The sequence below is a fragment of the Bombina bombina genome, chromosome 11, assembly GCF_027579735.1.
Source record: "Bombina bombina isolate aBomBom1 chromosome 11, aBomBom1.pri, whole genome shotgun sequence".
Lineage (NCBI taxonomy): Eukaryota > Metazoa > Chordata > Amphibia > Anura > Bombinatoridae > Bombina > Bombina bombina.
The window spans coordinates 82,285,166-82,429,344 of record NC_069509.1 but is presented as its reverse complement, the minus strand read 5'-3'; the positions used below and the strand labels follow the sequence as shown (position 1 = coordinate 82,429,344).

Genomic DNA, 144,179 nt, shown 5'->3' with positions numbered 1-144,179 from the left:
GAAACATCTCCCTCTTTTAAGAGCGGATGATGGCTTAGCAGATATCAATATTAAAGATTGTAGGTTTGCATACAAAAGAAATATGAGCATAGGAAATATGGTTGCACCAACAAAACTACCCAGTAAGAAATTGACACAGGACTCATCCTGGTTGACATCTAGAGGCATGTACAGATGCCACTATACTAATTGTGTGGCCTGTGCAAAAGTAGACACAGGGGTAAGCTTCATCTCCACACACACAGGACAAGAGTATCAGAAATATATGTGTATGAACTGCAGGTCCACGTTTATTATTTACCTTATAACCTGTAGAGATTGTCAAAAACAGTACGTAGGGCTCACAATTAGAGAGGTTAGAACAAGGATAAGGGAACATCTCTCTTCAATAAAAACTGGGTTAGCTAGTACACCATTAGTACAACATTTTGTTACAGTTCACAATCAGGATACTAGTAGTTTCACATGGACCGCCATAGAAAGAATCCCTCCACAAAAGAATGGTGGGGATAGAGAAACAATTCTAGGTAGACAGGAAGTATTTTGGATTTTTAAGTTAAAAACCAGGGTGCCAAATGGTTTCAACTCAGATTATGACCTCATGAACTTTTGGCAATGATAGATTAGGTATGTATGTAAGGCTTTCTTTAAATAGGAATAGATACATTACCAACAACAATGTCTAAAATAATTCTTCTTTATACACTTAGGATAACATTGAAAAGTTTTTATAAAGAATTATTATAGATTGGGAAAATTATGTGTACCTATAGGGTTCTGTTTTTTAAAAATTGAAATCTATACAGAAATTTACCTTATGCAATTCTTGAATAGCAGGGAAATATCTCTTAACTTAAACTAGGTAAACCGCTAAGTATATGTCTAATAAAATTAGACTAAACTTAAACCAAAAGAATTTTTCTGACATTAGACATTAGATAAGAGAAACAAGTAGATATAGTACATCTGAAGTGATTAGAAATAGAATAAGTTGTTTCTAAATATATTACTATTGTTGCTAAAATCCCAAAAAATAGGTATACAACTCTGCACTTCTAAATTGTTCAAATGACAGGGGAAATAAAGGGTTAAAATACCTGCAATGTGGAAAAACCAACAGGTGTTATATAATTGGTAATTAGGTTGCAACCTATTGGATTAGTCTGTTGCTTTTAAAAGTGTCAGTTTTAGTATACTGGACAGCAGCTTATGAGGACGGCTTTCCAAGTCGAAACATGTAAGGCTGTTGTCATCAGACAGTCCTATGTCATTTATTTGTTTGTGCCCATCTTGTAACAAGATTTTAAAGACACTAAGGTGTTATAAATAAAATTGGATTTTTTAACTCTACATAGTGCCGGTGCTCCTATTTTCCACTTTGAACTACTATTGAACTTTACCCACAGTAAGCACGGCAGCTTTTTGGAGTTTCAGAAGCAGTTACAGGACCATTTTTTCCGGTAAACGAGTCCGGAACAAGCAATTGCAGAGGTGAGCAGAACGTCATCAGACGCATCAGAGGCGTAACCGCGCCCCCTATTGCAACGAGCAGCTGAGGAGGGTATGGTAGGCTGAATGGAGGACGCTGAGGAGTACAAGAAGGTACCGGCCAGGATCCGAGAGAGGATTGCTGCAGCGTAGGAACCATAGCCTCTACCCAAGGACCGACAGGCTGTCACGGGGGGCACGGTAAGGAAAACTGTATCCAGTGTATGGAACTTTTATCACTAATAGGTTAAAAACACGCTCATAATTCACCTCACCTCCACCTCTGCTTGGGCTATGAGCCACATTAGATAACTTTGAATACACCAGCCACGGTTGTTGTTTTCTGCTGTTAAATTTGGTTGACCATGTATAAAATATGAAACAATCTCACCAGAATCCACGCCGTGGAACATGGCCCTTCAAGTGTGACAGATAGTAGCATCGCTTCTGACATGGACTTGAGTGAAGAAAGCAGTCAGCGAAACTTGTCAACGCTAATTTCCTATGGAGCTGTTAATAAGTCGGGATGGTTTTGCAGAAAGACTCTCCCTGCATCTTCTGACTCATTGAGAGGTTGTCAGGACTACTTAAAACTCCAGCCCCATTTCGAAGAGTACTACCTACCATAAGAGACTACTCCGAAATTCTCTAACACTTAACTGCCAACCTCTTGAGACGAAAGGCAAAGAATGACTGGAGTTATGAGAAGGTGGGGGCGGTGTTTGGGCCTTTGGCTGGGTGTCTTTGCCTCCTCCTGGTGGCCAGGTTCACTGATTCCTAAAAGTAAGTAATGCAGCTGTGGACTCTTCCCATATTAAGATGGAAATAATTCCAGGTTATATACAGGACCCTACATCTTTACTTTTGATGCTGGAGAAGGTGCAATGGAAGCAAACCTATATATTTTAACAGTTGATGTTTTATCACTTTATACGTGTATTGAACACAATAGGGGTTTGGAGTCCATTCAATATTTTCTGGAGCATTACAGTGGATATGAAAGTGTAACTAAAACCTTCTTGCTAAGGTCTTTTGAATATCTCATCTCATAACTATTTAATGTTTAACAGGAAATTCGGCAGAGACATGGTATTGCTACGGGGGCCAAATTTGCCACTTCCTATGCCAACCTGTTCATGGGTTGGTGGGAGCGGTTCCACATCTTTGCGGATAGAAACCCTTTTCAGGAACAAATCAAATGTTATTTTCGTTATATAGACGATTTGATATTTATTTTGGATAGTGATCATGTGATTGTCAAACTATTTGTCGATTATTTAAATGACAATTTATGTGGCCTAGTGTTTTGTGGGAAAACGTATGGGAATAGTGTAAACTTTTTTGATGTCACCTTAAAGGGACAGTCTAGTATAAATTAAACTTTCATTATTCAGATAGAACTTAATTTTAATCAAATTTCCAATTTACTTTTATCAAATTTGCTTTTTTCTCTTGGTATTCTTAGTTTAAACTAAACATAGCTAGGCTCATATGCTAATTTCTAAGCCTTTGAGGGCTGCCTCTTATCACATGCTTTTTAAATCTCTTTTCAACACAAAGAGACAGAAAGTACACGTGGGCCATATAGATAACACTGTGTTCAGGCACAGGGGGTTATTTAAGATTTAGCACAAAACAATGCTAAATTTAAGACAATAGATAATAACAAGTCACAGTCATGTGATCAGGGGGCTGGAAGAAGGTTCCTAGATACAAGGTAATCACAGAGGGTAAAAAGTACATTAATACTTTAATGCAAAACTGGGGAATGGGTAATAAAGGGATTATCTATCTTTTAAAACAACAACAATTCTATGGAAGACTGTCCCTTTAAAAGGAGATTTAACCAATAACATTATTGATGCCATGTTTTACTCAAAACCCAGTGCAGACAATACAATTCTGAGATCAAATTCATGACATTCTAAACACGATAAAAGCAATACCCAAGGGGCAGTACTTGAGTTAAAATGATTTGCAGATGTGAGTTAAGTTTTGTTGAAAGTGCAGATTGAAACTAATGAAAAGGAGTTATGAGAGAGCCTTACATGCAGCACAAGCAAGTCAGACTTCTAGAAAGGAGCTACTTAAAGGGATATTCCAGTCAAAATTGGAGTCCACATGGATACATTTCAGTTTTGAATAGAAGCATTTTTGCAATATAAATGTATAAGCAAAAATGCTTCTAATAAAAGCTATAGCTGTTTTAAAAGTGTATTTAAGTATGCACCGTGCACCAGCATTTTAAACACAGCACGTGCTGAGAGAGCCTAAGGTGCTTGTACCACCTGGTAATGAATCAGTTAATTTATGGTATTACACAAGCACCACTGGTACTCTAAGCAGCTGCAGTATTTAAAATGCTGGTGCACTGAGAATATCTAGCTATGCTTCACATGCACGTGCAGAGAAAAATGTTAGACCAACTAAACTTTTACTAGTAGCATTTTTGTCAATACATGTATATTGCAAACGTAATTCAGCTACGTGCCGTTCAATTTTGACCGGAATGCCCCTTTAATAAAAAACACAGGTCTTAAAACATTGACAACAAAAAAAACAAAACATGTTTATCGCTAAATACAGTTTGGAATACAATAAAATCTGTAACATAATAAGAGAATGTTTACAAATTTTATATTCAGATCCTATTTTGAAAGAGGTTGTAAAAGAAGGATGCAACTTCGTCACCAATTGTCTTTCCCCTCTTGGATACAATGTGTCACCTTCTCTTCTACCTAATCTAAATAGACAGACGTGGTTGGTAGGCAGAAAGGGTTATTACAAATGCAGACATCGCATATGTAAAACCTGTGATTATGTTGTTGAAGGCAGTACGTTCACCACAACATCTACTTCTAAAGATCATTATATTAATTACAATTAATTGAGAGTAACACACCAATAGCTCGCCACTTTAGGGATCTTCATAATTCCGACTCAAGTATGCGATCAGTGCAGGACATTGATTATGTTCCAGTGTTGAGACGTGGAGGAGATAGAGAAGGAAAAACAGAATTTATGTTTACCTGATAAATTACTTTCTCCAACGGTGTGTCCGGTCCACGGCGTCATCCTTACTTGTGGGATATTCTCTTCCCCAACAGGAAATGGCAAAGAGCCCAGCAAAGCTGGTCACATGATCCCTCCTAGGCTCCGCCTACCCCAGCTCATTCGACCGACGTTAAGGAGGAATATTTGCATAGGAGAAACCATATGGTACCCGTGGTGACTGTAGTTAAAGAAAATAAATTATCAGACCTGATTAAAAAAACCAGGGCGGGCCGTGGACCGGACACACCGTTGGAGAAAGTAATTTATCAGGTAAACATAAATTCTGTTTTCTCCAACATAGGTGTGTCCGGTCCCACGGCTTTCATCCTTACTTGTGGGAACCAATACCAAAGCTTTAGGACACGGATGAAGGGAGGGAGCAAATCAGGTCACCTAAATGGAAGGCACCACGGCTTGCAAAACCTTTCTCCCAAAAATAGCCTCAGAAGAAGCATAAGTATCAAACTTGTAAAATTTGTAAAAGTGTGCAGTGAAGACCAAGTCGCTGCCCTACATATCTGATCAACAGAAGCCTCGTTCTTGAAGGGCCCATGTGGAAGCCACAGCCCCTAGTGGAATGAGCTGTGATTCTTTCGGGAGGCTGCCGTCCGGCAGTCTCGTAAGCCCAATCTGATGATGCTTTTAATCCAAAAAGAGAGAGAGGTAGATGTTGCTTTTTGACCTCTCCTTTTACAAGAATAAACAACAAACAAGGAAGATGTTTGTCTAAAATCCTTTGTAGCATCTAAATAGAATTTTAGAGCGCGAACAACATCCAAAATTGTGCAACAAACGTTCCTTCTTTGAAACTGGTTTCGGACACAGAGAAGGTACGATAATCTCCTGGTTAATGTTTTTGTTAGAAACAACTTTTGGAAGAAAACCAGGTTTAGTACGTAAAACCACCTTATCTGCATGGAACACCAGATAAGGAGGAGAACACTGCAGAGCAGATAATCTGAAACTCTTCTAGCAGAAGAAATTGCAACTAAAAACAAAACTTTCCAAGATAATAACTTAATATCAACGGAATGCAAGGGGTTCAAACGGAACCCCCTGAAGAACTGAAAGAACTAAATTGAGACTCCAAGGAGGAGTCAAAGTTTTGTAAACAGGCTTAATTCTAACCAGAGCCTGAACAAAGGCTTGAACATCTGGCACAGCAGCCAGTTTTTTGTGAAGTAACCCCGACAAGGCAGAAATCTGTCCCTTCAGGGAACTTGCAGATAATCCTTTTTCCAATCCTTCTTGAAGGAAGGATAGAATCCTAGGAATCTTAACCTTGTCCCAAGAGAATCCTTTAGATTCACACAACAGATATATTTTTTTCCAAATTTTGTGGTAAATCTTTCTATGTTACAGGCTTTCTGGCCTGAACAAGAGTATCAATAACAGAATCTGAGAACCCTCGCTTCGATAAAATCAAGCGTTCAATCTCCAAGCAGTCAGCTGGAGTGAAACCAGATTCGGATGTTCGAACGGACCCTGAACAAGAAGGTCTCGTCTCAAAGGTAGCTTCCAAGGTGGAGCCGATGACATATTCACCAGATCTGCATACCAAGTCCTGCGTGGCCACGCAGGAGCTATCAAGGATCACCGACGCCCTCTCCTGATTGATCCTGGCTACCAGCCTGGGGATGAGAGGAAACGGCGGGAACACATAAGCTAGTTTGTCAGGACCAAGGTGCTACTAGTGCATCCACTAGAGCCGCCTTGGGATCCCTGGATCTGGACCCGTAGCAAGGAACTTTGAAGTTCTGACGAGAGGCCATCAGATCCATGTCTGGAATGCCCCACAGCTGAGTGACTTGGGCAAAGATTTCCGGATGGAGTTCCCACTCCCCCGGATGCAATGTCTGACGACTCAGAAAATCCGCTTTCCCAATTTTCCACTCCTGGGATGTGGATAGCAGACAGGTGGCAGGAGTGAGACTCCGCCCATAGAATGATTTGGTCACTTCTTCCATCGCTAGGGAACTCCCTTGTTCCCCCCTGATGGTTGATGTACGCAACAGTTGTCATGTTGTCTGATTGAAACCGTATGAACTTGGCCCTCGCTAGCTGAGGCCAAGCCTTGAGAGCATTGAATATCGCTCTCAGTTCCAGAATATTTATCGGTAGAAGAGATTCTTCCCGAGACCAAAGACCCTGAGCTTTCAGGGATCCCCAGACCGCGCCCCAGCCCATCAGACTGGCGTCGGTCGTGACAATGACCCACTCTGGTCTGCGGGAATGTCATCCCTTGTGACAGGTTGTCCAGGGACAGCCACCAACGGAGTGAGTCTCTGGTCCTCTGATTTACTTGTATCTTCGGAGACAAGTCTGTATAGTCCCCATTCCACTGACTGAGCATGCACAGTTGTAATGGTCTTAGATGAATGCGCGCAAAAGGAACTATGTCCATTGCCGCTACCATCAACCCGATCACTTCCATGCAGCTGAAGCTATGGAAGGAAGAGGAACGGAATGAAGTATCCGACAAGAGTCTAGAAGCTTTGTTTTTCTGGCCTCTGTCAGAAAAATCCTCATTTCTACGGAGTCTATTATTGTTCCCAAGAAGGGAACCCTTGTTGACGGGATAGAGAACCTCTTTCCACGTTCACTTTCCATCCGTGAGATCTGAGAAAGGCCCAGGACAATGTCCGTGTGAGCCTTTGCTTGAAGAAGGGACGACGCTTGAATCAGAACTGTCGTCCAAGTAAAGGTACTACAGCAATGCCCCCTTGGTCTTAGCACAGCTAGAAGGGACCCTAGTACCTTTGTGAAAATCCTTGGAGCAGTGCTAATCCGAAAGGAAGCGCCACGAACTGGTAATGTTTGTCCAGGAATGCGCTACCTTAGGAACCGATGATGTTCCTTGTGGATAGGAATATGTAGATACGCATCCTTTAAATCCACCGTGGTCATGAATTGACCTTCCTGGATGGAAGGAAGAATAGTTCGAATGGTTTCCATCTTGAACGATGGAACCTTGAGAAACTTGTTTAAGATCTTGAGATCTAAGATTGGTTCTGAACGTTCCTCTTTTTTGGGAACTATGAACAGATTGAGTAGAACCCCCATCCCTTGTTCTCTTAATGGAACAGGATGAATCACTCCCATTTTTTAACAGGTCTTCTACACAATGTAAGAATGACCCTGTCTTTTTATGTGGTCTGAAGACAACTGAGACCTGTGGAACCTCCCCCTTGGGGGAAATCCCTTGAATTCAGAAGATAACCTTGGGAGACTATTTCTAGCGCCCAAGGATCCAGACATCTCTTGCCCAAGCCTGAGCGAAGAGAGAGAGTCTGCCCCCCCACCAGATCCGGTCCCGAGATCGGGGGCCAACATTTCATGCTGTCTTGTAGCAGGTGGCAGGTTTCTTGGCCTGCTTTCCCTTGTTCAAGCCTTGCACTTGGTCTCCAAGCTGGCTTGGCTTGGAGAAGTATTACCCTCTTGCTTAGAGGACGTAAGCACCTTGGGCTGGTCCGTTTCTACGAAAGGGACGAAAATTAGGTTTATTTTTTGCCTTGAAAGGCCGATCCTGAGGAAGGGCGTGGCCCTTACCCCCAGTGATATCAGAGATAATCTCTTTCAAGTCAGGGCCAAACAGCGTTTTCCCCTTGAAAGGAATGTTAAGTAGCTTGTTCTTGGAAGACGCATCAGCCGACCAAGATTTCAACCAAAGCGCTCTGCGCGCCACAATAGCAAACCCAGAATTCTTAGCCGCTAACCTAGCCAATTGCAAAGTGGCGTCTAGGGTGAAAGAATTAGCCAATTTGAGAGCATTGATTCTGTCCATAATCTCCTCCAAAGGAGGAGAATCACTATCGACCGCTCTTATCAGATCATCGAACCAGAAACATGCGGCTGTAGCGACAGGGACAATGCATGAAATTGGTTGTAGAAGGTAACCTTGCTGAACAAACATCTTTTTAAGCAAACCTTCTAATTTTTTATCCATAGGATCTTTGAAAGCACAACTATCCTCTATGGGTATAGTGGTGCGTTTGTTTAAAGTGGAAACCGCTCCCTCGACCTTGGGGACTGTCTGCCATAAGTCCTTTCTGGGGTCGACCATAGGAAACAATTTTTTAAATATGGGGGGAGGGACGAAAGGAATACCGGGCCTTTCCCATTCTTTATTAACAATGTCCGCCACCCGCTTGGGTATAGGAAAAGCTTCTGGGAGCTCAAAATTCACCAAATTTTCACCACAGTGTCTTAAAGCCTTAAAAGTATTGCACACCAAATTTGGAAGCTTTAACCCTTAAAATAACGGAACCGGAGCCGTTTTGAACTTTAACCCCTTTACAGTCCCTGGTATCTGCTTTGCTGAGACCCAACCAAGCCCAAAGGGGAATACGATACCAAATGACGCCTTCAGAAAGTCTTTTCTAAGTATCAGAGCTCCTCTCACATGCGACTGCATGCCATGCCTCTCAAAAACAAGTGCGCAACACCGGCGCGAAAATGAGGCTCTGCTTATGCTTTGGGAAAGCCCCTAAAGAATAAGGTGTCTAAAACAGTGCCTGCCGATATTATTATATCAAAATACCCAGATAAAATGATTCCTCAAGGCTAAATATGTGTTAATAATGAATCGATTTAGCCCAGAAAAAGTCTACAGTTTTAATAAGCCCTTGTGAAGCCCTTATTTACGATCGTAATAAACATGGCTTACCGGATCCCATAGGGAAAATGACAGCTTCCAGCATTACATCGTCTTGTTAGAATGTGTCATACCTCAAGCAGCAAGAGACTGCACACTGTTCCCCCAACTGAAGTTAATTGCTCTCAACAGTCCTGTGTGGAACAGCCATGGATTTTAGTGACGGTTGCTAAAATCATTTTCCTCATACAAACAGAAATCTTCATCTCTTTTCTGTTTCTGAGTAAATAGTACATACCAGCACTATTTCAAAATAACAAACTCTTGATTGAATAATAAAAACTACAGTTAAACACTAAAAAACTCTAAGCCATCTCCGTGGAGATGTTGCCTGTACAACGGCAAAGAGAATGACTGGGGTAGGCGGAGCCTAGGAGGGATCATGTGACCAGCTTTGCTGGGCTCTTTGCCATTTCCTGTTGGGGAAGAGAATATCCCACAAGTAAGGATGACGCCGTGGACCGGACACACCTATGTTGGAGAAATTTAGTGTAAAAAAGTTTTTTGGATTTTTTCCTTACAGACAAGTCTCCGTAGAGGTCTTAACACTAGAACGGATGTTGATCATTATGTATGAATAAATGTGTATACACAGAGGGGCCAATGTATTAAAGGTCTTGCGGACCTGATCCGACAGTGCGGATCAGGTCCGCAAGACCTCGCTGAATGCGGAGAGCAATACGCTCTCCATATTCAGCATTGCACCAGCAGCTCAGAAGAGCTGCTGGTGCAACTCCGCCCCCAGCAGACTCGCGTCCAATGGGCCGCCAGCAGGGAGGTGTCAATCAAACCGATGGCGATTCCTGTCCGCCTGCTCAGAGCAGGTCAGACAGGGTTATGGAGCAGCGGCCTTTAGACCGCTGCTTTATAACGGCTGTTTCTGGCGAGTCTGAAGACTCGCCAGAAACACGGGCCCACAAGCTCCATACAGAGCTTGATAAATGGGCCTCTAAATGAATTATAATGTGTGTTTGCAAAGTTATATTATTAAAGTTGTTTATTACACATATTCATTATCTTCCGCTATCAGTATAGGCAAAGTTAAGCTATCGAGTTTGCAAATAGCGGGCTTTCAAAGTTATTATGATGTATGTTTCTTTAAAAATTGCATTTAAATTGAACACAGAACTGAGGCTTTGCAGGGCAGTGAACAAATGTACAACCGCACGAAAGGCGTATGCAGTGAAGCTTCTGTTTACCTGCTAGCAGTTTCACCTGTCACGCCTTACTTTGGATAAGTTTGTATCTTTATTTGTTACAATAAATTAACTTTTTATTACATTTGATTTACTGGCTGTGATCTTCAAGTGCGGGGGCAACTGTGGTCTATATTATATTTCTGGCAGCAGTAATGAGTATGCTGCCACCAACATTTGGAGCCCACGCCGGACCCCGCTCTCCTATTATGCCATTACTGAAGAGCCCATGGGTTTGTACTAGTGCGCCTCTGGCTATAACCGTATGTAATAATGTATTAGAGCATTTACCCGCTTTAGGCTCATTAGTTTTATTACTCTGTGTCTATTCACTAAGTTTAGTGCTAAAAAACAATGGTAAACTTAGCGAATGGACAAAGAATAATAAAACTGAGCCCAAAACGGACATAGCGGTATCCGCCCCCTCTAACACATTACACGCTCTGTAATACAGCAAGGTAAACTTCAATTACTATTAGAGGTACTCTGTCCCAGGAATAATTGTCCTATACAGACCCATGTATATACTTTGGACACACCTCTGCCATGCCATTATATACGCTCTGGATGAACGTGACGCTTACATGACTATAACACAAAAGGTAAAAACTTGAGGTACGCTCATAAACACTTAATTAACTTGTTCCCTGATAGCTGTCTAGTGTTTGTGAAAGTGCAGATTCCATTCCTGTGTGTGTGTGTGTGTGTGTATATATATATATATATATATATATATATATATATATATATATATATATATATATATATATATATATATATATATATATATATATATATATGTATGTATATATATTTATTCTCTAGAAACTGCGCTGCCCTTATGTTGCTGTTTCAGTTAGTAATACATTTTGCACCAGTGCCCTCTGTTCATTAGGTCCGCCACTGGAAAAAATAAAATTATATATATATATTCCGAATGATAAAGGTCCACAGTCATCCATAACATATGGGAAATATTTCCCACCATTAGGAAGTGGTCAAGAACTCATACAAGAGCTTTAAAACCCTCCCATCTCTTTCTTAGTTTCACGTATAGCCGAGTAGAGAATAGGAAAAGAAAGGTAGGAAAGGCAAAGCAGGGTTCATAGAGGTGTCATTAGAACGGTCGCCCAACATGAAGCCTGTGGACCATCATCATTCCGAAAGAAAATAATTTATCAGGTAAGCATACATTTTGTTTTCTTTCATAAAATGATGATGGTCCACAGTCCTCCATAACATATGGGGGTCGATTTATCAACCCGTCAATGCTACAGTTTCCGTGCAAGCCTTCAGGCTCAACGGAAACAGGAGTCAAGAAGCAGCAGTCTTAAGACCACTGCTCCTTAACTCATTCACCACCTCTGAAGCGGCGGACAGCAATCAGTCCGATCTGGTTGATTGACACCCCATACTAGAAATGTTTGTGCAATGATAAATGCTGACAGCGTACGCTGTCAGCATTTATTGATGTGTGGCAGACAATGATAATTCGGCCCCATAGGATTAATACCCAAGCCGATGGTCTATGTTACAGACAGGGTGGGAAAAACATAATTTATGTAAGAACTTACCTGATAAATTCATTTCTTTCATATTAGCAAGAGTCCATGAGCTAGTGACGTATGGGATATACATTCCTACCAGGAGGGGCAAAGTTTCCCAAACCTTAAAATGCCTATAAATACACCCCTCACCACACCCACAATTCAGTTTAACGAATAGCCAAGAAGTGGGGTGATAAGAAAAAAGTGCGAAAGCATATAAAATAAGGAATTGGAATAATTGTGCTTTATACAAAAAAATCATAACCACCACAAAAAAGGGCGGGCCTCATGGACTCTTGCTAATATGAAAGAAATGAATTTATCAGGTAAGTTCTTACATAAATTATGTTTTCTTTCATGTAATTAGCAAGAGTCCATGAGCTAGTGACGTATGGGATAATGACTACCCAAGATGTGGATCTTTCCACACAAGAGTCACTAGAGAGGGAGGGATAAAATAAAGACAGCCAATTCCTGCTGAAAATAATCCACACCCAAAATAAAGTTTAATGAAAAACATAAGCAGAAGATTCAAACTGAAACCGCTGCCTGAAGTACTTTTCTACCAAAAACTGCTTCAGAAGAAGAAAATACAACAAAATGGTAGAATTTGGTAAAAGTATGCAAAGAGGACCAAGTTGCCGCTTTGCAAATCTGATCAACCGAAGCTTCATTCCTAAACGCCCAGGAAGTAGAAACTGACCTAGTAGAATGAGCTGTAATCCTATGAGGCGGAGTCTTACCCGACTCAACATAGGCAAGATGAAATAAAGATTTCAACCAAGATGCCAAAGAAATGGCAGAAGTTTTCTGGCCTTTCTAAAACCGGAAAAGATAACAAATAAACTAGAAGTCTTTCGGAAAGACTTAGTAGCTTCAACATAATATTTCAAAGCTCTAATAACATCCAAAGAATGCAACGATTTCTCCTTAGAATTCTTAGGATTAGGACATAATGAAGGAACCACAATGTCTCTACTAATGTTGTTGGAATTCACAACTTAGGTAAAAATTCAAAAGAAGTTCGCAACACCGCCTTATCCTGATGAAGAATCAGAAAAGGAGACTCACAAGAAAGAGCAGAAAATTCAGAAACTCTTCTGGCAGAAGAGATGGCCAAAAGGAACAAAACTTTCCAAGAAAGTAATTTAATATCCAATGAATGCATAGGTTCAAATGGAGGAGCTTGAAGAGCCCCCAGAACCAAATTCAAACTCCAAGGAGGAGAAATTGACTTAATGACAGGCTTTATACGAACCAAAGCTTGTACAAAACAATGAATATCAGGAAGAATAGCAATCTTTCTGTGAAAAAGAACAGAAAGAGCAGAGATTTGACCTTTCAAGGAACTTGCGGACAAACCCTTATCTAAACCATCCTGAAGAAACTGTAATATTCTCGGTATTCTAAAAGAATGCCAAGAAAAATGATGAGAAAGACACCAAGAAATATAAGTCTTCCAGACTCTATAATATATCTCTCTGGATACAGATTTACGAGCCTGTAACATAGTATTAATCACAGAGTCAGAGAAACCTCTTTGACCAAGAATCAAGCGTTCAATCTCCATACCTTTAAATTTAAGGATTTCAGATCCTGATGGAAAAAAGGACCTTGAGACAAAAGGTCTGGTCTTAACGGAAGAGTCCACGGTTGGCAAGAGGCCATCCGGACAAGATCCGCATACCAAAACCTGTGAGGCCATGCCGGAGCTACCAGCAGAACAAACGAGCATTCCTTCAGAATCTTGGAGATTACTCTTGGAAGAAGAACTAGAGGCGGAAAGATATAGGCAGGATGATACTTCCAAGGAAGTGATAATGCATCCACTGCCTCCGCCTGAGGATCCCGGGATCTGGACAGATACCTGGGAAGTTTCTTGTTTAGATGAGAAGCCATCAGATCTATTTCTGGAAGTTCCCACATTTGAATAATCTGAAGAAATACCTCTGGGTGAAGAGACCATTCGCCCGGATGCAACGTTTGGCGACTGAGATAATCCGCTTTCCAATTGTCCATACCTGGGATATGAACCGCAGAGATTAGACAGGAGCTGGATTCCGCCCAAACCAAAATTCGAGATACTTCTTTCATAGCCAGAGGACTGTGAGTCCCTCCTTGATGATTGATGTATGCCACAGTTGTGACATTGTCTATCTGAAAACAAATGAACAACTCTCTCTTCAGAAGAGGCCAAGACTGAAGAGCTCTGAAAATTGCACGGAGTTCCAAAATATTGATCGGAAATCTCACCTCCTGAGATTCCCAAACCCCTTGTGCCGTCAGATACCCCCACACAGCTCCCCAACCTGTAAGACTTGCATCTGTTGAGATTATAGTCCAGGTCGGAAGAACAAAGAAGCCCCCTGAACTAAACGATGGTGATCTGTCCACCATGTCAGAGAGTGTCGTAAAATCGGTTTAAAGATATTAATTGAGATATCTTTGAGTAATCCCTGCACCATTGGTTCAGCATACAGAGCTGAAGAGGTCGCATGTGAAAACGAGCAAAGGAGATCGCATCTGATGCGGCAGTCCTAAGACCCAACATTTCCATGCATAAGGCTACCAAAGGGAATGATTGTGACTGAAGGTTTTGACAAGCTGATATCAATGTTAAACTTCTCTTGTCTGACAAGGACAGAGTCATAGACACTGAATTTATCTAGAAACCTAAAAAGGTTACCCTTGTCTGAGGAATCAATGAACTGATTGGTAAATTGATCCTCCAACCATGAACTTGAAGAAAACAACACAAGTCGATTCGTATGAGATTCTTCGAAAATGAGAAGACTGAGCAAGTACCAAGATATCGTCCAAATAAGGAAATACCAAAACCCTATTCTCTGATTACAGAAAGAAGGGCACCGAGAACCTTTGAAAAAAATTCTTGGAACTGAGGCTAGGCCAAACGGTAGAGCCACAAAACTGGTAATGCTTGTCTAAAAAGAGAATCTCAGACACTAAAAGTGATCTGGATGAATCGGAATATGCAGATACACATCCTGTAAATCTATTGTAGACATATAATGCCCTTGCTAAACAAAAGGCAGGATAGTCCTACAGTAACCATCTTGAATGTTGGTATCCAAACATAACGATTCAATAATGATAGATCCAGAACTGGTCTGAAGGAATTGACCTTCTTTGGTACAATGAAGAGATAAAATAAAACCCCAGCCCCTGTTCCAGAACTGGAACTGGCATAAATACTCCAGCCAACTCTAGATCTGAAACACATTTCAGAAATGCTGAGCCTTTGCTGTGTTAACTGGGACACGGGAAAGAAAAGAATCTCTTAGCAGGAGGCCTTAACTTGAAGCCAATTCTGTACCTTTCTGAAACAATGTTTCTGAAACCAGAGATTAAGAACGGAATTGATCCAAATTTCTTTGAAGAAAACGTAATCTGCCCCATACCAGCTGAGCTGGAATAAGGGCCGCACCTTCATAGGTACTTAGGAGCTGGCTATAGGTTTCTATAAGGCTTGGATATATTCCAAACTGGAAATAGTTTCCAAACTGATACCGCTCCTGAGGATGAAGGATCAGGCTTTTGTTCCTTGTTGTGAGGAAAGGAACGAAAATGATTATTTACCCTGGAAAGAAAGGGAAAGCAAAGTTGACTTAGAAGACATGTCAGCATTCCAAGTTTAATCCATAAAGCTTTTCTAGCTAAAATAGCTAGAGACATATACCTGACATCAACTCTAATGATATCAAAAGATGGTATCACCAATAAAATTATTAGCATGTTATAGAATAATAATAATGCTATAAAATTATGATCTGTTACTTGTTGCGCTAAAGCTTCTAACCAAAAAGTTGAAGCTGCAGCAACATCCGCTAAAAATATAGCAGGTCTAAGAAGATTACCTGAACATAAGTAAGCTTTTCTTAGAAAGGATTCAATTTTCCTATCTAAAGGATCCTTAAATGAAGTACTATCTGCCATAGGAATAGTAGTACATTAGCAGGAGTAGAGACAGCCCCATAACCTTAGGGATTTTTGTCCCAAAAAACTCTAATCTGTCAGATGGCACAGGATATAATTTGCTTAAACGTCTAGAAGGAGTAAATAAATTACCCAAATTATTCCATTCCCTGGAAATTACTTCAGAAATAGCATCAGGGAGATAAAACACTTCTGGAATAACTACAGGAGATTTAAAAACCTTATTTAAACGTTTACATTTAGTATCAAGAGGACCAGAATCCTCTATTTCTAATGCAAATAACACTTCTTTAAGTAAAGAACGAATAAATTCCATCTTGAACAAATACAAAGATTTATCAGCATCAACCTCTGAGACAGAAACCTCTGAACCAGAAGAACCATTATCAGTATCAGAATGATGATGTTCATTTAAAAATTCATCTGAAAAAAAGAGAAGTTTTAAAAGACTTTTATGTATACTAGAAGGAGAAATAACAGACATAGCCTTCTTAATGGATTTAAAAAATAAAATCTCTTATGTTATCAGGAACACTCTGAAAATTAGATGTTGACGGAACAGCAACAGGTAATGTAACAGTACTAAAGGAAATTTTATCTGCATTAATAAGTTTGACATGACATGCAATACAAATAACAGCTGGAGAAACAGATACCAAAAGTTTATAGCAGATACACTTAGCTTGGTAGCTCCAGCACTGTGCAGTGATTTTCCTGTAGTATCTTCTGACTCAGTTGCAACGTGGAACATCTTGCAATATGTAAAAGAAAAAAACAACATATAAAGCAAAATTGATCAAATTCCTTAAATGACAGTTTCAGGAATGGGAAAAAAAATGCCAGTGAACAAGCTTCTAGCAACCAGAAGCAAAAAATAATGAGACTTAAATAATGTGGAGACAAAAATGACGCCCATATTTTTTAGCGCCAAAAAAGACGCCCACATTATTTGGCGCCTAAATGCTTTTGGCGCCAAAAATGACGCCACATCCGGAACGCCGACATTTTTGACGCAAAAAAATGTCAAAAAATGACGCAACTTCCGGCGACACGTATGACGCCGGAAACAGAAAAAAATTTTTGCGCCAAAAAAGTCCGCGCCAAGAATGACGCAATAAAATGAAGCATTTTCTGCCCCCGCGAGCCTAACAGCCCACAGGGAAAAAGTCAAATTTTTAAAGGTAAGAAAAAATGATTGAATCAAATGCATTTATCCCAAATATGAAACTGACTGTCTGAAAATAAGGAATGTTGAACATCCTGAGTCAAGGCAAATAAATGTTTGAATACATATATTTAGAACTTTATATAAAAGTGCCCAACCATAGCTTAGAGTGTCACAGAAAATAAGATTTACTTACCCCAGGACACTCATCTACATGTTTGTAGAAAGCCAAACCAGTACTGAAACGAGAATCAGCAGAGGTAATGGTATATATAAGAGTATATCGTCGATCTGAAAAGGGAGGTAAGAGATGAATCTCTACGACCGATAACAGAGAACCTATGAAATAGACCCCGTAGAAGGAGATCACTGCATTCAAATAGGCAATACTCTCCTCACATCCCTCTGACATTCACTGCACGCTGAGAGGAAACCGGGCTCCAACTTGCTGCGGAGCGCATATCAACGTAGAATCTAGCACAAACTTACTTCACCACCTCCATCGGAGGCAAAGTTTGTAAAACTGAATTGTGGGTGTGGTGAGGGGTGTATTTATAGGCATTTTAAGGTTTGGGAAACTTTGCCCCTCCTGGTAGGAATGTATATCCCATACGTCACTAGCTCATGGACTCTTGCTAATTACATGAAAGAAATACTTTCTCTGACAGTTACTAATTAGCTGACACTGCAGCTTGAAGGACCTTCCTGCCAAAAGCTGCTTGCAAAGAAGCAAAGACCTCAAAACGATAACATTTAGAAAAAGTATGTAGAGAAGACCATGTGGCAGCTTTGCAAATCTGCTCCACAGATGCATCATTCTTAAAGGCCCACAATGTTGCAATTGCTCTTGAGTAAGCTGTAATATGTTTACCCGCCACCAAGAATTACCGGTTTAAGCCAAGATTCCAACGCTACCTTAGTAGCTTTTTCCCCTTACAAGTGCCAGAGTAATGCACAAACAAACTAGATTTTTTTCTGAACGCTTTAGTAGCTTGGAGAACTTCAAGGCTCTGACTACGACCAGATTATGTAACAATCTTTCCTTAGAGTTAGCAGGGTCTGGACAAAGAGAAGGAACAACTATTTCTGGATTGATGTTATCAGTAAAACCACTATTTTGTACGATAAAAAAATGGAGGATCACAGGATAATGCTGACAACTCAGAAACCAGAAGAAATAGCTAACAAGAAGAGGACAATCAAGACAACAGTTTTATGTCAACGGAGTGCATTGGTTCAAAAGGGAGGACCTTTAAGAACTTAACCAACTAGGTTCAAATTCTAGGGAAGATAAATAGGTCTTACAACTGGCCTAATTCTAACGCTTGAACATCAGGAAGTTTTGCCATCTTCCTATGAAAAAGAACAGATAAAGCAGAAATTTGACCTTTCAGGGAAGTAGCTGATAAACCCTGGTCAAGGTCATCTTGTAAGAACTGAAGAATTCTCGGGATCTGAAAGGAAAACAAAGAAAATCCTTTAGAGGAGTATCACACAAAATATGCTTTCTAAATCTTGTGGTAAATCCTATGAGTCACAGGTTTCCTAGCCTGTATGAAAGTATCAATCACAGAATCTGAGAATCCTCTGTCTCAAAACTAGGCATTCGACCTCCACGCTGTTAAATTTAGAGATTTGAGATCCTGATGGAAAAGAGGACCTTGTAATAACAGGTCTTGTCTCAGGGGAAGACGCCATGGAGACGTTGAGGATATTTGTACTAGGTCCGCATCCGCTGGAGCCCTTAAAGGGACACTGAACCCAAATTTTTTCTTTCGTGATTCAGATAGAGCATGCAATTTTAAGCAACTTTCTAATTTACTCCTATTATCAAATTTTCTTCGTTTTCTTGCTATCTTTATTTGAAAAAGAAGGCATCTAAGCTTTTTTTGGTTTTTAGAACTCTGGACAGCACTTTTATTGGTTGATGAATTTATCCACCAATCAGCAAGGACAACCCAGGTTGTTCACCAAAAATGGGCCGGCATCTAAACTTAAATTCTTGCATTTAAAATAAAGATACCAAGAGAATAAAGAATATTTGATAATAGGAGTAAATTAGAAAGTTGCTTAAAATGTCATGCTCTATCTGAATCATGAAAGAAAAAATTTGGGTACAGTGTCCCTTTTAAGGAACAGCGTCGTACAGGGCCTCTCTCTGTCGTGGGACATGCAGAAATAGCGCAATCTCGCTATTTTTAACAAGATTGTGCTATTTCTGCACGTCCCACGAGTGGGGCAGTGCAGAAATAGACGAGCAGAGGTACCGATGCAGAGAGGTGCCGATTGTTGGTGGCGTGGGAGGGTTAGGAGGGAGGCGGGAGCAATACAGAATTTTTTTTTTTATCTGAGAGCGGCGGGGAGGAGGTAGAGGGGGGTCCTATGTAGAGGGAATACTTAAAGGGTAGGGAAAGATCATGGATGGGGGAGGGAGTTGGGCAGCTACACTACAGAAAAAAAAAGTTTTTTTTAATTAAAATGCATTTAAAATAGAAAACTGGGTACTGGCAGCCAAGATGGCGGGAATAAGTTAGAAGAGGGAGGGAGAGCTTTTTGGGAGGGGTCAGGGAGGTGGGAAGGTAAGGGGTTAATCATACACTAAGGACAATACTATAAAAACAAAACAAAAAAAATTGTGTAAAACTGCAGACTGTCTGCAAGTACTTATGAGGGGGTGACCAGTGTCAGGTGGGAGGGTAATCTCTACACTAAAGCTAAAATTAACCTTACAAGCTACCTGATTAACCGCTTCACTGCTGGGAATAATACAAGTGTGGTGCGCAGCTGCAATTAGCGGCCTTCTAATTACCAAAAAGCAATGTCAAAGACATATGTCTGCTATTTCTGAACAGAGGGGATCCCAGAGAAGCATTTACAACCAATTGTGACATGACTGCACAAGTGGTTTGTAAATAATTTCAGTGAGAAACCTAAAGTTTGTGAAAAAGATGATTTTTTTTAGTTTGATTGCATTTGGTGGTGAAATGGTGGCATGAAATATACCAAAATGGGCCTAGATATATACTTTGGGTTGTCTACTAAAAAAAAATATTTAGTTTTGATCGGTAAATAATTAAAAAAAAAAAAAAAGAGGCTCTATTTCTGTTTAAATGTAGTGATGGCAGAAATGCTAAAAATGCTCTGGTTTTTGGGAAGTTTTATTGTGAAACCATCAGATTTCTGTCTGGTAGTCCCCATTTGATTATCAGCCGATTGATTATGTCCTGATGGAGAGACTATTCTCCTGGATAGACTAACTGATAGCTGAGAAAATGCGCCTCCCAGTTGTTTACACCTGGTATGTGAATCGCTGACAGGGAACATTAATTCCTCTATGCCCTGGACAGAATCTAAGAGATGTCCTGCATGGCTAGTAGATTCTGGGTACCTCCTAGATGATTGATATAGGCAACTGCTGTGATATTGTCAGATTGGAAGCGGATACATTTTTCCTCCTTCAACAGAGGCCAGGCCTGATGAGTCGCTCCAGAATGTTTATTGGTAACCTTGCCTCTAAAGGTGACCAAACTGCTTCTGCTCTTTGAGAATTCCAGACAGCCCCCCCAGCCTGGCTTCTGTCATGACAATGGCCCATGACAAACAAAGAAAAAAGATACTCCAAGGGTCAAAGAAGGACTTTGTGTCAACCAAGACAGAGATTGGCTGACTGATAAATATATTTGTTGCTCCAATTGTAAATAATTCTTTGACCTCTGACTGAGCATGGATATTTGAAAAGGATGTATGTGAAAGTGGGCAAAAGGATCTGCATCTGAAGCGGCTACCATAAGCCCCACTACCTCCATGAACTGAGTTACAGCCGGCAATGGAGTACTCTGCTGGAAGAAACATGGGGGCCAATTTATTAAGCAGTGTATGCCGCTCACCGGAATCAGGAGTTAAGAAGCAGACTGCAATCATCCCGATCAGATAAATGCTGTCAGCATTTATCGATGTCGGACAGACACGATTCGATAATTTAATAAATTGGCCCCATGCTCTCTGGAGTTTTAACCTGGACTGTTCTGTCAATGAATCTATTATGACTCCTAAAAATGTTACCCTTGTAGCAGGATATAATGAGCTTTTGGGAACATCGATCTTCCAACCATGGTTTTGGAGCAATAATAGAAACTTTCGAGTAAGGGTGATTGCTAATGACAGAGGAGCTTTCACCAGTATGTTATCCAGATAAGGTGCAATTGAAATCCCCTGAGCTCTGATCACCGCTAACAGAGCCCCTAGCACCTTTGTTAAGATGTGTGGAGCTGTAGCCTGACCAAATGAAAGTGCGACAAACTGGCAGTGTTTGTTTATATATGCAAACCTCAGGAAGTAATAGTGATCCCTCTGGATGGAAATGTGCAGGTATGTATCCTTGAGGTATATTGTAGTTATAAACTGGCCCTGTTGAGTTAAGGGCAAAATTGTGCAAATGGTTTCAATCTTAAAAGTGGGAACCCTGAGCAACATGTTTAAAGTCTTTAGGTCTAAGACAGGTCTGTAAGTCCCTTCGTTCTTTGGGACAATTAACAGATTGAAGTAAAACCCTTGACCCGGTTAAGATAAAAGGTACTGGGATAATTACCCCCATTTCCTCTAATTCCTGATCACAGTGCAGAAAGGCCGCCGCTTTTGACTGAAGTATGGGAACATGAGACAGAAGGAATTGTCCTCAGAGGTCTGGACTGAAGCCTATCCTGTAAACCTGAGAAATGATATTTCAAACCCAGGGGTCCTGGACTGACCTGCCCCCTACCAGAACAGAATCTGGTTCAGGGGCCGCACAGTCATGCAATTTAGTCCTTTTTGGATTGCTTGTTCTTTGACCAGGAAGAACCAGGCTCAGATTTCTGAGAAAACATAATTTATGCTTACCTGATAAATTCCTTTCTTCTGTTGTGTGATCAGTCCACGGGTCATCATTACTTCTGGGATATAACTCCTCCCCAACAGGAAATGCAAGAGGATTCACCCAGCAGAGCTGCATATAGCTCCTCCCCTCTACGTCACTCCCAGTCATTCGACCAAGAATCAACGAGAAAGGAGAAACCAAGGGTGAAGTGGTGATTGGAGTATAATTTAAAAGATATTTACCTGCCTTAAAAAACAGGGCGGGCCGTGGACTGATCACACAACAGAAGAAAGGAATTTATCAGGTAAGCATAAATTATGTTTTCTTCTGTTATGTGTGATCAGTCCACGGGTCATCATTACTTCTGGGATACCAATACCAAAGCAAAAGTACACGGATGACGGGAGGGATAGGCAGGCTCATTATACAGAAGGAACCACTGCCTGAAGAACCTTTCTCCCAAAAATAGCCTCCGAAGAAGCAAAAGTGTCAAATTTGTAAAATTTGGAAAAAGTATGAAGCGAAGACCAAGTTGCAGCCTTGCAAATCTGTTCAACAGAGGCCTCATTCTTAAAGGCCCAAGTGGAAGCCACAGCTCTAGTAGAATGAGCTGTAATTCTTTCAGGAGGCTGCTGTCCAGCAGTCTCATAGGCTAAACGAATTATGCTACGAAGCCAGAAGGAGAGAGAGGTAGCCGAAGCTTTTTGACCTCTCCTCTAACCAGAATAAATGACAAACAGGGAAGACGTTTGTCGAAAATCCTTAGTTGCCTGCAAGTAGAACTTGAGGGCACGAACTACATCCAGATTGTGTAGAAGACGTTCCTTCTTTGAAGAAGGATTCGGGCACAGGGAAGGCACCACGATCTCTTGATTGATGTTCCTGTTAGTGACTACCTTAGGTAAGAACCCAGGTTTTGTACGCAGAACTACCTTATCAGAATGAAAAATCAAATAAGGAGAATCACAATGTAAAGCTGATAACTCAGAGACTCTCCGAGCCGAAGAAATAGCCATTAAAAATAACACTTTCCAAGATAACAACTTTATATCAATGGAATGAAGGGGTTCAAACGGAACTCCTTGTAGAACGTTAAGAACAAGGTTTAAACTCCATGGCGGAGCAACAGTTTTAAACACAGGCTTGATCCTAGCTAAAGCCTGACAAAAGGCCTGGACGTCTGGATTTTCTGACAGACGCCTGTGTAACAAGATGGACAGAGCTGAGATCTGTCCCTTTAATGAACTAGCCGATAAACCCTTTTCTAAACCTTCTTGTAGAAAGGACAATATCCTAGGAATCCTAACCTTACTCCAGGAGTAACCTTTGGATTCGCACCAGAATAGGTATTTACGCCATATCTTATGGTAAATCCTTCTGGTAACAGGCTTCCTAGCCTGTATCAGGGTATCAATAACCGACTCAGAAAAACCACGTTTTGATAAAATCAAGCGTTCAATTTCCAAACAGTCAGCTTCAGAGAAGTTAGATTTTGATGTTTGAATGGACCCTGTATCAGAAGGTCCTGTCTTAGAGGTAGAGACCAAGGCGGACAGGATGACATGTCCACTAGATCTGCATACCAAGTCCTGCGTGGCCATGCAGGCGCTATTAGAATCACTGATGCTCTCTCCTGCTTGATTTTGGCAATCAATCGAGGAAGCAGCGGGAAGGGTGGAAACACATAAGCCATCCCGAAGTTCCAAGGTGCTGTCAAAGCATCTATCAGAACCGCTCCCGGATCCCTGGATCTGGACCCGTAGCGAGGAAGTTTGGCGTTCTGGCGAGACGCCATGAGATCTATCTCTGGTTTGCCCCAACGTCGAAGTATTTGGGCAAAGACCTCCGGATGAAGTTCCCACTCCCCCGGATGAAAAGTCTGGCGACTCAAGAAATCCGCCTCCCAGTTCTCCACTCCCGGGATGTGGATTGCTGACAGGTGGCAAGAGTGAGACTCTGCCCAGCGAATTATCTTTGATACCTCCATCATTGCTAGGGAGCTTCTTGTCCCTCCTTGATGGTTGATGTAAGCTACAGTCGTGATGTTGTCCGACTGAAACCTGATGAACCCCCGAGTTTTTAACTGGGGCCAAGCCAGAAGGGCATTGAGAACTGCTCTCAATTCCAGAATGTTTATTGGCAGGAGACTTTCCTCCTGATTCCATTGTCCCTGAGCCTTCAGAGAATTCCAGACAGCGCCCCAACCTAGTAGGCTGGCGTCTGTTGTTACAATTGTCCAGTCCGGCCTGCTGAATGGCATCCCTCTGGACAGATGTGGCCGAGAAAGCCACCATAGAAGAGAGTTTCTGGTCTCTTGATCCAGATTCAGAGTAGGGGACAAATCTGAGTAATCCCCATTCCACTGACTCAGCATGCACAATTGCAGCGGTCTGAGATGTAGACGTGCAAAGGGTACTATGTCCATTGCTGCTACCATTAAGCCGATCACCTCCATGCATTGAGCTACTGACGGGAGTTGAATGGAATGAAGGACACGGCATGCATTTAGAAGCTTTGTTAATCTGTCTTCTGTCAGATAAATCTTCATTTCTACAGAATCTATAAGAGTCCCCAAGAATGGAACTCTTGTGAGAGGAAGGAGAGAACTCTTCTTTTCGTTCACTTTCCATCCATGCGACCTTAGAAATGCCAGAACTAACTCTGTATGAGACTTGGCAGTTTGAAAGCTTGAAGCTTGTATCAGAATGTCGTCTAGGTACGGAGCTACCGAAATTCCTCGCGGTCTTAGTACCGCCAGAAGGGCACCCAGAACCTTTGTGAAGATTCTTGGAGCCGTAGCTAATCCGAATGGAAGAGCTACAAACTGGTAATGCCTGTCTAAGAAGGCAAACCTTAGATACCGGTAATGATCTTTGTGAATCGGTATGTGAAGGTAAGCATCCTTTAAATCCACTGTGGTCATGTACTGACCCTTTTGGATCATGGGTAAGATTGTCCGAATAGTTTCCATTTTGAACGATGGAACTCTTAGGAATTTGTTTAGGATCTTTAAATCCAAGATTGGCCTGAAAGTTCCCTCTTTTTTGGGAACCACAAACAGGTTTGAGTAAAACCCTTGTCCTTGTTCCGACCGCGGAACCGGATGGATCACTCCCATTAATAACAGATCTTGTACACAGCGTAGAAACGCTTCTTTCTTTATCTGGTTTGTTGACAACCTTGACAGATGAAATCTCCCTCTTGGGGGAGAGAATTTGAAGTCTAGAAGGTATCCCTGAGATATGATCTCTAGCGCCCAGGGATCCTGAACATCTCTTGCCCAAGCCTGGGCGAAGAGAGAGAGTCTGCCCCCCACTAGATCCGGTCCCGGATCGGGGGCCCTCGATTCATGCTGTCTTTGGGGCAGCAGCAGGTTTCCTGGCCTGCTTGCCCTTGTTCCAGGACTGGTTAGGCTTCCAGCCTTGTCTGTAACGAGCAACAGCTCCTTCCTGTTTTGGTGCAGTGGAAGTTGGTGCTGCTCCTGCTTTGAAATTCCGAAAGGGACGAAAATTAGACTGTCTAGCCTTAGCTTTGGCTTTGTCTTGAGGCAGGGCGTGGCCCTTACCTCCTGTAATGTCAGCGATAATTTCTTTCAAACCGGGCCCAAATAAAGTTTGCCCCTTGAAAGGTATATTAAGTAATTTGGACTTAGAAGTTACATCAGCTGACCAGGATTTTAGCCACAGCGCCCTACGTGCCTGAATGGCGAATCCTGAGTTCTTAGCCGTAAGTTTGGTTAAATGTACTACGGCCTCCGAAATGAATGAATTAGCTAGTTTAAGGACTCTAAGCCTGTCCGTAATGTCGTCCAGCGTAGCTGAACTAAGGTTCTCTTCCAGAGACTCAATCCAAAATGCTGCCGCAGCCGTAATCGGCGCGATGCATGCAAGGGGTTGCAATATAAAACCTTGTTGAACAAACATTTTCTTAAGGTAACCCTCTAATTTTTTATCCATTGGATCTGAAAAAGCACAGCTATCCTCCACCGGGATAGTGGTACGCTTAGCTAAAGTAGAAACTGCTCCCTCCACCTTAGGGACCGTTTGCCATAAGTCCCGTGTGGTGGCGTCTATTGGAAACATCTTTCTAAATATTGGAGGGGGTGAGAACGGCACACCGGGTCTATCCCACTCCTTAGTAACAATTTCAGTTAGTCTCTTAGGTATAGGAAAAACGTCAGTACTCGCCGGTACCGCAAAGTATTTATCCAACCTACACAATTTCTCTGGTATTGCAACAGTGTTACAATCATTAAGAGCCGCTAAAACCTCCCCTAGTAATACACGGAGGTTCTCCAATTTAAATTTAAAATTTGAAATATCTGAATCCAATCTGTTTGGATCAGAACCGTCACCCACAGAATGAAGCTCTCCGTCCTCATGCTCTGCAAGCTGTGACGCAGTATCAGACATGGCCCTAGTATTATCAGCGCACTCTGTTCTCACCCCAGAGTGATCACGCTTGCCTCTTAGTTCTGGTAATTTAGCCAAAACTTCAGTCATAACAGTAGCCATATCTTGTAATGTTATCTGTAATGGCCGCCCAGATGTACTAGGCGCCACAATATCACGCACCTCCCGGGCGGGAGATGCAGGTACTGACACGTGAGGCGAGTTAGTCGGCATAACTCTCCCCTCGCTGTTTGGTGAAATTTGTTCAATTTGTACAGATTGGCTTTTATTTAAAGTAGCATCAATACAGTTAGTACATAAATTTCTATTGGGCTCCACCTTGGCATTGGAACAAATGACACAGGTATCTTCCTCTGAGTCAGACATGTTTAACACACTAGCAATAAACTTGCAACTTGGTTACAATCTTATTTAACAAAAACGTACTGTGCCTCAAAGAAGCACTAAACGATTAAATGACAGTTGAAATAATGAACTGAAAAACAGTTATAGCATCAATCCTTGAAAATAACACAACTTTTAGCAAAGGTTTGTTCCCATTAGTAAAGTAACAATAATTAAATTTGAAACATAAAAATTACAGAGCAACGTTTTTAATCACAGTCAATATATAAGTCTCACAGCTCTGCTGAGAGAATCTACCTCCCTCCAAAGAAGTTTGAAGACCCCTGAGTTCTGTTAGAGATGAACCGGATCATGCAGGAAATACAAGAGTAACTGACTGGAAATTTTTGATGCGTAGCAAAGAGCGCCAAAAACGGCCCCTCCTCCTCACACACAGCAGTGAGAGAGAAACGAAACTGTCACAATTAAAACAAGCAAACTGCCAAGTGGAAAAATAATGCCCAAACATTTATTCACTCAGTACCTCAGAAAATGCAAACGATTCTACATTCCAGCAAACGTTTAACATAATAAATACCTATTAAAAGGTTTAATGTACTTTTAACAGAGTAATTCCAGTGAAATACCATCCCCAGAATACTGAAGTGTAGAGTATACATACATGTCATAACGGTATGGCAGGATTTTCTCATCAATTCCATTCAGAAAATAAAAACTGCTACATACCTCAATGCAGATTCATCTGCCCGCTGTCCCCTGATCTGAAGCTTTTACCTCCCTCAGATGGCCGAGAAACAGCAATATGATCTTAACTACTCCGGTTAAAATCATAGTAAAAAACTCTGGTAGATTCTTCTTCAAACTCTGCCAGAGAGGTAATAACACGCTCCGGTGCTATTGTAAAATAACAAACTTTTGATTGAAGTTATAAAAACTAAGTATAATCACCATAGTCCTCTCACACATCCTATCTAGTCGTTGGGTGCAAGAGAATGACTGGGAGTGACGTAGAGGGGAGGAGCTATATGCAGCTCTGCTGGGTGAATCCTCTTGCATTTCCTGTTGGGGAGGAGTTATATCCCAGAAGTAATGATGACCCGTGGACTGATCACACATAACAGAAGAAAAGGAGTACTTCTGATCCCCTGAGGGTCTAAAGGAACAAAACTAATTCCCTTGTCTGTTCTTTCCTTTAGATCTTTTATCCTGAGGAAGAAAAGCTCCTTTCCCTCCAGTCTTATAATCTTGGTCAGCAGACATGATTTCTAAAAATAGACTGACTCCTTCTAAGGGAAGTTTCAATTCGGTTCAGACTTGGCCTATATTATTAACCATAAGGCTCTCCTTGCCAGCACTGCCATAGACATATGTTTGAAATTGATCTTAATACCTTCCATTACAGCATCACACATAAATGCTTGAGCCATTTTAAGGGCCTTAATGCAATTTTGTAAATCCTCGGTAGAAGAATTCTCCGCCACCATTTTGGCTAGGGAGTCGCACCATAGTGTTCCTGTTGCATGCAACACGTGAAAGAAACAGCTGGTTTGGAGAAAGCGTTTCCTTAAAGGGACAGGCAAGTCCAAAAAAACTTTTATGATTCAAATAGGGCATTTTAAACAACTTTCCAATTTACTTTTGTCACCAATTTTGCTTCTCTTGGTATTCTTAGTTGAAAGCTAAACCTAGGAGTTTCATATGCTAATTTCTTAGACCTTGAAGGCTGCCTCTAATCTAAATGCATTTGACAGTCTTTCACCACTAGAGGGTGTTAGTTCATGTGTTTTATATAGATAACATTGAGCTCATGCACGTGAATTTACAGAGGAGTGAGCACTGACTGGCTAAAATGCAAGTCTGTCAAAAGAACTGAAATAAGGAGGCAGTCTGCAGAGGCTTAGATACAAGGTAATTACAGAGGTAAAAACATATTTCATGCTTACCTGATAAATTTATTTCTCTTGTGATGTATCGAGTCCACGGATTCATCCTTACTTGTGAGATATTCTCATCCCCTACAGGAAGTGGCAAAGAGAGCACCCACAGCAGAGCTGCCTATATAGCTCCCCCTTTAGCTCCACCCCCCAGTCATTCGACCGAAGGCTAGGAAGAAAAAGGAGAAACCATAGGGTGCAGTGGTGACTGAAAGTTTAAAAATAAAAATATATATGCCTGTCTTAAAAAACAGGGCGGGCCGTGGACTCAATACATCACAAGAGAAATAAATTTATCAGGTAAGCATAAATTATGTTTTCTCTTGTAAGATGTATCGAGTCCATGGATTCATCCTTACTTGTGGGATACCAATACCAAAGCTTTAGGACACGGATGAAGGGAGGGACAAGACAGGGACCTTAAACGGAAGGCACCACTGCTTGTAGAACCTTTCTCCCAAAAATAGACTCAGAAGAAGCAAAAGTATCGAATTTGTAAAATTTAGAAAAAGTATGAAGCGAAGACCAAGTCGCCGCCTTACAAATCTCTTCAACAGAAGCCTCATTTTTAAAAGCCTATGTGGAAGCCACAGCTCTAGAAGAATGAGCAGTAATCCTTTCAGGAGGCTGCCGTCCAGCAGTCTCATAGGCCAAACGGATGATGCTTTTCAGCCAAAAGGAAAGAGAGGTAGCCGTAGCCCTTTGACCTCTCCGTTTACCAGAATAAACAACAAACAAAGAAGATGTTTGACGGAAATCTTTAGTTGCTTGTAAGTAGAATTTTAAAGCACGAACCACATCAAGATTATGTAACAGACGTTCCTTCTTAGATGAAGGATTAGGACACAAAGAAGGAACCACAATCTCTCGATTGATATTCTTATTAGAAACAACCTTAGGAAAAAAAACAGGTTTGGTACGTAAAACCACCTTATCTGCATGGAAAACAAGGTAAGGGGAATCATATTGTAAAGCAGATAGCTCAGAAACTCTTCGAGCTGAAGAGATAGCTACTAAAAACAAAACTTTCCAAGATAGAAGCTTAATATCTATGGAATGCATAGGTTCAAATGGAACCCCTTCAAGAACGTTAAGAACTAAGTTAAGACTCCATGGCGGAGCAACAGGTTTAAATACAGGCTTGATTCTGACCAAAGCCTGACTAAATGCTTTAACGTCTGGGACATCTGCCAGACGTTTGTGAAGTAGAATAGACAAAGCAGATATTTGTCCTTTTAGAGAACTAGCTGATAATCCCTTCTCCAAACCATCTTGGAGAAAAGACAAAATTCTAGGAATCCTAATCTTACTCCACGAGTAACCTTTGGATTCACACCAATAAAGATATTTGCGCCAAATCTTATGATAAATCTTCCTGGTGACAGGCTTTCTAGCCTGAATCAGGGTATCAATGACCGATTCAGAGAAACCACGCTTAGATAAAATCATGCGTTCAATCTCCAAGCAGTCAGAAGCAGAGAAATAAGATTTGGATGCGTGAACGGGCCTTGAATTAGAAGGTCCCGCCTCACTGCCAGAGTCCATGGTGGAACCGAGGACATGTCCACTAGGTCTGCATACCAAGTCCTGCATGGCCACGCAGGAGCTATCAGAATTACCGAAGCTCTCTCCTGCTTGATTCTGGCAACCAGGCGTGGGAGGAGAGGAAACGGTGGAAATACATAAGCCAGATTGAAAAACCAAGGCACTGCTAGAGCATCTATCAGTACTGCCTTGGGAACCCAGGACCTGGACCCGTAATGAGGAAGTTTGGCATTCTGACGAGACGCCATCAGATCCAATTCTGGTGTGCCCCATAGCTGAATCAGCTGGGTGAATACCTCCGAATGGAGTTCCCACTCCCCCGGATGAAGAGTCTGACAACTTAGAAAATCTGCCTCCCAGTTCTCTACTCCTGGGATGTGGATTGCTGAGAGATGGTAAGAGTGATCCTCTGCCCACCAGATTATTTTGGTTACCTCCATCATCGCTAGAGAACTCCTTGTTTCTCCCTGATGATTGATATAAGCTACAGTCGTGATGTTGTCCGACTGAAACCTGATGAATTTGGCCGCAGCAAGCTGAGGCCACGCCTGAAGCGCATTGAAAATCGCTCTCAGTTCTAAAATGTTTATCGGGAGACCATAAGCCCTGTGTTTTCAGGGAGTTCCAAACTGCACCCCAGCCTAGCAGGCTGGCATCTGTCGTTACAATGATCCACTCTGGCCTGCGGAAGCACATTCCCTGAGACAGGTGGTCCTGAGACAACCAACAGAGAAGAGAATCTCTGGTCTCCTGGTCCAGATGCAGTTGAGGAGATAAGTCTGCATAATCCCCATTCCACTGTTTGAGCATGCATAGTTGCAGTGGTCTGAGGTGTAGACGGGCAAAAGGAACTATGTCCATTGCCGCTACCATGAGTCCGATTACCTCCATACACTGAGCCACTGATGGCCGAGGAATGGAATGAAGAGCTCGGCAAGCGATTAAAAGTTTTGATTTTCTGACCTCCGTCAGAAATATTCTCATTTCCACCGAGTCTATCAGAGTCCCTAGGAAGGAAACTCTTGTAAGAGGGAAGAGATAACTCTTTTTTATGTTCACCTTCCACCCGTGAGATGTCAGAAAAGCCAACACAATGTCTGTGTGAGACTTGGCTAGCTGGAAAGTAGACGCCTGAATTAAGAGGTTGTCTAGATAAGGCGCCACTGCTATGCCCCGTGGTCGTAAAACCGCCAAAAGGGACCCTAGCACCTTTGTGAAAATTCTGGGAGCCGTGGCCAACCCGAAAGGAAGGGCCACAAACTGGTAATGCCTGTTTAGAAAGGCGAATCTGAGGAATTGATGATGATCTCTGTGAATAGGGATGTGTAGATACGCATCCTTTAAGTCCATGGTAGTCATATATTGACCCTCCTGGATCAGAGGTAGAATAGTCCGAATAGTCTCCATCTTGAATGATGGAACTTTGAGGAACTTGTTTAGAATCTTGAGATCCAAGATTGGTCTGAAGGTTCCCTCTTTCTTGGGAACCACAAACAGGTTTGAATAAAACCCTAGCCCCTGTTCCTCCTTCGGGACTGGGATGAATCACTCCCATGGTATGTAGGTCTTCTACACAGCGTAAGAACGCCTCTCTCTTTGTCTGGTTTACAGATAACCGAGAAATGTGAAATCTCCCTTTTGGAAGTGAGCCCTTGAATTCCAGAAGATATCCCTGGCACACAAAAGCGCAGGGATCCTGAACATCTCTCGCCCAAGCCTGAGCGAAGAGAGAGAGTCTGCCCCCTACTAGATCCGGTCCCGGATCGGGGGCTACCCCTTCATGCTGAGGCAGCTGCAGGCTTCTTGGCCTGTTTACCCTTGTTCCAAGCCTGGTAAGGTCTCCAGGCTGACTTGGATTGGGCAAAATTCCCCTCTTGCTTTGTAGCAGAGGAGGCTGAAGCGGGACCACTCTTAAAGTTCCGAAAGGAACGAAAATTATTTTGTTTGGCCCTCATCTTATTTGATCTATCCTGAGGGAGGGCATGACCTTTCCCTCCAGTGATGTCTGAAATAATCTCCTTCAGTTCAGGCCCGAATAGGGTCTTACCTTTGAAAGGAATGTTCAAAAGTTTAGATTTATATGACACATCAGCAGACCAGGATTTAAGCCATAACGCCCTGCGTGCTAAAATGGCAAAACCTGAATTCTTTGCCGCTAATTTAGCCAGTTGGAATGCGGCATCTGAAATAAAAGAATTAGCCAACTTAAGTGCCTTAATTCTGTCCATAATTTCCTCTAATGGAGTCTCCATTTGAAGAGCCTCCTCTAGAGCCTCAAACCATAAAGCAGCTGCAGTCGTTACAGGAACAATGCATGCAATAGGTTGGAGAAAAAAAACCTTGATGAACAAAAATTTTCTTCAAGAGACCCTCTAATTTTTTATTCATAGGATCATTGAAAGCACAACTGTCTTTGATAGGTATAGCTGTACGCTTAGAGTAGAAATAGCTCCCTCCACCTTAGGAACTGTCTGCCATGAGTCCCTTATGGTGTCAGATATGGGAAACATTTTCTTAAAAACAGGAGGAGGAGAGAACGGAATACCTGGTCTATCCCACTCCTTAGCAATAATATTCACAATCCTCTTAGGGACTGGAAAAACATCAGTGTAAACAGGAGCCTCCAAGTATCTATCCATTTTACACAATTTCTCTGGGACCACTATAGGGTCACAATCATCTAGAGTTGCTAATACCTCCCTAAGCAAAAAGCGGAGGTGTTCAAGCTTAAATTTAAAGGCCGTCATATCAGAATCTGTCTGAGGAAGCGTCTTTCCTGAATCAGAAATTTCTCCCTCAGATAACAAATCCCTCGCCCCTTCAGAGCATTGTGAGGGCATATCAGAAATGGCTACTAAAGCGTGAGATGGCTCAGCATTTTTCCTTAACCCAGAGCTATCCCGCTTTCCTTGTAAACCAGGCAGTTTGGATAAAACCTCAGTGAGGGTTGTATTCATAACTGTGGCCACGTCTTGTAAAGTAAATGAATGTGACGCACTAGAGGTACTTGGCGTCACTTGTGCGGGCGTTACTGGTTGTGACACTTGGGGAGGGCTAGATGGCGAACCCTCATTTACTTCTGACTGAGAATCATCTATTGCTCTATTTTAAGTTCTAATATATGTTCTTTATAATTTATAGACATATCAGTACATTTGGGACACATTCTAAGAGGGGGTTCCACAATGGCTTCCAAACATATTATACAAGGAGTTTCCTTGGTATCAGACATGTTAAACAAGCTAGTAATGAAACAAGCAAGCTTGGAAAACACTGTAATCAAAGTAAATAACACTTAGAAATAAAACATGTACTGTGCCTTTAGATAGAAAAAAGCTGCACAAGTTTCTGCAAAACAGTGTAAAAAAGCAGTAAACTTAACGAAATTTTTACAGTAGTATCTTACAGCCTTAGTTACTTTGCACAACAATGCAAATAAACAATTAACCCCTAAATGGCTAAACCGGATTGGAAAAACGACAAAACCGGTAAAAAAGACTTTCAGCACCTTGCCACAGCTCTGCTGTGGCGCCTACCTGCCCTTCAGAACGATTTGTGAGGAAAAAACCTCCTTTACAGCCCTCAAACACAGCAGGAGCAGTTTGATGACTCTTAACTGAGGCGTGAAAATAGGCCCCTCCCACCTCACTCGATGTTTTGAGGCCTATTAGAGAAACACCTGAGAGTCTCTAAATTAACTGTGGGTTAAAAAACCCTAACACAAGCCACACTTTTCCACACTTCCACATTCTGTTCTGGAATAGGGTACATTTTTCTAAACCTTGTGGCAGGAGCGAAAAGTACACCTGCCTTTTTCCATTCCTTAGCAATATAGTCAGACTTAATCAAGGACCTAAAACACCTGTGGAATTTTTGGTGGAGATTTGAAAACAACTCCTCCACCAGCAACCTCCAACACTGGCTCACAGACTGCGCCAACACCCTCGCCCCCCTCAAGAAACCGTCCAACCGCCAACAAGGCCAGTTGGTTCACCCCGGCCCTCCAGGACTCCAAACGCCACTGCAGGCGATAAGAAAGGACCTGGAGATCCAGCAAGACCCCCGCGAATAAAAAGGCCTACAAAGAATCCATCACTACCCACCACCACCTCATCAAAACCACCAAGAAGACAGCCATCCAAGACAGAATCAACGCCAACACCCACAACAGCAAGGAGCTATTTACAGTAATCAATGAATTGTCCAATCCCAACAGCGACACCAACATCCCGCCCTCCCAGGACCTCTGCGATAACCTCGCAACTTACTTCCACCACAAGATCGTCGACATCTATGACAGCTTCGCGCCCCAGAACTCACCCACCACCGTCGACCCACCAATACCTCACCTAAATACACCACCGCCTACCCCCCACGGACCATCTGGGGCCCCCTCACCACTGAGGACACCATCAGAATCATAAGATCAATCCACTCTGGAGCACCCTCGGACCCATACCTGCATCACATATTCAACAAAGCGGATTACACCATCACCCCCGATCTCCGCAGCACCATCAATTGCTCCATCGAAACCGGCACCTTCCCGGATGATTGGAAGCACGCAGAATTAAAACCCCTACTGAAAAAAAACACGGCTGGCCCCAATGATCCGAAGAACTACTGCCCCATCTCTCTGCTCCCCTTTGCGGCCAAAGTAATTGAGAAGTCCATCAATGCGCAACTCGTTGACCACATCAAGACCAACCACACCCTGGACCCCTCCCAATCTAGTTTCAGGAGCAACCACAGCACCGAGACCGCCCTCCTCCCTGCCACAGACTACATCCTCGCCCTACTCGACCAAGGAGAGACCGCCGCCCTCATCCTCCTAGACTTCTCAGCAGCATTCGACACCATCTCCCACCTCACCCTCCGCACCTGCCTACACAACGTCGGCATACGCAACAAAAATGCCTGGAATGGATCACCTCCTTCCTCACCGGCAGAACCCAGAAAAACATAATTTATGTAAGAACTTACCTGATAAATTCATTTCTTTCATATTAACAAGAGTCCATGAGCTAGTGACGTATGGGATATACATTCCTACCAGGAGGGGCAAAGTTTCCCAAACCTTAAAATGCCTATAAATACACCCCTCACCACACCCACAAATCAGTTTAACGAATAGCCAAGAAGTGGGGTGATAAGAAAAAAGTGCGAAGCATATAAAATAAGGAATTGGAATAATTGTGCTTTATACAAAAAAATCATAACCACCACAAAAAAGGGTGGGCCTCATGGACTCTTGTTAATATGAAAGAAATGAATTTATCAGGTAAGTTCTTACATAAATTATGTTTTCTTTCATGTAATTAACAAGAGTCCATGAGCTAGTGACGTATGGGATAATGAATACCCAAGATGTGGATCTTTCCACACAAGAGTCACTAGAGAGGGAGGGATAAAATAAAGACAGCCAATTCCTGCTGAAAATAATCCACACCCAAAATAAAGTTTAATGAAAAAACATAAGCAGAAGATTCAAACCGAAACCACTGCCTGAAGTACCTTTCTACCAAAAACTGCTTCAGAAGAAGAGAATACATCAAAATGGTAGAATTTAGTAAAAGTATGCAAAGAGGACCAAGTCGCTGCTTTGCAAATCTGATCAACTGAAGCTTCATTCCTAAACGCCCAGGAAGTAGAAACTGACCTAGTAGAATGAGCTGTAATCCTCTGAGGCAAGATGAATTAAAGATTTCAACCAGGATGCCAAAGGAAATGGCAGAAGCTTTTCTGGCCTTTTCTAGAACCAGAAAAGAATGACAAATAGACTAGAAGTCTTTCGGAAAGATTGTAGTAGCTTCAACATAATATTTCAAAGCTCTAACAACATCCAAAGAATGTAAGATTTCTTCCTTAGAATTCTTAGGATTAGGACATAATGAAGGAACCACGATTTCTCTACTTAATGTTGTTGGGAATCTCACAACCTTAGGTAAAAAATTCAAAAGAAGTTCGGCGAATCACCGCCTTATCCTGATGAAAAATCAGAAAAGGGAGACTCACAAGAAAGAGCAGATAATTCAGAAACTCTTCTGGCAGAAGAGATGGCCAAAAGGAACAAAACTTTCCAAGGAAAGCAATTTAATGTCCAATGAATGCATAGGGTTCAAAAGGGAGGAGCTTGAAGAGCTCCCAGAACCAAATTCAAACTCCATGGAGGAGAAATTTGACTTATAATGACAGGTTTTATACGAACCAAAGCTTGTACAAAACAGATGAATATCAGGAAGAATAGCAATCTTTCTGTGAAAAAGAACAGAAAGAGCAGAGATTTGTCCTTTCAAGGAACTTGCGGACAAACCCTTATCTAAACCATCCTGAAGAAATTGTAATATTCTCGGAATTCTAAAAGAATACCAAGAAAAATGATGAGTAAGACACCAAGAAATATAAGTCTTTCAGACTCTATAATATATCTCTCTAGATACAGATTTACGAGCCTGTAACATAGTATCAATCACAGAGTCAGAGAAACCTCTTTGACTAAGAATCAAGCGTTCAATCTCCATACCTTTAAATTTAAGGATTTCAGATCCGGATGGAAAAAAGGACCTTGCGACAGAAGGTCTGGTCTTAACGGAAGAGTCCATGGTTGGCAAGATGCCATCCGGACAAGATCCGCATACCAAAACCTGTGAGGCCATGCCGGAGCTATTAGCAGAACAAACGAGCATTCCCTCAGAATCTTGGAGATTACTCTTGGAAGAAGAACTAGAGGCGGAAAGATAATAGGCAGGATGATACTTCCAGGAAGTGATAATGCATCCAACTGCCTCATCCGCCCTGAAGGATCAACCGGGATCTGGTCAGATACCTGGGAAGTTTCTTGTTTAGATGAGACAGGCCATCAGATCTATCTCTGGAAGTCCCCCAACATTTGAACGAATCCTGAAGAAATACCTATGGGTGGTGAAGAGGACCTATACGCCCGGATTGCAACGTTTAGGCGACTGAGATAATCCGCTTCCCCCATTGTCTACACCCTGGGATATGACCGCAGAGATTAGACAGGAGCTGGATTCCGCCCAAACCAGAATTCGAGATACTTCTTTCATAGCCAGAGGACTGTGAGTCCCTCCTTGATGATTGAGGTATGCCACAGTTGTGACATTGTCTGTCTGAAAACAAAATGAACGATTCTCTCTTCATGAAGAGGCCAAAACTGAAGAGTTCTGAAAATTGCACGGAGTTCCAAAATATTGATCGGTAATCTCACCTCCTGAGATTCCCAAACTCCCTGTGCCGTCAGAGATCCCCACACAGCTCCCCAAATGTGAGACTTGCATCTTTTGAAATTACAGTCCAGGTCGGAAGAGAACAAAAGAAGCCCCCTGAATTAAACGATGGTGATCTGTCCACCACGTTAGAGAGAGTGGTCGAACAATCGGTTTCAAAGATATTAATTGAGATATCTTCGTGTAATCCCCTGCACCAAGGTTCGTTCAGCATACAGAGCTGAAGAGGTCGCATGTGAAAACGAGGCAAAGGGGATCGCGGTCCGATGCAGCAGTCATAAGAACCCTAGAATTTTCCATGCATAAGGCTACCGAAGGGAATGATTGTGACTGAAGGGTTTTCGACAAGCTGTAATCAATTTTAGACGTCTCTTGTCTGTTAAAGACAGAGTCATGGACACTCGAATCTATCTGGAAACCCAGAAAGGTTACCCTTGTTTGAGGAATCAAAGAACTTTTTGGGTAAATTGATCCTCCAACCATGATCTTGAAGAAACAACACAAGTCGATTCGAATGAGACATCTGCTAAATGTAAAGACTGAGCAAGTACCAAGATATCGTCCAAATAATGGAAATACCACAAATACCCTGTTCTCTGATTACAGACAGAAGGGCACCGAGAATCTTTGTGAAAATTCTTGAGCTGTAGCAAGGCCAAACGGTTAGAGCCACAAATTGGTAATGCTTGTCTAGAAAAGAGAATCTCAGGAACCTGAAAATGATCTGGATGAATCGGAATATGCAGATATGCATCCTGTAAATCTATTGTGGACATATAATTCCCCTTGCTGAACAAAGGCAATATAGTCCTTACAGTTACCATCTTGAACGTTGGTATCCTTACATAAACGATTCAATAATTTTAGATCCAGAACTGGTCTGAAGGGAATTCTCCTTCTTTGGTACAATGAAGAGATTTGAATAAAACCCCATCCCCTGTTCCGAAATTGGAACTGGCATAATTACTCCAGCCAACTCTAGATCTGAAACACAATTCAGAAATGCTTGAGCTTTCACTGGATTTACAGGGACACGGGAAAGAAAAAATCTCTCTTTGCAGGAGGTCTCATCTTGAAACCAATTCTGTACCCTTCTGAAACAATGCTCTGAATCCAAAGATTGTGAACAGAATTGATCCAAAATTTCTTTGAAAAAACGTAACTGCCCCCTACCAGGCTGAACTGGAATGAGGGCCGTACCTTCATGTGAACTTAGAAGCAGGCTTTGCCTTTCTAGCAGCTTGGATTTATTCCAGACTGGGAGATGGTTTCCAGAACCTGAAACTGCTCCTGAGGACGAAGGATCAGCTTTTGTTCTTTGTTGAAACGAAAGGAACGAAAACGATTTGTTAGGCCCTGTTTTTACCTTTAGATTTTTTATCCTGTGTAAAAAAGTTCCTTTCCCCACCAGTAACACGTTGAAATAATAGAATCCAACTGAGAACCAAATAATTTGTTTCCCTGGAAAGAAATGGAAAGTAGAGTTGATTTAGAAGCCATATCAGCATTCAAGTCTTAAGCCATAAAGCTCTTCTGGCTAAGATAGCCTAGAGACATAAACCTAACAACAACTCTAATAATATCAAAAATGGCATCACCAGATAAATTATTAGCATGCTGAAGAAGAATAATAATATCATGAGAATCACGATTTGCTACTTTTGCGCTAGGGTTTCCAACCAAAAAGTTAAGCTGCAGCAACATCAGCCAATGATATAGCAGGTCTAAGAAGATTACCCTGAACACAGATAAGCTTTTCTTAGAAAGGATTCAATTTTTCTATCTAAAGGATCCTTAAACGAGGTACCATCTGACGTAGGAATGGTAGTACGTTTAGCAAGGGTAGAAATAGCCCCATCAACTTTAGGGATTTTGTCCCCAAAATTCTAACCTGTCAGGCGGACAGGATATAATTGCTTAAAACGTTTAGAAGGAGTAAATGAATTACCCAATTTATCCCATTCTTTGGAAATCACTCGCAGAAATAGCATTAGGAACAGGAAAAACTTCTGGAATAACCGCAGGAGCTTTAAAAACCTTATCCAAACGTATAGAATTAGTATCAAGAGGACTAGAATCCTCTATTTCTAAAGCAATTAGTACTTCTTTAAGTAAAGAGCGAATAAATTTCATCTTAAATAAATATGAAGATTTATCAGCATCAATCTCTGAGATAGAATCCTCTGAACCAGAAGAGTCCAAAGAATCAGAATGATGGTGTTCATTTAAAAATTCATCTGTAGAGAGAGAAGATTTAAAAGACTTTTTACGTTTACTAGAAGGAGAAATAACAGACAAATCCTTCTTTATGGATTCAGAAACAAAATCTCTTATGTTATCAGGAACATTCTGCACCTTAGATGTTGAGGGAACTGCAACAGGCAATGGTACATTACTAAAGGAAATATTATCTGCTTTAACAAGTTTGTCATGACAATTATTACAAACAACAGCTGGAGGAATAGCTACCAAAAATTTACAGCAGATACACTTAGCTTTGGTAGATCCAGCAGGCAGTGATTTTCCTGTAGTATCTTCTGGCTCAGATGCAACGTGAGACATCTTGCAATATGTAAGAGAAAAAACAACATATAAAGCAAAATAGATCAAATTCCTTATAAGACAGTTTCAGGAATGGGAAAGAATGCCAAATATCAAGCTTCTAGCAACCAGAAGCAAATGAAAAATGAGACTGAAATAATGTGGAGACAAAAGCGACGCCCATATTTTTTAGCGCCAAATAAGACGCCCACATTATTTGGCGCCTAAATGCTTTTGGCGCCAAAAATGACGCCACATCCGGAACGCCGACATTTTTGGCGCAAAATAACGTCAAAAAAATGACGTAACTTCCGGCGACACGTATGACGCCGGAAACGGAAAAGAATTTTTGCGCCAAAAAAGTCCGCGCCAAGAATGACGCAATAAAATGAAGCATTTTCAGCCCCCGCGAGCCTAACAGCCCACAGGGAAAAAAGTCAAATTTTTGAGGTAAGAAAAATATGATAATTCAATGCATAATCCCAAATATGAAACTGACTGTCTGAAAATAAGGAAAGTTGAACATTCTGAGTCAAGGCAAATAAATGTTTGAATACATATATTTAGAACTTTATAAATAAAGTGCCCAACCATAGCTTAGAGTGTCACAGAAAATAAGACTTACTTACCCCAGGACACTCATCTACATGTTTGTAGAAAGCCAAACCAGTACTGAAACGAGAATCAGTAGAGGTAATGGTAAATATAAGAGTATATCGTCGATCTGAAAAGGGAGGTAAGAGATGAATCTCTACGACCGATAACAGAGAACCTTATGAAATAGACCCCGTAGAAGGAGATCACTGCATTCAATAGGCAATACTCTCTTCACATCCCTCTGACATTCACTGCACGCTGAGAGGAAAACCGGGCTCCAACTTGCTGCGGAGCGCATATCAACGTAGAATCTAGCACAAACTTACTTCACCACCTCCCTTGGAGGCAAAGTTTGTAAAACTGATTTGTGGGTGTGGTGAGGGGTGTATTTATAGGCATTTTAAGGTTTGGGGAAACCTTTGCCCCTCCTGGTAGGAATGTATACTCCCATACGTCACTAGCTCATCGGACTCTTGTTTAATTACATGAAAGAAATGACTCCCACCCTTCACCTCCAAGCCCACAGCGATCAGCTGCAGTGTACCCCAAGGCTCTTCGCTGAGCTCCACCCTATTCAACGTCTACATGGCCCCTCTCGCCGCCATCACCCGATGACACAACCTCAACATCATCTCCTACGCCGACGACACCCAGCTAATCATCTCACTCACCAGTGACCCCACCACCGCCAAGAGAAATGTCCACGAAAGACTGACAGCAGTCGCCACCTAGATGAGCTACAACTGCCTAAAGCTCAACGCAGACAAGACCGAAGTCCTCCTCCTCGGTCCCACTACATCCGCCTGGAATAACTCCTGCTGGCCCACAGCCCTCGGACACCATCCGACCTCCACCAACCATGCACGAAATCTAGGCGTCATCCTGGACTCATCGCTCTCTATGGACCGACAAATCAACACCGCCTCCTCTGCATGCTTCCACACACTCCATCTGCTGCGAAAGATCTTCAAGTGAATCAGAACCGAGACCAGGAAGACTGTCACCCACGCCCTTGTCAGCAGCCGACTGGCCTATGGCAACCCACTCTACGCTGGCTCCACCATCAAGCTCCAAAAGAGACTCCAGCGCATCCAGAACGCCTCAGCCAGACTCATCCTTGACATCCCTCGCCATTGCCACATCACCAAACAGCTGCAGGACCTGCACTGGCTCCCCATCAACAAAAGAATAACCTTCAAGCTTCTCACCCACACATTCAAGGCCCTCCATAACATCGGTCTCTAATACATGAACCACTGCGTTACCTTCTACACCCTCGCCAGACAACTTTGATCGGCCGACCAAACCCACGCAGTCATCTCCCGCATTAGGAAAACCACAGCGGGAGGCAGATTTTTCTCTCACCTGGCAGCCAAGACTTGGAACACCCTCCCACTGCACCTCAAGACAAGCTACCGCCCTAACTTAGTTCAGAAAGGACCTTAAGACCTGGCTCTTCGACTGAACTGCAACCCTCAGCGCCTTGAGACCCTTACGGGTGAATAGCTGCGCTTTACAAGAACCTGATAAACAGGCTTGTTTTAAGCAGACGTTTCCTCTGAAATTTCTAGTCTTTAATACCTCCTACAATAAGTTGCGTATATGCTCTGCCTTAAATCTAAAGCCATTGTCATTTTCAGGAACAGGCTTCTGTTCATCTGATGACACTTCTCCATGAGAACTATAAATGTTTTCATCATCAGTCAGAGCTCTGTAAGAGAGCAGGAATTTGGGGCTGAGGGAAAGGATTTTGCAATTGCAAAATCTGAGTTACACTATTCTCACAGATTTGGTTGATCTAGCATACAGGAACAGATTTGCAAAATAAACAAATATATGTAGAGCAGTGGCCGTATGTGGTCCTCAGGATAGTTTAATCTGGCCCTAAATTATTAATTTGCCCCATCAATTTTTTTTAACGTTCTAAGCGGTGTAACAAATTGAAGTTCACTACAGGCACTCACAGGATAAATATAAAGGCAGGCGTGCATTGTCCAGTGCAGACTCCCATTATGCACTGTTTGGATAAATATCACTTATATTCAGTACCAGAATGATCATTTCATTTGGCACTCTCAAGATAAATATACACTGTGTATGTCTATTGTGGACTAAAGCTCCTACCATGCACTACTACTTAGGCAAATGTCTCTTTCAGTTTCTAGTATATCCACTAACACCATTAAAGTGGCCCCCTTGGTAGAAGAACACTTGGCCAGAGGTCCCTGGATACAATGAGTTTGATATCCCCCCCCCTACCCTTATGTAGAGGGATATCAGAAACTGACTCTCCCATAGCAATATCAGTGGGGACAAAAACATTGTGTTCCATAGTTGTACTTATATAACAGTATACAATTACACTTTATATAATAAGCAGTACAGAGAAAACCTTGTAGAAAGCCTTCTACACTATGTAATACTTCCTCAGACACTTATACAATCTCCCAGTGTAATAAGCTTTAAAGCCGAAAGCAGGGGTCAAGTCCTACAAAAAAAAAAATGTGGGAACTTACCAAGACTTCCACCTCACAATTAATATTGTTTTGCACACACATTATTTATATGTATATAATCTACACACTCTGGTTAATAAAAGCAAATTAAAAGCAATGAAGGGCTGAATAGTTGCCTTTGGGCCTAAGGATGGACACCCATGGTTACATTTTTACATAGCAGGGGTGAAATTTTTATTTGTAATTTTGGATTCAACTGAAAATGAAAAGTTAGACACACACTTCTTAGAGCACATGAAGGGGCATTTGTATATAGATGATGTTGAATAATCCAAAAAGCTAAGAGTCTTAGTAAAATTTTAGATGTTACTCCCTGGCTCTCAGGATGTGTAAAGCTCTGTAATGTAAACATCTGATATCATGATCTTGATAAGGTTTGTGTGTGCACTCACTCTACAGTAAGAAACAATGATAATGTGATTTAAAGTAAAATTATGGTCAAATGGCGTATGAGTATCATTTTCTTTTACCATTAACACGTATACCATGTGAAGCAAGTGACACTGGCAGAGGAAGCAAGACGGCACAGTAACAATGAAAGCAAAACAGGTCACCTTGCATATTGGGATGAAACTGGTAAGGTGGAATCTGCAGCAAATACATTACCTTGTACAGGTCAGCATTCTAAAGAGAAACTGGCCTGCTTACCATAAATTGATAGACATACAGACCACCAAAATAGCTGAAGAGACTGCACATACTATTGGTGTATAAAATAAAGTAATTGGGCTTAATCTACTTCAAGATGTTTCACAAACACTTTTAATTGCAAGGACTATTTCCTTTGTGTGTACACATGTATTTCCCTTGCAAACCTCATCCCAGCTATCTCTGGAAAAACTAAAAATTCCAATCGGAGAGGAAGCTGGAAGGACATAATTATTCCCTGCTTGATAAGCACATTTATTCTTTGGTGAAACTCAGAACTTTTTTAAAAACCAACTTTAAAATAACTAAACTAGACACGCATGAACACCTGTTTAGCCCTTTAATGACAGGGTTAATTTTGCTACATCAGAACAACGTTCCAATGAAGACAAATTGAAATCCAGTGCGCAATTTCAATGATGGAATCGGGTCAGGGGAGCGTCCCTATGATGAAAGGCACGCCCTCCAGACCGCGATCCCATTCTAGAAGCGCAGTTGGCTTCAGGACAGCCAAAAGGCTAGGACGTTCTATTCCGTCCTAACGGCACTAAAGCCCCGGGCGGTTAGGATGGAATAGAACGGCCTAACGGTGTTAAAAGGTTAAGGTCAAGATCCAAGGTGTCCATACTCTAACCAGACTGTGCTCCAGCTCCTCCCACCAGCAGTAGCAGTGTTTACTGAAGTGTTTCTGCTCTGTCCAGAGGGAACTTAGTTCCTGCTGCAAAAATAGTGCAGAAACTCTGTTTCCCATGTGTTCCCACTGGACTTGACCCCTGGCCCCAAGAAATAAAAGAGCCTTTAAGTACCCACTGGCAGCTCCTGTATGGGAACTGATCCCCTTCCTGGTACTGACAGGCACTGAAAATAAGATTGGAATATAGGCCCAGCTGTTGTTGAAGGAATCTAGTTGCTGAAGCTCCGGATTGAGAGAAAAAAAGCCCAGGAACACTGAGGGGGTGGAGCTACCTCCAGGTTTCTTTGGAGTAAAGAAAAAACACTTTTGGTTCCTTCTGAATAAAAGAGAGTGCACCAAGCATAATAACCCCATAGATATGATAAATCATGGTCCCCAGCTTAACCGGAGCCTCCACTACAAAACCGCATATTGCAATTAGCTATTACCGGTTTTCTTAAAGGCCATACACCTAAATATTAAAAGTACCCCTAAAAATACCCCTAGAGCTGCCAGAGGGCTGAAAAGGGCCAAAAGAGTTCCCCGATAGTGTTCCCAATGATGATCGAACCTTTAGGGAGCTGATATGGAGAAAAAAATGGTGTCATGAGATCAGGTTAAATCCCCTGGATATAATGTACCTGTGTCAGAGTACCTACAAACAGCCTTTGGGCTTTGTGTGTGCTGTGCTGTGTAAAGACACTTACCTTGCGCAGCACCCCTCCACTGGCTTACCAGGCATGTAATATATGCCAATGCAGCTACAGCAGTATCCAGTAGAGAGCCCATCCAGTGAAGGTATTGAGTACTGCAGAGGAAATACCAGAATTCCTCAGAGGGAGGCTAGGGACGAGTCCCTGTGATGCCTGAGGGTAGTTATGGCTGAAGTCCCGTTAGAGAAAATGCTTTGCACATAACAGGGTATTCATGTGTCCCTGTATCATTCAGTTGCTGTGAAGAGTCTTTTCCATCTTCTTTGTAAATGATACTCCCAAGGAACTCTGGGTCTCACATAGGTCTGAGCTCCCAGTTTGTAATCTGTAGCTGGAACAACCTCTCAACCATCTCCTACAAGACAAAGAACAAAACAGAGAGATGGGAGGGTCTTAAAGTTCTTGTATGGGTTCTTCACCTCCTCGTAGTGGCGGGAATATATTATGGAGGACAGTGCCTCACAAAAATGAACATCTTCACACATACATATGATGGTCTGAAACACACATGCAGTACAGTGAATCATAAAAATTTACATTTCAGGAAGCACATGTATGTATGTATGTTAGATAGAGCTTATAAGTCCATCTATAAATGTTTTAAAGAAAGTGAGTCCATGCTCCCCTGTACTGACATTAGCTTGTCCTGGATAAACAACTCAGCTCCAGGAGACACCGTCGCCCAACAGTCGGTCCCCAACCCCACACCCCTCACTAGCGAAGGGAACCCCAGCCAAAAAACTACCAAAGGGATAAGGCAAGGAAAAACCAAATGGAAACCAAAAAGGATACCACAAACTCCAGAAAAGGAAAACCCCCAATCAAACCAAGCTTGCAAGACCTTAATGGGTCCTGACAACAAGGGGAGGCAACGCCCAATTCAAACAGAAACCACAAGGTTTAGAACCAGGTAGCAGAACAGAGAAAAGGTTCTCCCAACATCCTGCTAAGGATTTGCACAGCTTGCTAGCATACAATTAAGGCGCAAACAGTTGCAACTGGTGTCAAAGAGCAACCCTTCACTTGCCAGGCAGTAAACCAACCAGCGCCTAGGAACAACTGAAAACGGAGACAAAACATAATCCGAACTCAGAACACTAAAGTATTCAGGCAAAATTACATGTAGCAGACCCAGACGAAGGTAAACACCCAAGTCAAGAACACGCCGCCATCCTCAGGATGACACAGAAGAAAAACTTGCTAGCAGTAAAAAGCGGCTAACAAAAAATAGAGTGCTAAACCTCTACCACTGAGGGCCCCCTCTAGGCAACTGAAGTCGCCAGACCGACACATAGGTCGCTAAAATAGGAGAGCCCAAAACTTCAACGAGGACCAAAGCGCCCCAAGATGAACCAAAGACCTTCGCAGAGCAGCGAAGCCATCACACTATGTCAGCAAGCCGACCAAAAGGCAATTCCAAGGGGCATCAGCACCCAGAAAAAACCTGACAAGCTGAACCAGGTCAACTAGCCAGACCAAAGGGCACAGCCCAAGTTTCCTGGAACTGGGGAACCCCAAACCAGCCCTAGATCCTAACAGTCCGGAACAACCTGCAATGGGATCCACAAAGGAAATTCTGAGCGCCTCAGCCATCAGACGAACGAGAGCGAGGAGAGGTCCGAGCCCCCCAATAAAGAAGATCTGGGAACTGAAATCTCCCATCTGGTATAAAACCCAGACCCCCGAGAGACAATACAATGTCCAGAGAAAAATGGAAAACGAGAAAAACTCGCAAGTCCCGACCAAAGGATGAGATCACCCCATTGTCCGAGTCCAACGCTCCAGGGAGCTAAGGAAGCAAAAGCCGAAACAAGGTCACTAGAACCCTAGGCGGAAACCGCCACAAGACGACCAAGAACAACGGGATACCTTGAGGACAAAGTCACTCGAACAAAGGCTAGTCTCCACATCACCCCCATAAAATCAGAGGAGAAGAGGAAAGAAGGATGTGGAGCATCACCCAGCCCCAGGGAAGAAACCCTAAATAGAGCTCAAGGAGACCCATCTGCCCATGTCCCCACAAGGAGCCAAACTCTCGAAGGGAACCAGGTCCCCCTAAAGAAACCTGAGGAACGGACAAAGTCTGAAAGGTCTCAAGAAGAGAACCACAGCAGGAACAAGTCCAAGGACAAATCCAGAGCCATAGAAGGTCAAACCGTCCAAATCTGTGGGAAGAAGGTGCTAACCAATCCTCTCACGAAAGGAGAGAAACTCTAGGCCACAAGGAGATCGGAAGTAAAGAGAGAGACGCAGCGGGACTCCACTGACCCAGTTAACCAGATCGAAGGCTGAATAAGGACTAACACAATCCTCCTTGCCAAACGGACCCAAAAGTCCTCCATTTAGAATGCTTAGCTGAACTTGTAAAGAAAAACAAGAAAACACACAAATAATAATGTGAGCACTCAGCACCCTACCGGAACAGCCAGGCAGACAGGCGCCACGTGTCTGAATAAGCCACGAGACAGAAGATCTGAATCCCAGCAGGACCAGCCGCAGCTGGGGTAATAACTGTCAAGTTGCCTAAATCCTCCCTCAGAGGGAAGGTAGAACAGACAAACATAGGACTAACATGCCCCGTAACAACTTCCAAAGAAGCAACCAGAGAGAATCGATACCAGAAGTTCCCAAAGGAAACACATAATCGAAAATAAGACATCCTAACCAGATAAAATAACCTACGGGTTGCCTTATATTTTAACGCCCAGGAAGAAAACAGGCCTACCCGCAGGGCTAGCCACATGAAACCCTGATCTTCCAAACAAAACTGTGAAAGATCTCAAAAAGCAGACAATTAGGAGATTACTTCCTCCCCTCATGTATAATGAGGTGAGCCATTCGAACCAGACGACTGTGGATTCCCGTATTCGTTAAGGATAGGATCATCCAATAGCTGAGAAACATGTCTGAGTACAACGCTAAGGCGCGCTATTCTGCAGTGAAAGGCACAACACTCAGGGACAGCTACACCCTCAGGGAACTGTACAGGCCCTCCCAAGGCCAGGAGACCCGGGACAATAGGGCACAAGCACAATCGCAAATAAACATCTGGACTTTGCAGGCGAAAAATCGCAAAAAATATGTGAAAGCGAAAACGTGCTGCAACCTCCGGGGAGAACAAGCCACCCTGCAAGGAGGGAAAAACATAATCTGGGTTACCCACATGTGTAGTAGTAGAAAATGGTAGGGAACTTGCCTCTTGAAGGACAGGACCCCCAGAGGCGGATGGCTCAGCAGACCCATGATTCCCCGAGCCCGAGGAACCAGGCGCTCTAAGACGGCATATCGAACATAACTGATTGACCTGTGTCAACGGGGCCAATTCCCATTCTTCACAAGTTGAATAATCTGAAATGTGAACAGTCTCAGCATCAGAATCCTCCATAACTAGATAGAGAATATAATCATATGGACTAAAGAAAAATCTAAATGGCACCTGATACCCACAATGGCTGGGGCACTAACCACCTCCTAGAACCAGACACCAGAAGACTCTAATTTTTCAGTTGCCACACAGTCAGGAATGCGGAAGTGGAAGACCAGAACGTAAACGCATCCAGTCAAAAGGTGAACTGTACAGTTAAAAAAAAAAAAAAAAAAAGTGTGCCTAACCATCAGGTTGCTTCACTTTCAAAGGCCTATATATGTTCTAAGCCAAGAGCACGGTTAACACTACACATAAGCAGATTGAATCTCATAACAAACATGATTAAAAAAAAAAAAAAACTGTTCAATAATCCCACTCGGAAGATATTAAATTAAATTAAAAGATCTTACCGGAATCTACTCCGTGGAACAGGAACACGGCCCTTCAAGTGTGATGAATAGTATCAGCGCCTCCGCCATGGACTTGAGAGAAGAAAGCAAGCAGCGAAGCGAAGTTCGACAACGCCGATTGCTTGTGGAGCTGTTAACATGAGTCGGGATGGTTTCACAGAAAGACTCTCCCTGCATCTCCGGACTCTAACTTTCATCCAGGCTCTCACTGAGAGACTGACAGGATTACTTAAAACTCCCATCCCATGTCGAAGAGTACTACCCTCCATAAGAGACAAAAACAAACTTCTGACACTTCTCTGCCAACCTCCTGGGATGAAAGGCAAAGAATGATTGGGGATGAGGGAAGTGGGAGGAGTATTTAAGCCTTTGGCTGGGGTGTCTTTGCCTCCTCCTGGTGGCCAGGTTCTTATTTCCCAAAAGTAATGAATGCAGCTGTGGGCTCTTTCCATTTGGTAAGAAAATCCTTTTAACTCTTAACAAAATCCTGAGCACCTCAAGCTTAACCTGCTCATAAGCTAGGCATAGAAAATACTGGGAGAGAACAGGAAGTAGGAGAGATATTAAAGTTTTTACTGTAGGGTGTCTTTGCCTCCTCCTGGTGGCCAGGTGATGAATTCCCAACAGTAAGGGATTTTGTGGAGTCTCACCACCTTAGAAATAAATGGGCAATAATTTTTGAAATTCCAGGTGATAGATGATGTATCAAAGAGAAATACAGGTGCTGATAGACAAGCAGTGCTTTACAGAAGGGTGCCTTTTGGATCTATAATCTAAAAACCATTTCCCTACCTGAGCATCAACTTTGGCGCTCTTGGAGCCAGCACTTGGGAAGCTTGTTGGGCTCCTTTGACTGTGGGATATGGTTCTTTCCTGTGCATAAAGAAGCAGCCGGTGGCGAGATCAGGACAGGTGACTGTCATTTGAGCATGGATCCGGTGCACCAACTAACAGCTACGGACTGCTGAGCACAGTATTTGGAAAGTGTTCATCTGTAAAAAGAGCCTGTGAAATACCTCATATCATATATTGTTAATGACATTCTTTTATACTATTAAAATTGTGTGACATTTTTAATACTGCACTTCGAGTGCTCTACCTTATAAACAGTACTCACCAAATATAAACATATTCTATCACTCTGCAGTAACAGCAAAGAGACAAGGTCCCATTGATTTCTAAAAGTAAAATGTTTATCTTGTACAGAGCTAACACTAGAATTTATAGAACTCTCAGAAACATCATCCCACTGAACTACCATCTGATTTGTTCTAATGCACCCTTAAAGCACCTTTTTAGTGTCATATTATATACAAATTTGTTGAGATTCAGAAGTGTGTGAAAGAGAGTGTTCTGGACTAGTACACCACATTTGTTTCCTTAATACCACACAGCATTAAGAAAAAAAATAAAAATGTTGAAGAGCTGCCGTGTGGCTAGTGAGCCTATTGGATGGGAGGTAAAAGAAAAAAAAATTGATGAATGGAGTGGGCAGGCAGAGCCGAGTTAGGAAATAAAAAAAGGTATTTACCTTTATCATACATAAAACTACTACACAGATTTGGAATTTGGCTTTATGATTTGTTAAATGTACCATCATTTTATGTCCATTTACAATGGGATATGGCTACGGAGGCAAGTTTTAAAATAAACTATATCCCTGTTTCCACAGAGATGGTCATGTGGTATTTTCTACTCATCTTTTTTACAGATTATGCTACATTACTTTTAAGTTTGCTTCAAAGTTCTTAATGAATAAAACAGCTAAGTCAGGAAAACAGGGGAATTATACGTTTATTGCACTTTTTTTTAGAATAGCAATTTTTTTTTTTCTTTTTTAAATTGTGTAGTGTGCCACAATAATTAATGCCTAAACAGCACACACCTATGTGTTAAAATTATGCAACTTTAGAACGGTAAACCATTTTTAAAACATTTTGGAAAATCCACTATACCAAATATCATTGGTATCAACGCAACAGATCGAAGGATTTAAAGGTTAATTCTTCCTCATTCTCAGGGACAGAAATCATAATTTACAGGGTCGTATTCTTTCCAAAGTCTCTCAAATTCCTCTAGGTATGCAGTCACGCAAGACCTATCATCTGTGATGATAAGGTTCTCTCGGTTTGTCTGGATGGCCTGTGAAGTCCAGTTCATGGAACCAGTAATCACAACAGTTCGGTCTAATACAGCAAACTTGTGATGCATGAAACCGGAGGTCTGGTTATGACGAACTAGAATCCCTGAAAAAAAATAAAAACATATCCTTTATTCACAAATCCTTGGTCTTTCCATAACTTATCTAAACAATGTGGACAATATCAAGCATAATAAATAAAATAAGCATTTGAAAGGGATTTTTTGGCGTCTCACCACCTTAGAGTTGAATGAATGAGTGCCCGTTTTTTAAAAATACTATTAAAAACAGGCACTTCCATTCACTAAAAACTTTACATTGCAGCGGTTTTAAAAAAAAACAACAAAAAAAAAAACTTATACCTTTTTCTTTAGGAAACCCAGACCTGCGATCCTCCCCCTGCAGCTCCTCTGTACTTAGCATATCGATGACAAAACTGGCTTCCTCCAATCGTTGCGTGGCCTCACGAGATGGATGCTCCGGGGTGCACGTCATGATTGGAGCCCGTTTCATCATTACTGAGGTAACTACATAGGAGATGTGGGCGGAGGATTGCCGGTCTGGTTTTTATAAAGAAAAAAGGTAAATATTTAAAAAAAACACTGCAATATAAAGTTGAATGAATGAAAGTGCCCCTGTTTTTAATAGTTTTTTTTTTAACTCATTCATTCATTTTTACAATCACTTTAAAGGGATAATTTAAATACTTACTATACAATGAAAGAAAACTCAACATTATAATTAAAAGATATATCTACCTTTTACCATTTTTGTTCAACAGACAGAATTACCCCAGTTCTGATGAAATCACTGGCACATACAGTTTTTGTACAGTATTATAAAATGTACCCAAGCCTACACCCATATGTCATTCAGACAAGCAACAAGACTTGGCATGCAGGAAGTTGAGAACAGAGACCATCTATTGAAGAAAAACAATATATTCATTTCTTTCATGGTGGTGAGAGTCAGCGATCCATTACTCATGGGAATTACTCTTGTCTACCACTAGGAGGAAAAGATTCCCAAACCCCAAGAGCTCTATAAAACCCCTCCCACCTCACACATACCTCAGTCTAACGTATAGCCAAGCAAGTGAGGTAAGAAAAAGGAATAAGAGTCATAAAAGGAGCACGGAAAAAAGATGTGCCAAGAAAAAAAAAAAATAGAAAAACCACAAGGGTGGGGTCTCGTGGACTCTCACCACCATGAAAAAATGAATTTATCAGGTAAGTATAAAATGTATAGGTAGTGAGAGTCCACAATCCATTACTCATGGGAACGAATACCCAAGCTGTGGAGTAATAATTTAAAGGGAGGGATTTAACCCCTTAACAGCACACGTCGTACACGGTACGTCATACACAAACTGGTCGTTAAATACCAACGACGTACCCTGTATGTCGTGAGGGGTTTAAAGTGGCTGGGAAGGAGGGAGAGGGGACATTTTTATCTAAGGGATCTGGGAGGGGGTGGGGGTTGGTTATTGAGGGGGGGGAAGCTACACTACAGAAAAATAAATAATAAATAAATACATTTTTTTTTAATTTGTATGCAAACTGGGTACTGGCAGACAGCTGCCAGGACCCAAGATGGCGGACAATAAGGTTGAGGGGGAGGGTTAGAGAGCTTTTTTTTTGGGGGGGGGGGGGATCCTACACAGCAGAATATGAAAAAAAAAAAAAAAAGCCTTTTATTTTAGTACTGGCAAACTTTCTGCCAGTACTAAATTCACACACTCACCGCTCTAGAACAAAAGCATGATGTTTGCCTTACTGCTCAGACAACCTTAGAGTCTGAAAGTAGCAGCTGACAAGAAGAAGATTGAGAGCCATGCTAAAAAGGGGAGGTCGTTTGTATGCTTTAGACAGAACCTCCCCTTTCTTCCCTCCTTTCCCTGTGTGCGAAGGGCAGTTTGACTGCTTTATTCTTTATTTTTTACTGCTACTGATGTCCCAATTAGGAAAATGTCAGGTTGCCGGGTCCGGGCTGGTAAGTTAAAATTTTTACTTGCCGCAAGGAATTTAGGTCTCATTTGGTGACTGGGGAGACCGGACCGATCTATTCATATGCCCCGATTCCATAAAAGGAGAAATATTTTAAATACAGATCAAAGCCAAAAAAAAAAAAATATGAGCATCAGAAAGGTTAGCAATCTTTTAATGGAACAAAAAATTAAAGGAGCTGAAAGCTGCCCTTTCAGAGAACAGGCAGATAGACCCTTATCTAGGCCATCCTGCATAAACTGAAATATTCTAGGAATTCTATAAGAATGCCAGGAAAAAGCATGGATTTATACACCAGGAAATGAAGTTTTCCAAAGCTTGGGATAAATCTTCCTAGAAAAAAAGGTTAACCAGCCTGAATCAGAGTTTTTATCATAGAATCTGAGAAAACCCTGTGTCTCAGAACTAAGTGTTTAATTTCCGTGCCATCAAGTTTAAAGACTTGAGATCCAGATGGAAAAAAGGACCTTGAGACAGAAGGTCTAACCACAGAGGAAGAGGCCAAGAAGGGCAACTGGATATTTGAACCAGATCTGCAAACCAAATACTGACGCCATGCTAGGGCAACCAGGATTATAAACAACTTTTCTAGCCTTAGCTTGGAAATCACTCACAACAATCACAAGAACCAGAGGACAGAACAGATAAGCAGGCTGAAATGACCAAGGGACTACTAGCGCAACCACTACCTCTGCCTGAGAATCCCTGGACCTCTCAAAGTACCTGGGAAGTTTGTTGTTGTTCAAACGAGAGACCATCATATCTATTTATGGAAGACCCCAAAGATCCATAATCTGATTGAACACACCCTGGTGAAGAGTCCATTCCCCTGGATGAAGAGACTAAAGACTGGGAAAGTCTGCCTCCCAATTGTTCACTCCTGGAATGTGAATTGCAGAGACTAGAGAATAATTGGCTTTGACACAAGAGAGAAACCGAGACACCTCCATCATAGCCAGGGAACTGTGAGTTCCCCCTGATGGTTGACATAAGCTACTACTGTGACATAGTCAGTCTGGAAACAGATAAGACTCCCTATACAACAGGGCCCTGAAAAATACACAGAGTTCCAGAACATTGATTGGCAACCTTACCTCCAGAGGATCTTAAACCCCTTGTGTAAACCCCTTGTGTAGTCAGAGACCCCCAAACAGCTCCCAAACCTGAAAGACTTGAATCACAGTCCAGGTAGAAGCAAAAGAAGACCCCTGAATAATAAACGGATGATCCAGCCACCAAGTCAGAGATTGACTTGTGTTGGTATACAAAAATATCTATGAGACAGCTGAGTATAATCCCTGGTTTAGACAAGCTGACAACAATTTTAACCGTCTCTGCTATGTTAGAGAAAGACCAAATAGACACTGAGTCGATTTGGAAACCCCAGAAAAGAAAACCTTGTCTGAGGAACCAAATAACTCTTTGGAAAAACAAAATTTATGCTTACCTGATAAATTTCTTTTTCTTGTGGTGTATCCAGTCCACGGGTTCATCCATTACTTGTTGGATATTTTCCTTCCCAACAGGAAGTTGCAAGAGGACACCCACAGCAGAGCTGTCAATATATAGCTCCTCCCCTAACTGCCACCCCCAGTCATTCGACCGAAGACAAGCAAGAAAAAGGAGAAACTATAGGGTGCAGTGGTGACTGTAGTTTAAAATTAAAAAACACCTGCATTAAAGTGACAGGGCGGGCCGTGGACTGGATACACCACAAGAGAAAGAAATTTATCAGGTAAGCATTAATTTTGTTTTCTCTTGTAAGGTGTATCCAGTCCACGGGTTCATCCAATACTTGTGGGATACCAATACCAAAGCTTTAGGAAACGGATGAAGGGAGGGACAAGGCAGGAACTTAAACGGAAGGCACCACTGCCTGCAAGACCTTTCTCCCAAAAATAGCCTCCGAGGAAGCAAAAGTATCAAATTTGTAGAATTTAGAAAAAGTATGAAGCGAAGACCAAGTCGCCGCCTTACAAATCTGTTCAACAGAGGCTTCATTTTTAAAAGCCCATGTGGAAGCTACCGCTCTAGTGGAATGAGCTGTAATTCTTTCAGGAGGCTGCTGGCCAGCAGTCTCATAAGCTAAACGGATTATGCTTCTCAGCCAAAAAGAAAGAGAAGATGCCGAAGCCTTTTGGCCTCTCCTCTTTCCAGAGTAGACAACAAACAATGCAGATGTTTGACGAAAATCCTTAGTAGCTTGTAAACAAAACTTTAAAGCACGAACCACGTCAAGATTGTGTAATAGACGTTCCTTCTTTGAAGAAGGATTAGGACACAGTGACGGAACAACAATCTCCTGATTGATATTCTTATTAGATACCACCTTAGGAAGAAACCCAGGTTTGGTACGCAAAACTACCTTATCTGCATGGAAGATCAGATAAGGGGAATCACACTGTAAGGCAGATAACTCTGAAACTCATCGAGCCGAAGAGATAGCTACCAAAAACAGAACTTTCCAAGATAAAAGCTTGATATCTATGGAATGCAGAGGTTCAAACGGAACGCCTTGAAGAACTTTAAGAACTAAATTTAAACTCAATGGCAGAGCAACAGGTTTAAACACAGGCTTGATTCGAACTAAAGCCTGACAAAATGCCTTAACGTCTGGAACATCTTGCCAGGCGCTTGTGCAGAAGAATAGACAGAGCAGAAATCTGTCCCTTTAAGGAACTAGCTGACAATCCTTCTCCAATCCTTCTTGAGAAAGGATAATATCCTAGGAATCCTGACTTTACTCAATAAGTAACCCTTGGATTCAAACCAATGAAGATATTTTACACCATATCTTATGATAGATTTTCCTGGTGACAGGCTTTCGAGCCTGAATTAAGGTATCAATGACCGACTCAGAGAAACCACGTTTTGATAAAATCAAGCGTTCAATCTCCAAGCAGTCAGCCGCAGAGAAATTAGATTTGGATGTTGAATGGACCTTGGAATAGAAGGTCCTGCCTCAGCGGCAGAGTCCATGGTGGAAAGGTGACATGTCCACCAGATCTGCATACCAAGTCCTGCGTGGCCACGCAGGTGCTATCAAAATCACCGAAGCTCTCTCCTGCTTGATCTTGGCAATCAGACGAGGGAGGAGAGGAAATGGTGGGAACACATAAGCCAGGCTGAAGGACCAGGGCACTGCTAGAGCATCTATCAGCGGTTGCCTGGGGATCCCTTGACCTGGACCCATAACAAGGAAGCATGCGTTCTGACGAGACGCCATCAGATCCAGTTCTGGTTTGCCCCATAGTTGAATCAGTCTGGGCAAAATACCTCCGGATGGAGCTCCCACTCCCCTGGATGAAAAAGTCCTGCCGACTTAGAAAATCCGCCCTCCCAGTTTCTCTACTCCTGGGATATGGATAGCTGAGAGATGGCAAGAGTGAACCTCTGCCCATAGAATTATCTTTGAAACCTCCAACATTGCCAGGGGGCTTCTTGTTCCCCCCTGATGGTTGATATAAGCTACAGTCGTGATATTGTCCGACTGAAATCTGATGAACCTGACCGCAGCTAGTTGAGGCCAAGCCCGAAGAGCATTGAATATCGCTCTCAGTTCCAGAATGTTTATCGGAAGGAGGGCTTCGTCCTGAGTCCACGAACCCTGAGCCTTCAGGGAGTTCCAGACCGCGCCCCAGCCCAGAATGTTGGCATCTGTCGTCACTATAGTCCACTCTGGCCTGCGGAAACTCATTCCCCTGGACAGATGGACCCGAGATAACCACCAGAGAAGAGAATCCCTGGTCTCTTGATCCAGATTTAGCAGAGGGGACAAATCTGTGTAGTCCCCATTCCACTGATTGAGCATGCAAAGTTGCAGTGGTCTGAGATGAGGCGGGCAAACGAACCTATATCCGATTGCGCTACCATTAGGGCCGATTACTTCCATACACTGAGCCACTGACGGCCGAGAAGTGATATGAAGAGCACGGCAGGAAGTTAGAAGCTTTGATAACCTGACCTCTGTCAGAATTTTTTTTATTTCTACTGAATCTATCAGTGTTCCTAGGAAGGAAACTCTGGTGAGAGGGGAGAGTGAACTCTTTTCTTCGTTCACCTTCCAACTGTCAGACCTCAGAAAGGGCCAGAACAATGGTCCGTATGGGACTTGGGGCGATTTGAAAAGTCGACGCCTGTATCAGAATGTCGTCTAGGTAAGGAGCCACTGCTATGCCCCGTGGCCTTAGAACCGCCAGTAGGGACCCTAGAACCTTCGTAAAGATTCTTTGGTGCCGTGGCTAACCCGATGGGAAGAGCACAAACTGGTAATGCCTTTCTAAGAAGGCGAACCTGAGGAACTGATGATGATCTCTGTGAATCGGAATGTGGAGATAAGCATCCTTTAAGTCCACGGTAGTCATATATTGACCCTCCTGGATCATAGGGGAGGATGGTTCTGATAGTCTCCATCTTGAAGGATGGGATCCTGAGAAATTTGTTTAGGATCTTGAGATCCAAGATTGGTCTGAAAGTTCCCTCTTTTTTGGGAACTATAAACAGATTTGAATCGAAGCCCTGCCCTGTTCCTCCCTTGGAACTGGGTGGATCACTCCCATAACCAGTAGGTCTTGAACACAAACGTAAGAATGCCTCTCTCTTTATCTGGATTACAGATAATTGTGAGAGATGAAATCTCCCCTTTGGAGATGAAGCTTTGAAGTCCAGAAGATATCCCTGGAAACAATCTCTAATGCCCAGGGATCCTGGACGTCTCTTGCCCAAGCCTGGGCGAAGAAAGTCTGCCCCCTACTAGATCCGGTCCCGGATCGGGGGCTACTCTTTATGCTGGCTGCCGAGGTTTCTTGGCCTGCTTCCCCTTGTTCCAAGACTGGTTGGTCTCCAGACTGGTGTGGAGCTGGGCGAGATTTTCCCTCTTGTTTTGCAGTAGAGGAAAGTGAAGCTGCGCCACTCTTGAAGTTTCGAAAGGAACGAAAATTATTCTGTTTGGTCCTTAACTTATTGGACCTACCTGAGAAGGGCGTGACCTTTTCCTCCAGTAATATCAGAAATGATCTCCTTCAGACCAGGCCCGATAGGGTCTGTCCCCTTGAAGGGGATGTTAAGAAGCTTAGACTTTTGAAGTAACGTCTGCTGACCAGGACTTAAGCCATAGCGCCCTACGTGCCAAAATGGCAAAACCTGAATTTTTAGCCGTTAGCTTGGCTAAATGAAAAATGGCATCAGAAATAAAGGAGTTAAGCTAACTTAAGAGCTTTAATCCTGTCTAGAATATCTGTCTAGAGCGGGTCTCCACCTGTAGAGCCTCCTCAAGAGACTCAAACCAAAAAGCCTCTGCAGCAGTAACTGGGGCAATGCATGCAAGAGGCTGGAGAATAAAACCTTGATGTATAAAAATTTTCTTAAGGAGACCCTCCAATGTTTTTATCCATAGGATCTTGGAAAGCACAACTGTCCTCGACGGGGGATAGTTGTACGCTTAGCTAGGGTAGAGACCGCTCCCTCCACCTTAGGGACCGTCTGCCACGAGTCCCGTATGGCGGCATCTATGGGAAACATCTTTTTGAAAGCAGAGGGGGGAGAGAACGCACACCTGGGTCTATCCCGATTCCTTAGTAATAATTTCCGAAAACCTCTTAGGGACTGGAAAAACATCAGTGTAAACAGGTACTGCAAAGAATTTGTCCATTTTACACAATTTCTTCTGGGAACCACAATGGGGTCACAGTCATCCAGTAGTCGCTAAATAGAAGCTCACCTGCCTCGGCTTCTGAGCATTGTGAGGGTATATCGGACACAGCAATAAAGCGGTCAGAAAGCTCTGTATTAGTTCTAGCCCCAGAGCTGTCTCGTTTTCCTTGTAGCCCTGGCAGTTTGGAGAATACCTCTGAGAGGGGTAGCATTCATAACTGCCGCCATGTTCTGTAAGGTAAAAGAATTAGACCGCGCTAGATGTACTTGGCGTCACTTGAGCGGGAGTTATAGGTTTCTGACACATGGGGAGAGTTAGATGGCATAATCTCCCTCTTTTCAGTCAGAGAATCCCTGGAGATAAGATTTTTTAAGCGCCAAATTATGGTCTTTATAGTTTATAGAAATTTCAGTACATTGGTACACATTCTAAGAGGGGGTTCCACAATGGCTTCCAAACATATTGAACAAGGAGTTTCCTCTATGTCAGACATGTTTTAACAGACTAGTAATTAGACAAGCAAGCTTGGAAAACACTTTAATAAATGTGAAAAAAAAGCAATTAAACCAAAACATTACGGTGCCTTTAAAGAAAAAAACTAAACACTTAAACTGCAAAACAGTGTAAAAATACAGTAAAGTCCTTTGAAATTTTTACAGTCTGTGTAAGGGACTAAAGCAACATTGCACCCACTTGCAAATGGATGATTAACCCCTTAGGCCCTAAACCGGATTGAAAAACGTTAAAAAACATTAAAAGTCAATTGAGCACCTTGCCACAGCTCTGTCTGAGGCTCCTACCTGCCCTCAAATACGATTTTGTGCAGAATTAACCCCTTTGAAATGGTCCTCAGATGCCAGAGGACTCCTCTAGGGATGCTGGATGTCTCCAGTCTGAATTAAAACTGCACAGTTAGCAGCGCTAAAATAGGCCCCTCCCACATGTACTGGATGTCAGAGGGGCCTTAAGAAAATACTCCTAGGAGTATCTGACGAGCCATGTGGAAACTAGGCCCCAAATAAAGACTTATCTCCCTCAGAGAAAAAAACGTCCTATTTATGAAATCATGTAAACGTTTTTGTCACTAAGTAATATGAGTATTAACATGAGTAATGCCCTGTTTTGTAAGCATGATCCCAGTCGCTTGTTAAATCACTGCATCAGGCTTACCTCAGATACACAAGGCTCTGTCAGCATTTTCTAGAACTTATTCATCTCTAGAAATAAAAATACTGAACATACCTCAAAGAAGGTAATCTGCAGACCGTTCCCCCAACTGAAGTTTTCCCATATTCTTCAGTTATGTGTGAGAACAGTAATGGACCTTAGTTACAACCGCTAAAGATCATCAAACCTCCAGGCAGAATTCTTCTAATTTCTGCCTGAGAGTAAAATAGTACAACGCCGGTACCGTTTAAAATACAAACTTTTGATTGAAGGTAAAACTACACTAAGTCACCACATATCTCTTGATACCTCCTTTCTTGTCGAGAGTTGCAAGAGAATGACTGGGGGTGGCAGTTAGGGGAGGAGCTATATAGACAGCTCTGTTGTGGGTGTCCTCTTGCAACTTCCTGTTGGGAAGGAGAATATCCCACAAGTAATGGATGAACCGTGGACTGGATACACCTTACAAGAGAAATAGGTTCTCCAACCATGCTTTGAAGAAAAAAACAAGGGTTGGTTGGTGAAATTCTCTTAAAGGACAAGACGGAGCTTGACCAAGATATCGTTCTAGGGAAGGAAATGCTGCAATATTCTGAGCTCTGATTACAGACGAAAGGGCACCCAGAAACTTGGTAAATACTCTTAGAGCTGTAGTCAGACCAAATGGAAGAGCAAAGACTGGAAGAGCTTGTCCAGAAAATCAAACCTCATAAACAGGAAATGTTCTCTGTGAACTGGAACATGAAGGTAAGCATCCTTTAAATCTATAGTGGACATAAACTGACCTTGCTGAGCAAAAAGGCAGAAAAGTCCTGATAATTTCCATTCTGAAAGATGGAATTATAAACTTGATCTGATTTTTTAGATCCAGAACTTGTTTGAAAGTGACTTCTTGAAACAATGAAGAGTTTAGAATAAAATCCCATCCCCAATTCTCTGTCTCATAAGCTAAGCGGATGACACTCCTTAAGAAAAAGATAGGAAAGTCGAAGTAGCCTTCTGCCCCTTACTCTTCCCGAATAGAAAACAAACAAAGAGGAAGATTGCCTAAACTCCTTAGTAGCCTGAAGATAGAACTTCAAGGGGCAAACTGCATCCAAATTGTGAAGTAAGCGTTCCTTCGATGAAGAAGGTTTAGGACACAAGAAAGGAACCACAATCTCCTGATTGATGTTGCGATCCAACACAACCTTAGGAAGACAACCTAATTTAGTACGTAGAACTGCCTTATCTGTAGGAAAAATCAGTTAAGGGGGCTCACATTGCAAAGAGGCAATAGTCAATAAAAAGAGAACCTTCCAAGATAACAATTTAATGTCAACGGAATGCAGAGGCCCAAACGGAACCTGTTGCAAAACCTGAATTACAAGATTTAGGCTCCAAAGAGGAGCCCCAGATCTAAACACAGGTCTGATCCCAATCAGAGCCTTAACAAAGGACTGCACATCTGGAAGCTCAGACAGTCTCTTGTGCAATAAAACTGACAGGGCCGAAATCTGTCCCCTCAGGGAACTAGCAGAAAGGCCCTTCTCCAGCCCATCCTGAAGAAAAGATAAGATCCTGTGCCAGGAAAAACCATACTCGTCACACCAGAATAAGTAGGTCCTCCACACCTTGTGGTAGATACACCGAGTAACTGGTTTACAAGCTTGAATAAGAGTATCAATGACACTCTCAGAGAAACCTCTCTTGGCTAAGACTAAGCGTTCAATCTCCACGCAGTCTGCCTCAGAGAAACTAGATTTTGATGAACAAATGGACCTTGTATCAGCAGGTCTCTGTGACAAGGTAACTTCCACGGAGGAGATGAGGACATCCCCACTAGATCCGCAAACCACTTGCTGAATATCTCTGCGAACACCTCTGGATAGAGAGACCATTCCTCTGGATGGAAGGATTGCCTGTTGAGAAAATCTGCCTCCCAGTTGTCCACACCCGGAATGTGGATTGCTGACAGCGAACAGCTGTGGGCCTCTGCTCTCTCCAGAATCAGAGATACTTCCTTCATAGCCAAGGAACTTCTAGTATCCCCTGATGGTTGATGAAAGGCACAGAGGTTATATTGTCTGATTGGAATCTGATAAACTGGGAAGAACCCAGAAGTGGCCAAGCCTTCAAAGCCTTGAAGATTGATCAGGAGGGAGGACTTCTCCTGAGTCCACAACCCCTGTGCCTTCCTGGCACCCCAAACAGCTCCCCATCCGGATAGGCTTTCGTCCGTAGTTACAATTTCCCAGGATGGTCTTAAGAAGCATGCCACTCGGGACAGATGATCTGGACAGAGCCACCAAGAGAGCGATTCTCTCGACCGGCTGTCTAATACAATCTGTTGAGACAGATCTGAATCGCCGTTCCACTGCCTCAGCATGCAAAGTTGTAAAGGTCTGAGACGAAACCTGGCAAAAGGAATGATGTCCATGCAGGACACCATGAGACCAATCGCCGACATACACTGAGCAACAGAGGGACTCAAGGATGTCCGGAGGGCAAGACATGCCGAAGTTAGCTTGCAACATCTCTGGTCTGTTAGAAATATCAGTGAGGACAAAGAGATGAAATATCCCACAGTATACACAATGGAGATTGTCAAAACAAAGTGAGTACCTTTTCAAACCTGCACATACACTTATTTAGTATCCGGGTCTTATCAGAGCCTACTCACCCCTAAGAAATCCAAAGACTTTGCGTTACCAAAGGCAGGAGAAACTTTTCACTCCTCCTATCATGCAGCTCTTGTTAGCCGCCAGAGGAAGCAGAGTATCCAGGTATCCATATGCCTTACGGGGCTGAGAAATTGCTCAGCACAAACTGCCCTTCTGTGTTAGCTTCTGTCTTGAAATCAGTGTGCGGTAATGAGCTGTAAGCAAGTGTAGGTGTGTCAGCATGAGAGGAGGGGTGGAGGCTTTCTTCGCCCAGTGCAGGTGTAGATACTCACAGCAAGAGAAATACAGCAAGTACCAAATGGCTGGTAATAGTCACAGGAAAAGAGAGAGAAGGCAGTCTTGCTGATAAAAAGTTCCTTTATTGCAACATCAAAGTTAAAAAATCCATGCAGATTCAAAGTGCAAAGAAAGGGTGAAAGCACTAGATGGTTGACATGTTTCGGCCGTGGGCCGTAATCATAACCTGGTTATGATTACGGCCCACGGCCGAAACAGGTCAACTGTCTAGTACTTTCACCCTCTCTTTGCACTTTGAATCTGCATGGATTTTTTAACTTTGATGTTGCAATAAAGGAACTTTTTATCAGCAAAACCGCCTTCTCTCTCTTTTCCTGTTAGAAATATCCTCATGGATATGGAGTCTATTATTGTACCCAGGAATTCCACCATGGTACTTGGGATAAGAGAACTCTTTTCCAAGTTTATCTGCCATCCATGTGATCGAAGAAGACTGACAAGGGACTCCAAGAATTCATCCGCAAGATGAAAGGATGATGCTTGCACCAGAATATCGTCCAAGTATGGGGCTACTGCAATACGCTTAGTTCTGGCTAGAAGAGCCCCCAGAACCTTTGTAAAGATTCTTGGAGCCGTAGCTAGGCCAAACGGAAGGGCAATGAACTGGAAGTGCTGGTCCAGGAATGCAAACCTCAGGAACTGAAAGTGCTCCCTGCGGTTTGGAACATGAAGGTAAGCGTCCTTCAGATCTATAGTGGTAATAAACTGGCCTTCCTGAATTAAAAGGATGGACCTTATCGTCTCCATCTTGAAGGAAGGGACACTGAGAAGTTTGTTTAAGCACTTTAGGTCCAGAATTGGGCGAAAAGTACCCTCCTTTGGGACCACAAAAGGTTTGAATAAAACCCCAAACCCCTTTCTTCGATAGGCACCGAGACAACACTCCTAAGGAGGATAGATCCCGAATGCACCCTAGAAAGGCATCACTCTTTTCTGGTCTGGTAGACAGATTCGAGAGAAGGAATCTGACCCTTGGCAGATGATTTTTTATAGCATATCTGGTATCCCTGAGATACCACCTCCAGGACCCACGGATTCTGTACGTCCTTGAAACAGGCATCTGAAAAAAGAGACAGTCTGCCCCCTACACGATACGATCCCAGATAGAGGGTCGCCCCTTCATGCCGATTTGTTTTCGACAGGCTTCTTATTCTGCTTGGATTTATTCCAGGACTGAGCCGGCTTCCAAGCACTCTTGGGTTGCTCCGGCTTGGAGGAGGATTGTTGTCGTTAGGATTTGTTAAAACAAAAGGAACTACAATTAGAAGATTGTTGTCCCTTAGACTTGTTCTTCTTATCTTGCGGTAGGAAGGCACCCTTGCCTCCAGTAACCGTAGAAATAATGTCCAGGCCTGGATCAAATAAAATCTTTCCCTTGAAGGGAAGAGAAAGTAGTCTGGACTTAGAAGTCATATACACAGATTAAGACTTCAACCAGAGCGCCCGGTGGGCTAGGATCGTAAAGCCAGAGGCCTTTGCATTTAGGCAAATAATTTGCATGTTCGCATTACAGATAAAAGAATGAGCAATTCTCAGAGCTTTAAATCCGTCTTGAATATCCTCGAGGGGAGACTCCACCTCGATGAGTTCCAACAAAGAGTTGCACCAGTAGGTAGCCGCTCCGGCAACCACGTGGAACCTGCAGCCGCCGGTAGAAACAAAAATCCTGCATGTTGAAACAAACCTTTCCAAAGGTTTCCATTTTCTTAACCATCGGCTCTCTGAACGAAGAACTATCCTCAAGAAGTATAGTAGTATGTTTAGCAAGCTTTTCTTATTAATTCACTAGTGCCTAATTCAGCACTTGGCTTCAATGCCAAAATCCCTTAATTTTTCTAACATACTAATATTTACCTAGTGATTTAATTCACACTATAGAATTTAAATTTTTAAGGGTATTGAGAATAGACAGCTATGGCGGGCTATCTATCCTCGACCATTGACTTTGATAAATGGAAACAAGAGGCCGAAATGTAGGTAACGTTTGTCCACAAGCTTCCAATATTGAAGAAGCATTTAAGAGCATAGCTAAAATTATGAAGAAGCAAGTAAAATCATTTTGGGAGATTTTTAGTCTTGAAAACTATGTTAAAAATAAACTTATTCCAAGGGGCCTAAGGATTCAATTAGCACCTTCCTTTCATATTTGATGAAAACTTTGTTTTAAGATGGCAAGAGATTCTGACACACTCTGCTCACTTGACTTAATGAAACTTACATTAGAATATGAAAGAAATCAATACGAGCAATTGACTAAATTAGTAGAGGAAGCAAAAGTACAAACTAATAAGTTTACCTCACACAAAGATTTTGATGCTCTAGATCAAAAATTAAAATTTCATATTGATAAGTTGAAAGAGAAATTAAGTGAGACTAAAAATAGAAACCTACAGATGAAGAACCAACACAAATAATCAACACAAATGTAACTATACCCATAACTGAACCCTCTATAACGAGTTTTTTTTTAGAGAAGGATCTGTTCCCACCAAAAAGAACAGTGAGAACAAGGCAACAAACAAAAACGAAAACCAACAAACAAAAGTGAGGGATGAGGGACTACAAATCATCAATTTGGCAGACATAGAATTAAGATCTGAACATCATACTTTATCTAAAGGCCTTTCATTTATCCCTACTCCCAAATATGATAATTTCAATTGGGTCAAAGACACACACCTCTTTGCAAGAAAATTAGCACTTCATAAATACCATAAAGAGGCTAATAAAGCATGTCTTTCTGATATGGGTGTTGAAGAGGAAGATCAAGAGATAGTTAGTCTGATGATAACATTACTTGATGAAAATGATGACACTGGTTATGTACAAACGAACAGCGTAGTAAAACCAAAGAGCACCTTTATGCCCGCTATACCAAAATATCCCACCATCAATAAATTTGTTTCTCTTGTCACTACTGAATTAGAAGCTCTTAACTGTAAAAGTAAAGTTAAGAAAAATCTGAGCTTCAAAGAAAGAAAAGCATTAACTGATTTGAAGAATAAATCAAGAGATAACAATTAAAAATGCTGACAAGGGCGGCAATTTGGTTATTATGAAAAATACCCAATACAAAGAGATGTGTCTTGAAATTCTAAAAAATACAGAGTATTATCAGATATTATCACAGGATCCTACATTGATATTCACAAAAGATCTTAAGTCACTATTAGACAGAGGCTATGGTGAAAGAATTATCACCAAATCTGAATATCAATTTATGTGCAATATAACTCCAAGAATAGCAACGTTCTATAGTCTGCCAAAGATCCACAAGGACCATAAGGCACCACCGGGCAGGTCGATAGTGTCTGGTAATGGATGCCTTACCGAAAATACCAGTATCTACATTGACAATAGATGTTGAGAGCCTGTATTCTCACTCTCTGGGTAGAGAGGCTATACAATATTTTCTAAAAACGACTAATCCCTGTGGTAATGAAAAAGATGATTTTGTCCTTGACCTCCTAGAATTTGTGTTACAACACAATTACTTTCTGTTTGATAACAAAATATACCGACAGAAAAAGGGGACAGCAATGGGCACATGCTGTGCACCAACGTATGCCAATCTGTTCCTGGGGTGGATAGAACATACACATATCCTCAATCAAGATACTAATCCATTCATGACATTTATGGATCTATACATTCGCTATATTGACGACGTCCTTATACTTTGGACAGGTTCAAAGGAGGACTTTAAAAACTTCATGTACTGGCTAAATGACAACAGTCACGGTATGCACTATACCTCTGCTATTGAAGAAACCAGTATCTCATTTTTGGACTTAGAGATCAAAAAAGAATCTGATGGGTCCCTTAGTACAAAGCTTTTCAGAAAAAAAATACATCCACAAATAGCCTCCTAAATTGGAAAAGTTATCATCCAAAAAGTCAAAAGATGGGTATTCCCTTATGGACAATACCTTAGGCAAGACGTAATTGCAGCACTATGGAAGATTTTGAGTCAGAAGCCAAGAATTGAGAAAGAGGTTTAAAGAAAGAGGTTATCCAAACAGATGCCTCAAAAAAGCCTATCAACGTGCAAAAGCATTAGAGAGACCAACTTTACTACAAGAAAGGAAAGTAGATGAAAGTGAAAATATCAATAAAATTAGAATGATTGGTACCTTTGATGAGAAAAATAATACAATTCGTAATATCTTTCAAAAACATTGGCACGTCTTGCATGATGACCCTGACTTGTCAGAAGTAATCACTGAGAAACCTAATATAACTAATAGGAGATCTCAGAACCTAAAGGATATCCTGACTAAAAGTCACTACTCCCAAGACAAAGGACATGGCTTCAAGAAACCAAAGGCTTCTTTAAATGTGGCCGGTGTCAGGCATGTAAAAATATGGCACCCATGAAAACCTTTACACATCCCCAGACAGGAAAAAGTTACCAGATAAATGATTTTGTGAACTGCAGAACAAAAAGAGTCATATGTAGCGACATGCAAGTGCCCCCTAATTTATGTAGGCGAGACTTCCCGAGAATTACGCACCAGAGTACTGGAACATATGGGAGACATAAAGTGGGACCGTAATGTACCTGTAGCTAAACATATGAATACTGTACACAAGGATGATAAATATCAAATACATTTTTTTGCAATTGAACAGCTTAAATTGAGAGGGAGAAGGGGAGATATTAACAAATTACTCCTGCAAAAAGAATGCAGATGGATACATGAATTACGATCATCTGCATCCCCCAAAGGCCTTAATGAAGCAATTTCATTTAAAAGTTTTTTTATAATATCTGTATTTTACCTCTGATTATAATGAATAACTGTTACATACATTTGCTAGATTATAATATTATATGACCATGTGTCTCTTAGGAGGTTTCCTACCTTACTTACATAAAGTGAGTAGATAATTGGTGACATTTGAAATATGAACAGTAGTGAGTCACTTGAAACTATGCACAAAATACTAAACACAAAACATCAAATTTAGAACTGGAGTGTTTTTATCAACACTGGATCTACACCAGGGAATCACAATAGAGGAATTAACAACCCAACTAGCAAGTGTTATTTTGGTACATGTCGTTGCTATGGCAATTTTACAATATATTGAGAGGTATGTCACAATAATAATGGCCACTCTAACTTTCAATTTTTAATTTTTACAGTTTAAATAAACTTTAAGATGATGACATTATATATGTTTCAGCATGGATTGAAAATGTTTGAAATCACATATAAAAAGGATGAATAGATTCAATTGTGAAATGTACATATACAGGCTTTTGAGTAAATGTGAGGCACGCTGCAATAATAATGACCTTTTTATTCACTGACGTTTATGGTTAATATCTGTCTTTATCAATGATCCTATAGATGCTGACATAATAGCTCTTTTTTATCATGACGATAAGTGGACACATATACATACCTGATTGCGAGACTTGTTATTAAACCATTGATAACAGGATCGCCAGATAGATGCGGTTAACACTTCCGCATATAGACACTGTTTCCATGGTAACGAAACAGCCCTGACGAAGTCACGCTACAGTGACGAAACGCGTCGGTAGGCGACTCCTAGAGGTGCTCTTTGTTGTTCATAAGAATTACGGCTTGTTAATTTAGTTCAAACGATTGCTAACTATAGCGATTTATACTTTATGTATTATCTTTAGCCCAAATATTACTGGCTCTATGTGTATAATGAGGACTTTATATCGTGTAGAGATATTGAATTTCTAAGTACTGGGTATAAAATGACCATGATTATTGTTTGTAACTATTTATAAAGATACATATTTAGTATACAGATGAATCATTGATGAGCTTTTGTGCTACACAGTGACGATTGGTGACACACTGTATCTATTTATAAACGCATACAAGCCATTCAGAGTGAATTTTGAGCTAGTTTTGGAAATACAAGCATGCTGCATGACATGCAGATCCACTGAGTGATTTGTGGTTTGAATGTGACGACTAGATACAGGGTATTTATTTAGCAATCGGCTGACTGGGTTTAATCCCAGCAGTACGCAGGCAGGACGACGCCTTTGAGCACATAGTCTGTGTGTTCTGTGTGATTGAAAATCCCTGTACATTCTTCTGCTCATTTCACTCTGTCTCCTGTGTTTCAGCAATAAAGCCTCCAGGGCACACAGCCCTTTTAATGTTTTTAAATTTGTTGGATCATCCCTAAGTGAATATTTAGAAGTGGATGGTGATTACCTACTTCTTAAATTTGATCCATTTTGATAATTTTGTTCGTTACAGCATATTTGTTAAATAAAGTGTTTATTTTTAACTTCTTTTCTTGTGTTTAGCAAGCGTAGAGATGGCACCATACACCTTAGGAATGGAGCCCCACAAATCCAATTGAGAGTACGGGACCGGGAATAACTTTTTAAAAGTAGACTAGGGGGAAAAGGAAGAAACAATTCGTTCTCATTCGTTCTTAATAATGTTGGCCATCTTAACCGGCACAGGAAAAGTCAAAGGAACTTTCCTGTCTTTGTAAACTCTGTCTAACTTAGGTATCATAGGTTCTTTAGGCAGCGCGGCCTCTGGAACCTCTAAAATAGACAGAGCCTCCTTTAATAAAAAATGCAAGTGCTCAATTTTAAATCTAAAGGATCCAGAAAGTTCACCCTCTGAAGCTACAGAGGTTAACTCATCATCGGATAACTGGGGCATAATAGCTAAATCCAATAAATGTTTAGATGACTCCGGGTCAGGAGAGTTGTTTAACCTTTCTCTTTTTGCTTTGTTAGAGCGAGGTAATGCACTGAGGGCTGTAGACACCACCGTTTGTAACTGTGCGGCAAAGTCTGCAGGAAGAAGGCCCTCTCTGGATGGAGGATTAGATGTGCTATGGGGAACTGCATGTGGAGTGGATAATGTAGCAAGGGTAGTAATCACACGGGACGCCGAGTCCTTAGAGGTAGACGGCTCAGAGGGACAAAGAGCCTTAGCAGGCTTGTCTCCCTTCTTAGACTTTATAAAGGTGTTAAGGCATGTGGAACATATTTGAGTGGGCGGGAAAACCACGGCCTCCTCACAATATAAACAGTTGATTTAGTACAGAAGGAGTACCTTCTAACATGTCAGATTCCTCCATAGCTCAGGTTATACCCACAGAAGGACACAACTAAAAACGTTTTTTTTATTATAGAAAACTGCACCTGTAGTTTTAGGACCCAGTATGGTTCCCTTTTCTCTAGAATTTTTAATTTATTCCCCTCTTTAGGAGGCGTGACAGACACATCAATTACTTGTAACGATAAATTTGCAACATTAGTAGAATTAAAGTTGTTAAAATTGTTTGCTACTGTGGAATCACAACTGTCGCTGGTATTGGCTCATTATTTGAGCCATTGGCAGAATGGTTGGACTGTATTCTCCAGCCATATGCTAAGTAACAGTTTTCCTTCCTTCAGGATACTTCACATTTATTACTTACACTGAAACAGGCCAAATGGCAACCACCTCTCTTTACACATCTATTCCCCAAAATATCGGTATAAAGGCAGTTGAATACTTCATGAAAAGAGATTCTGAATTAGAATTGGATAAAATAGATTATGTATGTGAAGTGCTCAGATTTCTTTTATCACATAATTATTTTATGTTTAACAATGAGTATTTTCTTCAAACATGTGGCACCGTCATAGGCGCAAAATTTGCGCCCTCTTTTGCCAATATTTTTGTGGCATGGTTGGAGCAACTTTACATCTACACTTTTGATAATCCCTGGTGTGAGGATATTGCACTTTTCGTGCACTATATAGATGACCTGCTCCTTATAATCAAAAAAATCGGTGGATGATAAATCTCTTTATGAATTTCTGACCTACTGTAACAACAATGAATTGGGTTTGAAATGTACTGGTGGTGAATATAGTGGGCAGCAGGTGAACTATCTGGACCTTACCCTTCAGATTATAGATATTGAAATTGTCACCCAAACATTCAGAAAACCCACTGCAGGGAATACTACACTGCATGCAACATCCCAGCACCCTAAGCACCTTGTTCAATCTATTCCTAACGCACAATTCTTAAGACTTAGAAGAAATACCAAAGTAAATAGCATCTATGATCAACAGTCAATACAATTTAGGAATAGACTAACTAGATGAGGATACAAATTTTACATATTGGAAAAATGCAGAAAAGCTGTTAAATCTCATAGTGGATGCCCAGGAAGAGGAAATAACCCTCGTAGAAAGAGCCGTTACTCCCTCGGGAGGCTGCTGTCCAGCAGTTTCCTAGGCAAAGCAAATGATACTCTTCAGCCACAAAGAAAGAGAAGCAGCCGTAGCTTTCTGTCCCTTACGTTAAATAGAAGACAAGAAAATCCTTAGTCGCCTGTAAAGAGAATTTTAGTGCACGTACCACGTCCACATTGTGTAGAAGCCGTTCCTCCTGAGAAGAAGGATTAGGACATATGGAAGGAACAACAATCTCCTGATTAATGTTCCAGTCTGAAACTACCATAGGGAGAATTTATGCTTACCTGATAAATTTCCTTTCTCTTGTGATGTATCGAATCCACGGATTCATCCATACTTGTGGGATATTCTCCTTCCCAACAGGAAGTGGCAGAGAGAGCACCCACAGCAGAGCTGTCTATATAGCTCCTCCCTTAGCTCCACCCCCCAGTCATTCGACCGAAGGCTAGGAAGAAAAAGGAGAAACTATAGGGTGCAGTGGTGACTGAAGTTTTTTTAAATAAAAATATACTACCTGTCTTAAATAGACAGGGCGGGCCGTGGACTCGATATATATCACAAGAGAAAGAAATTTATCAGGTAAGCATAAATTCTGTTTTCTCTTGTAAGATGTATCGAGTCGACGGATTAATCCATACTTGTGGGATTCCAATACCAAAGCTTTAGGACACGGATGAAGGGAGGGACAAGACAGGTACCTTAAACGGAAGGCACCACTGCTTGTAGAACCTTTCTCCCATAAACAGCCTCCGAAGAAGCAAAAGTATCGAATTTGTAAAATTTGGAAAAAGTATGAAGCGAAGACCAAGTCGCAGCCTTACAAATCTGTTCAACAGAAGTCTCATTTTTAAAAGCCCATGTGGAAGCCACTGCTCTAGTAGAATGAGCAGTAATTCTTTCAGGAGGGTGCTGGCCAGCAGTCTCATAAGCCATACGGATGATGCTTTTCAGCCAAAAAGAAAGAGAAGTAGCCGTAGCCTTTTGACCTCTCCACTTACCAGAATAGACAATGAAGATATTTGACAGAAATCTTTGGTTGCTTGTAGGTAGAACTTTAAAGCACAAACCACATCAAGATTGTGCAACAGACGTTCCTTCTTTGAAGAAGGATTAGGACACAGCGAAGGAACAACAATTTCCTGATTGATATTCCTATTAGAAACAACCTTAGGAAGGAATCCAGGTTTGGTACGTAAAACCACCTTATCTGCATGGAAAACAAGATAAGGTGAGTCACACCGTAAAGCAGATAACTCAGAAACTCTTCGAGCCGAAGAGATAGCTACTAAAAACAAAACTTTCCAAGATAGAAGCTTAATATCTATGGAATGCATAGGTTCAAACGGAACCCCTTGAAGAACTTTAAGAACCAAGTTTAGGCTCCATGGCGGAGCAACAGTTTTAAATACAGGCTTGATCCTGACCAAGGCCTGACAAAATGCTTGAACGTCTGGAACATCTGCCAGACGTTTGTGTAAAAGAATAGACAAAGCAGATATTTGTCCCTTTAAGGAACTAGCTGATAATCCCTTCTCCAATCCTTCTTGGAGGAAGGACAAAATTCTAGGAATCCTAATCTTACTCCATGAGTAACCCTTGGATTCACACCAACAAAGATATTTGCGCCAAATCTTATGATAGATTTTCCTGGTGACAGGCTTTCTAGCCTGAATCAGGGTATCAATGACCAACTCAGAGTAACCACGCTTTGATAGAATCAGGCGTTCAATCTCCAAGCAGTCAGACGCAGAAAAATTAGATTTGGATGCTTGAACGGACCTTGGATTAGAAGGTCCTGCCTCATTGGCAGAGTCCACGGTGGAACAGATGACATGTCCACCAGGTCTGCATACCAAGTCCTGCGTGGCCATGCAGGCGCTATCAGAATCACTGAAGCTCTCTCCTGCTTGATTCTGGCAACCAGACGTGGGAGGAGAGGAAACGGTGGAATTACATAAGCCAGATTGAAGGACCAGGGCACTGCTAGAGCATCTATCAGTACCGCCTGGGGATCCTGGGACCTGGACCCGTAACGAGGAAGTTTGGCGTTCTGTCGGGACGCCATCAGATCCAATTCTGGTGTGCCCCATAGTTGAGTCAGCTGGGCAAATACCTCCGGATGGAGCTCTCACTCCCCCAGATGAAAAGTCTGACGACTTAGGAAATCCGCCGCCCAGTTCTCTACCCCTGAGATATGGATTGCTGAGAGACGGCAAGAGTAATCCTCCACCCATCGGATTATTTTGGTTACCTCCATCATCGCTAGAGAACTCTGTGTTCCTCCTTGATGATTGATATAGGCTACAGTCGTGATGTTGACCGACTGAAATCTGATGAAATTGGCCGCAGCTAGCTGAGGCCACGCCTGAAGCGCATTGAATATCGCTCTCAGTTCTAGAATGTTTATCGGGAGGAGAGATTCCTTCCGAGACCATAAGCCCTGTGCTTTCAGGGATTTCCAGACTGCACCCCAGCCTAGCAGGCTGGCATCTGTCATTACTATGAGCCATTCTGGCCTGCGGAAACACATTCCCTGAGACAGGTGGTCCTGAGACAACCACCAGAGAAGAGAATCTCTGGTCTCTTGGTCCAGATGCAGTTGAGAAGACAAATCTGCATAATCCCCATTCCACTGTTTGAGCATGCATAGTTGCAGTGGTCTGAGGTGTAGACGGGCATAAGGAACTATGTCCATTGCCGCTACCATGAGTCCGATTACCTCCATACACTGAGCCACTGATGGCCGAGGAATGGAATGAAGAGCTCGGCAAGCGATTAAAAGTTTTGATTTTCTGACCTCCGTCAGAAATATTTTCATTTCTACCGAGTCTATCAGAGTCCCTAGGAAGGAAACTCTTGTGAGAGGGACGAGAGAACTCTTTTTTATGTTCACCTTCCAACCGTGAGATCTCAGAAAAGCCAACACGATGTCCGTGTGAGACTTGGCTAGCTGGAAAGTCGACGCCTGAATTAAGATGTCGTATAGATAAGGCGCCACTGCTATACCCCGCGGTCTTAGAACCGCCAAAAGGGACATTAGCTGATGATGATCTCTGTGAATAGGGATGTGTAGATACGCATCCTTTAAATCCACAGTAGTCATATATTGACCCTCCTGGATCAGAGGAAGAATAGTCCGAATCTTGAAAGATGGTACTCTGAGGAATTTGTTTAGAATTTTGAGATCCAAGATCGGTCTGAAAGTTCCCTAATTTTTGGGAACCACAAACAGGTTGGAGTAAAAACCTAGCCCTTGTTCCGCTCTTGGAACTGGGCGGATCACTCCCATGGTATGTAGGTCTTCTACACAGCGTAAGAACGCCTATCTCTTTGTCTGGTTTGCAGACAATTGAGAAATGTGAAATCTCCCCCTTGGGGTGAATCTTTGAAGTCCAGAAGATATCCTTGGGACACAATTTCTAAAGCCCAGGAATTGTGAACATCTCCTGCCCAAGCCTGAGCGAAGATAGAGAGTCTGCACCTACTAGATCCGGTCCCGGATCGGGGGATACCCCTTCATGCTGTCTTAGAGGCAGCAGCAAGCTTCTTGGCCTGTTTACCTTTGTTCCAAGCCTGGTTAGGTCTCCAGACTGACTTGGATTGGACAGAATTCCCCTCTTGCTTTGCTGCAGGGGAAGCTGAAGCGGGACCACCCTTGACGTTCCGAAAGGAACGAAAATTATTTTGTTTGGTCCTCATCTTATTTGTTTTATCCTGAGGGAGGGCATGGCCTTTCCCTCCAGTGATGTCTGAAATAATTTCTTTCAGTGCAGGCCCGAATAGGGTCTTTTCTTTGAAAGGGATGTTCAACAATTTAGATTTTGATGACACATCAGCAGACCAGGACTTATGCCATCGTGCTAAAATGGCAAAACCTGAATTATTTGCCGCTAATTTAGCCATTTGGAAAGCGGCATCTGTAATGAAAGAATTAGCCAACTTAAGAGCCTTAATTCTATCCATAATATCCTCTAATGGAGTCTCCACCTGGAAAGCCTCTTCTAGAGCCTCAAACCAGAAAGCAGCTGCAGTAGTTACAGGAACAATGCATGCAATAGGTTGGAGAAGAAAACCTTGATGAACAAAAATTTTCTTTAGGAGACCCTCTAATTTTTTATCCATAGGATCTATGAAAGCACAACTGTCTTCGATAGGAATAGTTGTACGCTTATCAAGAGTAGAAATAGTTCCCTCCACCTTAGGAACAGTCTGCCACGAGTCCTGTATGGTGTCAGATATGGGAAACATTTTCTTAAAAACAGGAGGGGGAGCAAACTGAATACCTGGTCTATCCCACTCCTTAGTAACAATAGTCACAATCCTCTTAGGGACTGGAAAAACATCAGTGTAAACAGGAACCTCTAAGTATCTGTCCATTTTACACAATTTCTCTGGGACCACTATAGGGTCACAATCGTCTAGAGTAGCTAATACCTCCTTGAGCAATAAGCGGAGGTGTTCAAGCTTAAATTTAAAGGCCGTCATATCAGAATCTGAGGGAGCGTCTTTCCTGAATCAGAAATCTCTCCCTCAGATAACAAATCCCTTACCCCAGTAAACAAAACGAAATTTTTACAGTAGCATCATAAAACCTTAGTAACTTTGCACCACTATGCAAATAAACAATTAACCCCTTAATGTAAAAACCGGATTGAAAAAAAACTTCAAAACCGGTAAAATAACGTTCAGCACCTTGCCACAGCTCTGCTGTGGCGCCTTCCTGCCCTTTAGGAACGATTTGTGGGGGAAAAAACCTCTTTACAGCCCTCAAATACAGCAGGAACCTCTGGAGAAGAAGTAGCTGGATGCTTCTGAGGTAAAGTTAACTAGGTCCCTCCCACCTCACTTGATGTTATGGGGCCTAAAAGAAACCCCACAGAGGAGTGTTTCTTAAACTAGCCATGTGGGTTAATAACCCTTAAACAAGCCACAAAGACCCCTTAAAGTCCCTCAAAAAATGTTATATTTATAATAAAACCAAAACGTTTTTTTTTCCTATCAGTGTCACCAGTAACTATGAGCCTTTTATGCAAGCTTGGATTCCTCTTTTACTGAATACAGCTTACCTTTCCCTCATTGGGATATTGCCAGCCTTTTCTAGAAATAACAGTCTGTCTAGAAAAAAAAATAGACTGAACATACCTTAATGCAGTTTAGCCTGCAAACTGTTCCCCCAACTGAAGTTTTCCTGTACTCTTCAGCCCTTGTAAGAACAGCAGTGGATCTTAGTTACAAAGTGCTAAGATCATCATCCTCCTTGCAGAAATCGTCATCCCTTTTCTGCCAGAGAGTAAATAGTACAAACCGGTACCGTTTAAAATAACAAACTTTTGATTGAGAAAATAAAAACTAACATTTTTGTCACCAAACTCACTTTGCCCTTCCTAGCAGTTAAGCAGGCAGAGAGAATGACTGGGGGTGGAGCTAAGGGAGGAGCTATATAGACAGCTCTGCTGTGGGTGCTCTCTCTGCCACTTCCTGTTGGGAAGGAGAATATCCCACAAGTATGGATGAATCCGTGGACTCGATACATCTTACAAGAGAAAAGACGTTATTGTCTCTTTAAATTTTAAGCAGTAACTGCTTTATTTTTGATTAACTGCCAAAAAGAAAGTAACTTATTTTTGAACTGACAAAACGTAAAATTTGCATTATTTTTTACTGCAAAATAAAGATTCAACATACTTCAAACAGCTTCTACACCTCAGCTTAGCTCTGCTGAGTTGTCAACCTTGTTGGATTACCGGAGATAATGTATATGAAAACCGGAACCAAAACAAAGCTGTTGTAAATAATGTTAAACTATCTTTAATCCGTTTTAACTAAAAACGTCAAGTAGCCAGATTTCTCTCATTCATATACCGTAATTGAGAGAAAATGTGCGCAACAGATAATTCTACCGCCACACAAGCCCAACCCATCGTGGGTGTGTCAGTCGACATTTTATGTGAAGCTCCGTAATAAATAAATAACAGAGTATCACCAACATTGAGCCTATCTCCTCAAGTCCCCAGTGCTGCAAATGCTGCCGTATATAATCCCCTTAAGTACATTAGGATTACTGTATCATTCCAGGAAAATAATAAAATGCCATATTTTTTCCCTAATGAATAAAGTGCCCAAACTTTTTCTTTACTAGCCCCAGAAAAAATAAAGTCAGCACTTACCTCATAAATCTGCAAGGCAGCTCACTAGGTTTGAGAGGTCCTCTCCATCACATGGACCTGTGGAAAAAGAGATAAAGACTGAGTAATCTTACTCAGGCTTTTAGGATTAGGGCAGCATAAATATATGGGAGGCGCAGTGAGAATTATGTCCCACAAGTTCCCATTGCTCTAAAGCCACCACTGCTCTACTGAAGAGACTGATATGGACTACGGCTACACCCCAGAACAAAGCAGCACAATCTTGCACTACTTAAAAAATAATAAACTCTTGATTGAAGAATCTTTTACCAACACCCAACTTTACCACTTCCTTGCTCTAACGTAGGCAAAGAGAATGACTTGGGTGGGATAGAAGGGAGGTGATATTTAACAGCTTTGCTGTGGTGCTCTTTGCCGCCTCTTGCTGGGCAGGAGTGATATTCTCAACAGTAATTAATGATGATCCGTGGACTCATCGTGCCATTAGAAAGAAAATCAAGAACTTTAGCCCAAACCTTGTCCCCTAGTTTGGTTAAAAACAAGATCAATACCAAATCTACTAATTTGTTGTCTAAAAAAGGTACATTTAAACGTGGCAGTAGAGTATGTTATGCTTGTCCAAATATTTACCTAGGCAATAGCTTTATTTGTCATGTAAACAAGGAGAAATACAATATTGAGTTATATGCTAACTGTGGCTCACAGTTTGTTGTGTATCTTAACATGCAATTTTTGCCACTGTCAATATGTTGGCAAAACTACACGTCATGTTAGAACAAGATTCAATGAACACGTCAGACGTTAAAAATTACAATACATTTTTTTTTTTTTTAAAAAGACATTCTATAAAAAATTCAAACTCACTGGCTCAGAAGAGGATAAGGAGAAATGGATAACCCATCAAAAGATGACAAAGCAGTTAATCAGGAAGGCTAAAGCAGAAGAGAAAATAGCACAATCTGTAAAAAACAGTGTCAAAACCTTCTTTAGATTAATCAGTGAAAAGAGAAAAACTAAGAGTGATAGTTAGACTCAAGAATGATGATAGAGTGGTAGAAGAAGATAAACAAATAGCAAACTGTTTAAATGATTACTTTTGTTCAGTCTTTACAACAGATGGTAAAGATAGTGAGATTCTATTAAGGGATGTTACTGTAAATAATAATGTGAGTAGTACTTTCCTTTTACAGAGGAAGAGGTTTCAAGGGCTTTATCAAAAATAAAAGTAAATAAGTCTAATATTCATCCAAGGGTTCTAAGAGAATTTCGATCAGTAATAGCTACTCCATTAGCCGATTTATTTAATCAGTCACTTCTAACAGGAGTTGTTCCAAAAAACTGGAAAATTGCCAATGTAGTCCTTCATAAAAAGGGTAGTAGGGAAGATTCTGTTAACTATAGGCCAGAAAGTTGACCTCAATTGCAGGGAAATTAATGGAAACTCTTTTAAAGGAAATACTTGTATCTTTCCTTCAGACAAACAATTTAGAAGACAAAGGACAGCATGGTTTTACTGCTGGAAGATCATGTCAGACTAATCCAATTGATTTCTTTGACAATGTAATTAAAATAATAGACCAGGGAGGAGCTGTAGATGTTGCATATCTAGACTTTAGCAAAGCATTTGACACCGCCCCACACAAACTTATTCACAAAATGTATTGCCTTGGAATAGATGCTAAGATTGTTAAGTGGGCAGAATGCTGGCTTAAAGATAAACGACAGAGGGTTTTAATTAATGGAGTACATTAAAATGAGGCATCAGTTACTAGTGGTGTTCTCCAAGGGTCAGTTCTTGGGCCTGTTTTGTTTAACATGTTCATAAGTGATATTGGAAGAGGGCTTAAGTGGAAGGTTTGCTTGTTTGCTGATGATACAACAATTTGTAACAGGGTAGATGTTCCAGAAGGAGTTGATCAAATGAACTGTAATATTTAAAAAAAAAAACTAGAGGACTGGTCTAATAAATGGGATCTGAAATGTAATATTACCAAGAGCAAAATTATGCATAAAGGATCCAAAAACTCAAAGGCCAATTATAGTCTCAATGGTATATTACCGACTGTAACTAAAGAAGATAGGGACTTGGGAATTAGTATTTCAGATGATTTTAAATTTGGTACACAATGCAGCAGTGCAGCCAGTAAGGCCAGTCAAATATTTGGTTGCATTGAAAGAGGTATTAGTAGCAAAACTTTCAAGGTTCTTATGCCACTTTACAGATCATTAGTTAGACCAAATCTGGAATACTGTGCACAGTTCTGGAAACCATATCTTCAGAAAGATAAAAATAAACTAGAAGCTGTCCAAAGGAGGGCTACTAAAATGGTACATGGTCTAAAATATAAAACGTACAAAGAAAGACTCTATGATCTAAATATGTACAGTTTAGAGGATAGAAGGAAAAGAGGTGACATGATAGAAACCGTCAAATATATGAAGGGACTTAATAAAAGAGATGCTGAAAGCATTTTTCACAAAAAAATAAATGCCAAAACAAGGGGTCACAATCTATGAATCTAAAGTTAGAGGGTAGCAGATTCAGGAGAAATTTGAGGAAGCATTTTTTTTACAGAAAGGGTGGTGGATTCATGGAACAAACTTCCATTTGAGGTGGTAAACACAAAGACTGTAAAGGAATTCAAAAATGACTGGGACATGCATAAGGCTATCCTAAGGAAAAAGTAACATGTAATATGGGTAGACTTGATGGGCCTTTTTGGTTCTTATCTACCGTCAAATTAAAGATTCTAGAGAAAAAGGAACTATATTGGATCCTAAAACTACACACACGACATTCATTAGGCATGAATAGGGAATGTGATATTTTTTTTATTGACAACTGAAAATTGCTTTTCCCTCTGTATGTCTTAATACTAATATATGTCGTCCTCCCTGTGTGTTACAGTTGGGTATCAACTAATGCTAAGATATGATCAACAAATTTTAAAATGAATGAATGCATATTTATTAATGATTTTCAACAGTATGTTTTCCCCATGACATAATTTATCTTATATGATTTTTGAAAGTTTAAATGATTATGATATTGTATCAATGTGTGTCTTTTTTCACTTAAAGTGAAAGTAAATCCTAACATACAAACGCTAGGATTTACTTTTGAAACAAATAAAGGGCACTTTCATTCATGAAGTATAAGATACTTCATGTAGAAAGCTCCTTTATTTGATTCAATCGGTCTCCGTTTTCAGCTGCTACAGCAGCCCACGGCTAAAAAAAATTTGGGCTAAGAGGTGATGTTTTCACCTCTTAGCCAATAGCCGTGCGGTAAATCCGGCTTGGAGCCCTTGGGAGCCGGATTTACCACACAGCTATTGGCTAAGAGGTGAAAACGTTACCTCTGAGCCTTTTTTTTTTTTTAGCCGTGCGCTGCTGTAGCAGCTAAGAACGGTGACCGATTGAATCAAATAAAGGAGCTTTCTACATGAAGTATCTTATACTTCATGAATGAAAGTGCCCTTTATTTGTTTCAATAGTAAGTCCTTTGTACAACGCTAGAATTTACTTTCACTTTAAAAGGGACACTGAACCCAAATTTTTTCTTTCGTGATTCAGATAGAGCATGACATTTTAAGCAACTTTCTAATTTACTCCTATTATCAAAATTTTCTTCATTCTCTTGGTATCTTTATTTGAAATGCAAGAATGTAAGTTTAGATGCCGGCCCATTTTGGTGAACAACCTGGGTTGCTCTTGCTGATTGGTGGATACATTCATCCACCAATAAAAAAGTGCTGTCCACAGTCCTAAACTAAAAAAAACATAATTTATGCTTACCTGATAAATTTATTTTTCTTGTAGTGTATCCAGTCCACGGATCATCCATTACTTGTGGGATATTCTCCTTCCCAACAGGAAGTTGCAAGAGGATCACCCACAGCAGAGCTGCTATATAGCTCCTCCCCCAACTGCCATATCCAGTCATTCGACTGAAACAAACAGAGAAAGGAGAAACCATAGGATGCAGTGGTGACTGTAGTTTAATTAAAATTTAGACCTGCCTTAAAATGACAGGGCGGGCCGTGGACTGGATACACTACAAGAGAAATAAATTTATCAGGTAAGCATAAATTATGTTTTCTATTGTTAAGTGTATCCAGTCCACGGATCATCCATTACTTGTGGGATACCAATACCAAAGCTAAAGTAAACGGATGATGGGAGGGACAAGGCAGGATTAAGCGGAAGGAACCACTGCCTGAAGAACCTTTCTCCCAAAAACAGACTCCGAAGAAGCAAAAGTATCAAATTTGTAAAATTTTGAAAAGGTGTGAAGCGAAGACCAAGTCGCAGCCTTGCAAATCTGTTCAACAGAGGCCTCATTTTTAAAGGCCCAGGTGGAAGCCACAGCTCTAGTAGAATGAGCTGTAATCCTTTCAGGGGGCTGCTGTCCAGCAGTCTCATAGGCTAGGCGTATTATGCTCCGAAGCCAAAAGGAAAGAGAGGTTGCCGAAGCTTTTTGACCTCTCCTCTGTCCAGAGTAAACGACAAACAGGGAAGATGTTTGACGAAAATCTTTAGTAGCTTGTAAGTAAAACTTCAAGGCACGGACTATGTCCAGATTATGTAAAAGACGTTCCTTCTTTGAAAAAGGATTAGGACACAATGATGGAACAACAATCTCTTGATTGATATTCTTGTTAGAAACCACCTTAGGTAAAAACCCAGGTTTGGTACGCAGAACTACCTTATCTGCATGAAAAATCAGATAAGGAGAATCGCATTGTAAGGCAGATAGCTCAGAGACTCTCTGAGCCGAGGAAATAGCCATCAAAAACAGAACTTTCCAAGATAAAAGTTTAATATCAATGGAATGAAGGGGTTCAAACGGAACTCCTTGAAGAACTTTAAGAACCAAGTTTAAACTCCACGGGGGAGCAACAGGTTTAAACACAGGCTTAATTCTAACCAAAGCCTGGCAAAATGCCTGGACGTCTGGAACCTCTGCCAGACGCTTGTGCAAAAGAATAGACAGAGCCGAAATCTGTCCCTTTAAGGAACTAGCTGATAATCCTTTGTCCAAACCCTCTTGGAGAAAGGACAATTATCCTAGGAATCCTAACCTTACTCCATGAGTAATTCTTGGATTCACACCAATAAAGATATTTACTCCATATCTTGTGGTAGATTTTCCTGGTAACAGGCTTTCGTGCCTGTATTAAAGTATCAATGACTGACTCTGAGAAGCCACGCTTTGATAGAATCAAGCGTTCAATCTCCATGCAGTCAGTCTCAGAGAAATTAGATTTGGATGATTGAAAGGACCTTGTATCAGATGGTCCTGTCTTAGAGGCAGAGTCCATGGTGGAAAGGATGACATCTCCACTAGGTCTGCATACCAAGTCCTGCGTGGCCACGCAGGCGCTATCAGAATCACCAATGCTCTCTCCTGTTTGATTTTGGCAATCAGTCGAGGGAGCAGAGGAAACGGTGGAAACACATAAGCCAGGTTGAAGAACCAAGCTGCTGCTAGAGCATCTAGAAGTGTCGCTTCTGGGTCCCTGGACCTGGATTCGTAACAAGGAAGCTTGGCGTTCTGGCGAGACGCCATGAGATCCAACTCTGGTTTGCCCCAACGAAGAATCAATTGAGCAAACACCTCCGGATGGAGTTCCCACTCCCCCGGGTGAAAAGTCTGACGACTTAGAAAATCCGCCTCCCAGTTCTCCACGCCTGGGATATGGATTGCTGACAGGTGGCAAGAGTGAGTCTCTGCCCAGCGAATTATTTTTGAGACTTCTAACATCGCTAGGGAACTCCTGGTTCCCCCTTGATGGTTGATGTAAGCCACAGTCGTGATGTTGTCCGACTGAAATCTGATGAACCTCAGTGTTGCTAACTGAGGCCAAGCCAGAAGAGCATTGAATATTGCTCTTAACTCCAGAATATTTATCGGAAGGAGTTTCTCCTCCTGAGTCCACGATCCCTGTGCCTTCAGGGAGTTCCAGACTGCACCCCAACCTAGAAGGCTGGCATCTGTTGTTACAATTGTCCAATCTGGCCTGCGAAAGGTCATACCCTTGGACAGGTGGACCCGAAACAACCACCAGAGAAGAGAATCTCTGGTCTCTTGATCCAGATTTAGGAGAGGGGACAAATCTGTGTAATCCCCATTCCACTGACTTAACAAGCATAATTGCAGCGGTCTGAGATGTAGGCGCGCAAATGGCACTATGTCCATTGCCGCTACCATTAAGCCGATTACCTCCATACACTGAGCCACCAAAGGGCGCGGAATGGAATGAAGAACACGGCAAGCATTTAGAAGTTTTGATAACCTGGACTCCGTCAGGTAAATTTTCATTTCTACAGAATCTATAAAAGAGTCCCTAAGAAGGAGACTCTTGTGAGTGGGGATAGAGAACTCTTTTCCTCGTTCACTTTCCACCTGTGCAACCTCAGAAATGCCAGAACTATCTCTGTATGAGACTTGGCAATTTGAAAGCTTGACGCCTGTATCAGGATGTCGTCTAGATACGGAGCCACCGCTATGCCTCGCGGTCTTAGAACCGCCAGAAGTGAGCCCAGAACCTTTGTAAAGATTCTCGGGGCTGTAGCCAACCCGAAGGGAAGAGCTACAAATTGGTAATGCCTGTCTAGAAAGGCAAACCTTAGGAACCGATGAAGATCTTTGTGAATCGGTATGTGAAGGTAGGCATCCTTTAAGTCCACTGTGTTCATGTACTGACCCTCTTGGATCATGGGTAGGATGGTCCGAATAGTTTCCATTTTGAAAGATGGAACTCTGAGGAATTTGTTTAAGATCTTTAGATCCAAAATTGGTCTGAAGGTTCCCTCTTTTTTGGGAACCACAAACAGATTTGAATAAAAACCCTGTCCTTTTTCCGTCTGCGGAACTGGATGGATCACTCCCATTACTAGGAGGTCTTGCACACAGCGTAGGAATGCCTCTTTCTTTATCTGATTTGCAGATAACCTTGAAAGATGAAATCTCCCTTGTGGAGGGGAAGCTTTGAAGTCCAGAATATATCCCTGAGATATGATCTCCCCATGCCCAGGGATCCTGAACATCTCTTGCCCACGCCTGGGCGAAGAGAGAAAGTCTGCCCCCTACTAGATCCGTCGCCGGACAGGAGGCCGTTCTCCTTCATGCTGTCTTAGAGGCAGCAGCAGGCTTTCTGGCCTGCTTGCCCTTGTTCCAGGACTGGTTAGGTTTCCAGGCCTGCTTAGATTGAGCAAAAGTTCCCTCTTGTTTTGAAGCGGAGGAAGTTGATGCTGCACCTGCCTTGAAATTTCGAAAGGCATGAAAATTAGACTGTTTGGCCTTTGCTTTGGCCCTGTCCTGAGGAAGGGTATGACCCTTACCTCCAGTAATGTCAGCAATAATTTCCTTCAAACCAGGCCCGAATAAGGTCTGCCCCTTGAAAGGAATGTTGAGTAATTTAGACTTCGAAGTCACGTCAGCTGACCAGGATTTAAGCCATAGCGCCCTACGCGCCTGGATGGCGAATCCGGAATTCTTAGCCGTTAGTTTAGTTAAATGAACAATGGCATCAGAAACAAATGAGTTAGCTAGCTTAAGTGTTCTAAGCTTGTCAATAATTTCAGTCAATGGAGCTGTATGGATGGCCTCTTCCAGGGCCTCAAACCAGAATGCCGCCGCGGCCGTAACAGGCGCAATGCATGCAAGGGGCTGTAAAATAAAACCTTGTTGAATAAACATTTTCTTAAGGTAACCCTCCAATTTTTTATCCATTGAATCTGAAAAAGCACAACTGTCCTCAACCGGGATAGTGGTACGCTTTGCTAAAGTAGAAACTGCTCCCTTCACCTTAGGGACCGTCTGCCATAAGTCCCGTGTAGTGGCGTCCATTGGAAACATTTTTCTAAATATAGGAGGTGGGGAAAAAGGCACACCCGGTCTATCCCAATCCTTGCTAATAATTTCTGTAAGCCTTTTAGGTATAGGAAAAACATCAGTACACACTGGCACCGCATAGTATTTATCCAGCCTACACAATTTCTCTGGTACTGCAACTGTGTTACAGTCATTCAGAGCAGCTAATACCTCCCCAAGCAATACACGGAGGTTCTCAAGCTTAAAATTTAAAATTAGAAATCTCTGAATCAGGTTTCCCCGAATCAGAGATGTCACCCACAGACTGAAGCTCTCCGTCCTCATGATCTGCATATTGTGACGCAGTATCAGACATGGCCCTTACAGAATCTGCGCGCTCTGTATTTCTCCTAACCCCAGAGCTATTGCGCTTGCCTCTTAATTCAGGCAACCTGGATAATACCTCTGACAGGGTATTATTCATGATTGCAGCCATGTCCTGCAAGGTAATCGCTATGGGCGTCCCTGATGTAATTGGCGCCATATTAGCGTGCATCCCCTGAGCGGGAGGCGAAGGGTCTGACACGTGGGGAGAGTTAGTCGGCATAACTTCCCTCTCGTCAGAAACCTCTGGTGATATTTCTTTTATAGTTAAAGACTGATCTTTACTGTTTAAGGTGAAATCAATACATTTAGTACACATTCTCCTATGGGGCTCCACCATGGCTATCAAACATAATGAACAAGTAGTTTCTACTGTGTCAGACATGTTTAAACAGACTAGCAATGAGACTAGAAAGCTTGGAAAACACTTTAAAGAAGTTTACAAGCAATATAAAAAACGTTACTGCGCCTTTAAGAAACACAAATTTTGTCAAAATTTGAAATAACAGTGAAAAAAGGCAGTTACACTAACAAAATTTTTACAGTGTATGTAACAAGTCAGCAGAGCATTGCACCCACTTGCAAATGGATGATTAACCCCTTAATACCAAAAACGGAATAAAAAATGACAAAAACGTTTTTTAAACAGTCACAACAACTGCCACAGCTCTACTGTGGCTTTTTACCTCCCTCAAATACGACTTTGAAGCCTTTTGAGCCCTCCAGAGATGTCCTGGATCATGCAGGAAGAAGCTGGATGTCTGTGTCTGTAATTTTTGCTGCGCAAAAAAGCGCTAAAATAGGCCCCTCCCACTCATATTACAACAGTGGAAGCCTCAGGAAACTGTTTCTAGGCAAAATTCAAGCCAGCCATGTGGAAAAAAACTAGGCCCCAATAAGTTTTATCACCAAACATATATAAAAACGATTAAACATGCCAGCAAACGTTTTATATTACATTTTTATCAGAGTATGTCTCTCTATTAATAAGCCTGATACCAGTCGCTATCACTGCATTTAAGGCTTTACTTACATTAATTCGGTATCAGCAGCATTTTCTAGCAAATTCCATCCCTAGAAAAATATTAACTGCACATACCTTATTGCAGGAAAACCTGCACGCCATTCCCTCTCTGAAGTTACCTCACTCCTCAGAATATGTGAGAACAGCTATGGATCTTAGTTACTTCTGCTAAGATCATAGAAAACGCAGGCAGATTCTTCTTCTAAATACTGCCTGAGATAAACAGTACACTCCGGTACCATTTAAAAATAACAAACTTTTGATTGAAGAAATAAACCAAGTATAAAACACCACACTCCTCTTACGACCTCCATCTTTGTTGAGAGTTGCAAGAGAATGACTGGATATGGCAGTGAGGGGAGGAGCTATATAGCAGCTCTGCTGTGGGTGATCCTCTTGCAACTTCCTGTTGGGAAGGAGAATATCCCACAAGTAATGGATGATCCGTGGAATGGATACACTTAACAAGAGAAATGCTTAGATGCCTTCTTTTTCAAATAAAGATAGCAAGAGAATGAAGAAAAATTAATAATAGGAGTAAATTAGAAAGTTGCTTAAATTGCATGATCTATCTGAATCACGAAAGAAAAAAAAAAAGGGTTCAGTGTCCCTTTAAGGATTTATTTACACAGTCAAATTGTTAGGTTAATATGTGCCTTTTATACAATGTAAACTTACTATATTCTCTGTGCCTAGGCTGGTGTTTTATGTTTTTAGCCTTTTTTCTATGTGGCAGTGAAACAGTTAATCTGTTTTATCACTGCCTATAAATAGAGTAGGTTTAGACATAGACTGTACTCTATGAGTAGGCGCCTATAGGGGGCGCAAAACGCATCAGACTGTCCACCACTCCTGCCATGTCTGTCTGCCTTTTATCATGTTCAAATAAAAAATTTGTTTTTTAAGCTACCGGGTCTTGGTGTAGTGTCTGCCGCTTCTCTTGCCTTGTTCTAATATATATCTGAACTCCCTACTTGAAGACCTCAGTAAATTACAGGATATACATAAATTGTACCCTGTACAATTCATCAATCCTTGATAGTATAGAACACAAATGGAGACAATTGGAAAACTTTTTAAGCACAGAAGCTAAAAATAGAGCGCTGTATCTTAAAAGAAATATATACTATGAAGGGGCCAATAAGCAATGAAGAATTTAAGCTAGACAATTAAGAAAAATAATTAATAAATAATAGAATATGGCATTCCTCTAAAGATATTGCAAATGTTTTTAAAAATTACTACGACAAGCTTTACAAAGGAGATCAATATTCTCCACAAAATATCAAAGATATTCTCAATTATCTCACTCACCTAAAATTACCCTCACTCACTCAGGAACAGAAGGAAAATTTAGTTTCCCTAATCACAATAGAAGAACTTACGCTTGCTATATCTTCTCTACTGTCGTGTAAATGGTCGTGCCTGATGGTTTTGGCAATACAAGATATTCTTCATTTAAAAAGGTGTCTTTTACAATACTTCCATAGTATAGACACTAATAAATTCTTTCCTTTTTCTGCCCTTCATGCACATATAATAGTAATCCCCAAACCAAATAAATCTCCAACACTAAACCCTAACTATTGCCCTATTTTACTTTTTAAATTTAAGATGTGAAATCTTTGCGAATGTAATAGCAAACGTACTCTTACCAAATATAATCTATCAAGAACGGGTTGACTTTGTATCCAAATGCAAAGCAAAAAGATAAAAAGTTTGGCACTTTCACTTAAAAGGACATGAAACCCAAAATTTTTATTTCATGATTTACGTAGAACATACAGTTTTGGTTTAATTTGTTGAAGCAGCAGCAATGCACTACTGGTTTCTAATACACAAAAAGTGAAAACGGCGCTGTTAAAATCTTAGAGAGTAATAAAGTATATGGAATTATTTCCACCAGTGATTTCACATCAGTTTACATAAATAATGTCACACACAATTAAGCAAATAACCAAATAGTGAATGAGACCACTGCGGTTAAAAAGTACTTGGAGATATGGGTCTGATGTAATTAGTTCCTCCGTAGTGTTACAAAGTTCCACAATCAATCCTAATTCGAAAAGGTAACAAGGTCTCCGATGTGGAAAGTATACAACCCTGGAACTCGACAAAAGGCGTTTCTCAAGTCTGCTGCCCTTTCAGAAAAGTGTTCCGGAAACACAAGGTAAAAGCTAAAAAGGATAGAAAAAGGAACAGGCGCACAGCCTGATTCAAGTGTGTTAAAACAAACTTTAATAGCCTCTATAATGGGTATAATTTGCCTATCTTAGCTTGTTGTGCATTTAAATTGTGTTTTATTTCAGGAAAAGTTTTAATTAGGGAGTTTATGCTTGCTCTCATGTTAGAAATAACATCAGGAACATGTATTAATTGTGGCATTAATTTTTGAATGTATTATTATCCAACATGATGCGTTCTATACTGTATTTGCTATATCAAATAATTTTTATGAATTCTATGAATTATTTGGAATGTATCATTATCCAGCATATTGCACTTTATATTGTATCACTATATCAAATCATTTTTACAAATTTTTATGAATTTTTTAGACTGTATTATTATCTAATGTAATGTGTGTAATGTTGCATCGTAACACCAAATTATGTTTATGAATTTTTTAACTGTATAATAGTAAAATTTAAAGTTCAATTTAAGTACAGCTCATATACCTGCTATTTGTTTAATACACAGGCAAAGAGATTACGGACGCCTGTGGGAGGAGTAAACGGACCGTTATATAAGCTCTATTAAGAAGGAAGTCTGTACTCTTGAAAAAGTTTTGCCGGTGCTAAACGAAACGCGCGTAGAGCTGTTTGTCCCTAGGAGGCATCCATACTTTCATTATTGTGCAGTATTGTGCAAGAAGGCGGTAGCCGAGGGATTGTTTATGGTAAGTTTAAAACTTACGAATTTGATATACTTTTATCTGGACTACCGGACCACTTTATAATCACTGAAGGGGGAGAGTGGAAATTTTTAAAGACTTTTAGAGATACTTGCTCGTATCGAACCCCAAGGATTGACTAAACCGGGTGGAACGGGGACAGAAGGATTTTAACTATTTGATGTGCTCGTGTATACCTTTTATCTTATGAGTAGCAACCAATTATAGGGGCTATTAAAATTTGTTTTAATACACTTGAATCAGGCTGTGCGCCTGTTCCTTTTTGTATCCTTTTACTACTGGTTTCTAACTGAACACATGGGTGAGCCAATGACAAATCGGTATATATATACAGCCACCAATCAGCAGGAGAAGGAAGCAAATTAAATATTAATATAAGTAAATTGGAAAGTTCCTATTAAAGATGGAACGGAAAGCCTCCCAGAATAATTTTTTTTTATCATGTTACTATCAGGAACACAGGGTGGGCTGGGTGTTCCTGACCTGGATGCCTACTGTCAGGATTGATGAAGAATAGGAGCCCAGTAGCAGAGTATAGCTAGCACGACAGCTAGACAACACAGGAGTGCGTGGTACAGAAGGAAAATCCAAAAGCAAGGTCAAACTTTCCGAGGTCAGGGCAAGCAGCAATAGTTCATAACAGGAAACAAGGCAGAAAGTTCAGGTAACCAAGATTCATACACAGGACTTAACTCAAGGATAGCCGTTTAATAACTGAGCACTGAGTTCACTGAACAGCAGTCCCTAATTGAACTAGAGGAACATAGTTCTCACAAACATGGGAATAAAGACTTATATGGGAATACTACTTAAAAGATTCAAACAAAAGATATTAATCCTAAGTGAACATGCATGATGATGTTTCCCTTTACATTTAATATCTCTAACAACTGAAGTCTCAGGCAAAGAAGTAGAAAAATACAAATAGAGTAGCATTCTTTTGATAAGTTAGCAAAGCTAAAATATGCTAAATAAGACGTATAAAACATTTAAGATTTCTATATAGTTTACATGTTTTTGTATTGTTTACTTCTTAAAAGCCAAGAATCTGTACATTGTCAAAATGCTCATAAGTATCTGAGGTGACTGAGCACTGAGTTCACTGAACAGCAGTCCTTTAAAGGGTTGCTAAATTAATGACAGCTGGTAAGTGTTGTGGTGTTGGCTTTAAATCTCTCAAATCTCCTGTGCAATACTGTTTGTCCAATACTGCATTGCTGCCACTAGGTGGAGTGCTTGTGCAACCTCCACTTCTCTAGGTACTCATCACAGTTGCTGCAGTTTGTAGGGAAGAGAAATAATGTTGCACCAATATGGAGGATTCCAACAGCAGCACATGGATGTACAGCTGGCTTTGCTCTGCTGAGTCCGGGCACCTATGGAGCCCAGAGTCAGAACTTTTTTTCATTTTCTGCAATGAGTTTTATTTTTTTACAGAAACATTTTCTGCAGTGTCTCTGAGGAGCCAGTGTTGCTGCGTTCTTTGCCCTTACTCAGTGTGCATGAGCATAGGTTCATGTACAGCCTCGCTGATGTTTGCTGTACATTCCCACAGTGTCAGTCTGCCTGGGAACCTGCTCTACTGTACTGTTGGGGTCTAAATGCTTATTTTGGAGGGGCTGCTGCTCCATGCTTTTACTGCTGATGGATACTATATGCTTCCTAAAAGGATGGCACTTAGAAATGAGTCTCAATAATATATATATATATATGTATATATAACACATAGAAACACCCAGCACTCACCAGCTAGCTCACAGCTAAGATAAAATCACAACTGGAAAGGTTAGTCACCGTATCTGGCCAAATGGGAAAGCTCAGGCACCTCGTCAAGGTCCTTTCCATAGCCTGAGTCCCTAACACAGGCACACCATCATGCGAGCTCACAGAGCCAAACAGACTGAGAACAAAGAAGGGGTGCACAGGTGGCTGTAATCACCCATAGAAAATACAAAACATAGAAGGGAACTGCACTCCAAGACCGGATCAGGTACACATCCTGTGACTCAGCAACATCCAGCCCTGGGTGCTAAATAGCACTCCAAAAAAGCTGTGATGTCACCAGAGCCACAGGCAGTTAACCCCAGTCCGGAATGGGTGCAAGAACTAAGGGAGATTACAAATAAAAAGTAATACAACACATAGAAACACCCAGCACTCACCAGCTAGCTCACAGCTAAGATAAAATCACAACTGGAAAGGTTAGTCACCGCATCTGGCCAAATGGGAAAGCTCAGGCACCACGTCAAGGTCCTTTCCATAGCCTGAGTCCCTAACACAGGCACACCATCATGCGAGCTCACAGAGCCAAACAGACTGAGAACAAAGAAGGGGTGCACAGGTGGCTGTAATCACCCATAGAAAATACAAAACATGGAAGGGAACTGCACTCCAAGACCGGATCAGGTACACATCCTGTGACTCAGCAACATCCAGCCCTGGGTGCTAAATAGCACTCCAAAAAAGCTGTGATGTCACCAGAGCCACAGGCAGTTAACCCCAGTCCGGAATGGGTGCAAGAACTAAGGGAGATTACAAATAAAAAGTAATACAACACATAGAAAACAGAATTTATGCTTACCTGATAAATTACTTTCTCCAACGGTGTGTCCGGTCCACGGCATCATCCTTACTTGTGGGAATATCTCTTCCCCAACAGGAAATGGCAAAGAGTCCCAGCAAAGCTGGCCATATAGTCCCTCCTAGGCTCCGCCCACCCCAGTCATTTGACCGACGGACAGGAGGAAAAATATAGGAGAAACCATATGGTACCGTGGTGACTGTAGTTAGAGAAAATAATTCATCAGACCTGATTAAAAAACCAGGGCGGGCCGTGGACCGGACACACCGTTGGAGAAAGTAATTTATCAGGTAAGCATAAATTCTGTTTTCTCCAACATTGGTGTGTCCGGTCCACGGCGTCATCCTTACTTGTGGGAACCAATACCAAAGCTTTAGGACACGGATGAAGGGAGGGAGCAAATCAGGTTACCTAAACGGAAGGCACCACGGCTTGCAAAACCTTTCTCCCAAAAATAGCCTCCGAAGAAGCAAAAGTATCAAATTTGTAAAATTTTGCAAAAGTGTGCAGTGAAGACCAAGTCGCTGCCTTACATATCTGATCAACAGAAGCCTCGTTCTTGAAGGCCCATGTGGAAGCCACAGCCCTAGTGGAGTGAGCTGTGATTCTTTCAGGAGGCTGCCGTCCGGCAGTCTCGTAAGCCAATCGGATGATGCTTTTAAGCCAAAAGGAAAGAGAGGTAGAAGTCGCTTTTTGACCTCTCCTTTTACCAGAATAGACGACAAACAGAGAAGATGTTTGTCTGAAATCTTTTGTAGCTTCTAAATAGAATTTTAGAGCACGGACTACGTCCAAATTGTGTAACAAACGTTCCTTCTTTGAAACTGGATTCGGACACAAAGAAGGTACAACTATCTCCTGGTTAATATTTTTGTTAGAAACAACCTTTGGAAGAAAACCAGGCTTAGTACGCAAAACCACCTTATCTGCATGGAACACCAGATAGGGCGGGGAACACTGCAGAGCAGATAACTCTGAAACTCTTCTAGCAGAAGAAATAGCAACCAAAAACAAAACTTTCCAAGATAATAACTTAATATCTATGGAATGTAGAGGTTCAAACGGAACCCCTTGAAGAACTGAAAGAACTAGATTTAAACTCCAGGGAGGAGTCAAAGGTCTGTAAACAGGCTTGATCCTAACCAGAGCCTTAACAAATGCTTGAACATCTGGCATAGCTGCCAGTCGTTTGTGTAGTAAGACAGATAAAGCAGAAATCTGTCCCTTTAGAGAACTCGCAGATAATCCTTTATCCAAACCTTCTTGCAGAAAGGAAAGAATCTTAGGAATTTTTACCTTATTCCAAGGGAATCCCTTGGATTCACACCAGCAGATATATCTTTTCCATATTTTATGGTAAATCTTTCTAGTTACCGGTTTTCTGGCCTGAACCAGAGTATCAATCACCGAATCTGAAAACCCATGCTTCGATAGAATCAAGCGTTCAATCTTCAAGCCGTCAGCTGGAGGGAGACCAGATTTGGATGTTTGAATGGACCCTGAACAAGAAGGTCCTGACTCAAAGGTAGCTTCCATGGTGGAACCGATGACATATTCAACAGGTCTGCATACCAAGTCCTGCGTGGCCACGCAGGAGCTATCAAGATCACCGAGACCCTCTCCTGTTTGATCCTGGCTACCAGCCTGGGAATGAGAGGAAACGGTGGGAACACATAAGCTAGGTTGAAGGTCCAAGGCGCTACTAGTGCATCCACTAGAGTCGCCTTGGGATCCCTGGATCTGGACCCGTAGCAAGGAACCTTGAAGTTCTGACGAGACGCCATCAGATCCATGTCTGGAATGCCCCATAATTGAGTCAACTGGGCAAAAATCTCCGGGTGGAGTTCCCACTCCCCCGGATGGAATGTCTGACGACTCAGATAATCCGCTTCCCAGTTTTCCACACCTGGGATGTGGATCGCAGATAGATGGCAGGAGTGATTCTCCGCCCGTTGTATTATTTTGGTTACTTCTTTCATCGCCAGGGAACTCCTTGTTCCCCCCTGATGATTGATATACGCAACAGTCGTCATGTTGTCTGATTGAAATCTTATGAATCTGGCCTTTGCAAGCTGAGGCCAAGCCCTGAGAGCATTGAATATCGCTCTTAGTTCCAGAATGTTTATCGGGAGAAGAGACTCTTCCCGAGACCATAGTCCCTGAGCTTTCAGGGATTCCCAGACCGCACCCCAGCCCACTAGACTGGCGTTGGTCGTGACAATGACCCACTCTGGTCTGCGGAAGCTCATTCCCTGGGATAGGTGGTCCAGGGATATCCACCAACTGAGTGAATCTCTGGTCTTCTGACCTACTTGAATCACTGGAGACAAGTCTGTATAGTCCCCATTCCACTGTTTCAGCATGCACAGTTGTAATGGTCTTAGTTCCTTTTGCGCGAATTCATCTATGTCCATTGCTGCAACCATCAACCCTACTACTTCCATGCACTGAGCTATGGAAGGACGTGGAACAGAATGAAGAACTTGACAAGCGCTTAGAAGTTTTGACTTTCTGACATCTGTCAGAAAGATCCTCATTTCTAAGGAATCTATTATTGTTCCCAGGAAGGGAAGTCTTGTTGACGGAGACAGAGAACTTTTTTCTATGTTCACCTTCCATCCATGAGATCTGAGAAAGGCCAGAACGATGTCTGTATGAGCCTTTGCTTTTGAAAGGGACGATGCTTGTATTAGAATGTCGTCCAAGTATGGTACTACTGCAATGCCCCTCGGTCTTAGAACCGCTAGAAGGGACCCGAGTACCTTTGTGAAAATCCTTGGAGCAGTGGCTAATCTGAATGGGAGGGCCACAAACTGGTAATGTTTGTCCAGAAAGGCGAACCTTAGGAACTGATGATGTTCTTTGTGGATAGGAATATGTAGGTACGCATCCTTTAGATCCACGGTAGTCATAAATTGACCTTCCTGGATAGTGGGTAGAATCGTTCAAATGGTTTCCATTTTGAACGATGGTACCCTGAGAAATTTGTTTAGGATCTTTAAATCCAGAATTGGTCTGAAGGTTCCCTCTTTTTTGGGAACTACGAACAGATTTGAGTAAAATCCCATTCCTTGTTCCGTCATTGGAACTGGGTGTATCACTCCCATCTTTAGCAGGTCTTCTACACAATGTAAGAACGTCTGTCTCTTTATTTGGTTTGAGGATAAGTGAGACATGTGGAACCTTCAACTTGGGGGTAGTTCCTTGAATTCCAGAAGATAACCCTGAGAAACTATTTCTAGCGTCCAGGGATCCTGAACATCTCTTGCCCAAGCCTGAGCAAAGAGAGAGAGTCTGCCCCCCACTAGATCCGGTCCCGGATCGGGGGCTACTCCTTCATGCTGTTTTGTTAGCGGTAGCAGGCTTCTTGGTCTGCTTACCCTTGTTCCAGCCTTGCATCGGTTTCCAGGCTGGTTTGGACTGTGAGGCATTACCCTCTTGCTTAGAGGATGCACAATTAGAGGCCGGTCCGTTCCTGAAATTAGGAAAGGAATGAAAATTAGACTTATTCTTGGCCTTGAAAGGCCTATCTTGTGGGAGGGCGTGGCCCTTTCCCCCAGTGATGTCTGAGATAATCACTTTCAATTCTGGTCCAAAGAGAGTTTTACCCTTGAAGGGGATGTTAAGCAATTTTGTCTTGGATGATACATCCGCTGACCAAGACTTTAGCCAAAGCGCTCTGCGCGCCACAATTGCAAACCCTGAATTTTTCGCCGCTAATCTAGCTAATTGCAAAGCGGCATCTAAAATAAAAGAGTTAGCCAACTTAAGTGCGTGAACTCTGTCCATAACCTCCTCATATGGAGTCTCTCTACTGAGCACAACTATCTTCGATAGGAATAGTAGTGCGCTTGTTTAGAGTAGAAACTGCCCCCTCGACCTTAGGGACTGTCTGCCATAAGTCCTTTCTGGGGTCGACCGTAGGAAATAATTTCTTAAATATAGGAGGGGGAACAAAAGGTATGCCGGGCTTCTCCCACTCCTTATTCACTATGTCCACCACCCGCTTGGGTATAGGAAAAGCGTCGGGGTGCACCGGAACCTCTAGGAACTTGTCCATCTTGCATAATTTTTCTGGAATGACCAAGTTGTCACAATCATCCAGAGTAGATAACACCTCCTTAAGCAGTGCGCGGAGATGTTCTAATTTAAATTTAAATGTCACAACATCAGGTTCAGCCTGTTGAGAATTTTTTTCTGAATCTGAAATTTCCCCATCTGACAAAACCTCCCTCATGGCCCCTTCAGATTGGTGTGAGGGTATGACAGAACAATTATCATTAGCGCCCTCCTGCTCTTCAGTGTTTAAAACAGAGCAATCGCACTTTCTCTGATATGCAGGCATTTTGGATAAAATATTTGCTATGGAGTTATCCATTACAGCCGTCAATTGTTGCATGGTAATAAGCATTGGCGCGCTAGAAGTACTAGGGGCCTCCTGCGTGGGCAAAACTGGCGTAGACACAGAAGGAGATGATGTAGAACCATGTCTACTCCCTTCATCTGAGGAATCATCTTGGGCAATTTCATTATCTGTGGCAGTACTGTCCTTACTTTGTTTGGACGCTATGGCACAATTATCACACAATTTTGAAGGGGGAGACACATTGGCTTTCATACATATAGAACATAGCTTATCTGAAGGCACAGACATGTTAAACAGGCTTAAACTTGTCAATAAATCACAAAAACCGTTTTAAAACAAAACCGTTACTGTCTCTTTAAATTTTAAACAGAGCACACTTTATTACTGAATATGTGAAAATATATGAAGGAATTGTTCAAAATTTACCAAAATTTCACCACAGTGTCTTAAATCATTAAAAGTATTGCACACCAATTTTCAGAGCTTTAACCCTTAAAATAAAACCGGAGCCGGTTACAGATTTAACCCCTATACAGTCCCAGCTACAGCCTTTGCTGTGACTTTACCAAGCCTAGAGGGGAATACGATACCAAATGACGCCTTCTAGGAACTTTTCCAACTACTTTCAGGTCCTCACACATGCATCTGCATGTCTTGCACTCAAAAACAACTGCGCAGTAATGGCGCGAAAATGAGGCTCAGCCTACAACTGGGAAGGCCCTTCCTGACTGGAAAAGGTGTCTAACATAGTGCCTGACGTTAAAAAACGTTCCCCAAGTTTATAAGTGTGAATTATCAGCATAAACTCCAAATAAAGCAATCGATTTAGCCCATAAAAGTGTCTACCAGTTTTATAGCCCATATTAAGCCCTTTATTCTGTTTGAGACTAAGAAAATGGCTTACCGGTCCCCATGAGGGGAAATGACAGCCTTCCAGCATTACACAGTCTTGTTAGAAATATGGCTAGTCATACCTTAAGCAGAAAAGTCTGCTAACTGTTTCCCCCAACTGAAGTTACTTCATCTCAACAGTCCAATGTGGAAACAGCAATCGATTTTAGTTACTGTCTGCTAAAATCATCTTCCTCTCACAAACAGAAATCTTCATCTTTTTCTGTTTCAGAGTAAATAGTACATACCAGCACTATTTTAAAATAACAAACTCTTGATAGTAGAATAAAAAACTACAACTAAACACCACATACTCTTAACCATCTCCGTGGAGATGTTGCCTGTGCAACGGCAAAGAGAATGACTGGGGTGGGCGGAGCCTAGGAGGGACTATATGGCCAGCTTTGCTGGGACTCTGCCATTTCCTGTTGGGGAAGAGATATTCCCACAAGTAAGGATGACGCCGTGGACCGGACACACCAATGTTGGAGAAACACCCAGCACTCACCAGCTAGCTCACAGCTAAGATAAAATCACAACTGGAAAGGTTAGTCACCGCATCTGGCCAAATGGGAAAGCTCCCTTGGTTCTTGCACCCATTCCGGACTGGGGTTAACTGCCTGTGGCTCTGGTGACATCACAGCTTTTTTGGAGTGCTATTTAGCACCCAGGGCTGGATGTTGCTGAGTCACAGGATGTGTACCTGATCCGGTCTTGGAGTGCAGTTCCCTTCCATGTTTTGTATTTTCTATGGGTGATTACAGCCACCTGTGCACCCCTTCTTTGTTCTCAGTCTGTTTGGCTCTGTGAGCTCGCATGATGGTGTGCCTGTGTTAGGGACTCAGGCTATGGAAAGGACCTTGACGTGGTGCCTGAGCTTTCCCATTTGGCCAGATGCGGTGACTAACCTTTCCAGTTGTGATTTTATCTTAGCTGTGAGCTAGCTGGTGAGTGCTGGGTGTTTCTATGTGTTGTATTACTTTTTATTTGTAATCTCCCTTGGTTCTTGCACCCATTCCGGACTGGGGTTAACTGCCTGTGGCTCTGGTGACATGACAGCTTTTTTGGAGTGCTATTTAGCACCCAGGGCTGGATGTTACCGAGTCACAGGATGTGTACACATACATACACACACAAATATACACACATTAACATACACACACTTTAACACATAGATATTAACACACACACAATCATATTAACACACATTTATTAAAAAAGGGTTCTAAGAGAACTTCGATCCGTAATAGCTACTCCATTAGCCGATTTATTTAATCAGTCACTTCTAACAGGAGTTGTTTCAAAAGACTTGAAAATTGCCAATGTAGTCCCTCTTCATAAAAAGGGTAGTAGGGAAGATTCTGCTAACTATAGGCCAGTCAGTTTGACCTCAATTGCAAGGAAATTAATGGAAACTCTTTTAAAGGAAAGACTTGTATCTTTCCTTTAGACAAACAACTTAGAAGACAAAGGACAGCATGGTTTCACTGCTGGAAGATCATGTCAGACTAATATAATTGATTTCTTTGACCACGTAACTAAAATAATAGACCAGGGAGGAGCCGTAGATGTTGCATATCTAGACTTTAGCAAAGCATTTGACACCGCCCCATACAACAAACTTATTCACAAAATGTATTGCCTTGGAATAGATGCTAAAATTGTTAAGTGGGTAGAATGCTGGCTTAAAAGATAGATGACAGAGGGTTTCAATAAATGGAGTACATTCAAATGAGGCATTAGTTACTAGTGGTGTTCCCCAAGGGTCAGTTCTTGGGCCTGTTTTGTTTAACATGTTCATAAGTGATGTTGGAAGAGGGCTTAAGGGGAAGGTTTGCTTGTTTGCTGATGATACAAAAATTTGTAACAGGGTAGATGTCCCAGGAGAGGTTGATCAAATGAACTGTGATATTAAAAAAAAACTAGAGGACTGGTCAAATAAATGGGATATGAAATGTAATATTACCAAGAGCAAATTATGCATATAGGATCCAAAAATCCAAAGGCCAATTATATAGTCTCTAAATTCTAAATATAGTCTCTATAAATTATAGTCTCTATCAATTATATAGTAACTAAAGAAGAAAGGGACTTGGGAAATATTATTTCAGATTATTTAAAATCTGGTACACAATGCAGCAGTGTAGCCGGTAAGGCCAGTCGAATATTTGATTGCATTGGAAGAGGTATTAGTAACAGAAATTGCAAGGTTCTTATGCCACTTTACAGATCATTAGTTAGACCAAATCTGGAATACTGTGTACAGCTCTGGAGACCATATCTTCAGAAAGATATAAATAAACTAGAAGCAGTCCAAAGGAGGGCTACTAAAATGGTTCATGGTCTAAAATATAAAACGTACAAAGAAAGACTCTATGATCTAAATATGTATAATTTAGAGGATAAAAAGAAAGAGGTGACATGATAGAAACCTTCAAATATATGAAGGGACTTAATAAAAGAGAAGCTGAAAGCATTTTTCACAAAAAAATAAATGCCAAAACAAGGGGACACAATCTAAATTTAGAGGGTAGCAGATTCAGGAGAAATTTGAGGAAGCAATTTTTTTTTACAGAAAGGGTGGTGGATTCATGGAATAAACTTCCATTTGAGGTGGTAAACACTAACGGCTAGATTACGAGTTTTGCGTTATGAGGGGTGCGGTAGTAACTTGCACGTTATTGTCACCGCTCACTTTCCTACAGCGCTGGTATTACAGGTTTTTCTAAACCCGGCGTTTAAAAACAAAAAGTGAGCGTAGAGCAAAATTGTGCTCCATACCGCACTCCAATACCAGCGCTGCTTAAGTCAGCGGTGAGCTGGTTGTACGTGCTCGTGCACGTTTTCCCCATAGACATCAATAGGAAAGAGCCCGCTGAAAAAAGTCTAACACCTGCAAAAAAGGAGCGTAAAGCTCAGCAACGCAGCCCCATTGATTCCTATGGGGAAACTAAATTTATGTTTACACCTAACACCCTAACATGAACCCCGAGTATAAACAACCCTAATCTTACACTTATTAACCCCTAATCTGCCGCTCCGGACATCGCCACCACCTACATTATACTTATTAACCCCTAATCTGCTTCCCCCAACATCGCCGCCACCTACATTATATTTATTAACCCCTAATCTCCCTCCTCCAATGTCGAAGCAACCTATCTACACTTATTAACCCCTAATCTGCCGCCACCACTATAACATATTAACCCCTAAACTGCCACACTCCCGCATCGCAAACATTAATTATTAACCCCTAGTCTGCCGCCCCTAATAATATCGCCGCCACCTACAATTATTAACCCCTAATCTGCTGCCCCCAACGTCGCCGCCACTAAACCCAAGTCCAACCCTAACACCCCCTAACTTAAATAGAATTAAAATAAATCTAATTAAAACCTACAATTAATAACTAAATAATTCCTATTTAAAACTAAATACCTGTAAAATAAACCCTAAGCTAGCTACACTATAACGAATAGTTACATTGTATCTATCTTAGATTTTATTTTACAGGCAAGTTTGTATTTATTTTAACTAGGTACAATAGTTAGTAAATAGTTATTAACTATTTACTAACTACCTAGCTAAAATACAAATTGACCTGTAAAAAAAAAAACCTAACCTGTCTTACACTAACACCTAACCTTACACTACAATTACATAAATTACCTAAAATTAAAAACAATTAACTAAATTCAATACAATTAGCTAAATTACAAACAAAAAAAACACTAAAATTACAGAAAATAAAAAACAAATTACAAGATCTTTAAACTAATTACACCTAATCTAAATAAAAAGTCCACCCAAAATAAAAATAAAAAAAACCTAGCCTAAACTAAACTACGAATAGCCCTTAAAAGGGCCTTTTGCGGGGCATTGCCCCAAAGAAATCAGCTCTTTTACCTGTAAAAAAAATACAAACACCCCCCCCCAACAGTAAAACCCACCACACACACACAATCAACCCCCCAAATAAAACCCTAACTGCAAAAACCTAAGCTCCACATTGCCCTGAAAAGGGCACTTGGATGGGAATTGCCCTTAAAATGGCATTTAGCTCTATTGCAGCCCTAACCTAAAAATAAAACCCACCCAATAAACCCTTAAATAAACCTAACACTAACCCCTGAAGATCCACTTACAGTTTTGAAGATCCGACATCCATCCTCAACGAAGCCGGCAGAAGTGGTCCTCCAGATGGGCAGAAGTCTTCACCCAGACGGCATCTTCTATCTTCATCCATCCGGAGCGGGTCCATCTTCAAGACATCCTCTTCAAATCGACGGCTTCTTGTTGAATGAAGGTTCCTTTAAATTACATCATCCAAGATGGCGTCCCTTAGATTCCGATTGGCTGATAGAATTCTATCAGCCAATCAGAATTAAGGTTGAAAAAATCCTATTGGCTGATCCAATCAGCCAATAGGATTGAGCTTGCATTCTATTGGCTGTTCCAATCAGCCACGTCGGAAGGATGAAGATAGAAGATGCCATCTGGATGAAGACTTCTGCCAGCTTCGTTGAGGACATCTTGCCGCTTGGATGAAGACTTCTCCCGGTAAGTGGATCTTCGGGGGTTAGTGTTAGGATTTTTTTAAGGGTGTATTGGGTGGGTTTTATATATATATATTTTTTTAAATAAATTCTTTATTGAAACAACATCGGGTACAATTAGGCAGAAACAAAGCATTGTATTGAATTTATACAATAGTAACTGTGGTTACGAATCCATCTTATTCTAGCGGCTAAAGTCAAAAATAGCATATTATAATACCCTTATTGCATTTTTCAAGATCTTTTCCCTTATGCCTTTCCCTCTACCATGAGAGGAAGGGCAGACTCCATTCATACAAAACAAAACAGAAAAGGAGAGAAGAGAAAAAAAAAAAAAAAAAAAGAAACAAACCCAGCCCGACCGCCCTTCCCAATATGCCCCTCTCTTAAATTATAGTTTCCTCAACTTCCTTTCTACCTCTAGGCTCCTCAGAGATCAATACCATTCGGTTGGGAAAACCCGACAGAATCAATGATTCAAAATATTCTGTTCTACGAAAATTACATGAGGGAAAATTGAATATCTCGTGGGTAAGATAAAATAACTCTTAACCACTTCAAAAAAAAAGCTCTAATCTTTTTCTTATCTAGAGATAATATATTCATTTGTTCGAAAATTATCTGGGAATCTATAGAATTTATGAAACATGGTATTGAAGGTGTCTTTTTATTTTTCCAATTTCTTAATATTAGATTACGACCCAGCATGATCGCAGTGTTAATAAGGTTGGCATTGTCTCTATTGGCCTCTGCGGTGAAGAGGAAAAAGATATGTTTAGGTTTCATTTTTTCTGTTATCTAAAACCTTATTAAGCCAAAATTCCACATTGCTCCAAAACTGTATTATTTTCGGACAATCCCAAAAGCAATGTATTATGTCTGCATTTGAGTTATTACATCTGGAGCAATTATTGGTGGAATCAATATTCCATTTGGACATTTTCCAAGGTGTCAAATAAGCCTTGTTAAGTAGCTTTATATGGGATTCTTTCCAGGCTGTGGAGATAATAGCACTCTTAACCCATTTAAAACTTGCATTCAATGTATCTAAGGAGATGTCCTTATAATAGATATTCCATTTCTCAAGAAGGCTATTAGTTGTTAGTTGGCCCTGCTTTGCCAGCATGATTTTATATAATAAAGCTATACTATGTTTACCTGTTTTATAGCTCGTTAAATATTTTTCAATTTCCCCCCAGCCATCCGATTCTAAGTTTGATATTTTAGTTCCTGTTATAAAGTGCCTGATCTGCAATTAAGCGAAAAAGTTTTTGTTTGAAAGACAAAATTCTCTAGCAATATCCTCGAAAGTTCTTATTTGAAACTGATTGTTTAGACATTGGTACACATATAACAGACCTTTTTGCGACCAGATATTATAAATTCCATAGGATAAACCGGGGGAGAATTTTGGATTACCTCGTATCGGAAGAAATGGAGATATCTCAAAATTTACTTTGCACATTTTGTTAAGTTTTTGCCACGCTTCGATAGTGTTATGTATTATCATATTTTTAATATGATTTGGCAACTGAAATATCGGACAGTGCAGCAAGGCTTTCAATGCATATGGAGCACTCAATTGTTCCTCCATAGAAAAAAGTGTAAGGTAGTTAGCTTCCGTTAGCCAATCAAATGCAAAGCGTGCTAACATAGCAATGTTATATTTTTTAATATCTGGAAAAGCCAGACCACCCTCTTCTGATCTAAGTGTTAATTTTGCTATGGATGTGTCTCTTATTATTCCATATAAAGTTAGCACACTCCCCATTAAACCTTTTTACATCTTGACTCAGTATAAATAGTGGAATATTTTGCATAATATACATTAATTGTGGAAACAGAATAGTTTCAATGATCATAACTTTGGCAGAAAGAGAGATGGGGAAAATGCTCCATTGTTGCAATTTCTCTGAAACTTTTTTAAAGAAAATAGAATAGTTTAGTTTATACCATTGGTTTGGATCAGCATGAAAATATATTCCTAAATATTTAATACTAGGAGACTCTTGAAAGGAATGTTCTTGAATACTTTTTTTAGTCTTATGAATCCATAAGATTTCAGACTTGTTAACATTAATTTTGTAGCCCGAAAAAGAGCTGAACATATCGATGATATTTAAGGCTTGTGGTATATTTCTTTTTGTATTTCTAACAAATAATAACAGATCATCTGCATATAGTGATAATACTAATTTTTGTTCCCCAAATCTAATACCTTGTAGCTCTTCCCGTAATAGAATAGCCAGGGGTTCTGTCGCAATATTGAACAGTAATGGGGAGAGTGGACATCCCTCTCTCGTCCCCCTATGTAATATTAGGTTTGAGGTGTAACTGCCATTAATTAATATACTAGACATTGGGTGGTCATATATGAAAAACCAAAGTGATTTAGTGCCGAAAATAGATGGTCCCATACCACAGAGTCTAACGCCTTTTCTGCGTCGATTGTGATTAATGTAAAGTCCTGATTACTTGTTGTTCTGTTGGATACTCTATTCCAAAAATGTTCTAATACTAAGGCTACTTTCCGAATATTTTTGGTAGAGGATCTTCGATGCATAAAACATGTTTGATCCACATGGATGATGGGGTCAAGACATAATTTCAGTCGATTAGCAATGATGTGGGTTAATAGCTTGTAATCTGCATTAAATAGTGAAATAGGTCTATACGACTTAGGATCTAATGGATTTTTCCCTTTTTTCAAAATCAGTGATATGATGGACTCTGAGAAATATTTTGACATATTTAGACTATCGATGTAGTATCCATTAAACAAATGAACTAAGATATCCGCTATCTCTAATCCAAGTATTTTGTACATTTCAGCAGGTATCTGGTCCGGAGCTTTATTAGACTTAGCATTATTTATGGCTTCCAATACTTTCTCTCTAGTTATTAGTCTATCTAGAGCATTAGCCAATTCTTGTGATATCTTGGGAGGAATAATCCTATTCCAGAAATAATTCTTATTATCAATGTTAATTTCTTTAGCTGCGCATAATTTTTGGTAATATTGTAAAAATACATTTTTATTTTTTGTCTGGTCAGTAACTCTATTTATCCCATCATTGATTGCTTCTATTGCATTGGTCTTTTTCCTAACTTTATCTAACCTAGATAGAAACTTGGCCGACTTCCCATATTGACCTTTATATTTAGCGGTTATCTTTAATTCTTCCCATGAAACCTTGCGTTTAATATAAATATCCCTTTCTGTTTTGGCTATTTTGTATTTATCCCCTAGCCCAGGGGTCAGCAACCTTCGGCTCCCAGATGTTTTGCAACTACATTTCCCATGATGCTCAGATAGCCTAAAGAGTGTCTCAGCATCGTGGGAAATGTAGTTCCAAAACATCTGGGAGCCGAAGGTTGCTGACCCCTGCCCTAGCCGCTTGGAGGGGTTATTAATATATTTACGGCATGCATTCTGAACTTGCTTAGATAACCGAGTTTCCCTCTCCTGTAACTTCCTTTTTTTTGAGATCATGTAAGCTTTAATGTCTCTTCTTAGGCAGGCCTTGGCACTTCCCAAAATATTTCAATTTTTTTCTCTATATGTACTATTTAAATGTTCATATTCTCTCCATTTATGTTTTAAGCAATTACTGAATTCTAGATTGTTTACCAAAAATTTGGGGGGAAAAAAAAAATGTATTCCTTTCATTTCTCTGGGTTGGTTGTAAGTGCATATCTAGTGAAATGATTGTGTGATCCAAGACCAAAATATCAAATATATTTGCCTTAACTTCTAGTTTGGTTATTGGGCTTGACAGTAAAAAAAAAAAAAAAAAAAAAAAGTCTATCCGAGATAGAGAGCCATACGTTTTAGAGTCACAGGTGAAAGAGCTCAAATCTGGATTCTGCAAATGCCAAATATCATGAAGCTTCAGATTTTTAGTTACTTGTTTAAATATTTTTGCCTTCTGTTTAGAAAAGGCAGAATTTTTAGGACTAAATTTGTCTAACGTTTCTGTAGGTGTTAAATTAAAATCGCCCGCTAAAATTATATTTTGTCCCGAAAATTTAGATAACATATAGACTAAACTGTTCCAAAAACTAGGATCTGTATTGTTAGGGCATACACATTACAAATCACCAATTTGAGGTCGTCCACCTGTATCTCCAAAACTGCCCATCTCTCATGAGGGTCTAGAGTTATATTTATAATATTATATGATAATTTTTTATTTATTAAGAAGGCTACTCCTTTTTTCCTTCTGGAGCAAGGAGTGGCTATCACCTCCCCAACCCATTTACTTTTAAATATGTAGGATTGGGGGATTATGGAGTTAAGTAGTAACAGACATTTATTATATATATATATATATATATATATATATATATATATATATATATATATATATATATATATATATATCTCAAAATGTATCTTACAATTAATACATAATATTATTGATTTACACTCCCAGGGATTGGTGTCTGATGTGGATTCTAAGAAAATAGAACAAAACAACTAGATAAACTAATTGTACAGGAATTACAATATAGTTTGTAGCAAAGAATTCCACAAAGTACAGTAATTTAAACTCCAATATATATGATAGATTTGAAGAATTGCTTAGAGTTTTCTAAAAAAAAGGGTTCCATATCATTCATACTTTAAATCTTTATTACTTAAATTTGGAACATACATTCACTCAGTAGCAGAAAAAATGTTAAAACCACTTAAACCCAGTTAGTCATTAAGTACTATTGCGCTCAAATTTTTACTAGTAATGATATATCTGGACCCACCATCCAAATATCTTAAGTAAGCTAAGCCCTTCTGTGAAACGCGCGTCAGGGGTCCAGCAGGAGCAGCTCTGTCTCTCCTGTCTGCCATTTTTAAAGTGCTTACCTAAGTTACAAATAGAATTTATGCCTCAATAACTATATATATAATCTTGGTACCCACCAACTCATAGCTAATACTTAAAAGTAATTCAGCCCTCGGATTGTAAGGGCTTAGTTTACTTAAGATATTTGGATGGTGGGTCCAGATATATCATTACTAGTAAAAATTTGAGCGCAATATGACTAACTGGGTTTAAGTGGTTTTAACATTTTTTCTGCTACTGAGTGAATGTATGTTCCAAATTTAAGTAATAAAGATTTAAAGTATGAATGATATGGAACCCTTTTTTTTAGAAAACTCTAAGCAATTCTTCAAATCTATCATATATATTGGAGTTTAAATTACTGTACTTTGTGGAATTCTTTGCTACAAACTATATTGTAATTCCTGTACAATTAGTTTATCTAGTTGTTTTGTTCCATTTACTTTTAAGGTTAACAATTTCCTCCGCTTTTAGATGCGTTTCTTGTAGTAGGGCTATATCAGGGTTGTGTTTGCCCAGTTGTCTAATTATTATTTTCCTTTTGATTGGGGAGGTGAAGCCACCCACGTTCCAAGAGATACATTTAATATTTCCTTTAATTTATAAAGCATATCATTATCAACTTGGGGAGGACGGGCGGGGTGAGAGAAAAAAAAAAAAAAAAAACACACATCCACACCATCCAAACCTAACATATATACAACAAAAAAGTTCCAGCCAATGCAAGATACAGTTTGCTAGCTCCTCTAGCGTATACATGAACTTAATTAATAACCTTATTGTGCTAATTACATTATACAAATTTTCCATTTCTAACATATGCATCAACATACAAAATAAACATTCTCATTTGAATTGCATTATATAAATTTCTTGATTCTCATGTAAGTGATATCTTATGTTTGCTAAAGTAGGCTTTAGCTTCTTCTATATTGTCTAGTCTAAATGTGCCCTCCTTCTCCTCTATAAGAATTTTTGCAGAGTACAACAATTTTGCTAGAAAGCCCTCTTGAATCAACTTAGTACAAAAAGGTGCCATCTCTTTCCTCCTAAAAGCTGTGTCAGTGGAGTAGTCTTGAAATAATAAGATTTTATTTTCTCCTATATGAAAATTGTCAACTTTTCTATATGATCAGAGAATATTTGTTTTGTCTTGGAAATTTAAAAATTTTACCAAAATTGGTCTGTGGCTATTTTTCCCGTTGGCTCTGCTTCTAGGGGGTCCCAGTCTATGTGCTCTTTCTACCACTAATAGCAGCTGCATATGTTCTGTACCTAAAGCTTGAGGGCGTGTTGTCATTACAAATTGTAATAGGTCTTTATATTGGTCTGTCTCAGGCAAACCTATTATTTTTAGGTTATTCCGCCTTGAGCGGTCTTCAAGATCATCTATCCTGGCGGTCAGAATCATGTTTTTCTTTTCTAAATCTATCACTCTTTGTGACTGATTATTACATGTATCTTCTAATGTTGATATTCTGTCTTCCGCTTCTGTGAGTCTGTTAGCAAATAATTTTAGTTCTGATGATAAACTAGATATTTGGGTTTTAAGAGATTCAAATTGGGGTAGAAAAATATCACTAAGTTGAGTGATTAGTGGTTGCAATTCTGCTTTCAAATTTATTCCTTCACTAGTATTTTCTGCCATAACATCCAATGTATGTGGCTTTCTGTCTTTGATTTTAGGAGGCATGATCTGAGTGGGAGAAGAAATCTTTCCATATATTTCTCGTGGTTGTGAGGAAGGGGAAAAGCAAACAATGAAAAATTAAGACTTGAGGAAAGAGACACTAAACGTGATATGAGGGGATAGACCCCACTTGTGCAAATATGTAATTCCGTGAGGAGAGTAAAAAAAAAAAAAGAAGTGAAGATAGTGTGCAATATTCTAAGTGAGTTTAAATGACCATGCCTTTAAGAACATAAGAGTACATTCTATAAAGAAAGATAAAAAGTTTGGACAAAATAACTCTCTATCAGTTCTAAGGAATTTCCCCTTCCACTCAAAGGAAGAAAGGAGTAAAAAAGTAAGAGACTACTTCTAAATGCAGGAAATCTTTTATAACCTTTAGTTGAATATATAACCCCTGTTTGCGGTATGGAAAATTAGCATAGAGGCCTGTATAGTATTGATTTAGGTCTAATTCTTTAAGTTAAACCTGCAGAGGCCTCTATTTTCTAATGTTATCTATTACAGATATAGGCTGATAATTCAGTAAGTATACTCAGCCTATCACAATATTTTAAGACAACGGCTTAGAGGTATGAAACATAAAATTCCAATACAATTCCAATTTTTAGACCCAGCCCTTAGTATCAATTAATAGACTGTGTGCAAAAAAAAAAAAGAGAGAAAGAAGAATATATATACAATTGCACAGTAAAGTATCCAGTAACCAAGCAGCAACTTGAAGCTATCCCTTAATTGTTCACCTGTTCAACAGAATTTACTGGATTTGTAGGGAGAGGTGGAAATCCTCGATTTAAGTCTCTCCCTCAGGGAGACTATCTTCCCAGTGAAGCTAACCTTAAGCCAGTAGGGCTGTTTTGGATCAGAAAAGAAAGGGAGCAAGAAGGAAAGAGTTGCTGAGTGCTGGAAGCTCAATCATTGACTTTCCTATTATGTTCTATCTTTCTGCTTGCTGACCTGAATGCCAGGCTGTATTTGTTGCTCAAAATGTGAATGTTCTTTTATTCCTGTATATTCTTTATTCTATCCGTCTATACGGGATATAGGAAAGTAGTGCCCTTGAAGTAAGGGTATTAGCACGACAAAGTATTCGAAAACTGGTGGAGTTCATTTTGTTTACTCTCCCTGGTTAAGGGTAACATTATTCCCCTGCCTTGACTTGCAGTTATTAAAGAGTCTATTAAGCAGGGTTGTTGAAACTTAAGTAGATGTCATTAAAAGGATATAAATTATATATAATTATTATAAGGTGTTAAAGATTACCGTACATACGTATTTTACTATTCAAATGTGTGGTATCAACCTGTGCACTTAGAATATATCTTGGCTCTCCTTTTGGCTGAAAAATAATTTTTTTATTAGTGGTAGCTGAAACCGTGAGCATTGTTTTTGTATTCAGGGAATATAAAATCAGCTTAAATAACTCTACTTAAATAGCACAAAAAGGGTGTTTAACCTGTATAAATATCAGGTTCCAAGATTCCACTGTGGTTCCCCTGTTGTTGTGGGTCTATACTAAGTTTGGTCACTGAAATATGTTTTTGCCGCCGCCAGGCGATAGGAACAACAATTAAGTACTCACGGTATTAAAGAGGTGAGCTTTTTCTTGGGGCTTAGCACAGTAGTGAACTCCCGTGAAACTCTATAATAATAATCTCATCTCCTAACATAATAGTGTGTTATAAGAGCTGTATCTTGAAGCTCTTTTGGTTAGTGTCAGATTAGTAGTGGTCAACTGGCTTCCTGCTAATGTATTGAAACTCATTTTTTTCTAATTGTGGTAGTTTGAGCACTGCTTTTGCATTAAGGGAATACAAAATTAGGTTAAAATATTTAAACTTAAACAACACAAAAAGGTGTCTAATTATTATAAATATCAGGTTCCAAGGTCCCTAGACTCTACTGATGTTCTCTCGTTGTTTAGGGAATATACTAAGTTCGGTCAGTGAAATTTGTTTTTTTTTCCCGCCACCAGGCGCTAGTAATAATAATCAAATTCTCATTGTATTAAAGAGGTGTGCTCTTTCCTGGGGCTTACCACAGTAGTGAATTCCCGTGAAGTTTGTAATAATTATCTAATTTTCCTATATAACAGTGTGGTTTAATAATTGTATGTTGAAGTCCAATAAGTTAGCCTCAGAATAGTAGTGGGCAAATTGAAAATATAACTCTCCCCTTCTCACAATTCACATAGTATATTGCACCTAAACACTTAAAGGGACAGTCTAGGCCAAAATAAACTTTCATGATTCAGTCTGTCAAAAGAACTGAAAAAAGGGGCAGTTTGCAGAGGCTTAGATACAAGATAATCACAGAGGTTAAAAGTATATTAATTATAACTGTGTTGGTTATGCAAAACTGGGAAATGGGTAATAAAGGGATTATCTATTTTTTAAAACAATAAAAATTCTGGTGTAGACTGTCCCTTTAATACACTAATTCCCCACCGCAGAGCTTTCTCCCCCCCCCCTTTTTTTTTTTCTCTCTATCCGTCCCTTCTCTCTGCTTAATGACACTATTGCACGACATTAACTAAATCCACAAGATACACTACACCAACTTTAAAGCTTTGCACTACTCTTTTGTCTTTTTTTTTTGTTTTTGTTACTTTTCTTTACTTCACTTTATATGGAGAAATTTGTTTATACATCCAAAAATAAGTCGCCCACTATGCCACCTAGAAAAGACAAACAGAAAGCTAAAAGCTATACTTCTCTTTCACAAGATAGTATAACAGAAGAGCCCGTTATAGCTCAGACAAGTCTAGACGTTCAACATATGGTTGAGCAATTCTCTTCCTCAATGTTACCCCACCTCGAGTTGATTAGACAAGATGTTGCAGCTCTGTCACTGGAAGTAAGACAGTTTAATAATAGATTAGACGAAGCTGAGGCTAGGATCTCTGAAATCGAAGATAGACTGAACTCTCGAGAACAAGACTCTAAATATTATGACACCACAATTAAGAAACTTCAGGATAGACTAGATGATCTTGAATATCGATCTAGACGTAACAACTTTAGAATATTAGGAGTCCCAGAAACCCAAGAATTTGCTGATCTCAATAAGTTCATAGACAAAGTTTTGCCAAATTTATTAGATATGCCCAGCAGTCGAGCTAAAATAATGACCGAAAGAATACACAGGATAGGACCTGAGAAAAATAGACCTGATGGCACAATTGCAAATAGACCTATAATTGTTAAATTTTCACACTTTCAAGATAAGATAACCATCCTGAGCTATTATAGGGGAAAAAAAGCCACAGTTCTCTTAAAAGACAAAAAAATACTAATATTTCAAGATTATTCATTGGAGACCTCTACACGTAGAAAAGAAATGGCCCCCTTTTGATCCAAATTAATAGAGAAAGGATTTAATGCTTTCCTGTTATATCCAGCTAAAATTAAAGTACTAAAGTCTGGAGCCTGGTACGTACTAAACAATAAAAGTGAAGCCAACTCTTTTTTGGATATTTTAGGTTGATCATAAGTATACGGCTAGGAATAGCCAACATCTGCTTTCATGTAAAATTTAACATGCAGGAAATATTAACCTTAATAACAAACCCTATTAAGCGTAAGGCCATACTGAAACATTTAAAGCTATGTAATGCCCAAATTGCCTTCATACAGGAAACCTATCTAGTTACGAACGAAGTCCAAAAACTTAAATCAGGATGGGTTGGGGAGGTAGTGGCTACTGAGGGCAACAAAAGGAAGAAGGGTGTAGCAATATTGTTTCACAGAAACTTAGATTATAAAATAACTCACAAGTATATTGATGAGGAAGGAAGATTTATTGTGGCACAGGTAGTAATAGCTAACCATAAATATACTCTTTGTAAAATCTATGCTCCAAATAATGGCGATAAAGAGTTCTGGAAGAACTTAACTAGAAAACTAACGAACTATATAGATGAGGGTTTGATTATCGGGGGCGATCTTAACTTAATTTCACAATACCCCCTGGACCGCCTACATAGAGCTAAAGAGAAGAATAAAAAAAAGATACAAGGCCGAGATAAACCTCCAAATTTTTTTTAAAAAAAAAACTTAAATTTAGTAGATATTTGGAGATTTCAGAATCCGGACTTAAAAGAATATACATGTGAATCCAAAACTCACAAAACCCTCTCACGAATCGACTATTTCTTAATAGATAAAAAAAACTAACAGGTAAGGCATCAGGGGCATCCATCTCTTCGATTATCCTTTCAGATCATGCTCCTATTACATTGCAGCTGCAGTCTGATCCGACAAAAAGAGCTTATGTCTCATTCAGTTTTCCAAAATATCTTATTAATAATCCCAAGTTTAAAAATTGGTTAAATAAAAAATGGAAAGAATATATAAATAACAATCAAAACTCGGTTCAGAATCCTGAGACTATGTGGGAAGCCTCTAAAGCTGTCTTGCGGGGAGAAATAAAGGCATACTCGTGCCATCTTAAAAAAAAAAAGAATAGTGAGCGTAGTACTCAACTATCTAATCAATTAGTTAACACATATAAGGCCTACTTAAGAGAGCTGTCAAGTGAGAGGTGGAGTGCATACCAACAAGCGAAAAAGGAGAGGGAAATATTTATGCAACAGAACGCGGCTAGAGAAGATTAAAAGCAACCGCAAATTATTAGACATGGAGTTAAGATGGGCAAATGCCTTTCTAGTCTGGTCAAATTGTCTAAAGGCACAAGCTCAATTTTGGCGATAAGAAGCGACAAGAGAAGATTGACCCAACCTAATGACATCAGTGCTGAATATTTGCGACATTATAAGCAAATCTTTTCCTCCTCCGTAAGCAACAAAGACAACAAGAGAACATTCTGGGAATTATGTAATTTACCATATCTTTCAGAGGAAGAGTTAATAGACTTAAATAGACCAATTGAGCAGGAAGAAGTCGAGAAAGTAATTAAGCAATTAGCTTGCAACAAAGCTGCAGGGCCTGATGACCTTCCAAATGAATACTACAAAATCTTGCAGAATAATATCCTAAAAAATCTTGTCCAGTTATTTAATCACTTTTACACCGAAGGTGCGAGTTTTTCTAAAGAATTTACAAAGTCAACAATTATTTTAATTCCCAAAAAAAGGTAAAGGCCCTGAATCGCTAGAAGCATATCGCCCAATATCGCTGCTTAATTCAGATTATAAAATATTAACATCAATAATTGCAGCGAGACTTCAGAAGCTGTTGCCAAACTTAATACATAGCGATCAAACAGGGTTTAGTAAAGGTAGATCTTCCTTTACCAACTTAAGGAAACTTCTTTTAACAGTAGACTATTATAACGCACAGGTAAAAGAGATTACGCAATTAGGTGGCAATAAGGCAGTGATTGCCATCAACGCCGAAAAAGCTTTTGATGCAATTGAGTGGCAGCATCTCTTTGATTCTCTAGACCGTTTCAGCTTAAAAGGTAACTTTCTTAATTTTATTTACAAACTATACGATAATCCACTTTCAGCTCTAGTGGTAAATGGTTTACTGTCAGAGAGCTTTCAATTGAATAAAGGGACCAGGCAGGGGTGTCCGTTGTCTCCCCTGCTTTTTAATTTAAGTATAGAGCCCTTAGCATTTGTGTTGAGGAACAACATGCAAGGTATTAAAGTAGGCCCCAAGGAGTTCATATTATCACTTTATACTGATGATCTTCTGGTGTTTATCAGTAATGCTGGCGAAAATATTCCAAAACTTATGAAAATTCTTGATAGTTTTAGTTCCTTTTCAGGGTACAAGGTGAACTCCCAAAAATCTGAAATACTATGGGTTCAAAAGTCTGAGATTATAGAAGTGAATGTCCTTTTAAAGAAGTTAAAAGTTTGAGGTATCTGGGGATTAATGTTAGTATATCTCCAGAAAAGTGGTATGAGGAAAACTTAGCAGGCTTAATCACCAAAGTAGAAACTGACCTGCAAAGATGGTCTAATTTTCCTCTTACATTAGCAGGTAAAATAAATCTGGTTAAAATGATAATTTTCCCCAAATTCTTATACATTATGCAGAACATGCCCTTATTCTTAAAACCTTTTGATTTAAGAAGGCTAAATAAAGCTTTCAGAATTTTCCTATGGGGGAAAGAGAAGGCTAAAATATCTTTGAATAGACTTTCCCTTGAAAGACATGCGGCGGGCTTTTGCTTTCCATGCCTTCAAAAATATAATTGGGCTTGTCTAGTAAAAATTATTCCAGACTGGTTGTTAGATGTGGGTCACTTTCAATTAAAGGACTTAGAACAGGATCTTTTCCTTCCTTTCTCTCTCAAAGCCGTTATCCACTTAAATATGTCTAAATTACCTATTTTGATGAAGAAGATGGGCACTTTTAAAAATCCTATTATTGCATGGCACAAGATTTGTAAGTTTATAAAAGCTGATCATAGCTATTCTAAATATCTACCTATTATAGGCAATCCGCAATTTATAAATAAGATCTATTCAAAACTAACTATTAAACAATATGACACATCAATTGATTCCGAGCAAGAAATCAAAAGATTTTTAAATAAATGGATTGATTTCTTACAAAGTTTACCCATTGGAGTGCAGAAACAATACATGTTTCCATTTCGAAACTCCATCTTTGTATTAGAAGCCTGTCTTAGAGGAGAACTGCCTAATTGAGGCTATGTGCATTTGGGGAGAGGAGAAGGGAGATACGGAGGGGTTTTCTTTCTCTCTCTCTCTTTCCCCCCCCCCTCCCTTTTTTTTTATTTTGGCTTTGTTTTGGTTGTTTGAGTTTGTTTGAATAGGAATTTGTTTCTCCTACACAATTTAGCGATAAAAACAAAACAAACAAAACAAAAAAACGGTACTGAACTTCAGAGTTATTAAAACCAGCTCAATTTTGATAAAGTTAATTTTATTTTACTGTACAAATTATTCTGAAATGTTATCTATGTTTTTCGATTTCCTTAAAGATGCAAAGGTTACTTTATTTTGTATCTACACTTGCAAATTTTGAGACCCTGTTATATTTTTTGCTTGTATCCTTATTTTCTGAACACCCTGCGTGGTGCGTAAAGGTCGCTAATTCTATTTGTATTGGTTGCTTTCAGTATGGGTTGTAAATAAAGATTTTAAAAAAAATGCTGCTTAGAAATCCTTTACAATGGGAGGTGGCTACTGAGGAACTTTTGAGGTAAAATATCTTTCTTTTTTACATAGAGATGTTCATGAGATATTTTCTAGTCAGCTTTTTACAGCTATGCTGCATCACTTTCAAGTGTTTAAACATTTGGGTATTATGGCCCTTTAACTATTGTAAGTTCAAATAATAGCTTTTTACAAGGAAGGATACTAGATGTTGCAGGCAGATTATACCCTTGTATGCTCTTTATATCTCCTCACCAGTTATAAATCATTACAGATATATATGTGTAGGTATAGAGGAGATAACAAAATCTGGAGAGCTACGTGAAAAGCAGTATGACCTTAAATAAAAAATAAAAAAAGTACTTGCACGTTTGGAGTTTTTAGAAAAACACGGTATAACTTCTTTAATCTGGAAATGTCCTGGCTGATGTCTAGTAGCTTGACCAATTGTGTCAGTTTATTAAGCTTGTGCAATGTTCTTTATATTAAACAGTTTTCTTTATCCGGGGACTGGGCCTATAACCCAGTACTTCACTTGGAGGGTAAGTCTCTGACGCCTTGCTCCGTTGTATCCTGGAGCCAATTGCCCCCTCGTATTCAGCTGTACAACGTCTTGTCTCCTGTTCCCACAGCGGCCGTGGCCACACCGACTAGAGTTTCTCTCCTCTCTGTCAGATCTGCTCCCGCCTCACTCTTCGAGAAAGGGAACCTCCGCTCCTAGAGACAACAGGGTGAGTAAACCACTCCAGCTCCGTGTCCTCTGTAATAGGGCCGGTCTGTTTGAGCATAATCAGCCTCCACTACGATCCGGAACTCAACCAGGTGAGTCAAGCTGGAACGCTCAGGATCTCTTAGTTAAAGATGTCCTCATCGGTCGGTCGAGCTTACCGAGTAATATCCCTCACACCTCGGTTTAAAAAAAAGGTAGAAGTTTTCATGTGCCGGATTCAGTGTTATCTAATTTCTTTTAGGCACAACAACTTCGCTCTCTGCTCTCAGTAGTTTATGAGCTGTGTAAGCCAGTCGCTTCGGCTGCGGCTCTAGGAAATGAGCCTAGGTCGGCTTCTGACGGACTTCCAAGTCTTACCCTGGTGGCAGTAGGGTAGTGTCCTAGGGAGTATATCACATACTCCAACAACGAACCATGACAGGTGTTAGTTCTCCATCGAGCTCCTGTAGGTAACACGCTACTTTCACGTGTTCCGTCTAGCTCCTCCTTTCAGGAAGTCGGTGTAATAGCTTCGGGTGGGTTTAATTTTAAGGTTAGGGCTTTGGGCCGCAATAGAGCTAAATGCCCTTTTAAAGGGCAATGCCCATCCAAATGCCCTTTTCAGGGGAATGGGGAGCTTATTTTTTTTAGTTGGGTTTTATTTGGGGGGTTGGTTGTGTGGGTTTTACTGTTGGGGGGTGTTTGTATTTTATTTTTTTTACAGGTAAAAGTGCCGATTTCTTTGGGGCAATGCCTGGCAAAAGGCCCTTTTAATGGCTATTGGTAGTTTAGGCTAGGGTGTTTTTTTTTATTTTGGGTGGGCTATTAGATTAGGTGTAATTAGTTTAAAGATCTTGTAATTTGTTTTTTATTTTCTGTAATTTAGTGTTTTGTTTTTGTAAAAATAGCCCACAGTAAAGAGATGATTACATTTCTGGATCTAAAAATATATAATAAAAGAGGGTAAACTACTGTCCACTCTATATAGTAAAGAAACCAACAAGAACTCCATTCTTTATGCTACTAGCAGCCATCCAGTTGCCCTCAAAAGGGCTTTGCCGATATCCCAAATGAAAAGGGTGATACAAAATAATTCAGAACAAGTTAATATGGAAAACCAATTGCCAGAGCTAACTCAACAGTTCCAACAGAGCGGCTACAAAGCTAGAGCATTGAATAAATGCAAGGATAAAGTCAAGGAAGACACACAGGCTCCCTGCTAGAGGTGACATTTAGCAAAGAAGATGTTGAATCCACTACGATGGTACTCACATACACCCAGGGTGATGAGAGTATACCATGGAGACAATAAAGAAAGCGTGGTTGCGCCTGTAACTATTAACCTTTAAATGGGTAAAATAGAAAAGTCTAAAAGTGGATTGTACAGTTCTAAACTATATTCAAACCAAAATATGTAATAATATGAATAAATGTATGTTAAAACTTCATCAATGACTATACAAAGATACGGTTAAATCAATATAATTTTATTCAATAAAATATCCCTCAATTGTATTAAAATATAAATAAATGCAATAATAAATTTATCATTTAAAGACTGGCCAGTCTAACAAAAACTGAATAATCAAATCTATCTTATTTTTAAAAAAAAGAAAATAATCAAAATGTATCTTTTTTTTAAATATATCTTATTTTTTTAATAAAAGTCAGTATATTGCATCAGTAACCATCAGGGAACCATTCGAGCAATATCCAACACTAATTCAAAAATAAATATATTTATAAATTCATAAATAATGAAAAAAATGTTATTCTCAAATTGATACAATTAAAATTAATACACTCTAAAAATATATACAGCAAAAGGGTAGGCTATCTTATGTGACTACTATTTTTAACAGATATGGGTATCTAAAACACTTTTGGTCCAGTTAAATTAGTGAATAAATGAATCCGTATGACTTTGAAAATAGGGGAAGGCAAAGAATTTTTCCAATCATTTAGTTTCTCAAATATTCTTCAGCAGGTACCGGTAAATGCTACTTTAAAGTGCTTTTTATCAGAACAGAGTCAGTGTAATAATCGTTATTGTCTTAACGGAGTCTTACTTTTTTTGTTTTGTTTATGGAAAAAAACAAACAGTCCTGGATTCACATAGGCTCCAATGTGTCCGCTGTATCTCTGTCTGTACAGCGGACACATTGGAGCCTTTGTGAATCCAGGAATGTTTGTTTTTTTCCATAAACAAAACAAAAAAAGTAAGACTCCGTTAAGACAATAACGATTATTAAACTGACTCTGTTCTGATAATTTTTCAAAGTCATACGGATTCATTTATTCACTAATTTAACTGGACCAAAAGTGTTTTAGATACCCATATCTGTTAAAAATAGTAGTCACATGAAGATAGCCTGCCCTTTTGCTGTATATATTTTTAGAGTGTATTAATTTTAATTGTATCAATTTGAGAATAACATTTTTTTCATTATTTATGAATTTATAAATATATTTATTTTTGAATTAGTGTTGGATATTGCTCGAATGGTTCCCTGATGCAATATACTGACTCTTATTAAAAAATAAGATATATTTAAAAATAAGATATATTTTGATTATTTTCTTTTTTTTAAAAATAAGATAGATTTGATTATTCAGTTTTTGTTAGACTGGCCAGTCTTTAAATGATTCATTTATTATTGCATTTATTTATATTTTAATACAATTGAGGGATATTTTATTGAATAAAATTATATCGATTTAACCGTATCTTTGTATAGTCATTGATGAAGTTTTAACATAGATTTATTCATATTATTACATATTTTGGTTTGAATATAGTTTAGAACTGTACAATCCACTTTTAGACTTTTCTATTTTACCCATTTAAAGGTTAATAGTTACAGGCGCAACCACGCTTTCTTTATTGTCTCCATAATCTATTACCAATTTATCTAGGTTTTTTTGGTTTATTTTGGTTGCCTAGTGGAGTTACAGAGACATTAATAATAATATCTTCCATTTGCCTCTGATGAGAGTATACCGGTCATTATTAATAAGTATTGGCCCATTGTAGAATCGGATACAAAATTACAGTTTAAAAGGTGTGAAAGCCCCTAGGATAGGGTACCGGAGGGGAAAATCTCTAAGGGATCATCTCATTCAATCGTATCCCAGGGACTGCTACACATCCAAGTCTTGGATTCATCAAGCATAGGGCTGCCACAGGTGTCTGGGAGGTGTTACCTGCAACGGTCCAACGACTGGAAAATTATTTAACTATCCGTATAAAAATAGAAAATTCTTCCTAAGACATTGCAAAACATGTACGACGACCCATATAGTCTACTTATTACAAAGCCCATGTCGGAAATTTTACGTGGGCAAAACAGTTGATACCCTGAGAACTAGGATGGCCAACCATAGAATGGCGATAAGAATAGCCCTAGAAAAAAAGGAATCTGAGCAGCCAGTGGCGAGACACTTCGCTGAAGAAGGGCACAAGGTCTCAGACCTGAGATACACTATAATTGACCACATACCACCACCAACTACAAGAGGGGGAGATAGAGCCAGGACCTTACTTCAATGTGAGTCACGATGGATTTATATTCTTGGTACCCTGAGCCCCAAGGGACTTAATACCAATCTGGACTGGCATTGCTTCTTATAATATGGAAGAATTCCACAAAGACTTAATGAGAGCCCCTTTTCCATTTGTCAACAATATCATTCCCTTTTCTCTATCTGTATCCTCCAATATCTGAATAAGCTAGAATTTCCCCTCCCCTTTTTTCCATTATATGCATAGTCTCTATGTTTATTTACATTATCCTCTATGTTTATCGTTTTCCCTACCTCTTACTACCTTTTTCCTCTAATTATTATTGATTTTATAGTTGTCTCTATATTCCATTCATTTGGACCATCTTTGCTTGGTATTCTCTGTCTCTATTCATGTCCTGAATACTAGCCACTGGTTTTAAGCTTGTATTAGAATTTAATGATCATGCCTCAAACATATAGGACATATGTATTCTCTGGTACTCCATGTCTGTAAATACATTAGGCTAATAGATATTTTGTATAATTACAATTATCGAAAATTCGAGGACCTTAAGTGCCAGTAGTAATATTTGCTGCAAATTGTTATCTGACTATCACTAATGTATGTATATTTCATGTGTTGTTGTTTTTACAATTATGTGCACTATTTTCACTCCAGGTGCGGACACATGGCGACGGGTAAATAATGCATGTCATCCGTGAGACAGGAACAGGAAGATGATGTCACGGGCATCCGGAACGCCACCGACAGCAGCGAGGCAAGCAGTTCACGGTAGAGGGTATAAAAGTAAGACTGTTTTTAGATGTGTGTAATTTTTGTATGAAGACGGGGTGACCACGAAACGTTACAGCATTTTGGGATTAAAAACCCTGCTTTAAAAGTCCCTGTGTGTATCCATTTCTACACTGGATTATATATATATATATATACATATATACACACACACACACACACACACACACACACAATGTCATAGATAGGATTGCACAATCAAACCTTCAGTACTGCCAAGGTGCACTGCTGACATCAAATCCAAGTACTTCCAAAAAGCAGGCACTCACTGGACTTTTCTTAAAACATATAAATTTATTTCAAAAGGTTAAAAGACAAACGTTTCGGCACTGCATTGTGCCTTTGTCAATGTCATAACAAAAACGAACAAACAGAGTGCAGCTCCACACCCCAAAATCAATATTTACACATTAAAAACATACCCCTTAAATAGTATCTGAACTACCTTGTAAAATACCGCCATTCATCTGTGTACGCCGTTCCAAACACCTAGTCCTGACGTCACGCTGACACGCTAGTCGTGCCTAGCGTGATGACGCATAGCACGGCGTTGCCATAGCAACGTCAGAAGCGTCTCGTCGGCGTATTTGCCAGATGATGGGGACACTCCGGATTTGCTGTGCGCATGCTCATCACTTTACATTATAGCTAGCAAAGTCGTTGCCGTTGGTAATAGTGGTAAACAAAACACATTAGCACAGCAGCAAACTCTCTGGGTGTTACCTACATATGGCTAAGGAAGAAATTAACCACTTATTGCACTAAGGTCACAACTGTTAAACCCATAACGGTATCCCACAATGCGCTGGAACATAAATGTATAGAGCATTCAATGCGCAAAACAACTGCTATCTAGCTCTGTCACCATAACGCATTGTGTTACCTTAGTTAGGTTCATAAAACACATGAATGTTATGGTGCAATAGTGGCTCAATATTACAGATATATTATCACAAGCAGATTAGTTGTAATAGATGCATAATCAAAATGTATCAGCACTTGAACATATGCCACCAAGGACATAAAAGACATGAACCCCTTGATCTTAAAAACAACCCCCTATGTACTTCAAACCAATGAGAGTATGGTAGGTGGGAATAAAAGCGGACACCCTAGACCCCTCTTTGTCTTCTAAGCAATGGGTTATTTTTAATTAGTTATTTCTAATAGAATGGGCTAAAGTCCAATGTGGTGTTAAGTCCCTTCGGAGTCAGAGTTCCCAATTTATAAATCCATCTGCTTTCACGTTGGAGTAGTTTTTAACCTCTATCTCCACCCCTAGGATTAGGGGGGATATGATCAATGAGCATAGATCTAAGGCTAGACACAGAATGTTTAAGATGCGCACAGTGGCGTGCCACTGGTTGATCCGACTCACCGCTCTTTAAAGCCACACGGATGGCAGGGCGATGATTTGCCATCCTATCATGGAAGGAGGTGGTTGTTTTTCCTATGTACACAAGAGAACACTGACAGGTGAGCATGTAAATCACAAAAGTGCTGGTGCAACTTAGGCAGTAATTTATTTTAAACCGCTGCTTCATATGGGGATGTTGGAAGGAATCTCCCTTGCACATGCTATTACATGTGGTACAGCTCCCACAGGGGAAGCACCCCTTCTTTGCTGACTTCAGCCATGTCTCCTTTCTGTAGTGATCTACAGGGTCTGATTTAACGAGGATGTCCCTCAAATTTCTTGCCCTCCGGTAGACCACCCTTGGAGGTGACAGCTTCTGGAACGGTAAGGTGGGATCAGTGCCAACCACAGGCCAGTGGCGGCGTGCAGCATTCAATATACCTTCACAACCAGGTGTGAATGTGGTGATTAAATTGAGTTGTTCCGTTGTATCCTTGATATGAGGTTTGGTGTCATATCTGGTATCTGCCCTCAGTAATTTCTCTTGAATATCACAGATATCCTTCATAGGATAGCCCCTCTTATTCAATTTTTCACCCATTTCTTGCACTTGCATCATCTGTAAGGGTGTCTCGCTGTTGTTTCTCAGTGCCCTGGTGAGGTGGGAGGTGAGAATACCCTTTTTCTGGTGTTTAGGGTGAAAGCTACTGGCGTGTAATAATGAATTGCGGTCTGTGGGCTTAGTGTACAACTTGGTACCATACCGCCAATTACCACAGTCATTCACCCTAAACACATTAAGGTCCAAAAAAAAAAAAATCACACTAACAGTACTGAAATCTAATTTGAATCTGATTGGGCTGGCCATGAGGTTCAAATGTGACATCCACTCACGCAATGACAGTTCACCACCTCTCCATATAAGGAACACATCATCGATGTAGCGGGTATAAAATGTCACTTGAGGATGTTCAAACGGTTTCATGAGTTCTTGCTCATACCATGCCATGTAGATGTTTGCGTAAGTGGGTGCCACATTCGACCCCATGGCCGTACCAGCCACCTGCAGGCAGTAACAATCCTCAAATTTAAAATAGTTTTTCTACAAACAGATAGTCAGCAATTCACAAATGAATTCAATCGGTGGACCTGTATCATTATTAGTCACCATGGACCTGACAGCCTCCACCCCCTCCACATGGGGGATCACAGTGTAGAGCCTGTCAACGTCCATGGTGACCAAAATGTCATCCTGCTGTAAATCAGTAAAGCCTGCAAGTATCCTAAGCAGACTAGGTGAGTCTTGCAAATATGACCTAGTATTCTTAATCGCTTGCAAGAAGGAATCAATATAGATGGCAAGATTAGTAAGAACTGAACCCCGGGCAGAGACTATAGGTCTGCCCGGGGGGTTCACAAGTGTTTTATGAACCTTCGGTAGGAGATATAGTACAGGGACTTTTGGGTGATCAGTTATCAGGAAATGTAATTCCTTTTCATTGATAAAGCCTGCCTCCAAGCTACACTGTAAAAAAGCGTCAATGGCTGCTATATATATATATATATATATATATATATATATTTCCAACTGATTCCTCACATACTTAAAAGTCCAACTCACAGCTCTTAGTTTTACATATGTATTAATTGCCGCAAGGCCTCTTGTCTATAGTCTGTGTAATCAAGTACCACGATAGATCCACCCTTGTCAGCAGGGCGGACAATGACTGATCTATCGCTGCCTAGCTCAGTAAGTGCTTTTCGTTCAAGCGTACTAAAATTAGGGTAAGATGTTATATTTGAAACCTCATTGATATTCTGTGCGAGTATTCTTGTATAGCTTCTGATGGAAGAGTTGGTATTAGGTGGTTCAAAAGTGGATTTCTTTTTAAATGGTTCAGGTGAGTAAGCCTGCTCCCTAAAGTGATCTCTTAGTTTCAATTGTCGCTGAAATCTGTGGATATCCACTAATCTCTCAAAAGTGTCTACTTGTGGGGTCGGGACAAATGATAAGCCACGATTAAGTAAAGCTATTTCAGCTTCACTAAGTGGTCTGCTACTAAGATTAAATACTATGTATTTGCTTCCTCTTTGTTTGTTTCCGATTTAGATTTATGGCCTCCCCTCCGTGTCTTACGTCTCTTTGGCCTTTTTTGGCCAAATTCTGGATCGGGGGCTTCATGGTGGACCTTGTGCTTACCCCTAAAAAAGGTTGTGATTGCTGTGTGTTCTCAGTTGATACTGTAATAGCTTGAGTTGCTTCAGAGTTTGCTGCTGTGCTGTGTTTTGTTTACCACTATTACCAAGGGCAACGGCTTTGCTAGCTAAAATGTAAAGTGATGAGCATGCGCACAGCAAATCCGGAGTTTCCCCATCATCTGGCAAATACGCAGACGAGACGCTTCTGACGTTGCTATGGCAACGCCATGCTATGCGTCATCACGCTAGGCACGACTAGCGTGTCAGCGTGACGTCAGGACTAGGTGTTTGGAACGGCGTTTGGAACGGCGGTTCAGTTCTTACTAATCTTGCCATCTATATTGATTCCTTCTTTCAAGCAATTGTTAAGAATACTAGGGCATATTTGCAAGACTCACCTAGCCTGCTTAGGATACTTGCAGACTTAACTGATTTACAGCAGGATGACATTTTGGTCACCATGGACGTTGACAGCCTCTACACTGTGATCCCCCATGTGGAGGGGGTGGAGGCTGTCAGGTCCATGGTGACTAATAATGATCATTATACAGGTCCACCGATTGAATTCATTTGTGAATTGCTGACTGTTTGGAGAAAAAACTAATTTTAAATTTGAGGATTGTTACTACCTGCAGGTGGCTGGTATGGCCATGGGGTAGAATGTGGCACCCACTTACGCAAACATCTACATGGCATGGTATGAGCAAAAACTCATGAAACCGTTTGAACATCCTCAAGTGACATTTTATACCCGCTACATTGATGATGTGTTCCTTATATGGAGAGGTGGTGAACTGTCATTGCGTGAGTGGGTGTCACATTTGAACCTCATGGCCAGCCCAATCAGATTCAAATTAGAATTCAGTACCGTTAGTGTGAATTTTTTGGACCTTAATGTGTTTAGGGTGAATGACTGTAGTAATTGGCGGTATGGTACCAAGTTGTACACTAAGCCCACAGACCGCAATTTATTATTACACACCAGTAGATTTCACCCTAAACACCAGAAAAAGGGTATTCTCACCTCCCAGCTCACCAGGGCACTGAGAAACAACAGCGAGATACCCTTACAGATTATGCAAGTGCAAGAAATGGGCGAAAAATTGAATAAGAGGGGCTATCCTATGAAGGATATCTGTGATATTCAAGAGAAATTACCGAGGCCAGATACCAGATATGACACCAAACCTCATATCAAGGATACAACGGAACAACTCAATTTAATCACCACATTCACTCCTGGTTGTGAACGTATATCGAAAGCTGCACGCCGCCACTGGCCTGTGGTTGGCACTGATCCCACCATACCGTTCCAGAAGTTGTCACCTCCAAGGGTGGTCTACCGGAGGGCAAGAAACTTGAGGGACATCCTCGTTAAATCCGACCCTGTGGATCACTACAGAAATGAGACATGGCTGAAGTCAGCAAAGAAGGGGTGCTTCCCCTGTGGGAGCTGTACCACATGTAATAGCATGTGCAAGGGAGATTCCTTCCAACATCCCCATATGAAGCAGCGGTTTAAAATAAATTACTGCCTAAGTTGCACCAGCACTTTTGTGATTTACATGCTCACCTGTCAGTGTTCTCTTGTGTACATAGGAAAAACAACCACCTCCTTCCATGATAGGATGGCAAATCATCGCCCTGCCATCCGTGTGGCTTTAAAGAGCGGTGAGTCGGATCAACCAGTGGCACGCCACTGTGCGCATCTTAAACATTCTGTGTCTAGCCTTAGATCTATGCTCATTGATCATATCCCCCCTAATCCTAGGGGTGGAGATAGAGGTTAAAAACTACTCCAACGTGAAAGCAGATGGATTTATAAATTGGGAACTCTGACTCCGAAGGGACTTAACACCACATTGGACTTTAGCCCATTCTATTAGAAATAACTAATTAAAAATAACCCATTGCTTAGAAGACAAAGAGGGGTCTAGGGTGTCCGCTTTTATTCCCACCTACCATACTCTCATTGGTTTGAAGTACATAGGGGGTTGTTTTTAAGATCAAGGGGTTCATGTCTTTTATGTCCTTGGTGGCATATGTTCAAGTGCTGATACATTTTGATTATGCATCTATTACAACTAATCTGCTTGTGATAATATATCTGTAATATTGAGCCACTATTGCACCATAACATTCATGTGTTTTATGAACCTAACTAAGGTAACACAATGCGTTATGGTGACAGAGCTAGATAGCAGTTGTTTTCCGCATTGAATGCTCTATACATTTATGTTCCAGCGCATTGTGGGATACCGTTATGGGTTTAACAGTTGTGACCTTAGTGCAATAAGTGGTTAATTTCTTCCTTAGCCATATGTAGGTAATATCTTGAGTTGCTTCAGAGTTTGCTGCTGTGCTAATGTGTTTTGTTTACCACTATTACCAAGGGCAACGGCTTTGCTAGCTATAATGTAAAGTGATGAGCATGCGCACAGCAAATCCGGAGTGTCCCCATCATCTGGCAAATACGCCGACGAGACGCTTCTGACGTTGCTATGGCAACGCCGTGCTATGCGTCATCACGCTAGGCACGACTAGCGTGTCAGCATGACGTCAGGACTAGGTGTTTGGAACGGCGTACACAGATGAATGGCGGTATTTTACAAGGTAGTTCACATGCTATTTAAGGGGTATGTTTTTAATGTGTAAATATTGATTTTGGGGTGTGGAGCTGCACTCTGTTTGTTCGTTTTTGTTATGACATTGACAAAGACACAATGCAGTGCCGAAACGTTTGTCTTTTAACCTTTTGAAATAAATTTATATGACAGCCATAAATAACAATAGCAAAACAGGTACTGCACTCACTGGATTAGTTTGAAAAATCACAAAAATGTTTTATTAAATTTTTGTGATTTTTCAAACTAATCCAGTGAGTGCAGTCCGTTTTTTTTATGATATATCATGTCCGCCCATCACTTGTTAAATCAGCCCCTCTATCTTCTCTTTACAATTTCAAATCTCTTCACTCTTTTTTTCCTCCACTCTTTCTTAACACTATACAGGTATACCCCGCTCATACAGCGGGTTAGGGACCGGAGCCCCGCTGTAAAGTGGAAACCGCCTTAAAGTGAAACAAGGCAGTTTTAGCTTTCTTTTCATTGTTTAAAATCTTGAAAACATGTTTGAACTAACTTATATTAGGGGTGCAATAGTGCTACGTTTAGTTTAACACTAGCACAGCAAGTATTCAATTAGTATTCAATAAATACTGTACCTGTAAAATAGTGACAATTACTGTAGTAAAATTTGCCAGACTATAGCACTGAGACACAGATTGCACTGCAATTCTATAAACAGAGTGAACTAAGCATAACAAAATGGTGCCATTCACTTTTCTCGCAATCTTACGATGATTACAGCACTGTTTCAAAATCCTTGGAGGTTGAACTTCAGCTCCACAAAGCGCTGTATTAGCGAATCGCTGTAAAGTGAAGCGCTGTAAAGTGAGGTATACCTGTATTTTTCTCTACTTTCACTTTTCCCCTGCAATCTCTCTCTGCTCCTGTTTATGGGGTCCATATAACCCTAGAGGAACAACATATCCTTGCCATTTTATGGATATATAATATCTCTTTAGATAATATTTATAGATATTTACTTGCTAACTTTCAATCGCCACTGTTAAAGGAATAGAAAACACCAAAAATCTTATTGCTTAAAAAGATAGATAATCCCTTTATTTACCATTCCCCAGTTTTGCATAACCAACACTGTTATAGAAATATACTTTTTACCTCTGCAATTACCTTGTATCTAAGCTTCTGCTGACAGCCTCCTTAACTCAGATAATTTGACAGACTGGCATTTCAGGCAATTAGTGTTCATTCTTAAATAACTCCATGTGCAGGAGCACAATGTTATCTATATGAAAACACATGAACTTACACCCTTTAGCTGTGAAAAACGGTCAAATGCATTCAGGGGGCGGCCTTCAAGGGCTTAGAAATTAGCATATAAGCCTACCTAGGTTTAGCTTTCAACTAAGAACAACAAGAGAACAAAGCAAATATGATGATAAAAGTAAATAAGAAAGTTGTATAAAATGACATGCTCTATATGAATCATGAAAGTTTAATTTGGACTTTACTATCCCTTTAATTTTCCACTCACCAAGGGCTAGTGGAAATTTTGAGCCCTGAGAGATAGATAGATATATATATATATAGGGGTGCTTTATTAAATTGGAAATAATAAATCATATCTTTTTGTAGGTCAAGTGCACTACAGTAAATGAATATAGATTGCCTTGTAGTGAGAATTTTCTTTTAAAGGGACACTGAACCCAAATTTTTTTCTTTCATGATTCAGAAAGAGCAGGCAATTTTAAGCAACTTTCTAATTTACTCCTAATATCAAATTTTCTTCATTCTCTTGGTATCTTTATTTGAAAAGCAAGAAATATAAGTTTAGATGCCGGACCATTTTTGGTTTACAACCTGGGTTGTTCTTGCTGATTGGTGGATAAATTCACCCACCAATAAACAAGTGTTGTCCAAGGTCTGAACCAAAAATTGTCTGGCTCCTTAGCTTAGATGCCTTCTTTTTCAAATAAAGATAGCAAGAGAACAAAGAAAAAATGATATTAGGAGTAAATTAGAAAGTTGCATGCTCATTCTGAATCATGAAAGAAAAAAACTTGGGTTCAGTGTCCCTTTAATGCGTTTATGCTTGTGAGGTGTCACTTTGGGAGTTCTGCTTATAAGACAGTAAGTAACCAGCCCTTAAATAGATATTAAACCGAGATTGTATTATAAAATGTTTAATTTGTATGTAAACAGATTGCAATATACATTATTTTGTCCCTTTTATTGTAATTTAAACATGAAATTTGCCAGTTTACTAAATTCCACTGTAATAGGTGCCGCCATGTTTGAACTTAAGTTTTCTATTTATCTCTCCTGCTGAGGACAATTGGGGACATAGATAAAGCATCCAATGAAAGACTGTGCAAACAAGGCTGAGTGGAACATAGAACTGTTAAACTAATTACCTAACTGGGATTTTACATAGCCTTATTTGCAAACTATATTTTATTATAAGATGTATAACTAATTGTTCTCAACAGGTAAGGGGAGGTAAACAGAAATACATACATATTATTCTAAAGCTTTGCTTTGAATGCATTATTATGCCCATCATATATATAGTAGGGATGTGCATATTTGCATTGTAAGTGAAACAAATCTCAAAAATGGCCACTGTTTGTGGTATTTGACGGTGTTCTGTCAGAAGAGTGAATTCATCAGACTAACTAACGGAAGTGACATTCTGTCAGCTGCCTGATAAATACATACCGCGCATGCACTCCTCGTTGTAGTCGCATTCCAAAGCAACTACGTCACAACCTTAACTTCGCTCTTCTGATAGAGCACCGCGCGCACTAGCTGCAGTTTGTGACCAGTTTAATTATCTATACTATAATAGCGCTTGTAACGCATATGTTGCCATCGTCATTTGTGCACGCATCCTAAGAAATGTTGGCTGCACGCGCATCCAAAACAATCCCATTAAAATAAAAAAGCCGTAATCTAAAAAAAAAAAAAAAAAAAAAAAAAAAGACACCCAAAAAAACCACAACATAAAACTCTGTTCTAAGAGAAGAGCGAAGTTTGGGGTGTGACATAGTTGCTTTGAAATGCGACTACGATGAGTAGTGCATGCGCGGTATGGATTTGTTATCAGATAGCTGACCGAACGTCACTTCCGTTTGCTAGGCTGATGAATTCGCTCTTCTGACAAAACAGCGGATTTCAGCACCAGATTTATTATTGTAAATGTGCAACACAAGTATCTGTTCAAATACAGATGTTTATGTGTTGCACTTTTACTCTAAATCTGGTACCAATATGAGCCGTATGCAGCAGCTTGTGGCCATTTTTGTTATTACACTAACAAGTGTGCACATCCCAATATTGTGTTTAATAGACCTTTAAGGACCAATTGTACACAAGCATGCATTTCCTCTGTTTCAAAAGCACAACAGCTTAAAGGGATACTAAAGCCAATTTTTTTTCTTTCATGATTCAGATAAGAGCATGGGATTTTAAGCACCTTTCTAATTTACTCCTATTATCAATTTTTCTTTGTTCTCTTGCTATCTTGATTTGAAAAAGCAGTACTGTAAGCTTTAGAGCCAGACCATTTTTTGTTCAGAACCTGGGTAGCACTTGCGGATTAGTGGCTAAATGTAGCAAACCAATCAGCAAGCTCTACCAAGGTGCTGAACTAAAAATGGGCTGGCTCCCTTTATTACTGCTTTTTCAAATCAAGATAACATGAGAACAAAGAAAAATTGATAATAGGAGTAAATTAGAAAGTTGCTTAAAATTGCATGCTCTATCTGAATCATGAAAGAAAAAAATGTGGGGTTAGTATCCCTTTAAATGTAATTCCTTTTCTAAGATAAAAAAGCAGGGGGGGGGGGCATATAGTGCTCTTTTAGATGAGAGAACTGTTTAGATATTCATGTTCCTTTTTTTTGGGGGGGGGGGGAGAGATTATTAAACACTTGCCACCTGACTGCAAAATGCTCGTATAAAATAGTCCCTCCTATGCCATCATATTAAGAGACATAACGCATCTTACTCAACCCTGGCCTATGCATAACCTGGGAATGTGAACCTTAGTATGGTTTTTTTATTATAAATAATAGGTTTCTATAAATTAGGTCTGTAACAAACTTTAATGTATTATAACAACTGATATAAAGGGGAAATAATAGTATTAAGTCGTAACTAATAAGTAGCATTAACGATCAAGCTTATTAACAAATCACACCGCCCCTCACCAGCGCTCCGCAGGTTCCCTATCTGTGAGCCCGTGGCCGCCATGTAGTCGCTGTCGGTGATGACTCGGATCCGGACCCCTCGGCTCTGCAGCAACAGCACAGCCCGGGCCAGAGATTCGCTGGAGAAAGTGAAAACGCAGAGCTCCAGGGTGCGTTGGGCCCTAAGGAGCCGCCTGAGGAGCCGGGAAAGCGCACTCTCAGTATGAGGAAGGCGGCATTGGCATTTAATCCCAGGGTACAGCAGTGGCTCGGTGCAGGTGAGTGGGACCGGAAAAAACAATACCTCCCGCACGGAGCGCCTCCTTTTAAACAACCAATATAAACTCTCTAAAGTCAGCGCCAATCCTAGGCCAGCGAGACCCAAAATTCGCCAGGGCACCGCACATAACATGGAGGAGTTTGATGGAAACATCGGAGGAACCCAAAACCACAGCTAGGAACTGTGCTGACGGCTACTATTGGGACTGGGCGGAGTCAGTCATCTGTAACTAACTCGCTTAACACTGCAAGAATGCTTTGTGATTAAACAACAAATCACAATATTTATATACTCATCTTAATGTGAGAATCCTTTCTACAGATATTCTAATGACTCAGTAGAAACTCATCTTTGTCTAGGTAAGTAGAGGGAATGAAGGAATTGAGGTGTAAAATGGTGTCACATATGATATTTAGCTTTGCAGTTTAGGTGTATGCTTTAAAATGTCAGAGTATTAGCCAATGGAGTTCATTTACCATTAGAGCCTATCCTTTTTGCACTTTTATGTTTCCTTAATTATATTTTCTTTCTTGAGTGGGTGGAGGATGGATGGTTGACACAAGGCCATATTATGGTTACTACAAGAGTTGCCAACTGCTCTCCACAAAAACACATGTCAACCAACAGATTACTGTGAAGTGGAACTCCTTAAAATACATTGTCCTGCTGCCTGTCAGAATATAAGGCACATTGACCTCATCAAACCTCAGACTGAACCCAGTCCCTCCAGCTGATCTCACACATCCACATCATACTTCAGATAAATTATTATGGTCTTTCAGCATCTCTCAGCCACATACCCATATCATATTTTAGATTAGTTCCTAGACCTAGCAACCACCTCAGCCATATTCACATATCATATCTCAGATTAATTACTTGGCCTAGCAACCATCTCAGCTATATACAAAACCAGATCTTTTTGTGCAAAACCAGATCTTAGTTTGTTTCACTTGCACAAGCGGATACTCAGCTCCGAATAAAGCCGAACACTGAAAATAGCCTCCTACTTCCACATTCGGCAGTGAACAAAACTGTCGAATGCACACATCTACAGTAGCCACGAAGTCCCAACTCAGCCAGATATCCAAGCAGTGGCGGTTCTATGGGGCTGTTGGGTCATGCTATGCACCTCCAAATGCACATGTGGCACCGTCATTAAAGGGACAGTCTAGTCCAAAACTAACTTTCATGATTCAGATAGGACATGTCATTTTAAATCATTTTCCAATTTACTTCTATAACCATTTTTTCTTTGTTCTCTTGGTATTCTTAGTTGAAAGCTAAACCTAGGTGCTTCATATGCTAATTTTATTTCAGGGCATTTTGACAGTTTTTCACCACTAGAGGGTGTTGGTTCATGTGTGTCATATAGATAACACTGTACTCACGCACGTGGAGTTCCTTGAAGCCAGCACTGATTGGCTAAAATGCAAGTCTGTCAAAAGAACTGAAATAAGGGGCAGTTTGCAGAGGTTTAGATACAAGATAATCATAGAGGTAAAAAGTGTATTGATATAACTGTGTTGGTTATGCAAAACTAGGGAATGGGTAATAAAGGCAATATCTTTTAAAACAATAAACATTATGCTGTAGACTGTCCATTTAAGCTGCTAATTGCCCTATATATTGTTGTGTCTTAACATTTTCACCACCTTTGTTAGCCCCCAAATATTATTTTCTAGAACCTCCACTGCGTCCATTTCTCACCCCAAATCATAACTTTGGTACCACAGCCCCTCACACACCGCACATGCCAACATAGATTCACAGATCAGGTTCTGATTCCGTGCAGCCAGTTTCAGCCACATAAGTAGACCAGACCTCAGATCAGACTCCATAGACCTGCAGCCTTTCAGCCACATGCTAACATCAGACCTCAGATCAAACTCCAATGACCTGGATCTGCTCTCAACCACATGCCTACACCAGACCTCATGTCAGACCCCAATGACCTGGATCTGCTCTCAACCACATACCTACACCAGACCTCAGATCAGACTCCAATGACCTGGATCTGCTCTCAACCACATGCCTACACCAGACCTCAGATCAGACCGAAATGACCTGCATCTGCTCTCAACCACATGCCTACACCAGACCTCAGATCAGACCCCAATGACCTACAGCCCTTCTCAACCACATCAGACTTTTGAGAAATTTGTATCTTGTTCCTCTTGACCAAAACAGTTCAGGAAGGGGTGCTCCACCAAAACCCCACGTGGTTTCTGTTGCAGGTGATTATCAGAGACCAACTGTAACTTAGACATGCCACCCAATAATTTTAAAGGGACAGTCTAGTCAAAATTAAACTTTAATGATTCAGATAGGGCATGTAATTTTAAACAACTTTCCAATTTACTTTAATCATCAAAATTGCTTTGTTCTTTTTGTATTCTTTGTTGAAAGCTAAACCTAGGTAAGCTCATATGCTAATTTCTAAGTAATTGAAGGCAGTCACTTATCTGAATGAATTTAACAGTTGTTCATAGCTAGAGGGTGTTAGTTCATGTGTGCAATATAGATGCCATTGTGCTTACTCCGGTGGAGTTATTTATGAGTCCGCACTGATTGGCTAAAATGTCAAAATAACTGAGATAAAGGGGCAGTCTGCAGAGGCTTAGATACCAGGTATTCACAGAGGTAAGAAGTGTATTAATATAACAGTGTTGGCTGTGCAAAACTGGGGAATGGGTAATAAAGGAATTATCTATCTTTTTAAACAATAGAGTAGACTGTATCTTGAAGGTATGATATGGGCCCCACACAGCATCATGAGCTATGTGGAAGTGCATCTGAATCAAGGCACTTCCTTATCGAGTGTGCTAAAGTCCCTCATCTCAATGTTCAAAGTAACGCAGGAAAACTATGAATGGAAAAGGACATTCTGTCCCTCCTCGTTTATACACTTGAGAACAAGGAATAAGTGCCAATCCGAGTATGACACAGTGGCACTCTATGCAGAGAGCAGTGAAACTATATACATTGAAGCAGTTAATATGTTAAAAATATTAAACATGCAAATGCCTTTTCTTGCTAAGCCCTCACCCCTTTTTATTGCTTTAAATAAGGGGTATCAAGCCCATTGTATCCAGGGGCCACTGGCCAAGTGTTTTTTTCTCCCATGGGGGCCACTTGAACAGAGTGAGTGCTTTGGAACTGGATATACTAGAAACTGGAAGTGACATTTACCAAAGTAGTGGTGCATGTAGGAGGCGGAGCTATAGTCCACAGACATACACAGTGTATATTTATCTTGTCAGTGCCATGTGTAGTGATCATTCTGGAACTTGAAAAAAAAAACTATTTATGCTTACTTGATAAATTATTTTCTTTCCTGGCATGTAGAGTCCATGAATCCATTCTAATTACTAGTGGGAATTCAACTCCTGGCCACCAGGAGGAGGCAAAGCACACCCCAGCAGAGCTCCTACTTCCCAAAAGCCCCCAGTCATTCAGCCGAAGAAATATGAAAAGAGAAGATGACACAAGGGTGTAGAGGTGCCGGAGGTATATACAAAAAAGCAGTCTTATATAAAATTAAGGGCAGGTCGTGGACTCTCCATACCAGGAAAGAAAATAATTTATCAGGTAAGCATACATTTTTGTTTTCTTTCCAATGGCATGGAGAGTCCACAAATCCATTCTAAGTACTAGTGGGAACCCCTACCCAAGCTAGAAAACACAGAATGGAAGGGCGGGAGTACAAGACAGGCGGACCTAAACAGAAGGCACCACTGCTTGAACAACGTTCATCCCAAAATAAGCCTCAGCCGAGGCCAAAGTATCAAATTTGTAGAATTTGGAAAAGGTATGCAACAAGGACCCATTGACCACCTTGCAGATTTGATCCACAGAAGATTCATTTATGAAGGCCCAGGAAGAAGACAGTCCTAGTGGAATGTGCCTTAATTCTCTCAGGAGGCTGCTGTCCAGCTATCTCATAAGCTAACCGGATCGCACTTCTCCACCAGAGAGAAAGAGAAGAAGAAATGGCCTTCTGACCAATACGCTTACCAGAGAAAACAAACAAACAGGGCAGTAGATTGCTGAAAATCTTTAGTTGCTTGTAGACAAATTTTTAGAGCATGCACAACATCCAGGTTATGCAACAGGCGTTCCTTCTGAGAAGAAGGATTAGGAGAAAACGAGGGTTGGTAGCTGAGTCTATCTCAGTGCAATATGAGGAAACTGTCAGGAGGTCATGTGACCGCAGATCAAACTAACTGCGACACAAGAGAAAAAGTACGCGAATAAGCGGCGCTATAGTTTCACACAAAAATACCGGCATCTATAGCTCCTCAACAGTATCTCATTAAACACCATGCCATTAATAAAAATGATCCCCAAAAATCCTGAGACCGGTGTAGATTCCAACCCGGTCTTAGGGAACAGTTCCACAATACAGAGTTACCCCTCAAGAGCCAGTACACTATCAAGTGCCTATATTAAAAGGATATTAGCTTTTATAATTAATAAATGCCCTTAAGCAGTGCCCAGCCACTATTGCCCCTCAGTGCATAGCCCAAATATGAAGAGATAAATAAACTGAGTCCCTGGTCCACATATATTAACTCCATAAGTGCTGTATCCTAACCTAGAAGGCAAAAGCACTTACCTTGTGTATCCGCTGCAGGGTAGGTACAGCAACACAGGTATGACAGACTCAGCCGACCTCTGACAGAAACCTGTAGAAAAAGTAAGAGTAACCAACCCTGGTTTTCTATAGAAGGGTAGCATAAATGTTAGAAGGTAAGCAAGGACTACCTCTCCATCTTCTAACTGCTAAAAGCCACCATTACTCTTACTAAAGAGGATTACATGGACACAGCATAGCCCCATTAACCCTTCCCTGCCGGGGTCAAAGTGTCTACATCGAACAACTGTTCCGATGTAGACAAATTGAAATCACGCGATCGTGCACATGATCGCGAGATTTCAATTATTGGATCGGGTCTGGGGGGCGTCCCTATAACCCTAGGAACGTCCTCCAGACCACTATCAAATCCAGGAAGTGCAGAAGGCTTCAGGACAGCCGTTGGCTATGACGTTATAGACTGAATAGAACGGCATAATGGCGTTAAAAGGTTAAAGGATTTACATCTTCAGACACCGTCTTCGCACATCCTCCTGATGTACAAGACAAAGAATGACTGGGGGCTTATAGTAAGTAGGAGTGATGCTTAAAGGGACAGTATACACTCATTTTCATATAACTGCATGTAATAGACACTACTATAAAGAATAATATGCACAGATACGGATATAAAAATCCAGTATAAAACGGTTTAAAAACTTACTTAGAAGCTCTCAGTTTAGCTCTGTTTAAAAGGTTACTGGAACACCCACTGCAAGTGGGAAATATCAGACACTTCCCCTCCCCCTTGCTTTGCATATGAAAAGACCCTTTACACGAACAGGAGCAAGTTGGAGTAGGTATACGTCAGTATTCTCCTAAAACTTTGGGGCTTGGTTAGGAGTCTGAAAATCAGAGCAATGTTATTTAAAAATAAGCAAAACTATCCATTAAAAAAAAACAAAAAAAAACAAACTGTATGGGCTATTTAATAGATCATCTACAAAACCATTTATGCAAAGAAAAAACAAGTGTATAATGTCCCATTAACAACTCTGCTGGGGTGTTCTTTGCCTCCTCCTGGTGGCCAGGAGTTGAATTCCCACTAGTTACTAGAATGGATTTGATGGACTCTCCATGCCATTGGAAAGAAACTTACATTTATTCAAGCAGTACATAATGGGACAATGGACAATGTTTGCTTGTCTTTATATTTATCGTGTGAGTGCCTATATAGAACATCAATATGTTACACTTCTTAGAACAGTAAAAAAAAAATTGATGGGGGTAAATTAATAATTCACCTAATAAACAAGGAAAAGCCAGATTAAACTATCTTGAGGGCCGCATATGGACCCAAGGCCTGTACTTTGAGACCACTGCTTTAAATGGTTTCTCAGAAGTCACCAACACAGGGACATCTACTAAAAAGCTCACCAAAGAAAACAACTCCAAGTTTTTCTTCTAATTCAATTTACATTTTCAGTTTTTGTGACCCTGTACTATATAAATTGTAATCTTCCTGGATTCTTCCTAGGGCCTTCAAATCCCTCTGTATTTCTGGCATGCTCATATGTTTAAAGGGACATTAAACACTAAATAAATACTAGATAGAATAATGCATTCAAAGAAAAGTTTAGTCTGAGAATAACATGTAGATGTATTTTTGAAAGTTTCATTAGTTGTTTAAATATTGACAAAATAAGTGTAAAGTTTTAGTATATAAAACTATGGGAGCTGCCATGTTGTAACTTGTGTTACCTTCTCTGCTGTGGCCAATTAGAGACAGTTATAAATAGGTCACTAGAGTGTGCAGCCAATGGCTGTGTGGATTATAACAGTGTTCTGCACTTCCATTTCTATCAGGAACTGAAAAGCTCACAATTTCAGAATGGAATTACAGGAAAAGGGGGCAAAATAAATAAAGTATATTATAAAGTGATTTTTATATATATATATATATATATATATATATATATATATATATTTTATCATTTTATATCAACACCTCAGTGTTTAATGTCCCTTTAAGTATCCTTATTTTTAATTTGCCAGTATAATGGATATAAAGGGATATGAAACCCACATTTTTTCCTTATGATTCAGAAAGAGCGTAGATATTTAAACAACTTTCTAATGTACTTCTATTATCAATTTTGCTTCATTCTCTTGATATCCTTTATTGAAGAAGCAACAATGCACTACTGAGTGCTAACTGAACACATTGGTAAGCCAATGACAAGAAGTATATGTGCAGCTAGCGCTCAGCTCCTGAGTCTACTTAGGTATGCCTTTCAACAAAGGATACCAAAAGAACTAAGCAAATTAGATAATAGAAGTAAATTGGAAAGTTGTTTAAAATGATATGCTCTATCTAAATAATGAAATAAAAAATGTGGGTTTTATGTCCCTTTGAGTGCTATCGACGGCTCAGAGCCGTCGCTAGCACTCTCCAACCTTGAGGGAGATCTGGCCCGGCGATCTGGCCTTCATAGTGACAGGCATCGCCGGGGCTTCACATTTCGCGCAGTGACGTCACGCGCAAATGACGTCACTGTGCAACTTTATTTAAAAAACAGAATTTATGCTTACCTGATAAATTACTTTCTCCAACGGTGTGTCCGGTCCACGGCGTCATCCATTACTTGTGGGAAATGTTCTCCCCCACAGGGAAAGGCAAGGAGAGCACACAGCAAGAGCTGTCCATATAGCTCCCCCTCTGGCTCCGCCCCCCAGTCATTCGACCGACGGTTAGGAAAAAAAGGAGAAACTATAGGGTGCCGTGGTGACTGTAGTGTATAAAGAAAAAATTTTCAACCTGATTAAAAAAAAAAAACCAGGGCGGGCCGTGGACCGGACACATCGTTGGAGAAAGTAATTTATCAGGTAAGCATAAATTCTGTTTTCTCCAACATTGGTGTGTCCGGTCCACGGCGTCATCCATTACTTGTGGGAACCAATACCAAAGCTTTAGGACACGGATGAAGGGAGGGAGCAAATCGGGTTACCTAAACGGAAGGCACCACGGCTTGGAAAACCTTTCTCCCAAAAATAGCCTCCGAAGAAGCAAAAGTATCAAATTTGTAGAATTTGGCAAAAGTATGCAGAGAAGACCAAGTCGCTGCCTTACATATCTGGTCAACAGGAGCCTCGTTCTTGTAGGCCCATGTGGAAGCCACAGCCCTAGTAGAGTGAGCTGTGATACGGACAGGAGGCTGCCGTCCGGCAGTCTCATAAGCCAAGCGGATAATGCTTTTCAGCCAGAAAGAGAGAGAGGTAGCCGTAGCTTTTTGACCTCTCCTCTTACTAGAGTAAACGACAAACAAGGATGAGGTTTGTCTAAAATCTTTTGTTGCTTCTAAATAGAACTTTAAAGCACGAACAACATCTAAATTGTGTAATAAACGTTCCTTCTTTGAAACTGGATTCGGGCACAAAGAAGGAACAACTATTTCCTGGTTGATGTTCTTGTTGGAAACAACTTTTTGGAAGAAAACCAGGCTTAGTACGCAAAACAACCTTATCTGAATGGAACACCAGATAGGGTGGATCACACTGCAAAGCAGATAATTCAGAAACTCTTCTAGCAGAAGAAATAGCAACTAAAAACAGAACTTTCCAAGATAGTAACTTAATATCTATGGAATGTAAAGGTTCAAACGGAACCCCTTGAAGAACTGAAAGAACTAAATTTAGACTCCAAGGAGGAGTCATGGGTCTGTAAACAGGCTTGATTCTAACCAAAGCCTGAACAAAAGCTTGTACATCTGGCAAAGCTGCCAGTCGTTTGTGCAACAAGACGGATAATGCAGAAATCTGTCCTTTTAGAGAACTAGCTGACAATCCTTTATCCAAACCTTCTTGGAGAATTTGAAAACCCACGCTTGGATAAAATCAAGCGTTCAATTTCCAAGCAGTCAGCTGCAGAGAAACTAGATTGGGATGTTCGAATGGACCTTGTACTAGAAGGTCCTGTCTCAAAGGTAGCTTCCATGGTGGAGCCGATGACATATTCACCAGGTCCGCATACCAAGTCCTGCGTGGCCACGCAGGAGCTATCAGAATCACAGAGGCCTTCTCCTGTTTGATCCTGGCTATGAGCCTGGGGAGGAGAGGAAACGGTGGAAACACATATGCTAGGTTGAACGACCAAGGCGCCACTAATGCATCCACTAGAGTCGCCTTGGGATCCCTGGATCTGGACCCGTAGCAAGGAATCTTGAAGTTCTGACGGGACGCCATTAGATCCATGTCTGGAATGCCCCATAATTGGGTTAACTGAGCAAAGACCTCCGGATGGAGTTCCCACTCCCCCGGATGGAAAATCAGACGACTCAAATAGTCCGCCTCCCAGTTGTCTACTCCTGGGATGTGAATAGCAGATAGATGGCAGGAGTGATTCTCTGCTCCAAAATGTTTATCGGGAGAAGCGACTCTTCCCGCGACCATACGCCCTGAGCTTTCAGAGAGTCCCAGACCGCGCCCCACCCAAAGAGGCTGGCGTCGGTCGTGACGATGACCCACTCCGGTCTGCGGAAACTCATTCCCTGGGACAGGTGATCCTGGGTCAACCACCAGAGAAGTGAGTCCCTGGTTACCTGGTCTACTTGAATTTGGGGAGACAAGTCTGTATAGTCCCCATTCCACTGATTGAGCATGCACAGCTGTAATGGTCTTAGATAAATTTGAGCAAAAGGAACCACATCCATTGCTGCGACCATTAGTCCTATTACTTCCATGCATTGAGCTATGGAGGGTTGAGGAATAGAGTGAAGATCTCGACAAGCTTTTAGAAGCTTTGCCTTTCTGACGTCTGTGAGAAAGATCTTCATTTCCACAGAATCTATTATTGTTCCCAGAAAAGGAACCCTTGTGGACGGTGACAGTGAACTTTTTTCTATGTTCACTTTCCACCCGTGAGATCTGAGAAAAGCCAACACAATGTTGATAGAAGAATAAAAAACTACAACTAACACCACAAACTCCTCGCCATCCCCGTGGTAGATGCTACTTGTTCAGAGCGGCAAGAATGACTGGGGGGCGGAGCCAGAGGGGGAGCTATATGGACAGCTCTTGCTGTGTGCTCTCCTTGCCTTTCCCTGTGGGGGAGAACATTTCCCACAAGTAATGGATGACGCCGTGGACCGGACACACCAATGTTGGAGAAAATACAATAGACAGTATAGGGAAATGGGGCATGCTGCTTAGAAGCCTGTATCTCAGGCATGTTAAATGTTATTATTCTAAAAATACTTACTGACTACTGATTTAAATCAAATCCATCCTGTTTCCTACAACATACTAGCTCCAGAGAATAAAATATATTGAAAATGACTCATTTAGGTTTAATTATTATATGAAATAGCAATTTTCCCTAATTGAGACCCCCAATTAATTTAATTGGTCTGAGCTTTCAGGGAGAAGATACCTTGTCTCTGTCTGTACACAAATGTCTTACAGTATGTATTTCTGCATACACAAAAGCCAAATGAAAACAAACATTTTAGTTCCTCTTTACCACCCCCTCATTGGGAATGTGACTTCTGCTGTCTCTCGTTTACATAGCTTTTCTTAGTCATTACTGCAGTATTGAAATGTTCAGTGTAGGTAGCATTTTCAACAGGCAAAATCAGCCATTTCAAATGAGAAAATAAATATAAAGGAAGTATTTGTAAACTATGTAATACACTCCATCAGAACAAAAATGGATCAGTTGGAGAAAAAACTTTAAATCACAATGAACTAGCATATATAGGACATCCGAATGTCATCTACTACCCTATGTTAAAACACTATTTGGTAGGGGTGCATAATAAACTTGCCATTTTATTTAATATTACCTTTGTTAGTGGTACTTTGTATAATTTAATACCCTGCACTATCAAATGACAGCATTCTTTAAGTTTTCACAAAATAAAGAAAAAGAGACCAGGTCCTTTTGCAAATCAACAGTTTATTCTGCGGTCGAGATGCAGATTACAGGTGCATTCCCAACGATCTGACGCGTTTCGCACATGCGCTTCATCAGAGATTCTTTAAGTTTTCATCATGTCTAAACACCACAAGGCTTAGAAGGGAACAGCCGCTCAAAAGTGTTCTTCCTCCAACCAGCTAATCACTCCCTCTTCTGGGGACCGTATCAAGTTAGAACGCCAATGGGGTGCAGTAGTGTTCATAGAGGTTAGCCTTAAAGGGACATGAAAACCACATTTATTCTTTCACGATTCAAATAGAAAATACAATTTTAAAACGTTACCAATTTTACATATCAAATTTGCCTCGTTCTAATGTTATTCTTTGTTGAGATATCTAGATAGGTAGTGTGCACATGTCTGGCGCACTACATGACAGGAAATAGTGCTACCATCTAGTGCTCTTACTAATGTATAATATTGTTGCAAATCTGCTGCCAAATAGTGCTGCAGACACGTGCACACTCCAGAACTTACCTTCCTGCTTTTCAACAAAGGATAAAAAGAAAAACTAAGAAAAATAATAATAGTAGTAAATTGGAAAGTTGTTTAAAGTTGTATGTTCTATATCAGTGATGGCTAACCTTTTGGAACTCCTGATGTTTTCTAACAACATTTCCCATGATGCTCAACTAGACTGCCTAGGCATCATGGGAAATGTAGTTCCAAAATATCTGGGGTGCCAAGGTTAACCATCACTGTTCTAGATGAATCATGAAAGAAACATTTTGGGTTTTATGTCTCTTTAAAGGCACGGTACAGAATTATGTAAACATTATCTTAGCGACAGCTTTAAAATCAAAAGATTTTAGCCCCCGATGTTAAACTTACCTCATTTCCTCTCCAGGCTCTTCTGATCAAGTCTTAGCGGTACACGGGCGATCTGTCTAATCACAGCGTGTCCGATCGCGCTATTAAACTAAATAGAGTGCACTACATTTAGTTCAGTAGCGTGATTGGGCGCGCTGTGATTAGACAGCATGACTGTGAACTGTTTTTGAAAGGAAGATCTGATCAGAAGATCCGGGAGAGTAAAGGAGGTAAGTGTAACTTTGGGGGCTAAAATCGTTTGATTTTTCAAGCTGTCACTAAGATAATGTTACATAATTGTTTTTTAAGTTTACTGTCCCTTTAAACCGTTTTTACAATGAAGGATTAAAAAAAAAATTCATCCTCTGCACAAGTGCTAAAAAAAAATGTATCAAGACATTAGAAATGAATTGAAAAGTTTCTTAAAGGGACAGTCTATTCAAGATTTTTTATTATTTAAAAAGATATATAATCCCTTTATTACCCATTCCCCAGTTTTGCATAACCAACACAGTTATAATAATATACTTTTTACCTCTGTGATTACCTTGTATCTAAGCCTCTGCAGACTGCCCCCTTATTTCAGTTCTTTTGACAGACTTGCATTTTAGCCAATCAGTGCTGACTCATAAATAACTCCAGAGTGAGCACTGTTATCTATATGGCACACATGAACTAGCGCTATCTAGCTGTGAATAACTGTCAAAATGCACTGAGATAGGTGGCAGCCTTCAACGGCTTAGAAATGATCTTATGAGTCTACCTAGGTTTAGCTTCAAAGAAGAATACAAAGAGAACAAAGCAAATTTGATGATAAAAGTAAATTGGAAACTTGTTTAAAACTGCATGTCCTATCTGAATCATGAAAGGTTAATTTTGATTTGACTGTCCCTTTAAATTTGAAATCTGATCATGGAAGTTTAATTTTGACTTTCACACCCCCTATAACCGATATGATTTATATATACATCAAGCAGTGCATTGCCCATCGTACTGCATAACGTAAATATACATCACAGCTTCAGGAGCCTACAGCAGCCTCAGCTTGATTGGTGCTGTTTCCATATGAAGGCAATTGCCAGTTCATTAGTGACACTGTCTGTAGGGATCATCTGCTGGTGCCAGTGGGAGGGTAAGCAGGTGGGCAGCACAGCAGTGGAGGAGGAAGTGACCAGCCCTCTGCTCTGATACGGTAGAAGGAGGAACCAGCCCTCTGCTCTGATGTGGTGGGGGTGGCAGGGAGGGACTTGCCCTCTGATCTGATGCAGTGAGAAGAGAATTAGCCCTCTGATCTGATTTGGTAAGGGTGGCAGGGAGGGACCAGCCCTCTGATCTGATGCAGTGGGAGAAGGACCAGCCCTTTGCTCTGATGTGGTGCAAGGAGGGACCAGCCCTCTGATCTGATGCACGAGGAGGGACCAGTCCTTTGATCTGATGCACGAGGAGGAACCAGCCCTTTGATCTGATGCGGTGGGGGGTGGTAGGGAGGGACCAGCCCTCTGATTTGGTTGGCGGGTGGTAGGAGGGGAGTATCCCTCTGATCTGATGCAGTGGTAGCGAGGGACCATGCCCTCATATGATGCTTGGGGGGAGGGACCATACCCACATATGATGCATGGGAGAGGGAGGGACCATGCCCTCGTATGATGCTTGGGAGAGGGAGGGACCATGCCCTCGTATGATGCTTGGGAGAGGGAGGGACCATGCCCTCGTATGATGCTTGGGATGGACCATGCCCTCGTATGATGCATGGGAGAGGGAGGGACCATGCCCTCGTATGATGTATGGGGGAGGGACCATGCCCTCGTATCATGCATGGGGGAGGGAGGGACCATGCCCTCGTATGATGCATGGGGGAGGGAGGGAC

General features: G+C 40.7%; 2 protein-coding genes across 2 annotated transcripts in view; both read right to left on the bottom strand.

Annotated features, from left to right (window-relative positions):
* Window positions 1–50,877: 50,877 nt before the first annotated feature.
* Window positions 50,878–131,107, bottom strand: PLD6 (phospholipase D family member 6). Its single transcript, XM_053694214.1, has 2 exons — window positions 130,696–131,107; window positions 50,878–51,107 (listed from the first exon to the last, which is right to left on the bottom strand). The coding sequence occupies exons 1-2, from the start codon at window positions 131,105–131,107 to the stop codon at window positions 50,878–50,880; spliced, it is 642 nt and encodes a 213-aa protein (XP_053550189.1).
* Window positions 131,108–141,463: 10,356 nt separating this feature from the next.
* Window positions 141,464–144,179, bottom strand: part of GID4 (GID complex subunit 4 homolog) — a 47,404-nt gene continuing 44,688 nt past the window's right edge. Inside the window, exon 6 of the mRNA XM_053694956.1 lies at window positions 141,464–141,716. Coding sequence (XP_053550931.1) covers window positions 141,617–141,716 — 100 coding nt within the window. The 3' untranslated portion in view covers window positions 141,464–141,616. The remainder of the gene's footprint in view (window positions 141,717–144,179) is intronic.

Coding starts and splice junctions, on each gene's coding strand:
- PLD6 (XM_053694214.1), bottom strand. CDS start 131,107: ATGTTTCCATCAAACTCCTCCATGTTATGTGCGGTGCCCTGGCGAATT. Junction 51,108..130,695: donor AGGGAACCTGCGGAGCGCTG/GTGAGGGGCGGT, acceptor ATTTTTTTTCAG/GGATTCTAGTTCGTCATAAC.